Source organism: Pyrus communis, chromosome 9 (genome assembly GCF_041283825.1).
Source record: "Pyrus communis isolate YQ-2024b chromosome 9, ASM4128382v1, whole genome shotgun sequence".
NCBI lineage: Eukaryota > Viridiplantae > Streptophyta > Magnoliopsida > Rosales > Rosaceae > Pyrus > Pyrus communis.
This window is the reverse complement of record NC_142573.1, coordinates 7,278,718-7,395,000: the sequence shown is the minus strand read 5'-3', so window position 1 is coordinate 7,395,000 and position 116,283 is coordinate 7,278,718. Positions and strand designations below refer to the sequence as shown.

The 116,283-nt window shown below is 37.4% G+C and overlaps 9 protein-coding genes, 5 long non-coding RNA genes and 2 pseudogenes across 17 annotated transcripts; 10 read left to right on the top strand and 6 right to left on the bottom strand.

The window, feature by feature from the left end:
* The first annotated feature begins 2,055 nt into the window (after positions 1-2,055).
* On the top strand, positions 2,056-5,240 carry LOC137740375 (receptor-like protein 7; annotated as a pseudogene).
* Positions 5,241-5,487: 247 nt separating this feature from the next.
* Positions 5,488-7,230, top strand: LOC148694152 (uncharacterized). Its single transcript, XR_015966281.1, has 4 exons — positions 5,488-6,195; positions 6,315-6,367; positions 6,490-6,562; positions 6,814-7,230. It is a non-coding gene; the product is annotated as an uncharacterized LOC148694152 (long non-coding RNA).
* A 6,934-nt stretch (positions 7,231-14,164) lies between these two features.
* On the top strand, positions 14,165-16,579 carry LOC148694151 (uncharacterized). 2 transcript variants are annotated; one of them, XR_015966298.1, is made up of 3 exons: positions 14,165-14,528; positions 15,106-16,120; positions 16,226-16,579. It is a non-coding gene; the product is annotated as an uncharacterized LOC148694151 (long non-coding RNA). The 2 variants fall into 2 exon arrangements; XR_015966299.1 differs by having other exon boundaries at positions 14,165-14,544.
* Positions 16,580-29,931: 13,352 nt separating this feature from the next.
* Positions 29,932-33,079, top strand: LOC137741020 (receptor-like protein 7). The gene has a single exon (XM_068480829.2). The coding sequence runs from the start codon at positions 29,932-29,934 to the stop codon at positions 32,893-32,895; it is 2,964 nt and encodes a 987-aa protein (XP_068336930.2). The 3' UTR covers positions 32,896-33,079.
* Positions 33,080-33,312: 233 nt separating this feature from the next.
* LOC148694150 (uncharacterized) lies at positions 33,313-34,421 on the bottom strand. Its single transcript, XR_015966360.1, has 3 exons — positions 34,234-34,421; positions 33,641-33,679; positions 33,313-33,475 (listed from the first exon to the last, which is right to left on the bottom strand). It is a non-coding gene; the product is annotated as an uncharacterized LOC148694150 (long non-coding RNA).
* Positions 34,422-50,605: 16,184 nt separating this feature from the next.
* Positions 50,606-51,690, bottom strand: LOC148694149 (receptor-like protein 7; annotated as a pseudogene).
* Positions 51,691-60,000: 8,310 nt separating this feature from the next.
* Positions 60,001-63,422, top strand: LOC137740454 (receptor-like protein 7). Its single transcript, XM_068480319.2, has one exon. The coding sequence runs from the start codon at positions 60,001-60,003 to the stop codon at positions 62,962-62,964; it is 2,964 nt and encodes a 987-aa protein (XP_068336420.2). The 3' UTR covers positions 62,965-63,422.
* Positions 63,423-64,452: 1,030 nt separating this feature from the next.
* LOC148694148 (uncharacterized) lies at positions 64,453-66,239 on the bottom strand. Its single transcript, XR_015966290.1, has 3 exons — positions 66,000-66,239; positions 65,233-65,307; positions 64,453-64,730 (listed from the first exon to the last, which is right to left on the bottom strand). It is a non-coding gene; the product is annotated as an uncharacterized LOC148694148 (long non-coding RNA).
* A 4,260-nt stretch (positions 66,240-70,499) lies between these two features.
* On the top strand, positions 70,500-71,265 carry LOC137738630 (F-box protein SNE). The gene has a single exon (XM_068478109.2). The coding sequence runs from the start codon at positions 70,603-70,605 to the stop codon at positions 71,071-71,073; it is 471 nt and encodes a 156-aa protein (XP_068334210.1). The 5' UTR covers positions 70,500-70,602; the 3' UTR covers positions 71,074-71,265.
* A 4,994-nt stretch (positions 71,266-76,259) lies between these two features.
* On the top strand, positions 76,260-79,762 carry LOC137739105 (uncharacterized). Its single transcript, XM_068478596.2, has 2 exons — positions 76,260-76,675; positions 77,232-79,762. The coding sequence occupies exon 2, from the start codon at positions 77,345-77,347 to the stop codon at positions 79,454-79,456; it is 2,112 nt and encodes a 703-aa protein (XP_068334697.2). The 5' UTR covers positions 76,260-76,675; positions 77,232-77,344; the 3' UTR covers positions 79,457-79,762.
* A 684-nt stretch (positions 79,763-80,446) lies between these two features.
* LOC137739106 (uncharacterized) lies at positions 80,447-82,165 on the top strand. Its single transcript, XM_088700635.1, has 5 exons — positions 80,447-80,526; positions 80,682-80,751; positions 80,856-80,936; positions 81,129-81,172; positions 81,832-82,165. Exons 1-5 carry the CDS (start codon positions 80,447-80,449, stop codon positions 81,929-81,931), a joined length of 375 nt encoding a protein of 124 aa, XP_088556761.1. The 3' UTR covers positions 81,932-82,165.
* Positions 82,166-87,160: 4,995 nt separating this feature from the next.
* On the top strand, positions 87,161-88,662 carry LOC137740943 (uncharacterized). Its single transcript, XM_068480748.2, has 6 exons — positions 87,161-87,313; positions 87,461-87,540; positions 87,736-87,806; positions 87,911-87,991; positions 88,183-88,226; positions 88,329-88,662. The coding sequence occupies exons 1-6, from the start codon at positions 87,258-87,260 to the stop codon at positions 88,426-88,428; spliced, it is 432 nt and encodes a 143-aa protein (XP_068336849.2). The 5' UTR covers positions 87,161-87,257; the 3' UTR covers positions 88,429-88,662.
* Positions 88,663-90,455: 1,793 nt separating this feature from the next.
* On the bottom strand, positions 90,456-95,684 carry LOC137740369 (zinc finger CCCH domain-containing protein 18). Of its 3 annotated transcripts, none has more exons than XM_068480244.2 (8): positions 95,133-95,684; positions 93,056-93,962; positions 92,805-92,972; positions 92,506-92,685; positions 91,669-91,745; positions 91,402-91,572; positions 91,165-91,291; positions 90,456-91,054 (listed from the first exon to the last, which is right to left on the bottom strand). In XM_068480244.2, exons 2-8 carry the CDS (start codon positions 93,946-93,948, stop codon positions 90,982-90,984), a joined length of 1,689 nt encoding a protein of 562 aa, XP_068336345.2. In that variant the 5' UTR covers positions 93,949-93,962; positions 95,133-95,684; the 3' UTR covers positions 90,456-90,981. The 3 variants fall into 3 exon arrangements, with proteins under 3 accessions (XP_068336345.2, XP_068336346.2, XP_088556485.1); XM_068480245.2 differs by having other exon boundaries at positions 95,128-95,412; XM_088700359.1 differs by lacking the exon at positions 95,133-95,684 and adding an exon at positions 94,083-94,575.
* Positions 95,685-101,666: 5,982 nt separating this feature from the next.
* On the top strand, positions 101,667-106,271 carry LOC137739917 (vacuolar protein-sorting-associated protein 11 homolog). The gene is made up of 5 exons (XM_068479664.2): positions 101,667-102,159; positions 102,366-102,545; positions 102,634-102,963; positions 103,044-104,816; positions 105,492-106,271. Exons 1-5 carry the CDS (start codon positions 101,938-101,940, stop codon positions 105,846-105,848), a joined length of 2,862 nt encoding a protein of 953 aa, XP_068335765.2. The 5' UTR covers positions 101,667-101,937; the 3' UTR covers positions 105,849-106,271.
* A 5,591-nt stretch (positions 106,272-111,862) lies between these two features.
* On the bottom strand, positions 111,863-112,508 carry LOC137739918 (uncharacterized). The gene is made up of 3 exons (XR_015966169.1): positions 112,373-112,508; positions 111,971-112,269; positions 111,863-111,889 (listed from the first exon to the last, which is right to left on the bottom strand). It is a non-coding gene; the product is annotated as an uncharacterized LOC137739918 (long non-coding RNA).
* A 2,447-nt stretch (positions 112,509-114,955) lies between these two features.
* Positions 114,956-116,058, bottom strand: LOC148694147 (uncharacterized). The gene is made up of 2 exons (XM_088699552.1): positions 115,827-116,058; positions 114,956-115,562 (listed from the first exon to the last, which is right to left on the bottom strand). The coding sequence occupies exons 1-2, from the start codon at positions 116,056-116,058 to the stop codon at positions 114,961-114,963; spliced, it is 834 nt and encodes a 277-aa protein (XP_088555678.1). The 3' UTR covers positions 114,956-114,960.
* Between the last annotated feature and the right edge of the window lie 225 nt (positions 116,059-116,283).

Genomic DNA, 116,283 nt, shown 5'->3' with positions numbered 1-116,283 from the left:
CTAAACATGTGGAAGTGCACTACCACTTTATCAGAGAAAAGGTTCTACAAGAAGAGATTGAGATGAGACATGTCAAGACGAATGATCAAGTTGCGGACTTGTTCACAAAAAGTTTAAGTACAGGCAAGCTCGAAAATTTTCGCTAGCTGCTCAGCACAGTGCAAAGAATGAGAGCTAACGTTGAGGGGGAGTGTTGAGAATCAATGTTAGGTAGAATCAATGTTAGGTATGGTTGAGTGGAAAAAATTAGGTGCAATTAATGGGTTTTGTGTGGTAGCAAATAATCTTAGTTTAATTAAGTGTGTGGTGTAGCTTTCATTTGGTTTGCTATAAATACCCAAGTCCTCAAGCATTGTAGATCATCCAAGGAGAAACAAAGCCTAGAACTAAATAAGAAAAGCTTTGCTAATTAGTTTGTTTTATGAGCTTTCTTTAAGAGTGTGCTCTATTTTCTTCTTCTTGGGATCATTAGAGTTATCTTGTATACTCTTCTTATTCAACAGGAGGCAGAGAGAAATGGGAATTATACCTGGAAATAACAAGAAAAACCAGCGAGTACGACAATCTGTGAACACCATGCTTGGCAAGGGTAGAAATTTCATTGAATATTGAGATGAACATGATAAGATCCATATGCAAAATAAAAACAAAATACAGTATACTACAGTTCATAAAAACTTGCACTCAACTCCCCGTTCATAAAAACATAGAAAGAAAGTGTATTGGTTTGGTATAACCGAATAACCATGCGCAATAATGAGCTCATACTCATATTGAGAGATGTTCAAACATAATTGTACCAATCAATTATAAGAAGAAATACTCTACGCATATACTTTGAGTAACAGAAATTATACTAAAAAATTGAAATTATTATTGATTAAGCCCACCAAGGTTTCTCAATCACTTCGAATGTCAACTCATTGTTTGCAAAAGATATACAAAATAGTATATTAGTTGGGTTACTAAGAGTAATGCACTCTTACAGTCATTCTCACATGTTGAAAGACCAACAATCAAATTGTTGCACGTGCAAACAACTTGATTATACGAATCATATATAAGAGAAAGTACTATATAAGTATACTTCAAAGTAACAAACTTTATACGAAAACTCAAAATTATTATAGAGTAAGGACAACTATATTATACAATCAACTTTGAAGTGTTATCCATTGGTAAATTTTCAGTATTAATTCTATTGGGTTATCCATAAGAAATTAAGAATCCAAAATTGCATCAATTCTTAGTTCAAAGTCCAAACCAACAGCCAGTGTGCTTATGTGGTCTAGACCCAAACCATACAGTACAAAATTGAAAACTCCATAAAAATGATCCCTCGCTTATTTTATTTTATTTTTTATTTTTTTTTCAGAGGAACTACCCATTCGAGTTTCCGATCTACCACATTTGTGCAGTGTAACCCCTGTATATCTGGAGCTGGCCCGCAAAGAAGCCGGTGCTCTGCCGACCTAATGTGCACGAATTCTTCCTTGGTCAAATGCTTCATCTATTCATTTATTAGAAAAAGGGATTAAAACCCAAACCCACCCCCCATTTGAAATAAATCAAAATTAGGTTAACCAAGAAACGTATGCATCATCCAACCTGTTTAAAATCATCCTCATAATCACTGAGGTTTTAACTAATATCATCCAACCTGTTTCATTCATTAGGAAAAAAAAAAAAAAAAAAAAAAGATTAAAACCCAAATCCACGCCTATCTCCCTCTGTCTCTGCAGCCCATGCTTCATGGCATTCAATAATTACCCTCAACTTTAGAATAGATAATGTTGAAAACTAAATTTTGTCAGCACGGGATGCATAATTTTGAATACAGCAATGTGTGTGGTAATGATCAGTTGCCCATCATCTGGTTCAATTCTCAAAACTTAGATTTTACTGCAGAGGGAGACGACTTAACTTCAAATCTTAGAGTGATTGAGATTGATCTATCATAGCCATATTATTCTTTTGATTATTTTGAATGAGTTGAGATGCGTCTATAAAAGGACGTTGATTTCTGCATCCGTAATTATGCGAAAGCCATAAACACTTCCATAATCAGAAAACATAAGTTGTCATGGGAATGGAATCGCGCCGATCGAAGTTCATTTCTGTACGTTGTTTTACTTTGCTATTAATCATTGCTACTCAATTTTCTCTCTCTGTGCAGACGCAGACAATTTGTCACGACGATGAGCGCTCTGCCTTGTTGCAATTCAACGACAGCTTCACGATAGACGAGTCAGCTTCTGCACTTCCTTCTGCTTATCCAAAGTTTACATCTTGGACACCAGAAGGAGATGCTCAGAATCAGACAAGTGACTGTTGTTCGTGGGATGGTGTCGAGTGTGATGAGGTCTCTGGCCATGTTATTGGCCTTGACCTAAGAAGTAGCTGTCTCTATGGTTCTATCAACTCCAGCAGCAGCCTCTTTCAACTTGTTCACTTGCAGAGTCTTGACCTCTCAGATAACAACTTCAATTTCTCCCAAATACCATCAAGATTGGGGCATGATCTTGCGAGCCTAACGTATCTCAACCTTTCTCAGTCTTTTTTTTCTGGCGAAATTCCATCAGAAATTTCAATGCTATCCAAGCTCTCAACCCTTGATCTGTCAACCAGTCAGAAGTTTCCCGACCGTGAAAACATTTTGAAACTGACCAAGACCAACTTGATAAGCCTAGTTCAAAATGTGACCAAGAACATTGAACAACTTCATCTTGATTTGGTAGACATATATTCCACTCTGCCTGATGTTTTGGTCAATGCATCTTCTCTCATATCCCTCAGACTCGCTCAATGTGGGTTGTATGGGGAATTCCCAGTTGGTGTTTTCCACTTACCAAGCTTACAAGTTCTTCTTCTGTCCAACAATTTGAACCTAACCGGTTATTTTCCTAACTTCAACAAGACCAATTCCTTCAAGACATTGGATGTTTGGAACACGAAGTTCTATGGTCAATTGCCCTCTTCTATCGGAAACCTTCATTCCTTAAGTGTGCTAGAACTCTCATACTGTACCTTTTATCCTAGTCTTCCATCCTCACTCAAAAACCTAACCCAACTCAGTTACCTTGACATTTCCGCATTTTACGACTCTTCCGAAAACTTTTCCACAAGTCAATTAGCTTCTTATCCCTGGTTTTGGGTTGGAAAGCTAACAAACCTTTCCCACTTAGGCCTTGATCTTGTTAGAAGGGGAGAGTTCCCGACTTTTCTGGCTAACCTGACGCAACTCTCGTATCTATCCATGGAGAGTAATGAAATGACTGGTCCAATCCCTTCTTGGCTCATGAACTTGTCCCAACTAAGCTATCTTGACCTCAGCGATAACAAATTACAAGGAGAAATTCCTCAATCGTTCTTCCGATTACGAGATCTTCAAGTCCTTGACCTTTCCGATAACAACTTGAGTGGATTGGTTGAAATTGATCAACATTCTAAGCTCAAATCTTTAAAGAAACTTTTCTTATCATATAACAAGTTATCTCTGAATTTCAAAACCAATATGAGCGCTGCTTTTCCTAAGCTTCAGGTTCTAATGCTGGATTCGTGCAACTTGACAGAGTTTCCAGAATTTTTACATGATCAATACGAGTTGACCGACCTCGACCTTTCCAACAACAACATTCGGGGCCAAATACCGAAGTGGTTGTGGAATGCAACTAGAGAAACAATGTTGAATCTCAATCTTGCCAACAACTCTTTAACAGGGTTTGAGCAAGATCCAGGCACTTTTCCGTGGCAGAATCTGTTGTTCTTTTTTTCTCAGCCATAACGAGTTACAAGGATCACTGCCAAATCCGCCACAATCCATCATAATTTATGATGTTGCAGACAATTGTTATAGTGGAGAAGTATCACCGTCATTCTGCAACTTGAATGATCTGCATATTCTTGATTTGTCCAACAATAACTTGAGCGGCAAGCTTCCGCAGTGTTTGGGGAACTCCAGTAATCTTGGAAAACTGATTCTGGGGAACAATTCTTTTCACGGTGGTCTTCCTTCGTTATGTTCAACTGTAAATAGTAGTTTGGAATCGGTTGATTTAAGTTATAACCAGTTAGGGGGTAAGCTACCAAGGTCAATTGCCAATTGCACTCAGTTGGTGTTTCTCAACATTGCAAACAATCACATCAGCGACATCTTCCCATCTTGGTTGGGGGCACTTCCAGTCTTATGGGCTCTCATTTTGCGGTCTAATGGATTTCATGGCGTGATTGGTAACCCTGCAACAACCCATGAGTTCCCCAAGCTCTGCATAATCGATTTGTCTAACAATGATTTTTCTGGTATATTGCCATCAAACTACTTTGAGAGCTGGAATTCCATGAAATTTGTTGACAAAAGCACGGACATGTATTTTCAGAGCTCCTCGTCCATTGACTCACATGGACTTTTCACCCTTTTAACTGTTTCATTCTCGCTCACAATCTTTGGCAAAGGTGTTGTGCTGAAATATGAAAAGACCCCAAATCTTCTCAAACTGATAGATCTGTCAGGTAATAAATTTGACGGAGAGATTCCAGCAGGTGTTATTGGGAATCTAAGAGGCCTTGTTTTGCTTAACCTTTCGAATAACGGTCTCACCGGTCAAATCCCCTCATCGTTGGGGAACTTGAATATGCTCGAGTCATTAGATCTCTCCCACAACCAGCTCTCAGGAAGGATCCCCAGTAATCTGGCGCAACTCACTTTCCTTGCATCTTGGGATGTGTCCCATAATCTTCTTTGGGGGCCAATACCAGTTGGCAAACAATTTGACACATTCGAAAACGATTCATACGAAGGAAACTCGGGTTTGTGTGGAAAGCCTTTGTCAAGGAAATGTGAAGCGCCGCCACCACCATCAGCCGTGGAAGAAGATGAAGACTCTGGGTTCGAAATTGGACTAGATTGGTATGTGGTTCTGCCAGGAGTTGTCAGTGGTCTAATAGTTGGGGTGGTTGCTGGGAATACACTGGCAAACAAGAAGCGTGAATGGTTTGTCGAGAAATTCAGCAGGAGGCGGCAGCCAAGACGCACGAGGAGGAGGAGGGGATAAAGTGCTTTTTAGTCCTTGTAAATTTGATCTCCATGTTTAGTTGTTGTTTAAGTTGTTCTGGGGTTGAGTCTGTTGCATTTTGTTATCCTTTACAATTCATAGATGTAATACATGTTACCGCGGGTCTCCGAAATGACCCGTGCGTTTGTAATATATTATTGGGCAAAATAATGAAACACGTGTTTGTGATACATAACAAATGTACACATGTGATCACCACATGTATGATCAAAATTGGACATGTATAATTTTGGGTTTTTTGGGCCCAACGTGAGATTTGGTGTTGGTTTGTGCAGTGGCTGCCACAGCCCATTGAAGAGGTTCAAGGCCTGAAAGGCCGCATGCCCTTTTTGCCCTCTCTGCATTCCAAATCCAACGGATGGATTGAAAAAGGCATGGGTCTTTTGGTCATTCTGCGTTGGGGTGTCCGGGAGGGAGGGAGAGAGAGAGAGAGAGAGAGAGAGAGAGAGAGAGAGAGAGAGAGAGTGGGAGAGGTTAGTATGCTAGTGCCCCAATGTTTGATTCGGTGACTGGGAGGGTGACAGTGAGAGAGAGAGAATGGGTCGTCACGATTTCGGGGAGAGAAACAGAGAGGGAAGGGTGGGGATGGTGAACAGGCCCCGAGCATGGTCCTCCTGAGTCCAGGATTCTGATAAAAAATCAAATTTTTATTATTTCTTGCATTTATATCTGCTGGCATGTGGTGATTGAGAGGCCAAAATTATTTTACAAATCTTTTTGTACTGTTTGGTTAGGTTAGGCAGCATGGTCTTGTGTTTTTTTTAATCGATTTGGGGATTTTCTAGCCTTGTATTTATTTGTTTGCTCTCTGTTCTTCAAATTATCAAACACTCTCTCTTTGTTTCTCAGGAAAATACTTCAATTTTCTGGTAATCTTCTCCCCTCTCTGTAAATTATGAATTTAATTGTCTTCTCTATATAAATCGATTCATACATAACACGCTGCATGTTTGAAATTCCAATAACCTTCTAAAGAGGATTTTTATGTTCATTTTAACTGCAATTCGTATAATTTAGGAGGATAGTTTGATATAGCAGTGGTCATGGGAGACTTCGTTTCGTTTATTAGATTAGCCAATCTCCCTGAAGAGGTGAAGAAGGAACTTGAAGATCCTCATAGTGGGTAAGGCAATTTGGTCCTGTCCTTATGTTTTGATTTCTCTTAAGCCACCAGAAAACATCAATTTGGCCGCTAGCCGCACGGATGTATTCCTTATCTTCTTCTTACCCGCCATGTATTAGGTACAGTTTTGGATGGAGTCGTGGAAAAGAGAAGCTGAAATCTCGAAAGCCTGGTATCACCTTGTATTCTTTTGTTTTATAGTTTGTTTTGTCAGAAACTCTAAGAACAACTTACGATTTGCTTAGTGAAATGACTGTTATTTTACTCCTTTTCGTTTGCGTTTTGTTTTTGCAGATACGTTGAAAGGCTAATTTTATGCAAATTCAATATTAGACAAGCGTACAACAGACGAATCTCTAATTTAAAGGTAAAATTGTATAGGAGCATGAATGTCATATGGCTCAGACCAATAATTGTATGGCCAAACTGTTGTATTTGTCGGTTACTAATAATTAGCATTCCCTATAAGGTTGTATAAAGTTGGCCAGGCCAAATTTTATTTATGCTGGGATATATTTTGGCAGCATTAACCTATTTGAAAACTTAGATTTGCACAAACACAACATAATCTTTGCGAAAGCATGTATTTGACTGACATTATTTCATATATATTAACAGATAAGCAATGCTCTAGCGGGTGCCGACATAAAAGACTTGATGAGGAAGCTATCAAAATTTATTTATGACGAAGAGAAAGCTCTTGAGATGAGGTTTTTTTTTGTTCCCTGTTTCATCTTTGTTTTAAGCAATGAGAAAGGTCAAGTTTATGATAGTTTCTAGATATGTAGATTGAGAAATTAATCATTAAACTAAGATTTTACACGCACTTCCAAGGCCATTGTGTGTGGGTTGTACTTTATCTTTAGTCTGCTGTTTGTTCAATCCCGTATATTTGGAGCAGATATTTGTATCCCGAGCCTTACCCAGAGGAGAATTTGGAGTTAATTCGTTCTCGGAATATTCGGTTACATCTTTTTGGTAAATTCACGTATGTGAGTTGTATTTGATCTTGATAATGGATGTATGTTTACGTGAGCGAACACATTCGCAAATTCGTGAATTTGGAGCAGATACTTTATTTGTAAGTGGGCGCATGAGCTCATCCCCCAAAGGGGGACACCAGTGTTGCCATAAAGTTTTTAGGATAATGCTTGTGTTCGCCTCGTTGGAGAACTTACTTGTCCCTCCACTTACGATTAATGTATCTCTACAGTATGAACATTATAATTGGAATCGTTCATTCTCTTTATCATAATCATATCTACAAAAAATTCAGAGATTCAGAGATTTTGTAGTCATCCATTCATGTAAAGCGAATCAACGGTTTTAGTAACAAGTAGCATCTTCATGATTAACTGTTTATTTGTTTTATGCATATGAATGGTTAAAAGATTTCCAAATTGAATAATTTTTTTGTGTGCATGATCTTTGATAATAAAGATAATAAACGGTTTCGATTATGATGTTTGTATGGTGAAGATACGGTAATAATAAGTGTTAATAATAAGTGAAGAGGCAAGTAGTTATTTTACATTTGGTTGAGGTGATATTCAGGTTACTTTAAAAAGTTGAAAGCAGATAGTATAATAAGGGCATAAGTCAAATAGATCAAGGTTTACTACCATTTGTATTAGAAGGGTGGTTAACCTTCCAGTTATATTTTCAGGTGAGGGAAGGAAGTAAGACAAATGAAAGAGAATGCATCAAACAAACAAAAAAATTTAAGGTGTGTATAACTTAATGTTTTCCAGTTATATTTTCTAAATCTAACTTTTATTTTAAGATATTCGATATTATCTACATTAAAGAGTGGGTGAGTGGGCTAAACCTCACATTTGGCTAGTCGATAATTTGAATCTGCAGTTGACGAAAATTGAACTTAAGACCTCTCACTTATAATTAAGAATAGTACTATTAGACCTTATTATTGACATATTCTAAACTTAACTTTGAAGTGTAAAAATATTTTCTCACCTTCTTCCTCAACTTCTCTCTTCATCTCTCATTTCTCATCTCTAACAAAATTCCCCAGATTTAAAATGATATAGTTATCAATAAATAAGCCCCGTGGTGGGAGTACGTTGCGTGTAGAGAAACCGACTGCCTAGAAGTAAGAATCTAACAAAGAGTGGGAAGTTGAAAGGATACGAACAACGAAGTAGAAGAGTTATGCTGGTATGGATTTTCATTTATGTTGCAGAACTATAGCGGATATACTCCCCACATAAATAAAATACTCCTCATATACACCGAGTTCAAATCCTTCTCTCCTCAATTTATATTACTTTAAAGTAAAATATCGCTTGTAGGAGAAACTACCGAATACATTTGATGTAATTTGGCTGTTAAGGTTTGAGTGGCATTAGCATATCAGATTGTGGTTCAAGCTTAAAATCTTCAATTTTCTTTCAATTCTTGACATTACATAATCGATCCAAGCAATATATATATTCTACCCAATCCAATCTCGAAATCTATGAATATCAATTTAAAGCCAATTTGGCAAGTGTGAGAGATATGAGGGATGCTGATGCATTGACCAAGATACACACACACACACACACACACGGGAAGAATGTGGCTATCCAACCAAGAATAAGTTGTTTTATTTTATGTTGGTCACTGAATTGCAACAAGGCGGAGCTCTCTCTGAAATGGAAAGTGTCTGCATAAATTAAAAACAATGAGTAGCATTGAGTAAAAGCAAGGTATTAATACAACTAATAGAACAAAAGTTACACCCCGAGGATCCCGTCCTAGGGCCATGACTGTTTATTTCCTGATTATATTTGTTTTTCGCTCTCATGTAATGGAGTGGTGGTGGTTGAAGTTTACTTTTTGTACATTGTTTTACTTTTTGTAAATTGTTTAATTTTTCGAGTGAAAAAAGATTTTCAAAGTAGGAAGGGCAATCCATCAATCTGCACCTCTTCGAATGTATATGAAGAAAGTTGAGGTTCTATTTTAAAATCAATTGATAATATAGAGAGTAGTTTAACTTCATATAATCTCTTGCATAGTTTGGTCATTTACCAATGTGGAACTTTGTCCTCACATTTTCACACGTCCCTCGCTGTTTATTTGATTTATACTGAATCCTAATTATATTTGTTTTTGCTCTCACTAGAAAAATGGCCCACGTGTTGCAGCGGGTTCTAATTACGTAATGCATTTTCAATTGGATTAATCTAGAAAACGCATTTTCAAAGTAGCTTTACAAATTGAATCTCTCAAATTCTCTGTTTCCATTACTGTTAAACTACTTTCCATTAGCTTTACAAATTTGTGAGATTCAGTAGTTCATTAGAATTTCTAGAGATTAAGTAGTTCATTAGAATTTCTCACAATTAAATAGTTCATTAGAATTTCCCACAATGAAAACTTCTCGTCGAAAATGAATGAAACACATTGAGGGTTTCACTTTCCTAAACCCTCATTGTGTTTCATTCGTTTTCATTCCCCCAATTAAACTGATAAACTAATTCACACAACCTGAGTTTCAAACCAACCTAAGCACAGATTCAAACCCGAGTTTCAAACCAAATTATATAATGTTAATATACTTTTGATTAGCTTTACAAATTTGTGAGATTAAGTAGTTCATCAGAATTTCTCCCCAATTCTAATGAAAACTTCCTGTCGAAAATGAATGACTTCAACTTAAAACATAAAATGTTGATTGACCCAATCTTAGTATTAACCCCCAAATCAAATTCCTTTGTTTGTGTTTTATCTCTTTCCTTTATTCCAAATTGACATAATTCCAGATAAAAAGCCTCAAAGAATCTAAACCTTCCTTTAGATGAATTCTATGTGTGCATGTTCCCAATAAAACAGAATGTTTAACCATCTTTCTAATAAAACAAACTCCAGTTGCTTGAGCTGTCACATTCTGGCCCGAGGCGGATCACTTCCCGGGCCCGCTTCACCACCGTAGCATGATATTGTTCGCTTTAAGCCCCTACCATGCCCTCACGGTTTTGTTTCTGGGAACTCATACGAGAACTTCCCGATGGGTCACCCATCTTGGGAATGCTCTCGCGCGCTACTCGCTTAACTTCGGAGTTCCCACGGAACCCGAAGCCAGTGAGCTCCCAAAAGGCCTCGTGCTAAGTAGGGATGGGAATATACATATAAGGATCACTCCCCCGGGCGATGTGGGATGTCACAATCCACCCCCTTAGGGGCTCGACGTTCTCATCGGCACACACGCGACCAGGGTTAGGCTCTGATACCAAATTGTCACATCTCGGCCCGGGGCGGATCACTTCCCGGGCCCGCTCCACCACCGTAGCACGATATTATCCGCTTTAGGCCCTGACCACGCCCTCACGGTTTTGTTTCTGGGAACTCACACGAGAACTTCCCCATGGGTCACCCATCCTGGAAATGCTCTCGCGCGCTACTCGCTTAACTTCGGAGTTCCCACGGAACCCGAAGCCAGTGAGCTCCTAAAATGCCTCGTGCTAGGTAGGGATGAGAATATACATATAAAGATTACTCCCCTGGGCGATGTGGGATGTCACATCTTCAATGAAAGGCCAACTTTATTTTTTCATTCCCCCAATTAAACCGATAAACTCACACAACCTGGGTTTTAAACCAACCTAAGCACAGATTCAACCATTACGCAAAAACAGCAAGCAATGCAAACCATTAAACACATGCAATTTATATATGTAATACCTATTTGCACATTATTATGAATGTCCATTGCATGGTTTAGTTCAAATCCTCCAACCTCATACACAACCCATAAGAGCCATTCGGAAACCAAAACAAACCCCCCTTGCAATTTAGCTCACTAATCCAATTGAATCAAAACAAATTCAATCAGGAAACAGAAAGTTAAGAACATCCCAAAAACCAAAAGAAACCCACTTGTAGTTTTAACTCACTAACCCATCGAATCAAAACAAATTCAGTTAGAGAAACAGTCCAAAATCATATATATATATATATATATATATATTATCTAAATGTAAACCAATTCTTAGCTAATTAACTGAGTATACCAAAGAATCAAATTAAATACAAATTCTTAAACTTTGGCATCCCAATAATCAAATAAGGAAAAACAACAATGTGTGTACTGCATGTGTGAGTGAATGTGCTGCATAAGTGTGTGAGTGTATATTGTATTGCCGAGGAAAACCAACAATACCTTCCAAGTGATAAAAAAAGGTATAAGCGTGAGTATATATTGTATGTGTTGTGTATGTATAAGTGCATGACAGTGTTTGTGTGACACTGCATATGTGTGTACTGTGTATGTATATAAAATGTGTGTGTAAGTGTAGGTAAGTGTGTGTTCTCTGTGCGGATAAGTGTATGTGATGTGTGTGAGTGTATATTGTATCTGTATGCAGTGTGTATAAAAAGTTAACAGTAAGGTAAGGCATATACCAAATCATTTAGTTGGAATATACATAAAATTATAGTAGGGTAAGGCAACAATGTAATCAAGCTACGGAATATATATAAAATAATGACATCACCAACTTTACTCCTCAACAATGTAATCAAGCTAACAGATTTTAAAATACTTAATTACTTATTCCTAAAGAGATGCAAAATTACAGTAGGGTAAGGCAAATACCAAATCACTTAGTCGGAATACACGTAAATTTTACTCCTTATAAAAAGAGAGAAAAAAAGTATATATAAAGAATGAGGAACACAAACCTATCCAAACAATAAAGATTTTGTAATAGGTAATAGCTTGCAAAACACCAAAAACTAATAGTTAGAAAAATAAAACATATATCAAGAAGATGAGACGAATTTGTGAGTAAAAAACTCATAATTTATAGCTATATTAAAGCATAAACATTCATGAAAACTCATAATTTATAGCTAAAAAGCACAAAGTATTTTTGCGGAAATATAAAGATCCCTTTTGTGCCCCAAACTGTCCTCTCTTAGCCTTCCTCCATCTTTACGTGTGAATTTTTTTTTTTTTGTGATGTTGGAATTTTGATCTATGGAGTTTAAGGCTCTGAAATATAGTATGATTTCAGAACATTTGACAATTTAGTTGTAAGCAGGAAAGTTAATAACCATGGTGGGCATATGAGAGAAAGAGAGTGAGAGAGAGAGAGAGAGAGAGTAGAAGCTCGGGAGGTTGTAGGTGGAGCCAATGTATCCCATATAACCACATTAAACGTGGATGCGAATGTAAATTTCCGAGGCAATGTTTAAGAAACTTAGAAGATAGATTATTATGCATTAATTGATTGATGCACACACAATAACAAATGGTTGGATTATGACTCTTTTCAAGCAAGCAAAGAGATAAAAAATAACAATCATTCAGGAAAAAAAATGAGCAAGAAGACAGATTCAGCGAAAAACCAACATCAACTTTTTGCAACCAAACAGAGGAATCCCAACAAAAAACAATGGTCCTTGACGTAAGAAAATGAACTCATCGGCCCAACAGAAGCCTCCAGCACTAATCCTAAAACACCTTTGCTTCTTAAACCTTCAATCACTACCTTTGCATGTTCGATTGCTCTGTAAAAATTAGAGAGAATAAGAGTTTGTGTTCGAACACAGTATCAGGAGAATTGAAAAAACAGACTCTGTAAACCTCACAAATGGGGTGAGATCCTCTCCGGATCATTCTCTCAGGATCCGTTGGACCAAGCCAATCAAACTTGATATTGGGGTTAGGAACAAAATATTTTTTAACTTTCCATTTGATTCTTTGCAGCAGCAGCCATGGAAAGGCCATATGCATCTGCATCCATGGCTACTTCTTAGACATCTGCATGGCTCAAGTATTTTTCGAATTCTTGCTGACCACAATTACAATTTCGAATCTGAAGCTGTATGAAATAAATAGAGTTTGTAAACACAAAAGATTTGAAAACGATTTCTCAACTTTTTAATCAGATGAGGCAGGCATGGGTTTCAAATCTCAATCTCTCTCTCTCTCTCTCTCTCTCCACCCTTCAGCGTCCTCCTCTTTGGCAAGTGATTGGGTTGATAATTAATCTTGGGCTTAATCAAAGGAAGCCCAGTTGTGCAAATCCTTTGTTTTGGGCTAGTGGCTGCTTTGGTGAAGGCGCCGGCCCACATAATATTAAAATGATGGTTCAGGGCGGCTAATAGGCAGCAACCCTACACCTAGGCTGACCAAAGGTATGGGGTAGTAGGACTCAGATCCTCTCCGGATCATTTCCGTGAGGATCCTCCTAACCGATTAATATCAACCGTTGATACAAATCCAACGGCCAAATTATTTTCACCTCTTTCTCTCTCTTTCCCTCGACTCTTTTCTTTCTCCCTCACTTGGAAGCACCCACCACCACCACACCTGCATCTTCTCAATCTTCTTCAGCCCCCGCCCTCTCCAATTAAATTCCTTGTTAGCTTTTGTATTTCTTATCTCTGAATTTTAATTTTTGCAGTATGTTCAATGATATTTTTGTAGGTCCTTTGAATTCAACAGGAAGAGGAAGAATTTGCAGCAGGGGAGGTTGGGGTAGGAGAAAGCCGGAAAGGGTTGCTGGGTTGTGAGACCACTAAGTTCAATGATTCAAGAGCTGTCAAGTTCCCAAGAGACAAGGTTATGAGACCACTAAGAGTGTTGTTGGAGAGGTTCAGCAAATGAAGGCCTCTTAATTTCCCAATGATACCTACTGGAATCTCTCCTTCAAGTCTATTGCTTGATAGATGTTACAACCCGTCTATAATTTTACTGTATTTTATTTTTTTGAAAAATGTTAAATGATCAAAATGCTCTTAGATGGTATGTGTCAATTTTCATTTATTTAGTATTCAGGACACGTATGAGATATTAATTAGTATATTACTCATCATTACAAACGATTGAGTACATGGTAGCGAAAATTAGAACTTGGAACCAGGAAGATTTTAAAAAACAAGTATCAATCATTTTATTTAAAGTGGAGGAAAAAGATAATATCACGGGATATAAAATATTAATGATAGAATAAAATAATAATAAAATAAGAAAGAGAGGAAGGGTGGAGAACCATCGAGAAAAGAAAGAAGGGAAAACGGAAGGGGAGAGGCCATTTTCTTCTTCTTCCTCCTTTGCTCACTTCACCCCTTGCAAACTATTTTCAACATAACTTCCTCATACGATAATGAAATCACACGAGGCCGGAAGCTATACTTTCGTAACACAGCCGTCTTCAATCTGATACCATACCCACCCTTTGAAAACGGGTGTACAAAGAAAACGAGGCCCAAACATATGGACGTTTTCCGGCGACTTTCCTCCGATTTCGGCCGACCCCGCTGGAACCTGGCCTCGACCCAAGTGAAAATAATGATTCTTTCCCCGTGGGCTCTCCTATTGCGTAAGTTTTTCCCAAGGTATTAACTTTCAGTTTTGGGATCAGTTCTTGAATTTGAATTTGAATTTGGTATTCTGTATGAATATTTGAGATGATACTCGTTGTATAGTTTAGGAGTTGAATCGAACTGGGCAATAAGGATTGCCCCCGTGGTGATAAAATATTCAGAAAATTGCCCTTGTAGTAAAAAAAATTAGGATTTAAACCCTTGTGATGAAGGTTATTAGCAAATTTGTGAGATTTCTGTTAAACTTCAATTAAATGTAGGGATAAAAGTGTCCAACCACTCTTTATTTTTAGCCTTCTTCTCTCTTCCCTCTTTTTGTCTTTTGTTGTGCCTTCTTCACTCTGCACTGCTGAGATTCACAAGTCCATCGTAAGCTCTGTAAAACACATAAATATATGGAGGGCATTATGACGTTTGTTTTTCTTTTGAATTGTATAAGAGTAAACCAGAGTAACAAACAAAATATAAAAAAGTTAATTGTTCCAAAAAAATAAACCTAGACTTAAGCTACTGCCGCTGAATCGGTGAATCTCTCTCATCCCATCTCATGCTCCGGTTTGGTAATTGCTTCAGCTGAGACGAAGAAGAAGAAGAAGAAGAAGAAAAGCAGTCAGCCAGCCACTGCCACTGCCTGCAAGCAATTTTTCATAAACTTGTAAGAAGAAGCAGAAAAACAGTCAGCCAGCCACTGCCACTGCCTGCAAGCAATTTTTCATAAACATGTAATTCTTCTGTCGTCATTTGTCGTCACTCTCTTCTTCTTCTTCCTTCCGGGCTGCCAGTGGTGCCGATGCAGAGGGCGGTGCTGCTGAGGCGCTCGAGGGCGAGCTAGCGCTTGCAGACAAGGGAGCAGGCATCACGGCTGGGCTTGGAGTCAAGCTGCCAGAAGACCTCGACGATCAGCTCGCGAGGAGACACATGTTGATCCGATCGTGGCCTTGCATTGCACCGTGGAGGTATAATTACACAGACACAGAGAGAGGAAGAGAAGGCAAGCAGAAATAAAGTGTGGTTGGACATTTTTATCCTTATACTTAACTGAGTTTAACATAAGTTTGTTTTTTGGGTTAATTTTGCTAATAATCTTCATCAAGGTTGAAATCCTAATTTTTTTATCACAATCCTCCAATACCTTATCATCAAGGAGACTATTAATCCGATTTGATCAAATATTAATAATAGAATAAAATAATAATAATAAAATAAGAAAGAGAGGAAGGGTGGAGAACCATCGAGAAAAGAAAGAAGGGAAAAAGAGAGAAGGGGAATTTGGTGTGGGAAAAAGGAAGGGGCGAGGCCATTTTCTTCTTTCTCCTCCTTTGCTCACTTCACCCCTAACAAACTATTTTCATCATAACTTCCTCATACGATAATGAAATCACACGAGGCCGGAAGCTATACTTTCGTAGCACAGCCGTCTTCAATCTGATACCATACCCACCCTTTGAAAACGGGTGTACAAAGAAAACGAGGCCCAAACATATTGGCGTTTTCCGGCGACTTTCCTCCGATTTCGGCCGAACCCGCTGGAACCTGGCCTCGACCCAAGTGAAAATAATGATTCTTTCCCCGTGGGCTCTCCTCTAGCGTAAGTTTTTCCCAAGTTGTTAACTTTCAGTTCTGGGATCAGTTCTTGAATTTGAATTTGGTATTCTGTATGAATATTTGACATGATACTCTTTGTATTGCTTAGGAGTTGAATCGGAACTGGGCAATAAGGATTGGTTGCATATTTAGGGAAGAACCTTGAACTCCTAACCTCAACTTGGTTCTCTTTAGAAATGTAAGAGTTGGGTTTGTTTTATAAGTATTAATGTTATTACAGAATCGAGGCCAGATATATTTGAATATTTTGTGTGCCATATTTGTCCTACCCCTGAAGAACAATGCTGAATTTGTATGTGTTGTAGCCTAGGTTTGTGTAGATAATTAGAGTTCTAAAACTACTAAGTGGTTCTATATTTTCCCATGGCATTGTCAGATGCTGATGCTAAATACTTGATTGGACAATGCTATTACTAGAGTAGTATATGACTCTTGGTTTTGATCTTTGATTTATTACTAGTTACGAATAATTATTCGAATGTTATCGTTTAGGGATTGCATGTTATTCTATGGCCTGAGAACTAGTTCCTTGATATCAAACATTGTACCTATTCTCTAGTTGAATATAACTATGTTCTGAATTCAAGACCAATTTCATATGGCAGGTCAGGTTCTTGTGGTTTGTTTGGCATGCTTATTTGATTAACTAGTGCAAATAAATGTTATCAAATTTAGTGAAGTTATAAATATACTGGATTCTATGTGAGGTGGTTGCTTTCAAACTATTATATGCTAAATACATAACTACTTATACAGAGAAAATGTAGGCAGCTAGTTTTATCTGCCAATATATCAAATTATACGTATCTTCCTCGCTCAATTTCATTATATACTCCAATTAGATTAGTTCTAACGAACCATTTTATTTGCTATAACTAGTCCAGCTAGTTATTATTAGATTATAGTTATATTATTGCTTTTATATGTACTATTGGGTTTGTATTTTGGTATACGATTTGAAAGGGGTATGCTTATAGTAGTTGATTACAATTATATCTAAAGTATATTGGTTAGTAATGTCATGGCTGGTATAGATATCAATAGTTGACAGATCCAATGTGGTGTGATTACTATTCGATTAAGTTCTTCACCTTTACACGTATCATGTTGTTTGCTTAAATGGTAGAATGATGTCCCATTAAACAAAAATATCTATACGCATGCCTATACTGAAACCAAAATCAAGTTGATGATTCACGTTCTGAAGCTATTATATGTATATATGTCTCATTTGCCTAGACAAGCTATACAAAGAAAGCATACAGTTTTTAATAGTTATTCTGATTACATGTATGTATTAATGTCTTGCAGTAGTCATAGGAGTTTATTGAACTGGTGAACTACGAATGGTTTGATCCCTTCTTAGGGTACGTAGGCAGTCTAACGCTAAAGTTAGATGCAGCCATAAAATAAAAGAAAATGACTGCATGGTTAAATCATTGATTGTGTTGTGGTCTTGTCTCAGAGGCAAGACATGATAGATAAATAGGAATGTGGTGATGTCACGTGTCGATCTTAGACGTATGTCGGGATCAGGGTGTGATAATAGATCTATAAGTCTCAGAAGATAAGAGGTCTTCAAATATTTCAACTCAACCCCCTTGGCAAGAATTGTGATCTTGTATTGATAGATATAAGTGGCATTAGTTGCGTTGGTCGAAGAGACTTGAAAATAAGTTTGATTGGTTTCATTAACAAATTTCATGAAATTCCAGTTCTCCAAGTAGTTAGAAGGCAACATACCGGAAAAAGCATTGTGAGATAGATCAATGATGCACATGTTTGGGAACTCATGGTTAGTTGCAAGCTTCCCAATTATTCCATGAAATTCATTATGACCCAAAATGAGAGCCTTTAACGCTGGTAATTCCTCCAACTGAGTGCAACGGGCCAAAAATCTACCATCCTCAAACTATTTTTATTTGGACATAGTTGAGGAATATCTCCGTCAATGATTAATTTTATAATCATTGTTTGCAACATCATAAGTCATGATTGATTGGGGTGGAATTGGCAGTGAACCTTGTAACAAGTTGGACGTCATTTCAAAAAACAACATATGTTTCCATGGAAGAATGAGTGGATTCTGGTCAAATGACTCGATGCCCGTTAAGAAGTTATTCGATAGACCCAAATTCAACGTTCTCTAGATGCAATCCAGAACCATTTTGGTATTTGGCCATAAATATTGTTGTCAGAAAGGTGAAGATTGTACAACTCGTCCTGGTTTTAGAAAAACTCAGTAAACTTTGTTAAGTTGCATGAATCCAACCACAGAAGTTGACACCTTGGAAGAGTAGCATTCCAATTGGGTTTAATTTGCAGAGAAAATTGGTTGAACGATAACCGAAGTGCCTTTAAACTCTTGAGGTTGGAAGGCTGAACAAATTCAACTCATCCTCTCAACTTAATTAAGGGAAAGGTCCATATCAGTTAATTGGGTCAAACTCCTTGTAACCCAAGATGGGATTTAACCAGTTTGTTCATTAGAACCCAAGTCTAGTTCTGTAAGTTGAGACAAGTTAGCAAGAAAACATGGGAATTTTCCCGTTAAGTTGGTATGCGCAAGGCCCAAATGAACAAGTTTGGTTAGCTTTCCAACCCAAGACCTGGAATAATCAGATGCTAACGATTGGTCTGTCTTTGTGAAAATGTCTTTTCCAGGCCAATACAAGCGACCATAAAATGAAGAAATGTTAAGGTAAAAGAGCTGAGTTAGGTTTCTGAGTGAAGATGGAACATTGGGATCAAAATTACAATAGTAGATGCCAAATATAGTTAAGAAACGAAGATTTCCGATGCCAAATATAGTAAGGTCACGGCCTAATCTTGATGGTATTTGAGACAAACTGAAGTGGTTATCTGAGAGATCAAGCCTTTGCAAGTGCACAAGTCGGAAGAGGCTACTGTTGCAGTTGATAAAACCATAGAGACAACAGCTGCCGAGTTCAAGGCCAATGACATGGCCAGACTCTTTATCGCACTCAACACCATCACCCGAACAACAGTTACTCTGATGAATGATGAAGTTTCCATTTTAAAATTGTAAAAATAAAAATAAATTAAAAAAAAAATTAAAACGGTAGTTGGAGCTCTCATCGGAGTCGGTTCCTTTCCCCACCTCTTCCATACATCTCCCTTCTGACGCTAGGCTGAACTCATGTTTCACTAATACTTTTCCACTAATTCATATTGCTAAAATGCTAAACTACCTACCTTTGGTAAAGTCTTGAACCAAATTATACCCCCTTGACTATAACGACAAACACTAATCCCTTGAGAGTGTTAGTCCTACTGATTAATTAAGTCTTATAGTCTTGAATCATATTTTCTCAATGAATGATGAAATTTTGAAAAATGACAACTTTTTTCGTCGTCGTGGGGAAGTTTTTGAGTCCATACAAGGGAAAAATAATTGAGTAGCATCGAGTAACAGCAAAATTAAACAATATACAAAAAGTAAATTTTGACCACTGCCACTCCATTACCATGGCAATTTTGTTTTATGTTTAAAGGGAAGTCTATGGCCCTCACATAAGAGAAATACTAAGGGAAGTCGATGGCTCTTCATGAACTGTCTGCCATCTTATATTTTTAGCACAATGTTTTATAATGTTGGCACGAAAATTGATTAAACTGTGAGGTGACAGAGAGTTTATTAACGTCATTCATGTTAGTCTCATTAGCATTTCCCTCCCATAATTGTGGAGAATCAATGTCATTCATGTTAGTCGAACTTAAAATATTTTACAAGTGAAGAAAGATTTTTAAAGTAAGAAAAGCAATCTATCGATCTGTGCCCCTTCGAAGGGATGTATAAACCATTTGGATCTTATTAACCAAATAGGCGATCTATATTGAACAAAATTTGTTGAAAGTATATTTGATTTCCCCTCCTCTTCCATCTCCCTTCTAGTCGTATGCATAATGCATGGACTCTTCCATTAATTTCCTTGGTGTTTATCAAGCTGAACTCATGTTCCACTCATACTTTTCCATTAATTCATATTACTAAAATGCTAATCCATCTACCTTTGGTTTCTCCCACTTTTCAGGCCTAAAGTCTTTGTTGGAACCAAATTACACACCTTTGACTGTCACCTCAAACATTCTCCTCAATAACATTAATAATTATTTACCTTTGTTTTGTACCAGTTTAAAGGCTTGAACCAAATTACACGCCCTTGACTATCATCACAAACATTCTCGTCAAGGGATTAGTGTTTGTCCCACTATTAATTAAGACTTATAATCTTGAACCATATTTTTGCCCAACTCGATGAATGATGAAATTTGAAAAATAATAACTTTTTTCGTCATCATGGCAAAGTGTTTGTATCTATACAAAGAAAAAACAATTGAGTAACATCGAGAAATAGCAAAATTAAATAAGCTCATTTTTAACTATGCCTCCTAAAACTTTATTTTGATCTCGTTTTGCCCATTGTAATTAAAAACTTGCACTTTACTATCTGAAACTCAGAATTCGTTCCACTTTGACTTGTGGGCTATTTCTTCCTTTTAAACTCATTGGGACCATGTCTTTTCCAGGCCAATGATGTGGCCAGACTCTTTATCGCACTCAACACCATCACACGAACAACAGTTACTCTGATGAATGATGAAGTTTCCATTTTAAAGTTGTAAAAAAAAAAAAAATTAAAACGGTAGTTGGAGCTCTCATCGGAGTCGGTTCCTTTCCCCACCTCTTCCATACCATCTCCCTTCTGACGCTAGGCTGAACTCATGTTTCACTAATACTTTTCCACTAACTCATATTGCTAAAATGCTAATCTATCTACCTTTGGTAAAGTCTTGAACCAAATTATACGCCCTTGACTATAACGACAAACACTAATCCCTTGAGAGTGTTAGTCCTACTGATTAATTAAGTCTTATAGTCTTGAATCATATTTTCTCGATGAATGATGAAATTTTGAAAAATGACAACTTTTTTCGTCATCGTGGGGAAGTTTCTGAGTCCATACAAGGGAAAAATAATTGAGTAGCATCGAGTAACAGCAAAATTAAACAATATACAAAAAGTAAATTTTGACCACTGCCACTCCATTACCATGGCAATTTTGTTTTATGTTTAAATTGAAGTCTATGGCTCTCACATAAGAGAAATGCTAAGGGAAGTCGATGGCTCTTCATGAACTGTCTGCCACCTTATATTTTTAGCACAATGTTTTATAATGTTGGCACGGGAATTGATTAAACTGTAAGGTGACAGAGAGTTTATTAAAAGTTCCATTTTTGATATAGTCTCCTTAGCATTTCCCTCTCATAATTGTGGAGAATCAACGTCATTCATGTTAGTCGAACTTAAAATATTTTACAAGTGAAGAAAGATTTTTAAAGTAAGAAAGGCAATCTATCGATCTGTGCCCCTTGGAAGGGATGTATAAACCATTTGGATCTTATTAACCAAATAGGCGATCTATATTGAACAAAATTTGTTGAAAGTATATTTTGATTTCCCCTCCTCTTCCATCTCCCTTCTAGTCGTATGCATAATGCATGGACTCTTCCGTTAATTTCTTTGGTGTTTATCAAGCTGAACTCATGTTCCACTCATACTTTTCCATTAATTCATATTGCTAAAATGCTAATCCATCTACCTTTGGTTTCTCCCACTTTTCAAGCTTAAAGTCTTTGTTGGAACCAAATTACACACCTTTGACTGTCACCACAAACATTCTCCTCAATAACATTAATAATTATTTGCCTTTGTTTTGTGCCGGTTTTAAGGCTTGAACCAAATTACACGCCCTTGACTATCATCACAAACATTCTCGTCGAGGGATTAGTGTTTGTCCCACTATTAATTAAGACTTATACTCTTGAACCATATTTTTGCTCAACTCGATGAATGATGAAATTTGAAAAATAATAACTTTTTTCGTCATCGTGGCAAAGTGTTTGCATCTATACAAAGAAAAAACAATTGAGTAACATCGAGAAATAGAAAAATTAAATAAGCTCATTTTTAACTATGCCTCCTAAAACTTTATTTTGATCTCGTTTTGCCCATTGTAATTAAAAACTTGCACTTTACTATCTGAAACTCAGAATTCGTTCCACTTTGACTTGTGGGCTATTTCTTCCTTTTAAACTTATAGGTAGCCTTCTAAAACATATGTGGGACCCAACACCCAATAAGTCTATGCCACATGTGCAATAAATTTGATTATAAATTTCCACTATACGTTAACATATATTCAACAATCAGACAATATTATGTTTAAAAGAAATTAAAGAGATGAAAAATATGAAAATGAAATTGATTAGCCTGGTGCACACAAATCAACCACATAAGAAATTAATAGATCTAAGACAACGTGGAGCGAATTTTGAGTTTTATGGAAACGACTTTCAAGTTTCAGGAGGTAAAATGGAATCAAAATCGAGTTCGAGGGGGCAAAGTCGAGTGACTTTTGAGTTTCAGGGAGCAAAGTTGCTACTTTTGAATTATATGAAGCAAAGTAAGATGAAATCGAGTTCCAGAGTCGTAACTAAAAATAAACCATTAAATAATTTGCCAAAAAATAAATAAATAAATAAATAACTTCTATCACCGCCACTCCATTATCAAGGCAATTTGGTTTATAATTAAAGGGAATTCTATGGCTCTCCCATAATTGTAGAGAAATCAACGTCATTCATGTTAGTTGAACATGTAATCTTTTTTAAGTGAAAGAAAGATTTTCAGAGTAAGAAGGGCAATCTCACTAGGACCTATGATAATATAGTGTTTGTGCTTGAGTGGACTAAAAATTTGTATGAGCTCCTGAGGTTGTTGCAACACTCAAGGGTTTTGGGCTAAGACTGATTAAGCATGCTGAAGGAGGAATGACCAAAAGTGCATTTTCTATCCTAAAATTACAGTCTAGAGAAAGCTCAAAAGCTAGTAATTCTAAGGAGATGAAGTTTTGGAAGAACTATGATAAGAAATGTAGTTTTAAGACTAGTGACAATTTGGTGAATTGTGAAACACAATGGTAACAGGGAAGGCACAAAAAGAGGCTTGTAAAACCTGCAACAAACTGCACTTTGGTGAATGTTGGTATAAGGGCAAAGCCAAGTGCAAAGCCCCGTATTAAAGTTATAATAAAAATATTGTTTGCCTTGTTTTAAGGTTGGGAAATTACCTATAGTAATGTCATGGCTGGTATAGATATCAATAGTCGACAGATCCAATGTGGTGTGATTACTATTCGATTAAGTTCTTCACCTTTACACGTATCATGTTGTTTGCTTAAATGGTAGAATGATGTCCCATTAAACATAAATATCTATACGCATGCCTATACTGAAACCAAAATCAAGTTGATGTATATGTATATTTGTCTCATTTGCCTAGACAAGCTATACAAAGAAAACATACAGTTTTTAATAGTTATTCTAATTACATGTATGTAGTAATGTCTTGCAGTAGTCATAGGAGTTTATTGAACTGGTGAACTACGAATGGCTTGATCCCTTTTTAGGGTACGTAGGCAGTCTAACGCTAAAGTTAGATGCAGCCATAAAATAAAAGAAAATGACTGCATGGTTAAATCATTGATTGTGTTGTGGTCTTGTCTCAGAGGCGAGACTTGATAGATAAATAGCAATGTGGTGATGTCACGTGTCGATCTTAGACGTATGTCGGGATCAGGGTGTGATAATAGATCTATAAGTCTCAGAAGATAAGAGGTCTTCAAATATTTCAACTCAACCCCCTTGGCAAGAATTGTGATCTTGTATTGATAGATATAAGTGGCATTAGTTGCATCGGTCGAAGAGACTTGAAAATAAGTTTGATTGGTTTCATTAACAAATTTCATGAAATTCCAGTTCTCCAAGTAGTTAGAGGGCAACATACCGGAAAAAGCATTGTGAGGTAGATCAATGATGCACAAGTTTGGGAACTCATGGTTAGTTGCAAGCTTCCCAATTAGAACCCAAGTCTAGTTCTGTAAGTTGAGACAAGTTAGCAAGAGAACATGGGAATTTTCCCGTTAAGTTGGTATGCGCAAGGCCCAAATGATCAAGTTTGGTTAGCTTTCCAACCCAAGAACTGGAATAATCAGATGCTAACGATTGGTCTGTCTTTGTGAAAATGTCTTTTCCAGGCCAATACAAGCGACCATAAAATGAAGAAATGTTAAGGTAAAAGAGCTGAGTTAGGTTTCTGAGTGAAGATGGAACATTGGGATCAAAATTACAATAGTAGATGCCAAATATAGTTAAGAAACGAAGATTTCCGATGCCAAATATAGTAAGGTCACGGCCTAATCTTGATGGTATTTGAGACAAATTGAAGTGGTTATCTGAGAGATCAAGCCTCTGCAAGTGCACAAGTCGGAAGTGGCTACTGTTGCAGTTGATAAAACCATAGAGACAACAGCTGCCGAGTTCAAGGCCAATGACATGGCCAGACTCTTTATCGCACTCAACACCATCACATGAACAACAGATACTCGGATGAATGACGAAGTTTCCATTTTAAAGTTGTAAAAAAAAAAATTAAAACGGTAATTGGAGCTCTCATCGGAGTCGGTTCCTTTCCCCACCTCTTCCATACCATCTCCCTTCTGACGCTAGGCTGAACTCATGTTCCACTAATACTTTTCCACTAATTCATATTGCTAAAATGCTAATCTATCTACCTTTGGTAAAGTCTTGAACCAAATTATACGCCCTTGACTATAACGACAAACACTAATCCCTTGAGAGTGTTAGTCCTACTGATTAATTAAGTCTTATAGTCTTGAATCATATTTTCTCGATGAATGATGAAATTTGGAAAAATGACAACTTTTTTTGTCATCGTGGGGAAGTTTCTGAGTCCATACAAGAGAAAAATAATTGAGTAGCATCGAGTAACAGCAAAATTAAACAATATACAAAAAGTAAATTTTGACCACTGCCACTCCATTACCATGGCAATTTTGTTTTATGTTTAAATTGAAGTCTATGGCTCTCACATAAGAGAAATGCTAAGGGAAGTCGATGGCTCTTCATGAACTGTCTGCCACCTTATATTTTTAGCACAATGTTTTATAATGTTGGCACGGGAATTGATTAAACTGTGAGGTGACAGAGAGTTTATTAAAAGTCCCATTTTTGAGAGAGTCTCCTTAGTATTTCCCTCCCATAATTGTGGAGAATCAACGTCATTTATGTTAGTCGAACTTAAAATATTTTACAAGTGAAGAAAGATTTTTAAAGTAAGAAAGGCAATCTATCGATCTGTGCCCCTTGGAAAGGATGTATAAACCATTTGGATCTTATTAACCAAATAGGTGATCTATATTGAACAAAATTTGTTGAAAGTATATTTGATTTCCCCTCCTCTTCCATCTCCCTTCTAGTCGTATGCATAATGCATGGACTCTTCCATTAATTTCTTTGGTGTTTATCAAGCTGAACTCATGTTCCACTCATACTGTTCCATTAATTCATATTGCTAAAATGCTAATCCATCTACCTTTGGTTTCTCCCACTTTTCAGGCTTAAAGTCTTTGTTGGAACCAAATTACACACCTTTGACTGTCACCACAAACATTCTCCTCAATTATGTGATTCAATCAGTTGTTTATTAAATATTGTTTTCTTTATTCTTAATATAAATTCAATAGAGACCGATTTCATTATGTGGATTCAGCTGCTTTAATTGATTTATGAGGGGTTTCTTCTAGCATGATCTAAGATTATTCATTTACTTTAAATATTTGACTTTTCTTTAGTCAATTTACGAATATAAATACATTTAAAACGTGTAAGTCACGCGTAGCATACCGTGATTCAGAAAAATGCCTTCTGCACGCGCTCATGCGCGTGCATGAAGGCTAGTGAATCATAAACTAAACACAATAGTTTGGTTGTAGTTGGACGTGCGTGGGTGCTTGGTGAATCAAGAAACTTCATGGATCCGGGATACCTAACAGTCAAAAATGAGATTGTCGTATCAGTTAGCTATACCACAAGATTTTCGTATCAGTCAAAAATATAAGTTAGAAATGAAGATTGTCGTATCAGTTAGCTATACCAAAAGATTTTTTGGCATCCGGAGGATTATTCTTCCATAGAAATTTCAAAAAATGAGAAAGTTGAACTAATCAAATTTCAACAAGTTTGAAAAATCAACTATTTATATACATGAGTATCCTGATTGATGTGTTTTGTTTATTTGAAGAACGGTCTTCAAGTTATGGAGTGAGACATTCATTTAAAATTAACAAAACAATGTAATAATTAGAAAAAGGGTTGTCTAGACTCTAAATGGTGGGGTACTCATTGACACATGACCTAAAATAAAGGAAAAATCATACCGTTTACTTTTTAAGTCAACAAAAGTGACAAGTTCCAAGTTGGAATAATGCAATTTTCATCTTAGGAAGCTGTAATGCTGGTTATAAGAAAGGTATTTCGCACGCAGATAATAATGTGAATAAATTAGTTGTCAAATGATTGTTTTTTTTTTTTTTTGAACAAATGATATTATCTACACTAAGAGGGAGGGGGTGGGCTTAGCCTCACAATGGGCTAGCAATAATGTCATTCAATCAGTTGTTTATTTTTTATTTTTTTTGAACAAACGATATTATCTACACTAAGGGGGAGGGGGTGGGCTTAGCGTCACAATGGGCTAGCAATAATGTGATTAAATCAGTTGTTTATTAAATATTATTTTCTCTATTCTTAATATAAATTCAATAGAGACTGATTTTTATTACATGGATTCATCTGCTTTAATTGATTTATGAGGGGTTTCTTCTAGCATGACCTAAGATTATTCATTTACTTCAAATATTTGACTTTTCTTTTGTCAATTTACGCATATAAATATATTTAAAACATGTAAGTCATGCGTAGCATGCCGTGATTCAAAAAATGCATTATGCACGCTCGTGAGCATGTGCATGAAGGCTAGTGTATGGAAATTGAACACGTATAATGTAACTTTTTTTTTTTCTTCCAAACTTTATAAATGGCTTGGTGTCTGTAAAATATTAGACGCAAAGTAGGGATGTTTGTATCATATCTCAAAATTAAAATTTTGTTGGCATAATCTACATTTTGTTTGTGCAACCAAAAATAAGTACTGAAAATGGACAGAAAACAATTTGTAAGACTCGAATGCATGTTGAGCATGACTAGAATATTTCTGGTGATAATCGATTGATGACTGATCGAATGAAAATACTTACGCCGACAGAACTTAGCGTGATAAACACAGAATTAAACCTACTAGCTAGCTCGACTGTTTCATCCATAGAATCGACTTGACTCTATGGATAAGTGCTCTGCCTTGTTGCAATCCAAGGAATGGTTTTGCGATTAACAAGTCTGCTCCTGCATATTCTTTTGTTTATCCAATGGCGGCATCTTGGACGTAAGAAGGAGAAGGGACGAGTAATTGTTGTCCATCAAAGGAGTACGTAATTTCGGGTTTCGATGGGGCTTTAGCCCTTTGTTACTGTGGCCGGAGAAGAACATGAATGGTAATTACTAATTGGCGATGCCTTATCATGTGGGACAAGACAAATTTGGCCTTAATAGCTTGACTTCAACTGAGAACAATTGGCTGATACGGTTAAGATGCTTTATTTGTAGGGGTGTGATATCCACACACTCCATTTTACTTCTCACACACCTTTTTAATTTTCCACCGTCGGATCGGAGAAATTGAAGAAGATCAACTGACATAAATTATCAAGGGTGTGTGAAAAGTAAAATGGACTGTGTGGATAGCACACCCCTATTTGTAAGTGGGAGAATGAGCTCATCTCCCAAGGAGTACAAGTATTATCACACACCTTTTTGGATAATGCTTGTCCCCTCACTTACGATTAACGTATCTTCATTGTACAAACATCATATCGAAACTGTTTATCCTCTTTATCATAATCATATCTGCAAAAATCCTTCAATTCAGAGATCTTTTAGTCATTCATTCATGAAAGCCAATCAACGTTTATAGTAACAAGTAGCATATTCATAATGAATTGTTTATTTATTTTATGTATATGAATGGTTAAATAATCACTACGAAAAATCATACGTGTACCGAAAAATCACTACGAAAATATTTTCTTATATAAGATACTTACCATAATGAGGAGAAATTATAGAGTGGTATTGTATCACCACGACAGTTGTGATACTTCCACTCAAAATTTGCCATGTATACAACTTATTTACAGTTGGAATAAATATTTATTTTATACTTACAAAATAAAATTTTCAAAAAAAAAATGAAAAATGAAAATAATTCTGCAGCCATCGCTGCCGTTGTTGACTTTCCCTTTCTTCTTCGACCTCTTTCTCTCTCTACAACTCTCTATCAAATATCAGGGTCGAAGAGAATAATGATAACTTTCAATAGATGAGAACCCTATTGATGATTTTGGTGCTGCATTTCGCAATCTGGCAATGAATTGGAAGGGCATGACCCTTTTTTCTAATTACCTGTCTAAACTAATGGTTATTTGTAATTGTAATTTATCGGGTAAAGAACTTGTTGAAGTCTGGGGAAGAGATCAAAAGGGGCGGCAGCCTCAGAGCAAGGGGTGGAATTCTGGAGAACTGCACTAAGAATACGTAGGAATGGAGGTGGTTATGGGTATTTTATTTTCTTCAAGTTTTTATTTATTTTTTAAATTTCATTTTTTATGTTAAAATAAGCTTTAATCCCAGCAGTATTACAATTGTACATGTGTCAACTTTTAAGTGGAAGTATCATATGCTGATGTGGTAGTACGGTACTACCTAATAATTTCGAGAATTAAAAATTATAAATAAAACAGAGAAACATTAAATATATATGCTGACATTAAATAAAATCTAAGAACTAAAATCAAATTTTAATCTTGTATAAGATATTTTTCTAAACTTTATCTTATTTAAATATTAAAATCTAATTTTTTATAAAATTAATCATGTTACATCCTGCAATATATAATTAATATTGTGCGCACCCAAAAATTTGTGTTAAGTGCTGAATAGGATATTAGCTAGCTTCGAAAGACATCCATCGATTCGTCGGCCTGTCACTTTGAATGCATGGTTGGCTTTACAAGAACGTTTATGTTGATGATCAGTGGCTTATAATCTGGTTCACAAGACCTCATGCCCATGATTAGTGGAACAAAAGCTACTCTGTTTGTGAAAGAGATAGTAGCCTCAGTAACATTTTTATTAGTAGGAGTGACAACTAATTGATTGTTATGTGTGCAAAGCTCGAGAAAATAAAACACTAACCTCAAATTAAAAACTCAATTAATTAATATTCACGTACTATGAATAAATTGCGTGTATACATAGTAAATCCTACTACATGGACGAACTTCAACTCAAGTCATTAACATTAGATAAATAAGTGTAACAAAAAATAAATTGAGTTAAGGAGTATATATACACAGAATTAGAACATGTATTAAAAAGATAAATAAGCGTTGAGATGAGTCACATATGCAAACGACGACTTGACTTCAAGTCTTCAAGTGATGGCGATCACCTGATTTAATCTACTAAAAGAATTACGTTCGCATTTTTTAAGATCAAACGAGCGTATAGATAAAACTAAACGATCGAGTTTGTAATTATTACATGCAAACGATGAATGACTTCAAGCCTTCAATTGATCGAGACATCAATTCACCACCCACTCATCGATCGACTCATACTTTTTTTTATTTATGCTTTGCATGAGTTGTGTCTATAAAAGGAGTTAGCTTCTTCACTCTTAATTATCCGAGAGCCATAAAACAATATTTCCTATAACTAGAAAAACACAGTGCCATGAAAATGGAATCTTGGTTGTCCAAGTTTACCTGTTTCCATTGTCTTGTTTTTTTATTACTCAATGTTACTCACTGTTTTTCATTTGTGCAGACTCAGACACGGACACTTTGCCACGCTGACGAGCACTCCTTCTTGTTACAATTCAAGGAAAGCTTTACGATAGACAAGTCAGCTTCTAGATCTCCTTTTGCTCATCCGAAGGTAGCATCTTGGCCTCGAGAAGGAGATCAGAATCAGAGTAACTGTTGTTCGTGGGATGGTGTTGAGTGCCATGTGGAGTCTGGCCGTGTCATTGGCCTTGACCTCAAGAGCAGCTGTCTCTATGGTTCTATCAATTCCAACAGCACCCTCTTCCGACTTGTTCACTTGCAGATGCTTGACCTCTCAGACAACAACTTCAATTTGTCTGAAATACCATTGAGATTGGGCCATGACCTTTCGAGTCTATCCTATCTCAACCTTTCACTATCTGCATTTTCTGGCCAAATTCCATCTGAAATTTCAAAGCTATCCAAACTGTCTACCCTTGATCTGTCTCAAAATAATGGTTTGGAGCTTAGGAAGTCCAACATGAGAATCCTAGTCCAAAACTTGACCAGCATAAAACAACTTCATTTTAGTTATGTAGGCATATACTCGACTGTGCCTGATATCTTGGTCAATGCATCTTCTCTCACATCTCTCAATCTAAGCTACTGTGGGTTGTATGGGGAATTCCCAATAGGCATTTTCCACCTACCAAACCTAGAAGAGCTTAGATTGCAGTTTAACATAGACCTAAATGGTTATTTTCCTAAATTTAATAGGACCAATTCCCTCAAAATATTGGATGTTTCAAAGACAAATTTCTTTGGTGAACTTCCTAGTTCTATCGGAAACCTTCATTCCTTAAACTACTTTGATATCTCAAACTGTGGTTTTGATTCCCATGTTCCATCTTCATTTGGAAACCTTACCCAGCTCAGTTTCCTTAAGATGGCTTCATTTCATGATGTTTCCGCAGGCCAATTCTTAGTTCCTGATTCCTTGTCTTGTTTTGGAAAATTAACCAAGCTCAACTACTTGGATCTTTCGGATATTAACTTACAGGGGAATTTCCCACGTTTTGTGGCTAACCTGACTCAACTTGCGTTTCTAGACTTGTTTGACAATTCACTAACTGGTGAAATCCCATCTTGGCTCGCATTAGAGTTGAAGCAACTAACTTTTCTGCGGCTTACCTTCAACGATTTGCAAGGAGCAGTTCCTAAGTCGCTTTTCCACCTCAAAAATCTTGAATGTCTTGGCCTTTCTTATAATAATTTGAGCGGATTAGTTGAGTTTGATGAGTTTTCCAACCTCAAAAAGTTGAAGTTACTTGGTTTATCGGATAACAAGTTATCCGTGCGTGTCAAATCTGGTTCAAGTGCTACTCTTCCAAAGTTCGAAGTTCTAAACTTGGCTGAATGCAACTTGACAGAGTTTCCAGAATTTTTGAAAAATCAATACGAATTGGGAGATCTACACCTTGCTGGTAACAACATTCATGGCCAAATACCAAAATGGCTCTGGAATGCAACTAGAGAAACTTTGTTCAATCTCAACCTCGGCTCTAACTTGTTAACAGGCTTTGAGGAAAATCCAGTCACTCTTCCATGGAAAAATCTACAAATGTTTGTTCTTGGTAATAATCGGTTACAAGGGTCATTGCCAATTCCACCACAATCTATCATGTCTTACATTGTCAGCAACAATAGTTATAGTGAAGAAGTTTCACCATTGTTCTGCAACTTGAATTATCTTCAAGTTCTTAATTTGGCCAACAACAACTTGAGTGGTATGCTTCCACAGTGTTTGGGGAAGTCCAGTAGCTTGGAAATACTGCATTTGATGTTTAATTCTTTCCACGGCGATATTCCTCCATTTTGTGCTAACAAAAATAGTTTGAAATATGTTTCGTTGGGTTACAATCGGTTACAGGGGATGCTACCAAGATCAATGGCCGATTGCATTCAGTTAAAGTTTCTTCACATTGGCAACAATCAGATCAGTGACATTTTCCCTTCTTGGTTAGGGGTACTTCCAGTATTGAGGGCTCTCATTTTGGGGTCGAATGCATTTCATGGGATAATTGGGAAGCCTCCAACTGATCATGAGTTCCCAAACTTATGCATCATTGATTTATCCAACAATCTATTTTCAGGTATGTTGCCTTCTAAGTACATGGAGAACTGGAATTTCATGAAATATGTTGTCGCAAACGAGGAAAGCCAGTACTTTACAGTCTTATCAAACTATAGCACAAATAAATATGGATTTTACTATAAATTTTCATACGAGATGATAATTCCTGTAAAAGGTGTTGAGTTGACATATCATCAGACCCCCTATGATATGAGACTCATAGATTTCTCAAGTAATAGATTTGAAGGAGAGATTCCAGCAAGTATCATTGGGAGTCTAGGAGCACTTCATGTGCTAAACCTCTCCAACAACACTCTCTCTGGTCAAATCCCCTCATCTCTGGCGAACTTGACTGCTCTTGAATCGTTGGATCTCTCTCAAAACAAGCTCTCAGGAATGATCCCTGGTAGTTTGGCACAACTCACTTTCCTTGGGTACTTCAACGTGTCGTATAACCATCTTTGGGGGCCTATACCACTTGGCCAACAATTTGGTACATTCCTAGAAGATTCATACCAAGGAAACTCAGGTCTGTGTGGAGAGCTTTTGTCCAAGAAATGCGAGGCTTCTGAGAGCTCGAGGCGACCGCCACGATCAAGCTTTGAAGAAGATGAAGAGGCTGGGTTTCCATTTGAGTTTGACTGGTATGTAGTCTTGCCGGGAGTTATTAGTGGACTAATAGTGGGAGTGGTTGCTGGAAACACATTGGCAGACAAGAAGCATGAATGGTTTGTGGAGACATTCAGCAGGAGGAGAAAGCCAACAACCGCAAGGGCGACGAGGGGACGCCGAACTTAGCTTGATGTGTCTACCGGCTAGAGAAATGTTTGGGCCTTCAAGGCCAATGTCATGTTTTTTATGATTTCTGGTGCTTCAGCATATGTTGTTATGTTATATTACAATAATGGGGTTCTATAAGTTTGCTTTGTATAATATTTCTACTTGATCAAATTCAGTGTTATCAACTAAGTAGTTGGAATTACGTTTCCTGTTTCCATTTGCTTCTAGGTCAAAACTAGCAAAAGTGTCGTGCTCTGCTGTGGGTTTTAAATTCGTAGTTTATAACAAATATGAACCATTTCCTTAATAAAGAGAGAGTTTGAATAACAAGTACATAATAAGCAATTGATACTCAAAAGCTACCAACAGCTTAACTGCATTCATAAACACATATATCACTATACACATAATAGATACTTCTGAAAATTCCATAAATTCACAAATCAACCCATTCATTTCTAAAATAACTCTTTAAGTTACATTACATTTTATTTACTTTGCATTCAAAGCATAAGTGCAATCCAAATGGGAGAATTCTAAGTTACAGTTATATACATTTCCAAAAGTTTCCCACATTGATTAGTCGTTCATTCTGCACCTGTATTTTACTAATTCTATGTTAAGAGTTCTATATACAACTCAGAAAAGCAGATTTTAACAACTACAAGGACGGACAGTAACACCGCATGACGGTGTTATGATAAAAAATGATAAACAACATACTAAACAGAAGTGATGTTTTAAATCTGGAATGAATGCATACCTGAAGAGCTGATTTCAAATTGGCGATCCCTTTCCCATCCTGGTAACATTTCAAAATCCAAATCAGAAAATAAAACAAAATTGAATGAATTATGAAGAAAATTTATTCTCCAACAGAAAACTCAGCGCTACACAAAATCATTGAATTGGAATGAAACTAATGAGAATAAATTGAACAAAACCTAACTCAATTGAAGCTATTCTCTGAAAATCTTCTGAATTAAATTAATAAAACAAAAATAAAAACTTTATAAAGTTAGAGATCATAAGAAAGCATATTAGCAGGCAAAAAAAAGACGGAGACAGAGCATCAACTAACAGCAGATTTCCTCCAGACTTGCTTAAGAAGTTGAGTACAGATCTGTCTTCTAATGCAAAACCATAAAGTGAGTTGTAATCTAAAGGTTCCTACCTTAAAATTAGACGTATTTATCAAATATATCATTTAATAATCCTCACGCATGTAATTATCCTAAATAATCAAATGGGAAACATATATCATAATCTTCGTTTGAGAAAGTCAGTTTGTTTTATGGGGTTTTCACTATTTTCAAAATCAATATCAAATTTTGTAAGGAAGAGAAAAGAATTTACCTTTGGGAAAGTCTGAACGGTTGCGGTGGTTGGTAGAATCGAAGAGATTTTAGCAGATGAGGCGAGGAGGAAGACGGGGAGAGTAGAGGCAAGCAGCGCGGTGAGCGTTTTAGCGGTGAGAAAAACAATGTGGGAACTGGGAAATATCTAGAGAAACGGTGGGTTTACAAATTGGAAAGATTTTTTAATATGTCTGGAACACGAGATGATGTATCATGTGTTTCTATATAAATTGTAAAATTTTTGTATTAAAAAATTAATAACATAAAAAATAAAATTTTTCACTGTTTATATAATAACATGTAGTGTATCAAATTTCCTGATAAATTGAAGAGGCATGCCTTTTTGGCCATCTTACAATGCAGCTAAAAAAAATAGCACTGAAAAATGATAATGAAACAGGGGCTTTTTTGTCCCTTCACTGTACTTAGAAACTGTGTTTATTTTCCTTATTGAGCTTTAGTATAGATAATTTATTACAGCTTTTCACGTGTGAATTCTCCATAAGACCAACTTCAGTTTTTGGACCCAAATTCAATTTTTTTTTATTTTTAGTACATCAATATTTTACACTAGGGGAGGGAGAGTTCGGCTATGCCACATAATGAGCAACCTAATTTGGTATCGAATTCACCATCCACAAGATTCGAAGACCTCTCACTTCCAAGTGAAGAGAAATATCAAACCGTAGTGAGAGGCCCCAAACTCAAATATTTTAGTTTACTAAAAGACAAAATTTAAGTCTATGAACAGTGAATGTTACTCAACCCTTAAAACCTAAATTTCATGACTTAAAATATATTAACAATTGTGGAATTGCTTTGACCCTATTTTTTTTGGGAAAATATTTTTTGTAACCTTGGGTTATGTTATCTTAATTTAATTTTACAAATATTTTAACATAAAAAAAATTTAAATTTCGACAAGAAATTTAAAACCAAACAAATCACACCAATCAACCACTCAACCAACCAAAACTTCAATATAGATGATAATTCATAACATAAACTAAAAATTTAAGCACTAATTGAAAGTATAAATGATAGTTCGTATAAGCTAAAAGTATTCATCTTGTCCTGAGGATGGGATTGGAAAATAATTTTTTAAAGTTGATCGTCTTAAATTTTTTATTTTATTATTTTAACGTTCAATTTAAATTTCATCGGTTGAATCTGTAGTGATACTATAGAGTTCATCTATAGTATGATTTCAGAACCAAAACCTTCCTTTAGATGAACTCTATGTTAAGAATCAATGTCAAAATTAGGTATGGTTGAGTGGAAAGTTAGGCAATGTTGTAGGTGAAGTAAGTATGTGAGGTTGGTGAAGTAAGTGGAGGTTGTAGGTGAAGTAGGTGGATGTTGTAGGTGAAGTAGGTGGATGTTGTAGGTGAAGTAAGTGTGTGGTGTAGCTTTCATTTGGTTTGCTATAAATACCTAAGTCCTCAAGCATTGTAGATCATCCAAGGAGAAACAAAGCCTAGAGCTAAATAAGAAAAGCTTTGCTAATTAGTTTGTTTTGTGAGCTTTCTTTAAGAGTGTGCTCTATTTTCTTCTTCTTGGGATCATTAGAGTTATCTTGGATACTCTTCTTATTCAACAATTGGTATCAGAGCCAAGTCGGTCAGGGATCGTTCTTGGTAGAGCATTGGTTGTAAAGTCTCTTGAATTTCCGAGTATGCTCTGTGGTTGCAGTTTTGACTGATCTTCCACATCAGAAAAGATTTCTTGAGATTATTGCTGGGGTTATCACAAACCTTGAGAGGGAGCTTCTTTGTGTCGAGAGTAGTGTATTACTCTGCACGGTAGTCACTCAAGCTTGTTCGGTGTAGTCAAAGTCTTGCCGATACGATGGGTGATCTTCAAGTTGTTGGAGGAATCAAGAAGCTCAACAACCAAAACTATAACACGTGGGCAACGTGTATAGAGTCTTACCTTCAAGGTCAAGACTTATGGGAGGTTGTCTGTGGTAGTGAAGTTACACAACCGGCAGCGGAAGATGCAAACGGTGTCTTGCGGAAGTGGAAAATTAAAGCAGGCAAATCAATGTTTGCCTTAAAGACCACAATAGAAGAAGAAATGTTGGAGTACATTCGGGATGCTAAAACGCCAAAGGAAGCATGGGACACTTTTGTTACACTCTTTTCGAAGAGGAACGATACAAAATTGCAACTTCTCGAGAATGAGCTGCTATCGATGGTACAACGCGACATGACAATTGCCCAGTACTTTCACAAGGTGAAGTCGATATGCCGCGAAATTTCAGAATTAGATCCAACAGCTCCTATTGGGGAAACCAGGATGAAGAGAATAATTATCTATGGTTTGAGACCCGAATATCGAGGGTTCATTGCCGCTATACAAGGATGGCCGACCCAACCATCACTTGTTGAGTTCGAGAATTTGCTTGCCGATCAAGAAGCTTTGGCAAAGCAAATGGGAGGGGTCTCGTTAAAAGGTGAGGAGGAAGCGCTCTACACCAAAAGTAAAGGCAGCTTTAAGCAGCGTGCTGGTGGTGGATCTAAAAGAAATGGTGACAAGGAAAAAGGTCATCAAGGAGGAGGGAGTTCTCGACCAGGGGGAGCTCCGAAGTATCACGGCAACCGTGGTCAGTCCCAGAATAATAAAAGATTTGAGGGCAAGTGTTACAATTGTGGAAAGAATGGCCACATGGCGAAGGATTGCTGGTTCAAAAGGCCTGCAGAAAGTAACGTCGCCAACTCAGAGAAGAAAATTGAAGATGATTGGGATGTCGTTGCATCTCTAGCCCTGGAGGAAGAATGGGATGCAGAAGCATCATCTTGTTGGTGCTCAGAAAATAAGGCGTTGCCCGACCCAAAAGATTTAGAAGATACATTGCAAGGGAAACTAGGAGACCGAGCTGCCCAAATCCAATCAAGTCCAGATGAGCCTGAAGATTTGCTTGCTGGAGACGATGTCGAGCAAGAAGTACCTAAGAGTCCTTGGCAAACAGGTGTGTACCAACAACCACAAGAAGTTAGACCTAGTGAAGTGGAAGTATCAACTCCACAAGCACAACTAAGAAGGTCAACAAGAGTACGAAAGCCAAATCCTAAATATGCCAATGCTGCCATAACTGATGGAGCACCAAAAGAACTTGAGGTGTTTGAAGAAGCATCACAGAGTTCTGAATGGATAAGAGCTATGGAAGAAGAAATCACTGCGCTTAAGCAAAATCAGACTCGGGATTTGGTGCCAAAGCCAAGGGATATGAAACCCATATCCTGCAAATGGGTGTACAAGATAAAGCGTCGTCCTGATGGTTCAGTTAAAAGGTACAAGGCTCGGTTGGTGGCTCGAGGCTTCTCTCAGCAATACGGACTAGACTATGATGAAACGTTTAGTCCAGTAGCAAAGCTTACAACCGTACGAGTCCTACTTGCACTTGCAGCTAACAAAAATTGGAATCTATACCAAATGGATGTGAAGAATGCTTTCTTGCATGGAGAGTTAGATCGGGAGATCTACATGATGCAGCCAATGGGCTTTGAAAGTAAAGTTCATCCCGAGTACGTGTGCAAGTTGAGGAAAGCACTCTACGGTCTAAAACAAGCACCAAGGGCGTGGTATGGTAAGATTGCTGAATTTCTAACACAAAGTGGTTATTCAGTAACACCAGCAGATTCCAGCTTGTTTGTCAAAGCCAATGAAGGAAAGCTAGCTATTGTGCTAGTGTATGTGGATGACTTAATCATAACCGGTGATGAAGAGTTCAGAGAGTCAGCCGAAAGAGAAGTGGGAAAGAAGATCCGTTGCCTGCGCACAGATAACGGGGGAGAATATAGCTCAAGTGAGTTCTCTCAATACCTAAGGGAATGTCGAATACGTCATCAGTACACTTGTGCCAACACACCACAACAAAATGGTGTAGTTGAGAGAAAGAACCGACATCTTGCAGAAGTCTGTCGAAGTATGCTACATGCAAAGAACGTACCGGGAAGGTTTTGGGCTGAAGCAATGAGGACTGCAGCCTTAGTGATCAACAGACTTCCTCAACCAAGGTTAGGATTTGTTTCACCCCTTGAGAAACTGTGGAACATGAAACCTACAGTTAGCTACTTTCGAGTATTTGGTTGTGTATGTTATGTATTTGTTCCTGATCATGTACGGAGCAAGTTTGATAAGAAAGCTGTTAGATGTATCTTTGTGGGATACGACAGCCAGAGAAAGGGATGGAAATGTTGCGATCCAACAAGTGGAAGATGTTACACTTCACGAGATGTGGTGTTTGATGAAGCATCTTCTTGGTGGTCCTCAGAGAATGAGGTGCTACCAGACTCCAGAGAATTTGGAGAAAAGCTGCAACAGAAGATGGGGGAGTATACTATCCAACCCCCATTCAAAGATAAATTTCATGCCGTGGGTTCCAATTGAGCCTAAGAAGGCTTCGTCCGGCTGCAAGACGTAAAAGAAAATGCTACTTGGGAGGCAACCCAATGCACTGAATAAAACAAAGCTTGTTCATTAATTTTCGAGAAATTACAAATGTATCTAACAAAGAAAGAGAAAGGTGGAGCCTTCACAAGGGTTGTGTACGTGAGGCCCCACTACGTGGCAACACTCTCGGAGCAGGAGGCATCGGAGCAGAAGGCATCGGAGCAAGAGGCATAGGAGCGGGAGGCACCGAAGATAGATCATTCAAGGCCTCAATCCTTGGTGGAACGCTAGATGATCCAGGAAAGAGGTGCCTCTGGAAGAAAGCCGCAAACCTTTGACGGTCATCAAGCTCATCAAGCTTCCTCTTCATGCCTGTCGAATAATTGTTGGCAAGCACGTGCAAACTTCGGTTCTCGTACTTAAGCTGTTTGTTCTCTTGCTTAAGACTCTCCACCTCCGCCATCAATGATTCAACCTGACGGGAGCGAGCAAGTAGGCGTTGGCCCATGTTTGACACAGAGCCAGCGCACTGAACACTGAGAACCAGGGACTCTTGAACGGCCAACTCATCAGACCGTCCTGAAAGCAGCTGACTATCTTTGGGAATGAGGAGGTTCCGAGCTACTATCGTAGCCGTTGTTGCATCCGTCATCACAGAGTCCTCATCTGTAAGAGGGCCATGAGAAGATAAGAAAGACGGGCACCATACCTTATCCTGACGCGGCGCAACAGGATCATTGCTTAGACTCAAATCTAAGCAAATGTTCGATGGGTTAGATGAGCTAGCCATTTTTCAAGAAGTTAAAAGAGAAGGGTTGGATGGAGTGAAATCTCGACGGGCCGGAGACGATTTCTGGGCAATTTTCAAGTGTGCATTCTAGAGGTGATCGATCACCTCTATTAAAGGAGAGGCGTTCACCGATTCAGAAATGAAGAGACACCACTCTTCAAAACCGGAATTTCCGGCGTAAAGATCGCCATCTCGTCAGACGCAATCCCAGCTTTTCAGAAGACGCGTGGAAGGCGAGAAATCAGCTGCACACTTTTGCCGACAAGCGTGGGAGACAAAGCCGAAAGCTCCCGGCTTTTCAGAAAGCGTGTGCCATTTTGTCGAAAGTTCCCGGCTTTTCAGACAACGCGTGCCATTTTGTCAAAAGCTCTCTGACAAAGCTGAAGACGCGTGGAGGTAATTTCCGCATCCGCATTGCCACTTGCCATTACAATTCCTATATACATCAACATCCTGAAGGAAGTGGAGAAAAGGCTCTGCAAGAAGAGATTGAGATGAGACAGGTCAAGACGAATGATCAAGTTGCGGACTTGTTCACAAAAAAGTTTGAGTACAGGCAAGCTCGAAAATTTTCGCTGTCTGCTCAGCACAGTGCAAAGAATGAGAGCTGACATTGAGGGGGAGTGTTAAGAATCAATGTCAAAATTAGGTATGGTTAAGTGGAAAGTTAGGCAATGTTGTAGGTGAAGTAAGTGTGTGAGGTTGGTGAAGTAAGTGGAGGTTGTAGGTGAAGTAGGTGGATGTTGTAGGTGAAGTAGGTGGATGTTGTAGGTGAAGTAAGTGTGTGGTGTAGCTTTCATTTGGTTTGCTATAAATACCTAAGTCCTCAAGCATTGTAGATCATCCAAGGAGAAACAAAGCCTAGAGCTAAATAAGAAAAGCTTTGCTAATTAGTTTGTTTTGTGAGCTTTCTTTAAGAGTGTGCTCTATTTTCTTCTTCTTGGGATCATTAGAGTTATCTTGGTTGGATACTCTTCTTATTCAACACTCTATGTGTGCATGTTCCCAATAAAACAGAACGTTTAACCATCTTTCTAATAAAACAAACTCCAATTGCTTGAGCATCTTCAATGAAAGGCCAACTTTATTTTTTCATTCCCCCAATTAAACCGATAAAGTCACGCAAGCTGGGTTTTAAACCAACCTAAGCACAAATTCAAACCATTAAGCAAAAACAGCAAGCAATGCAAACCATTAAGCACATATGCAATTTATATATGTAATACCTAATTGCACATATTATGAATGTCCATTGTGTGGTTTAGTTCAAATCCTCCAGCCTCATACACAACCCATAAGAGCCATTCGAAAACCAAAACAAACCCCCCTTGCAATTTAGCTCACTAACCCAATTGAATCAAAACAAATTCAATCAGGAAGCAGAAAGTTACGAACAACCCAAAAACCAACAGAAACCCACTTGTAGTTTTAACTCACTAATCCATTGAATCAAAACAAATTCAGTTAGAGAAAAACTAGAGTCCAAAATCATATATATATGTGAACACGAAAGATTCCTAAAACAAGAAACAGGAATAAAGTGTACAAAATAATATTTTTTGTGTTTAATGATTTTGGGGTTACGATCTCTTTCTAATTTGGTCTTCTGATTCTATCTTCGTAGGGTGTAGGTTTGTGGATGAGTTGTTAATCCAAAGGGCCGTCGGGGCTTGATCTAAGGATGAACAGTTGATGAATAGATCTTCAAGGGGCGTTGGGCTTGATCTTGAAGAATGGGTGTATGGGTTTGTTGAGGTTGTTAATCCAAAGGGCCGTTAGGGCTTGATCTTAGGATGAACGATGAACACTTTCTTCAAGGGCCGTCGGGGCTTGATCTTGAATAATGGTTGTGTGGATTTCTTCAAGGGCTTTTGGGCTTGATCTTGAAGGTTGATGGATGAGCGGATTTTCAAGGGCTTTTGGGCTTAATCTTGAAGAACGATTGGATGTATGGATTTGTTGAGGTTGTTGATCCAAAGGGCCGTTGGGGCTTGATCTTAGGATGAACGGATGATGAACGATGAACACTTTCTTCAAGGGCCGTCGGGGCTTGATCTTGAATAATGGTTGTATGGATTTCTTCAAGGGCCTTTGGGCTTGATCTTGAAGGTTAATGGATGAGCGGATCTTCAAGGGCTTTTGGGCTTAATCTTGAAGAACGATTGGATGTGTGGATTTGTTGAGGTTGTTGATCCAAAGGGCCGTTGGGGCTTGATCTTAGGATGAACGGATGATGAATGATGAACACTTTCTTCAAGGGCCGTCGGGGCTTGATCTTGAATAATGGTTGTGTGGATTTCTTCAAGGGCTTTTGGGCTTGATCTTGAAGGTTGATGGATGAGCGGATCTTCAAGGGCTTTTGGGCTTAATCTTGAAGAACGATTGGATGTGTGGATTTGTTGAGGTTGTTGATCCAAAGGGCCGTTGGGGCTTGATCTTAGGATGAACGGATGATGAACAATGAACACTTTCTTCAAGGGCCGTCGGGGCTTGATCTTGAGTTGGTGGGAGTTCTTCAAGGGGCGTTGGGGCTTGATCTTGAAGGAGGATTTGACGAAGAACGAAGAGTGCTTTCTTGATCCTTCGGGATTTTCTTGAGAGCTTTAGAACTTTAAGGCTTCAAGGTTTTGGTGTGTGTGGGGAGTATTCTCTTCCATTTTGGGAGTAGAGAAATGTATTTGTGAATTGGTTTTTGGTGTGTGTCCATTCCTCTTGATGGAGAAGCCTATTTATAGGTTTTGAGAGTGAATCACCACCATTCATTTTTTTGGTGAAGTGAGTGGAGGTTGTAGGTGAAGTAAGTGGAGGTTGTAGGTGAAGTAAGTGAATGTTATGGGTAAAGTAAGTGGATGTTGTGGGTGAAGTAAGTGTGTGAGGTTGGTGAAGTAAATAAAATGTTGTAATTTTAATACATTGGTTAACATTTATTTTACTGAAATTTCGATGTCTACAATATATATATATATATATATATATATTATCTAAATGTAAACCAATTCTTAGCTAATTAACTGAGTATACCAAAGAATCAAATTAAACACAAATTCTTAAAAGTTTGGCATCCCAATAATCAAATAAGGAAAAACAACAATGTGTGTACTGCGTGTGTGAGCGTATGTGCTGCATAAGTGTGTGAGTGTATATTGTATTGCCGAGGAAAAACAACAATATCTTCCAAGCAATAAAAAAAGGTATAAGCGTGTGAGTATATGTTGTATGTGTTGTGTATGTATAAGTGCATGACAGTGTTTGTGTCACACTGCATGTGTATGTATATAAAATGTGTAAGTGTAGGTAAGTGTGTGTACACTGTGTGGACAAGTGTATGTGATGATGTGTGTGAGTGTATATTGTATGCGTATGCAGTGTGCGTGTGCATATAAAAAAAGGTAAGTGTATGCAGCGTGTATAAAAAATTGCAGTAGGGTAAGGCATATACCAAAATCATTATTGAAGTTAAGAATGATTTCCTAAAGAGATGCAAAATTACAGTAGGGTAAGGCTATACCAAATCACTTAGTCGGAATATACATAATCATTACTCCTCATAAAAAGAGAGAAAAAAAAGTATATATAAAGAATGAGGAACACAAACCTATCCAAACAATAAAGATTCCGTAATAGGTAAGAGCTTGCAAAACACCAAAAACTAATAGTTAGAAAAATAAAACATATATCAAGAAGATGAGACGAATTTGTAAGTCGAAAACTCCACCTATAACAGCTATACTAAAGCATAAACATTCATGAAAACTCATAATCGATAGCTAAACAGCACAAAGTATTTTTGCGGAAATATATGTTGAGAAGTCAATGATATCATCCCTGATATCTTGGCTTAGTTTTAGGAAACTATTTTGTAAATTGTTTATAATTGATTTGTGAATATCTGTAAAACCTAGAATGTAGGATAGGTTACCCATTTGGTTAGATCTCTCTTTGTATAAAGACTCTCAGAAGCAATAGAAGAAATTAATCTTCTGCAAAATATTTGTAGTACGATTTTACATGGTATCAGAGCTAGGCTGAAACCCTAGTTCCTTCCGCTGCCCTTTGTTCTTTGCTATTTTCACATAGCCTTTTCTGTCGACCTCCATGGCTACCGACGCAAGTTCTGGAAGCAAATTCAATGCTAAGGCTGATGCTTCCAATCCTCTTTTTATTCATCATTCTGACCATCCAGCCATGGTGCTGGTTTCGAAACCCTTGAATGGGGATAACTATTCAACCTGGTCTCGTGCTATGAAGATCTCGCTGAGTGCCAAAAATAAACTTGGCTTTGTTGATGGCACTGTCCTGCAACCTTCTGTCAAGACCAAGCCGGACGATCACGCTTCGTGGCAGAGATGCAACGACATGATCGTTGCGTGGATTATTAATTCTATTGACTCGGATATTGCTGATAGTATCCTATATATGGCTGATGCTCATGCGATCTGGGAGGAATTGCGTGAGCGATATTGTCAAAGTAATGCTCCCCGAATTTTCCAAATACAACGGGACATTGCTTCACTTACACAAGATCAACTTTCCATTGCCGCGTATTACACGAAGATGAAAAGTTTGTGGGATGAATTGTCGTCCTACAGTGAATCTGTTTCTTGCACCTGTGGAGCACAGAATGAGAGGAACAAGTTGATGCAATTTCTTATGGGACTCAATGACTCCTATAGTGCTGTTCGAGGACAGCTCCTGTTGATGAATCCTTTACCTACGGTTCGTCAAGCCTATGCATCTATTTCCCAGGAGGAGAAGCAACGAAGCCTTGCTTCTTCTCGAGTTACTACAGACGTAGCAGCTATGGCAGTACGTCAACCTAGTTCGAAGTCTTCTAATCGCAAACCTTTGCATTGCACTCATTGCGATCAAGACTACCATACCATTGATACCTGTTATCAGCTTCATGGATATCCACCAGGACACCGTTTGCATAAAGTTAAACCACAGAAAGGAAACCAGCGACAAAAAAAAGATCGGGGATCTTCCTCGGCGAATCATGTCTCGGAAAATGCAGCCACCAAAGAGGAGTTACAGTCCGTCATGTCTGGACTTTCTGATGCCCAGTTTCAACAGATTCTACAAATCATGAATGGTCAGAGCCGTGAGGAACAGCCACAGGCTAATGTCGCTAAGACAGGTTTGTCGAACTCTCCCTTGCATCTCCATCGATGGATAATCGATAGTGGTGCAACGGATCATATCACTTCTTCACCAGAATTGCTTACTGATGGTGTTAAAAATAAGAATATGTCTCCTGTTTTGTTACCCAGTGGAGAGCAAGCCCGCATACTTTCCATTGGCCATGTCCCTCTGAGTTCTACTTTTAAATTGCAAGATGTGTTGTGTGTGCCTACTTTTAAAGTAGATTTGATGTCAGTAAGTCGTATTACGAGTGGCTTACATTGTTCAGTAACATTTTTTCCTTCCTGGTGTATTGTGCAGGACCTAGCGACGAGGACGGTGATTGGTTTGGGTAAGCAAAGAGGCGGGCTATACTACTTGGTGGCCTTGGCTCCTGATCAGTCTAAGTTTCCTCGACGGTTCTGCAACCTTGTGCTTTCACCAACGGAGCTCTGGCATCGGCGTTTGGGTCACTTGTCATCCTCTCGTCTAGATTTCATGTCCAAACAGTTGTTACATTTCCCTTTTGCATCTAATAATGCTTGTGATATTTGCCCTTTAGCCAAGCAACATCGATTACCTTTTACTGTTAGTTCAATTTCATCTAATCAACCCTTTGTTTTGATTCATTGTGACATCTGGGGACCTTTTAAAGTTGCGTCTACTTCTCGAGCCAAATATTTTTTAACCATTGTCGACGATTATTCTCACTTTACATGGATTTTTCTTATGCAACACAAACATGACACACAATCTCTTCTCAAGGATTTTTTTTCTTTTGTTAAAACCCAATTTAATACTTCTATTCGTAATATCCGTGTTGACAATGGTGGGGAATTTTTTTTCCCTTCGTGATTTCTTTAAAGATCATGGAGTGATTTACCAACACTCTTGCGTTTATACGCCTCAACAAAATGGGGTCGTCGAACGCAAGCATCGTCATATACTTGAAACTGCTCGTGCCTTGCGTTTTCAAGCTAATTTTCCCCTCCATTTTTGGGGTGAATGTGTGCTCACAGCCGTTCATCTCATTAACCGTCTTCCTACACCCATTCTTTCCAAGCAAACACCGTTTGAACGTTTGTATTCTAAACCTCCTACCTTTTCCCACCTTAGGGTCTTTGGTTGCCTCGCTTATGCCACTGATGTCAATGTCACTCACAAATTTTCTCCTCGTGCCCACAAATGTATTTTTTTGGGATATCCCATTGGTCAGAAAGCCTACAAGTTATATAACCTCACCACTCGCCAAATTTTTACCAGTCGTGATGTTGTCTTCCATGAAAATATTTTTCCTTTTCACACATTCCCTTCTTCATCTTCCCCTCAACCTGCGTCTTTCTCCAACCCACTTCTTGAACCTCCTTCACCTGATCCCGTGTTACCCTCGGTCATCCACCCCTCTGACCCTATGTTCTCTGTTGAGCCGACCTCTTTCGCTGATGCCGAGTCTCCCGCGCTTCCTTCTCCTGCACCGCTACCTGCATCTGCTGTTCCTGACCTCACGCTGTCCGTGTCTGAGCCTACACCTGATCCGGCCCCGGTGCTCCGTCGTTCCAGCCGCCATTCTTCTCCGCCACCCAAGTTACGAGATTATGATTGTCCTACTCTCAAGCTTACCCAACCCCATCCTCCATCGTCTTCGTCGTCTGGTCGCACTCCAGGTACACGGTATCCACTCGCTAATTACCTTACTTACCATCGTTTCTCACCCACACAACAATCTTTCCTTGCACATATTACTCAACAGGTTGAACCTCGGAGTTATGAGGATGCAGCTCGTTTTCCTCATTGGCAAGCTGCCATGGCTTCCGAATTAGCAGCATTGGAAGCCAACTGCACTTGGTCTCTTACTCCCCTTCCCCGTGGCAAAACTCCCATTGGTTGTCGTTGGGTTTACAAGATTAAGCATCGTTCTGATGGCTCCATTGAGCGTTATAAGGCACGTTTAGTTGCCAAGGGCTATACCCAGCTTGAGGGTGTTGATTTCCATGACACGTTTTCTCCCACTGCCAAAATGGTCACTGTTCGCTGTTTGTTGGCTCTTGCTGCTTCTCGGCAGTGGTCTCTTCATCAGTTAGACGTTCACAACGCTTTTCTTCATGGTGACCTTCATGAAGAAATTTATATGACTCTTCCTCCCGGTCTTCGGCGACAGGGGGAGAACTTGGTTTGTCGCCTTAGTAAGTCTTTATATGGGTTGAAACAAGCCTCTCGTCAATGGTTTGCGAAGTTTTCTGAGGCCATTCAATCCGCTGGTTATGTACAATCCAAGTCCGACTACTCTTTATTTACTCGGAAACAAGGCAAGTCCTTTACAGCTCTCTTGATTTATGTTGATGACATTTTGATTACGGGAAATGATTCGAGTACTATTGATGCCCTTAAACAATTCCTTAATGGTCGTTTTAAAATCAAGGATCTTGGTGATTTGAAGTACTTTCTTGGGATTGAAGTATCACGTTCTAAGAAAGGGATCTTTATTTCCCAACGAAAATATGCTTTAGAAATATTGAAAGATGAAGGTCTTTTGGGAGCTCGCCCCGTCGACTTTCCCATGGAACAGAATCTTAAATTATCAGACAATGGTGCAATCCTCAAAGACCCGGCAAAATATAGAAGATTAGTGGGGCGTCTGATATACCTAACAATCACTAGGCCGGATATAACCTATTCCGTGCATGTGTTGAGTAGGTTTATGCATGAGCCTCGCACACCACACATGGAAGCAGCTCTTCGGATTTTGAAATATATCAAAAATACACCTGGACAAGGTTTGTTCTTCTCTGCGGAAAATGATTTAGTCTTAAACGCATATTGTGACTCGGACTGGGCAGGTTGCCCAACAACACGAAGATCAACTACGGGGTATTGTATTTTTTTTGGGCGCTTCATTGGTTTCTTGGAAGTCAAAGAGACAAAAGACTGTGTCTTTGTCATCAGCAGAGGCCGAGTATCTGTCCTCTCTTCTCCTCCCTCCATCTTTACGTATGATTATTTTTTATTTTTTATTTTTTTCCTGATGTTGGAATTTTGATCTATGGAGTTTAAGGCTCTGAAATATAGTATGATTTCAGAGCATTTGACAATTTAGTTGTAAGCAAGAAGCTCTTTTATTTACATTTCTGTGTAGTAGATCTGGCTTTTATGTGTTTTCTTTGATTCCTATGATAATTTTCAATGCTTATTTCAGGGCTTTACATTCTTAATGGTGTTGAACTAAATGCTTTTACTTACCTTGTTGCTGATTAAAGTTGGTTTCAAGAAAGCTGACAATCTTAATGAACAAAATCTTCCTATAAATTGGTATATGATACATGATCAAAAAGTCCTTGTTTACAAGGCATAGAAAAGAACTTTTTACGGACTTAACCTCTCTGTAAACAATCATTTTGAATTAAGAAGTCTAAGTAAATTGTGGCGCAAGTAATCAACTTATCTAAAGACTAAAAAGGCAATCTATTAAACAAAGATAACCGTGGCACGCTCAGATCTCCCTTAGTTTTGATTGTGAGCCTAAATACCTACCAAAGACCCCACAAAGGCACCTTTCAAACTAACTCCAAACTCATGATTCAGAAAAATAAGCGGCAAACCTTGCCTATCTGGCAAGACAAGAGGAGTTATGCGCAGGACATTCTAGCCTAAGCAGAAAGAACTTTCTTATTTTCTCGCTTGCTTTCTCTGTCCTTGAAGTTGTGCAAGGCCATACCATCGATAGGACCTCACCTTTAACCAAACAGGCAATCTGTATTGAACAAAATTTGTTAAAAAGTTAATTTTGATTTCCCAAAAGAAAAAAAGCAAATTAAGAGACTCTAAAAATCCAAGCAAGTAAAAATAAAAAAAATAAATAAAAATAAAAAATAAAAATAAAAACCCTTAGCGGTATGAGTGAAATTTTATTGGTAACGGAAAAAAAAAGTTACACCTAGTTAAGGGGGACATAAACTTTACCCCTCATAATACAAAGAAAAGAAGAAAAAGAACATGAAAAAAAAATGGTGACATAAACCTTACCCCTCCAAAAACGAAAACATAAAAAATACAAGTGAAAAAGGATGAGACGAGAAACCTAATTTCTCTAAAGCCAAACCAAAAAGGTCAAAACCAAGCCACTTATTGTAAGATACCAGCATGAACCAGACCACACATAATAGTACAACAAACACTACCAACAACTGCAACATGAATTTCAATAAGGACTAAGTCCTTTGCCCCCTCCAACCTCTTTTGGCTAGTAACTGCCACCTCCTCTTGCTAAATGTCTCTACAAACCATTCATGCTTCTTGTCTACAAAAGCGTTCCCGGCAACGAATCCGACAATTAGACCACAAAAAACTCTTGGAAGAACCATGTACCAATCAAACTTAAATGCAATTTCAGGGTCTTCATCTTCTTTGAAGATCGAAGGTGGTGAGGATGTTGAGGTCTCTGAATCCTTGCATTTCTTTGACAGAGGTTTTCCACACAAACCCGAGTTTCCTTGGTATGAATCTTCCTAAAATATATTAAATTGCTGGCCAAGTGGTATAGGCCCCCAAAGATGGTCATGGGATACATTGAAATACACAAGGAAATTGAGTTGGCCAAATTACTGGGGATACTTCCTGATAGCTGGTTTCCAGAGAGATCCAATGATTTAAGAGCTGTCAAGTTCCCAAGAGATGAGGGTATGAGACCACTGAGAGTGTTGTTGGAGAGGTTCAGCAAATGAAGGCCTCTTAGTTTCCCAATGATACCTGCTGGAATCTCTCCTTCAAATCTATTTCTTGATAGATCTATAAGTCTCAGAAGATAAGGGGTCTTCAAATATTTCAACTCAGCTCCCTTGGCAAGAATTGTGATCTTGTATTGATAGATATAAGTGGCATTAGTTGCGTTGGTTGAAGATACTTCAAAATAAGTTTGATTGGTTTCATTAACAAATTTCACGAAATTCCAGTTCTCCAAGTAGTTAGAGGGCAACATACCGGAAAAACCATTGTGAGATAGATAAATGATGCATAAGTTTGGGAACTCATGGTTACTTGAAGGCTTCCCAATTATTCCACGAAATTCATTAAGCAAAATGAGAGCCTTTAACACTGGCAGTTCCCCTAACCAAGATGAAAAGATGTCTCTGATGTAATTATTTCCGAGATTAAGAAACTCCAACCGAGTGCAATGAGCCATAGATCTTGGTTACTTGGTACCTTCCCCTGCAAATGATTGTCGCTTAAATCTACCATTCTCAAACTCTTTTTGTTTGGACATAGTTGAGGAATATCTCCATCAAAAGAATTGTTCGACAAGTTGAGTACTTCCAAAGCACTAGAGTTCCCCAAACATTGTGGAAGCATACCACCTAGGTTGTTGTCCGCCAAATCAAGAACTTGTACATTCATGCTGCAGAATAGTGGCGAAATATCACCATTATAATCATTGTTTGCAACATCATAAGTTATGATTGATTGGGGTGGAATTGGCAGTGAACCTTGTAACAAGTTGGACCTTACTGCAAAAAACACCAGATTTTTCCATGTAAGAATGGGTGGATTTTGGTCAAATGAATTGAGACCTGTTAAGACGTTATGCGACAGAGCCAGATTCTTCAGAGTTTTTATAGATGTATTCCAGAACCATTTTGGTATTTGGCCGTGAATCCTGTTGTTAGAAGAGTTTAGGTCGTACAACTCGTCCTGGTTTTTTGAAAACTCTGGAAACTTTGTTAAGTTGCATGAAACCAACCTCATAATTTGAAACTTCGGAAGAGTAGCATTCAAATTGGGTTTAATTTGCAGGGAGTTGGTTGGACGATAATCGAAGTTTCTTTACATTTTTGAGGTTCGAAAACTGATCAAATTCAACTAATCCCCTCAACTTATTAAATGAAAGGTCTAGATAAGTTAATTGGGCCAAATTTCTTGTAACCCAACATGAGATTTGACCAGTTAGTTTATTAGTACCCAAGTTTAGTTGCATAAGTTATGTCAAGTTAGCAAGAAAACATGGGAATTTTCCCATTGAGTTGGTAGACTCAAGGCCCAAATGATCAAGTGCAGTTAACTTTCCAACCCAAGACTAGGAATAATCAGAGAGTACAGATTGGTATTTTGTTGTGAAAATTTCTTTTCCAGGCCAATACAATGGATCATAAAATGAAGAAATATCAAGGTAAAAGAGCTGAGTAAGGTTTCTGAGTGAAGATGGAACATGGGGATCAAAATTACAACGATAGATGCCAAATACAGTTAAGGAACGAAGATTTCCGATAGACGTAGGCAGTGGACCAGAGAAACTTGCTTCCCCAACGCTCAATTTCTTGAAGGAATCGTTCCTGTTGAAGTTAAGAAAATAACCTGTTAGCTTAAAGTCCTTGTGAACATAAAGAACCTCTGAGTTTGGTAGATGGAAAACACCAATAGGGAACTCCCCATATAACCCACAGTGGGGAAGTTTGAGAGATGTGAGGGATGATGTATTGACAAAGTTATCAGGAAAAGTGGAGAATATTTCTACCCAACCAGATGAAGTTGTTTTAAGTGGGTCATGTTTTGGACTAGGATTCTTAGATTGGGTTTTATCAATGTTATATAGACACCATATCGAGTGAAAAATTTATCATTGTATGACAAATCAAGGAAAGATAACTTTGATAGCTTCGAAATTTCAGATGGAATCTGGCCCGAAAATAAGGACTATGAAAGGTTGAGATAGGTTAGACTCGTAAGGTCACAACCTAATCTTTATGGTATTTGAGACAAATTGAAGTTGTTATCCGAGAGATCAAGTCTCTCTGCAAGTGAACAAGTTGGAAGAGGCTGCTGTTGGAGTTGATAGAACAATAGTGACAGCTGTTGCCGAGTTCAAGGCCAATGACATGGCCAGACTCTTCATCGCACTCAACATCATCACACGAACAGCAGTCACTCTGATTCTGATGTCCTCCTCATAACGTCCAAGATGCAACCTTCGGATACGCGTAAGTCGCTATCAATCAGAAAGCTATTCTTGAATTGTAACAATACAGAGCCCTCAACCAAATGTGCAAGTGTCCGCACAAATGAAACAGAGTGAGTGACATTGAGTAAAAGCAAAACAATACAACGTACAGATAACAAGTTAAACCATGAAGATCTCATTCTCATTCCCGTTCCTACTCCCATGACTGGTTTTTTTTTTTTTTTTTTTTTTTTTTCTTCCAATGACTATAAATGTTTTTTTCCTTCTCTCGTAAACAAGAAGAGCAACTGAAGTCCTCTTATAAAACAACCAAAGTTCTAAAAAGCACTAGACCCTACTACTTTGTTTTTTTTGTTCTACATATATTTCCCCTTTGTGCTTCAACACACATCCGTAAGGATGACAAGGATCGAGCTTCAAGCAAGGATTAAGATGCTGCCATGTGTTAGTAAATTAGGCAGTGTAGCTGTTAAGTTAGTTATGTTTGTTGTGAAATAGGTTGCTTAGGGAGCAAGCAATGTAACTAGTATAAAAGGAATGATTACTCTTGTATTCTTAGTAGTGAAGAAATATATCAAAGAATTATCTCACTTCTTGCTCTCTCTCTAAACTTGTCTCTCTACTTCTTCGATCATACTGTCACCATTGATGAACTTGAAGCTTAGTTCACTGCATTTCTACATGGTATCCTTGCCGGCAATAGGGAATTCTCTTCAATCCTGACTTGTTCTACTTCCGCTACCTTCTCTGATTCTGTTTGTGGTATGCAATCTTCCCCAATCTTTCTATGTTTAGTTGAATCTTGCTCCGATTGAAATCTAGAATCTTGAATATATGATGTTTGATGAAATGCGTTCAAAGATGTCTTCCTTCTGCCTCAAATTTTTGCACCAATCTGTCCTCTGAATAGTTGTTTTTCTTACAAATTAATCAAGAAATAGTCTCTATCTGCAACCCTAATTTCTTCAAGAATTCAAGAAAATATGATTACTGATGCGCAATTACAACTAGTACAGTCTCCAATTACAAGTTTGGTTCCGAATGTCTCTACTTCTGTTACTAGGAAGTTCAATGATACGAATGATTTGGTCTGGCATTATCAATTACTATTGTTGCTTAAGAGCCATGGTATTCTTGGATTTGTGGATGGTACAAAAATGTGTCCTTCTCGGTTTGTTGAAGATTCAGACAACTGAAGTGTTGAAACTGAGAATTAGCAGATATGGAAAATGCATGATCGAGCATTGATAAAATTAATCATTGCTACTCTTTCTCCTACTACAATGTCATGTATAGTTGGTTGCACTAGTGCACATGAGATGTGGATGAGTCTGAGAGATAGGTTCTCTACAATCACAAAAGCTAGTATTTTTCAGATGAAACTGGAGTTGCAAAACATTCAAAAAGGTTCTGACTCCATTTCTCAGTATTTACAAAGAATTAAGGATGTTCGTGATCACATGTCAACTGCTGGTGTCTCTTTTGAGGATGATGACATAGTGATTCTTGCATTGAAATGTTTACCCTCTAAATATAACACCTTCAGGATAGTGATTCGAGGCAGAGAAAATGTCATTTCACTCAAGTACTTCAGAGCTCAGTTACTTGCTGAAGAGGTTACAATTGAGAATAATGAACTTTCTAGTTCTTTTGTAATTGCAATGCTTGCCAAGGATAACGAATTAAAGGGCAAACGTCTTATGCTTGAAGAAAGCTTATCTCAAGTAATGGCTCATCTCAGACTTCATCAGCTCAATATCATCATGGTAGTTTTTTTCCACTCAATGGACTCATTCTGACAACTACAAAACCAATGGTACTACCTATAATTCTAGAGGCTACATGGGTTTTAATAACTATAGAGGTAGAGCACGGGGAAGAAACAATTATGGTCATAATCCTAGATTCTCTGGAAATAATAGCCCTGGCATTCTTGGACCTACTAATCCCCATATGTGTAACAAAGGGGTCACATTGCTTCTGATTGCTTTCAGAGGCACTCTTCTACAACTGTGGCATCTTCTCCTATGCAATGTCAAATTTGCTGGAAATTTGGACATTCTGCAATACAATGTTGTCACAAGGCAAGCTTTTCCTACCAAGGAAGATCACCACCATCAACATTGACTGCAATGCATGCCAATTATCAACCCTCGGCACCTCAGGAGCAATTTTGGATAGCTTACACAGGTGCCACCTCTTACATGACTTCTGAATTGAGCAATCTCAACATGGCTACTCCATTCATTGGTGCTGATACTATAACCATTGCTAATGGTTCAGGTTTGCCAATATCTCATACTGGCAGTTCAACTTTACATGTCCCTAAATATGCATTTCAGTTAAAAGAAGTATTGCGTGTTCCTCAACTCTCTCAACATTTGTTGTCAGTCTATAAGTTGTGTAAAGACAACAAATGTTGATTTATCTGTGATGAATTTTGCTTCTGGATTTAGGACAAGATCACGGGGACAATACTCCTCAAGGGACTGTGTAAAGATGGCTTGTACCAGATCCCATTTCATATACCTCAACATATACTTACTCAAGCATATAAAGCATCTCACTCAGTCAAACAACACCAACACTGCTTTCTTGGTCATCAAGTCAATACAAGTCTGGCACAATAGATTGGGGAATCTTTCCAATGTTGTTGTTTCAACAATGTTGCACCAATCACAGATAACATTCTCTGTTGATCAATCAAAGCATGTGAGTATCTCTTGTCTAGAAGGCAAAATTACCAAGCTTTCATTTCCTTTTCCCACAAATAAAACTGTAAAACCTTTAAAGGTTTTACATAATGATGTGTGGGGACCATCACCAATTGTATTAGTTGAAGGTTACAAATTCTATGTTACTTTCATTGATGAATGTACCAGGTTTACCTAGATATTTCCTTTAATGAATAAAAGTGAGGTGCTTTAAACATTTGTGCATTTTCATGCTATTCTGTTAACCCAATTTTCTGCAACTATTAAAAATTTTCAAAGTGATGGTGGTGGTGAATATTGTACTAAATTCCAACAGTTTTTTCTAGACAAAGGTATTATACATCAAAGATCATACCCATATACACCTGAATAGAATTGCCTTGCTGAAAGAAAACACAGGCATATTGTTGAAACTACATTAACCCTACTAAGTACTGCACAATTGCTTTCTCAATTCTGGTTTCATGCATGTGCAAACTCTGTATACTTGATCAACAGAATGCATTGTCACACATTGTCTATGAAATCTCCTTACACTTGTCTATTTGATAAGCCTCATGTTTTGACACATTTAAAAGTGTTTGGTTGTAGCTGTTATCCAGTGTTAAATCCTTACAAGACCAATAAACATCAATCCAATACAATTCAATATGTCTTTTTAGGGTATGCAAGTCTATACAAAGGTTATATTTGTTTCAACCCAATTTCAGGCAGGTTTTAAAGACGGAGCCAATGACGGCTCACTGGGGGCATATGCCCCCACTCAAGTGATTTGTTTGTTGAGTCGCAGACTACAATTATATAATATACACGTATTATTTTTGAAGAAAATGTATGTACCTAGTATCCAACATACTTTCATACTGCATTTGCTCCATATCAAATATTATATGAGCAAAAGTGGTATTGTTCTGTCATTCAAACCAAAAAACCTCACTCTTGCGTAATTATGTATTAACATTTTTCTTATCACTTTGCCACTTTCTACTACACTAAAATTTTTGTAACATTGGAATTGTGATACATTATCATTTGAAATAATCCCTATTTTCGTATTGGTTATAAGTCATATTATAATAAGGTTTTCTTAATTGATTTTCAGGTTGCCCCCTCTAAAAGAAATTTATAGCTCTGTCTCTGGGTTTTATGTCTCAAGACATGTCATTTTTTATGAAACTAATTTTATATTGATTTTTTTTATAGAGATAATAAGACAAAAAGCAATAGAAATATAAAATGTTGACGTAACTTAACCGTGACGGCACAAATAGGAGGGATGGGAATGGCACCGAAACAGGAGGGCATACAATCTGCCTCTTTTTTTCCCTTCCTTTCTTCTCAGTGAACATCAATGAATTATGCATGGGTATTTTTTTTAGTATAACGATATTTTACATTAAGGAAATGAAGAATTCGGCTAAGCCACACAATGAACAACCTAATTTGATATCAAATTTGTTATCTACGAGATTCGAATATAAAACATCTCACTTAAATAGAGTAATCACTCATTTTAGTGATGTAATTACATCGCTCACAATATTTAATTTACCTATTATCTAACATATAGGGTATTATTACCACTATAAGACTTTGGGATTTACTATTTTCACTTACATTTGGTCAAATATCTTAATAGATAGAGTGTTTAGTTTCTATTCATGCATTCTAGATTCAAAACTCCCCTCTCCCAATTTATTATAATTCTTTCGAGCCCTTCCCTTCCTCTTACTAATAATTTATTTTTGTTTTTTACTATTTACACTTAATAATTATCTGTTCTTACCTAGCAAAATTCAAAGTTTCCATTTTACCCTTTTAAAGAATAAAGATGTGTGTGTGTGTGTGTAATAAAATTAAAAAAAAAAAACCTTAAAACAGTAGTCGAAGCTTCTACTGGAGTCGGCGGCTCCCAACTACCTCCTTTCCCCTCCTCTTCCATGTCCATTCTAGTCCAACGCGTGGACCCACTTTTACGGCTTAAAGTCTTGAACCAAATTACACGCCTTTCACTATCACCGCAAGCATTCTAGTTAAGGGATTAGTGTGAAACCGTATTTTTGCTACTAATTAATTAAGGTTTATAGTTTTGAACCAAATTATACGCCTTTGATTATCACCACAAAGAGCTGCCAAAGACCATTTCTGTAAATTTGAAGTTGGATGATAAATTAAAGGTTGTTAAGATAGATGAAAGTGTAGTGGTAGTCATTTTCACTTGTAAGTGAGATCTTATGTTCGATTCTCACCAAATAACCAAATACGAATTTGAACTACATTATTGCTAGCAAATTATGTCACATCCCGGCCTGGGGGGGACCACTTCTCGGGTCCGCTCCACCACCGTAGCACAATATTGTCCGCTTTGGGCTTACCATTCCCTCACGGTTTTGTTTTTGGGAACTCACGAGCAACTTCCCAATGGGTTACCCATCATGGGATTGCTCTAGCCCCCTTCTCGCTTAACTTTGGAGTTCCCATGGAACCCGAAGCCAGTGAGCTCCCAAAAGACCTCGTGCTAGGTAGGGATGGGAATATACATTTAAGGATCACTCCCCTAGGCGATGTGGGACGTCACAAATTATGAGGCTTAGCCCATCCTCTTCCTTTAGTATAGATAATATCAATTGTTAAAAAAAAAAAATTGGATGAAGGTGAGTCTGGTACATCTCTGTAGTTAGAAGGGAGTGATGCACACACAAATTTGTTTCAAAACTTAGTAATGCCCTTGTGTATTTCTAATCCTCGCACCCTTACATCCTACTGTTACGTATCAATTTTGAACATATCTTGAGATTGGGTTGTGAGAAAAAGCATATGTGCAAATGAAGAACAATGAATGACATTGTCGAGGAAAAAAACAAAACAATACAAGGTATAGAAAACAAGTCCATGACTTGTTTTCAAGTAAGGTGCCATTGTGATTCCAACTAAATACAAAGAATAATGGGTTCCTCTAATTGGAGAAATTTTTCACTCATCAAGATTCATATCAACCCTAGTTGTTTTCAAGATGAAGGGTGAGATTTTTCTAGTGGAGGAGACTGATGGAAGACCAAATATGGATCAATTTTAACTATAAAAGATAAAGAAAATAAAATGTTTCAAATCTTGAAAGAAAAAAAAATTAAAGTTTCACATTGGTATGTCACTTTTCATCACACTAGCAATTTTTTTTATTTCTGTAAGTGGACTCGTGTGTCACTTGCCGTGGTGGTGAATGAAACGCCAAAGATCCCCTTCTGATTTGTATATAACTGAGGGGGTGGGTTGAGATGGTTATTTCCTTTCCTTTATTCTTAGTGAATTTTAATGAATTATGCATGGTATTAGAAGAGTAATGTTTATCTATATCGATACAATAAAAATTCTTTTTTGTCAACTAAAGAGTGAAAAACAAATACTAAAGAGGGTATTGTTACCACTATAAGACTATTTACTATCTGCACTTGCATGTGCTCAAATATCCTATTGGATATGGTGTTTGATCTCTACCCATGCATTCTGAGTTTAAAACTCTCAATTTCCAGATTATTGAAATAGTTCCAAACTCTCCTCCTCTCCTTAATATTTTTTTTTTTTACTATTTGCACTTAATTAATTACCTGTTATTCCTTAGTAAAATTCAAAGTTTCCATTTTACCCTTTTAAATAATAAAGTTGTAAAAAAAACAAAAAACAAAAAAAATTAAAACACTGTCGGAGCTCTAACCGGAGTCGGCGGCTCCCAACTACCTCATTTCCCCGCTCTTCCATCTCCCTTCTAGTCGTATGCATGGATCCACTTTTAAGGCTTATAGTCGTCATGGAATTAAACATGCCTTTCACTATCAGCGCAAAAATTCTCGTCATGGGATTAGTGTGAAACCATATTTTTGCTACTAATTGATTAAGGCTTATAGTCTTGAACCAAATTATACGCCTTTGACTATTACCACAAAGTGTTTGAAGGTGTTTGTTATAGTCGCATTCCTGAACAATTGAGACACAAGCTGGAGGAAGCTTCAACCAAAGGTATTTTTGTTGTATATGTTAAAACCAATGTTTAAAATATCAGTAACTATGGAAATATTGATAAGCAAATTTGTGGAAATATCGACGGACATATCAAATATCGGTTGCTTTATATAATTCTTAAACATTGGTTTGGACGAAGTATAAGATTTTTTTTTCGATATTTAATAGATGTAGAAAAAAATATCGACGATATATGTCGATTTTATCCTAAAGTTAAGAGTTTTTTCAATACAAGGTGAAGTTTAGACTTCACCCCCCATCTCCCTATCTTTATATGATTTTTTAGAAATATCGACTGTATCGAAGAAATTTTAAACTCTGGTTAAAACAATGAGTGACTTTGAGGAAAAACAAAACAATACAAGGTATAGAAAACAAGTTAAACCACTATGATCCAACGATCTTTTTTTTCTTGATGATTAAAGAAAAATAAAAATATTAAACCCTAGCCTATAGAATCATGTACTTTTCCATCTCTATCTCTCATATCATCAAATGCTTCCCTTTGGAGACAACGCTAGTGGATGACTAGTAATGGTGGCAAGAAAATGAACAGATTGGTGAGGGAAAAAAAAAAAAAAAAAAAAAAAAGTCACTTTGCATGATGGGCAACTGTCTCCTGTGGTTCAGAGAGGACTCAGCCTAACATAATACATCTTCGTAATGAAAATTGAGTGGAAACATGAAAAAGCCTATTGGAGAACAGTAACAAGAGTAATTAATGACGGATTCTCTCTCAAATCATGCTTCTGAACAAGAACAAGATAAAATGTCTCACTTGCCATAAAGACTCTATCTCCACAGCCGCCTTCTTTTGCTTCTTCCTTCTTTCTGCTGGAAAGTAGCTCTCTGCATCATATTTACATTTCTTTTTAGGGGGTGTGATATCCACACACCCCTTTTTACTTCTCACACAATTCTTGTTGATTTTTGTCCCTTGATCTTCTTCAATTCATCTGATTCAACAACCAAAAATTAAAAGGGTGTATGAGAAGTAAAAAATGGTGTGTGAATATCACACCCCTTCTTTTTATTTCTATAGGTTACGTGCCGTGGTGATCTAAACGCTCATAAGCCCCTTCTGATTAGTATATAATTAAGACGGTCGGATGAATAATGGTATGATATTTGTAACTAGCTTAGAAAATTTTTTACTTGTGTATGTTAAGATTTTGTTTTTAGATGAGTACGTAAATTTTCAATCTTACAGTGAGACGGTTTTTTTTCTTTCTTTCTTTTGTTCAAAGGTGAACATAATAATTATTACATGCAAATGATGAATTGACTTCAAGTCTTCAATAAGCGTTGTGATGAGTCACATATGCAAACGACGACTTGACATCAAGTCTTCAAGAGATGGTGATCACTTGATTTTATCTGCTCAAAGTATATTATGTTTACATTCTTTAAGATCATACAAGCGTACATATAAAACTAAACGATCGAGTTTGCAAATTATTATATGCAAACGATGAATGACTTCAAGTCTTCAAGTGATGGGGATGGGCTGATTTTATCAAACGATGACTTGACTTCCACTGAGGTTGCCTAGTTACATCCAAAAGACTTACTATGAGCCAAACAAACATTTTCTGACTGCCAAGTAAAAAGAGTTTACTTCACTCATCTATTGAGACATCAATTCACCACCTACTCATCGATCGACTCATAATTTTTTTTTTATTTATGCTTGCATGAGTTGTGTCTATAAAAGGAGTATACTTCTCCACTCTTAATTATCTGAGAGCCATCAAACATTTATAACCAGAAAAACACACTGCCATGAAAATGGAATCGTGGTTGTCCAAGTTTACCTATTTGCATTGTCTTCTTTTGCTATTACTCAATGCTACTCATTGTTTTTCATTTGTGCAGATTCAGACACGGACACTTTGCCATGCTGATGAGCACTCGTTCTTGTTACAATTCAAGGAAAGCTTTATGATAAACAAGTCAGCTTCTTCATCTCCTTTTGCTTACCCAAAGGTTGCATCTTGGACTCGAGAAGGAGATCATAATCAGAGTAACTGTTGTTCGTGGGATGGTGTTGAGTGCCATACGGAGTCTGGTCATGTCATTGGCCTTGACCTCAAGAGCAGCTGTCTCTATGGTTCTATCAATTCCAACAACACCCTCTTCCGACTTGTTCACTTGCAGATGCTTGACCTCTCAGATAACAACTTCAATTCGTCTGAAATACCATCGAGATTGGGCCATGACCTTTCGAGTCTATCCTATCTCAACCTTTCACTGTCTGCATTTTCTGGTCAAATTCCATCTGAAATTTCAAAGTTATCCAAACTGTCTACCCTTGATCTGTCTCACAATAATGGTTTGGAGCTTAGGAAGTCCAACATGAGAATCCTAGTCCAAAACTTGACCAGCATAAAACAACTTCATCTTAGTAATGTAGGCATATACTCCACTGTGCCTGATATCTTAGTCAACGCATCTTCTCTCACATCTCTTAATCTAAGCAAATGTGGGTGGTATGGGGAATTTCCAGTCGGCATTTTCCACCTACCAAACCTAGAGGAGCTTAGTTTATACTCAAACATAAAGCTAAATGGTTATTTTCCTACTTTTAACCGGACCAATTCCTTCAAAACATTGGATGTTTCATCGACAAATTTCTCTGGTGAACTTCCTAGTTCTATCGGAAACCTTCATTCCTTAAACTACTTTGATATCTCATACTGTGGTTTTGATTCCCATGTTCCATCTTCATTTGGAAACCTTACCCAGCTCAGTTTCCTTGAGATGGCTTCATTTCATGATGTTTCCGCAGGCCAATTCTTAGTTCCTAATTCCTTGTCTTGTTTTGGAAAATTAACCAAGCTCAACTACTTGGATCTTTCGGATATTAACTTACAGGGGAATTTCCCACGTTTTGTGGCTAACCTGACCCAACTTGCGTTTCTAGACTTGTTTGACAATTCACTAACTGGTGAAATCCCATCTTGGCTCACATTAGAGTTGAACCAACTAACTTTTCTACGGCTCACCTTCAACGATTTGCAAGGAGCAGTTCCTAAGTCGCTTTTCCACCTCAGAAATCTTGAATTTCTTGGCCTTTCCTCTAATAATTTGAGTGGAATAGTTGAGTTTGATGAGTTTTCCAACCTCAAAAAGTTGAAGAAACTTGGTTTATCAGACAACAAGTTATCTGTGCGTGTCAAATCTGGTTCAAGTGCTACTCTTCCAAAGTTCGAAGTTCTAAAGTTGGCTGAATGCAACTTGACAGAGTTTCCAGAATTTTTGAAAAATCAATACGAATTGGGAGCCCTGGACCTTTATGATAACAATATTCATGGCCAAATACCAAAATGGCTCTGGAATGCAACTAGAGAAACTTTGGTCAATCTTAACCTCAATTATAACTTCTTAACAGGCCTTGAAGAAAATCCAGTCACTCTTCCATGGAAAAATCTGCAACTTTTTAGTCTTGACAGTAATCGGTTACAAGGGTCATTGCCAATTCCACCACAATCTATCATGTCTTACAGCGTCGGCAACAATAATTATAGTGGAGAAGTTTCACCATTGTTCTGCAACTTGAATTATCTTCAAGTTCTTAATTTGGGCAACAACAGCCTGAGTGGCATGCTTCCACAGTGTTTGGGGAAGTCCAATAGCTTGGAAATGCTGGCCTTGACTTATAATTCTTTCCATGGTGATATTCCTCCATTTTGCGCTATAAAAAATAGTTTGAAATTGGTTTTGTTGGGTTACAATCGGTTACAGGGGAAGCTACCAAGATCAATGGCCAATTGCACTCAGTTAGAGTTTCTTCACATTGGCAACAATCAGATCAGTGATATCTTCCCTTCTTGGTTAGGGGTACTTCCAGTATTAAGGGGTCTCATTTTGGGGTCGAATGCATTTCATGGGATAATTGGGAAGCCTCCAACTAATTATGAGTTCCCAAACTTGTGCATCATTGATTTATCCAACAATCTGTTTTCAGGTATGTTGCCTTCTAAGTACATGGAGAACTGGAGTTTCATGAAATATGTTGTCGCAAACAATGGAAGCCGGTACTTTGAAGTCTCATCGAGCACAGATAAATATGGAAATTACTATCAATTTTCATACGATATGATAATTCCTGTAAAAGGTGTTAAGTTGACATATTATCGGACCCCTTATGATCTGAGACTCTTAGATTTCTCAAGTAATAGATTTGAAGGAGAGATTCCAGCAAGTATCATTGGAAGTCTAAGAGAACTTCAGTTGCTAAACCTCTCCAAAAATTCACTCTCTAGCCACATCCCCTCATCTTTAGGGAACTTGACTGCTCTTGAATCGTTGGATCTCTCTCAAAACAAGCTCTCCGGAAGGATCCCCGGTAGCTTGGCACAACTCACTTTCCTTGAGTACTTCAATGTGTCGCATAACCATCTTTGGGGGCCTATACCACTTGGCCAACAATTTGGTACATTCCTAGAAGATTCATACCAAGGAAACTCAGGTCTGTGTGGAAAGCCTTTGTCCAAGAAATGCGAGGGTTCTGAGAGCTCGAGGTTGCCGCCACCATCAAGCTTTGAAGAAGATGAAGAGGCTGGATTTCCATTTGAGTTTGACTGGTATGTAGTCTTGCCGGGAGTTGTTAGCGGACTCATAGTGGGAGTGGTTGCTGGAAACACGTTGGCAGACAATAAGCATGAATGGTTTGTGGAGAAATTCAGCAGGAAGAGGAAGCCAACAACCACAGGGGCGAGGAGGGGGACGCAGAACCAAGCTTGATGTGTGTATAGTGGCTAGAAAAGTGTTTGGGCCTTGAAAGCCAATGTCTTATTTTTATATGATTTCTGGTGCTTCCCTTTTTTTCTTTTTCTTTTTTTTTTTTTTTTTTTTTTGTCAAGGATTTCTTGTGCTTCAGTATATGTTGTTATGTTATATTACAATAGTGGGGTTCTAAGTTTGCCTTGTATTTTGTTCAAAAAAATTTTGCTTTGTATTGTATTTCTATATGATCAAATTCAGTGTTATAAATAAAGTAGTTGACATTACATTTCTTTGTGTCCATTTGCTTCTAGGTCAAAATTTATTAGGTTTTTCACGTGTAAATCTATGGTAAGATCAACTCTAACTGTTGAACCTAAACTCAAATATTCAGGTTCGCAAAAAAAAAAAAAAAAAAATTTAGCTTTGAAATAGCGAATGTGTCCCAACGCTCAAGACCTAAATTTCAGGATCTAAAATGTATAATTGGTGTGGAATGGTTTTAACCCTTTTTTTTTTCTTTTTTTCTTTTTTTTTGTAAGGATTTTTTTTATAACTTTTTATGTTTTCATGATTTAATTTTACAGATGTTTTAACCAACCACTCTATCAACTAAACTTCAATATAGATGATAGTTCATAAGATAAATTGAAAACTTGAATAGTAATTAAAAACATAAATGATAGTTCATATAAGCTAAAAACTATACGCCTTGTCCGGGTGATGGAATTGGAATAAATTTTTAAAGTGGATCTATTTAAAAAAAATTATTTTATTATGATCATTAGATTTAAATTTCAGCCGTTGGATTTTTTTTTTATCGTTGGACTTGAAAAAAACATAAATATGGACCGTTAGACCATCTCCAAAGGAAATGTTAAATTACAATTCATAGTTGAAGTGACAATTTGAAGCCTTATGTCAAATTTTGTACTTCTCCAACCGAATTGTTAAATGTCATTTTCAAATTATTAAACTAATCAAACAATAAATTTCGACGACACAACAATTGAAGATTGATGACATAACGATAAGATGAAAATTGATAATTTCATAATGCCATAGAGAAACCCTACAAGCATTTGTTGCTAAGTTTCCCAGCCTGTATCAGACCACAGATTCCGCAAATGGTTCACTTCTAGCTAAGAGAGCAGTTGGCCAGGTACATGTGTCATATATTGCACTGATTTTACAACCATGGCTGTAAATTAATTGTCTGTTTTTCAAGTCTTTTTCGGTTTACATTTTCTCCGCTGGTTTGTTTGGATCACATTGTTTCCAAGTTCTTATCACCATGTGTTTGGGCAAAGAAATGTTTAGTTTATTCTTCTTCACTTTCCTAATCCTAAACTCGAGCATATATTATATTAAAAAGAGAAATGGTTGTAGAACACATGGATATATCCCACAGAACATATTAACCTTAAAATTCATATTCGCACATGTGGATCAAAAAAACGATTTGAGTTTTCACATTTTTCCTCCAATTTACACATACTCAAATTTGAATTTTAAGTTCAAAGTTCAAACCTTGCATTGTCGAAGGAAAAATTTATATTTCGTGTTACATTGGTGCTCCACTATAACTTCTGTATTATATTGAAACTTACATTTGGTTTTGAATTTGAGAAAATGGCTTATTTAGGTTATAACTAGAAAATTGACCGCGCGCTGTTGCGGGTTCTGATTCCGTAATGCATTTTCAATTGCATTAAAATGCCGAGGGCATATAACTAAGCACCTCAAAATGCCAAGGGACCAACTTCTCCCTCCAACGATCTAAATTCCTGAAATTCCCAAACATAGTAAATCCATTAACAATCTATTCATGTTCTTTGTTTTATTTAGTCTAAAGATTGAAATCTAATTAAAGCAGAAGCCAAATAAAACACAAAACACACACTCAAAACCAAGTGAAAATTGCGTCGTTTTTATAAAACATTGAAAAACATATGAACTGATGCCCAACTTTTGATTTAATCTGACATTAATAGTTGACTAATTCAACATTCAGAGTTGATAGGAGAGTATATAACAACATTGGAAAACATATGAACATGCCCACCTATTATCATATCTGACATTGCAGTTGATTAATCTCACATAAATTCGCATCAAAAGAACCCATAAATTTGACTAAGAATTCTCCAAAACCCACAATTTAAATGAAAAAACCCACAAATTTAAACAAAAAATTCTATAAAATCATGAAAATTTTAATAGAATCCAATTACATTAATCACAAATTTGATCATACAAATCTTCACATCCAATAAGTTTAGAAGGTACCTAGCTTCCTTGCAAAATCGTATCTCTACAGGCCAAGGCTCAAATTTCCTTGCTGCTGTCTTCATTCGATAAGTCCTGATTCAAGCAGTCACATATATCATATACATATACATACATACGCATATATATATATATGAATAATAAGTTGATGCGTTCAATGGGCATGAATTTATCAGAAATTATGAAACCGATTGAACACGTTTAGTGTAACGTCCGCAATTAAATAATGAGCATGAAAATGACTAACAGGGGTAACACAAACTGCTCAACTTATGAATTAAAGCATATAATATTTAGAAAATAATTCACAATTTTCATGGTCAAATTAATAAGGAAAATCATAATTAAATAAACTCGATTGTTTCAACTGCTCATTCTGACAAAGCAGCAGTAGTTCGACATATTGCTCATGATGAAAATTATTATATATCAGTGGTGCAAATTAGCAAGGTAATAGTGCCTTCAGACTTAAATTCACCAATTTCATACTCCATCAGTACCTTCACCTTCTCCATCCCCTCCTCCTTCAACACCTACTTCATCAACTCTCAATATCACCAAATTCTAAATGACCATCCAGACTTCATACTAATTTTTTTATTTGGCCTAAAATAGGAAAGCAAAAAAAAAAAAAAACCCAAAACAGAACATCTACAGAACTTTAGACATGAATAATTCAAGATATGAATTGGAGGCCCCCTACACATCATTAGAGAGGACTAAATTTAAATAAAAAGACATGCATTTTTATATTTTCAAGCACATACTTCTTGTACTCGATGCATTTGCAGAGGAGAAGGGAAGGATACCATCTCTTTATCTTTTCTCTTCCAAAATAGTAGCATATCTCTGGCTTTTTCCTTGCACGAATTGTAGCCCCCTCATCAATTTAAGAGATTGCTGACCTCCGTCTCTGTCCTACCCCTACCCCTACCCCTCGCTCTCTTTCCATCGCCATCTACCTCCGTCTCTGTCTGTCTCCCTCCCTTCCTCCCTCCCTCTCTCTCTCTCTCACATAGCCTCCCCGAAACCCTCATTGAACGACAACAAATGAAAACCTACCCGGCTACCCCCTAATTCGCTCAAAACCGAGATGACAAAATTGCCCTTCCAAATACACCATCCCCACTGTCGGATTGTAATCCTTGATGGGCAGAAATGTAATTAAATCATTAAGGGCCGGACTGAGGGCCGAGCTTCTTACCGAAACCCAATAAAAAGCTCATGAAGAGAAATGGGGAGCCCAAACCCTAGCCCAACACGGATATGATGGCACATTGTGTAAATAAAGCAAAATCAAAGGGGCAAATAGTTGACTGTAGCCAAGCTATTGTCACGTTGCTCCTCAACTTTAGAATAGACAATATTCCAATCTATACAGAAAGCAAAAAGTTATAAGATCTAACATCATCGGTACATATTGTGTTATCTCAATAGTCATTACGTGAAGTGCATGCATTTGCCATTGTTTTTTTTTTTTTTTGGAAAAGCATTTGCCATTGTTTAGAAAATCTTGCATTGAAGATGGGAGGGACAGAGAGATTCAAATTGGAAAATATGATTTTCACAACTCATTTTTCCAACTACATACACAACTCATTTCAATTGAATAAATTAAAACCAATCTAATGAATATAAATTAACAGTGGTGTGCATAAAAACGAGATTTAATGGAAAGGACTTTTCTAAAAATTTTTTCTTAACTAAAAATACCCTAATAACTCTATTTAATGAAAAGAACACAAATTACATGTTTCAAACTCTAAATATTAAAACTCAAGGCTTGGAAGCAAATACAACCCTCCCATTTTTTTTTATTCTAGCCCTTGCCCTTAATGGGCGTTACCCCAGTAGATCCGTTAAACTATTGCAACTATTTTTAGAATTGAACATTGTAGTGCCACTATTTCTCGAACTAAACATTGTACTGCCATTATTCTCAAACTAAACACTGCAAATATTTCTAGAACTGAACATTGTCACTGCTACTATTTTTAGAACTGAAAACTACCACTACAACTATTTCTAGAACTAAACACTGCCACTATTTCTAGAACTAAATACTGCAACTATTTCAAGAACTAAATGCTGCTACTATTTCTAGAACCAAATCTGAAAGTATCAGTTTTGAGGAGGCACATACACGAAAAGAAAGTGACATCAGTATAGGATCAATAGATGATGTAGTGTCACATGTCAATAGATTACGTATTCTGTTATAAGTTTGTTAGAGTGTTTTCTTAGTCTATAACTCTGTTGCTTCACAGGAAGCCCGTGAAGACATGATCTTCTCTCTTGGATTGAGTATTAATTTCATCAGGTTTGGTCGAAAATTGGCAAAAATCATTGAAAAAACGTCACCTTTGAAGAGCTCGATTTCCCTAGACATTAAAATTCAAGGTGTGGGGTCTTGTAATAGAAGAAAGAGGGCATCAACATGAACTCGTAATATGTGACCTTGCATGATTTCGTTACCATATGAGACACTTATGGAGAATTTAAAATTGAAAAGAAGAAAACCGGCTAAATCAAAATTGTCAAAAGAACAAAATCGAAACTCAGTCAATTATTTTGATTGGCCAATCTAATTGGGCTGTTTGATGTTGGATTTTATTCTAATCATTAAATAAACTATTAAAATACTTATGGTTAAGATTTAAAGTTTCAAAACCCTTTCTTTAATTTTTCTTAAAAAACATATAAGGTGCGTGAATTTCATTTCTCATTTTGATTAACCTTCCAACTTTCCAACTATGATGTGCTCGACTTATTGGGTCATAGTTCTGAGTGCCAATGCGATATTTGGTCAAATAGTAGGGAAATGCAAGATTTGATCAAACCGTAGGGGAAAACCTTTCTTCTAATAATAGTATACACAAGTGTTCATGTTCGCGCACTATACCAGGTCGAGAAATTTGTCATGTAAATGAAGAAGTATACTAAAGTTTTTTAATGCCATATATTTGTGCAAGAAAAAAATTTTGATTTCTGTCCACAAAATGAAATTAAAGCAATATTAGAAGGGAAGTGTTATTGACACTCCAAAAATCTCATTCTACATTCCTCACAAGTGTAATTTTCTTTCCTAATATAGAAAGTTTGGAGTGTAGAATGAGATTTTTGGAGTGCTAATAACAATTCCCTATTAGAAAGGGATACATTTGTTTTCAACAACAATACAACTAAGTGTGCTTACATATTATAACATTCAACCGACTATCTATTTGATGAAAATGAACTTGCCCCACTAATAAAACCGTTAACCTTAAAAAGAAACCATATATACGTTTAAATAGGCCCTAGCTAATTACATTTACATGCATGGCTCAATTGCATTGTATCTTAGCTACAGTGTCACCCCTCTCCAAGTTTAGAATAGAGTAATGTTGACCTATTTATGTGGCACATACTTTACAAACAACAAAGTACAAATGACAGACTTCAGGGGAGTGAGTGAAAAACTGTGAAAATTTCATGTGCCTTAAAGGTTTGATCTGCTTGTAGTTTTGCAATTATATATCAAATTCTTTCTTCACTGCAGAAGAATAGAAAACAGTGCTCTCTCTTTCAAGTGAGTCCAACATACAAGTGCAACACAATACAAAACAACTCCCCATGTGTGGGGTAGTAGTCCTCCTCCTATCTTTATAAAATCTAATGTCAAATCTCAGCCCTTTATTTTATTGGTTTTTTTTTTTCTTTCGTTTGTTATATGCTTTCTGTCTAAGAGGACTCGGGGGCTTCCTTTCTGAGCCAAATTCCAACCTCATGAGGACAAGCAGATAGTTGCTGACTCACATCTAAAAAGTCTGCTATTGCTGTGGTTGGTATCCAATGCCCCTCGTCTCAATTATTTTTCCTGCAGAGGAAACTTGTAAACACATCCTCCTATGTGATATAATATCACTTTTCTGTGTTCCTTGGAAGAAGAAGAAGAAACCCATCATCTGAATCTGATGCAGCATGCAGCATGCAGTTCCTTTTATCCTTCCATTTGGCCTCCACCACTTAAGCAAATCATAATTAGTTGAGTCATGAACTTATTAGAGCTCAATTTAGTGCGAGTGGATTATTTTTACTACAACTATGAAATACATACATACATATATATATATATATATATATATATATATATTGTTAAGATAATGGCATAACGCTACCGCTAATCGCATATTGCTGCGTTTATTTTGATAAAAACTATAAAATACATATCATTTTGAGATAACGTTATAGGCAATCGTACGCACCCGAGTATGCAAAGAATTAGTGATCGTTGATAATTGTACGGATCCCTTCATAGGGTTTGCTTTTTATATTTAAAGGCTAGGAAGTTATTAGTCCTTAGAATTATTCACACACGCACACACGCTACAAAACCCTAGCTACTACCCTACTTACTATATGGTCCACAACTTAGCTTAATGTAGACGAAGACGCGAAGCGAAGCAATAACCATAGACTTTCACAACGGGCTTAAAACCAAAGTCTTGAAGTATTCACAGCTGCACACACAATAACAATATAAAAAACAACAAAAACAACAAACGACAAATCTAGCTACTAAACCCCAAAAAACAATATTCAAAAGCAGAAAATGAAAGGAAAAAAAGAGCCGAGCAATATTCAGCATCGGTTCCAGTTATCCGTGCCTTGGAACTTTTCCTTTGGCCCCTTCTCTCTTCCCTCGATACCCACACAAGATACACAGACTCTGCTAGGTATCCCTCCTCCTTCTCCAAGCCAAAGCTTCATTTTTCTTTTCTTTATTAATTAAACTTACTCGTTAACCGAACAGTATAGCTAAGAGTATTAGGGAGGGACTCTAAACATATTCATCCAACTTATTCATCAAATGACGTGGTGTTCGAATTTGTGTCCTATATTATTAATAAGTGAACTATTAACATGTATACGAACACATCATTTAGTGATACAAATTTGATAACATAAAACATTTGCTAAGATAAACATCCGTTTTTCAAATTATATGTTATCGATAGTACTAATTTACAGTATCTCGTGAATATTGACAAGTATTAACGACAGGCTGATCAAACAACCTCAACCCTAACCAAAAACCAAAAGAAAACTCTCTCTCTCTCTCTCTCTCTCTCTCTCTCTCTCTCTCTCTCTCTCTCTCTCTCTCTCTCTCTCTCTCTCTCTCGTGCACAAGTCAAACCCCCGTAACGTCTAAACCTCACTTTATGACTACAAATTACACCTTCATGCATAAGCCTATATAAATATATAAACCCTTTAGTCTCTCTTCATTATTTATCTCCTCTCTCTTTCTCTCTAGTGCAAGTGTAGTTTGCAACTTTGCATCAGCTAGCTAGTTAGGGACACCATATACCACCACCAAAAACCACCATGCATCAAAACCAAAACACATCATCACAAGACAGTAAAGAGAAAAGACCCAAGTTCTTCATCAACGACCACATTGACATCCTCGTCGAGATCCTCAAACGCCTCGACGGCCCCTCCCTTGGCGTCGCCGCCTGCGTCTGCCACCTCTGGTCCACCGTCGCCAGAAATGACACCATCTGGGAACACCTTTGCTTCCGACACGTGTCATCTCCCCCTCCCTGCTCCGTGAGACCCGTAGTCGTCGCCCTCGGCGGCTACAAGAGGCTCTACAGGGTCTGCATGCGCCCTGTCCTGAGTCGACTCAGTGACTCGGACATGGTCAAGCGAGTCTGGACGCGGGACGAGATCCAGCTCTCGCTTTCGTTGTTCTGTGTCGATTACTACGAGAGAAGCGGGAGGCTCGGCGCCGGTGGTGGCGGGGATGCGTCCGCATCGTCTCTCATGTTCCTCTGCAACACTGTGAATGTGTGATTCGTTGACTTCTTATCACTTTTGAATGTAGTGGGTCCCAGTGAGTAATAGTAGTATTCATATCGTAAAAAATGATTTTTTTTTTTTTTAATATTTTTACTACTAGGGTTACTAAATAACTGTGATTTGATTTATTAATTTTGGAAGGGGAAGAAGCGAGATGGTAGAAACCTACTTACTTATTTATTTTTAATTTCTTAATTTTTGGCATTGGTAGTACCTGTTTATCAACATATTTGTTGTAATTTTAGGGAGGCTAAGCACGCCTTGACAAAAAAAAGGGGTAATGCCAAAATTTAGTGGATCCTCTTTTCCTTTTGTTCTTATTGACAAAGAGATTCCTAAAACAAAGCCATTTTTTCAACGAACGATAATATTTACACTAAGAAGGTAGGGGTGTGGACTAATCTTCACAATAACCTAGCAATAATTTGGTTCAAATTTACCTTTGGCGGAGTTGAACTTAAGATCTCTCACGTATAAGTGGAAAAAAATATCATTAGACCATAGTACAAAGTCAATTTTTCAATTCCTTTTTTTTTTTCTTTTTTTTTTTTCGTTTTGGAAATTCAATTCCATTTATTAAAAAGAAAAAAAATTGGAAAAGATGCATTTCCAAATGGAAACTCAATATGGAAACGATTGTTCTTTATTTTTTATTTGTATGGTATTTTATCAAACGTTAAGTCACTAGAATTAGCGCAGTGGTAAGAGTAAGTAGAGCGATGAGTAAGAACAATCAGCTTCAGAGTTTGAAAGCGTCAATATAACCATAAAAATATTTAAAGAAAACCCTAGTTGTGCAACGGAATGCTGTAAAGTGTTGAAGTCCCTTTGAGTTCAACAGACAACCTTGTGAGAAAACATTATGTTTAGCATGGTAGGTCACAAGGACCCAATTCTCCCAATGGCAATTGGGCATTGTGATTCAATTGTTTTAGAGTGTGTGTCTGTTATAACTTATAAAGTGAGATATGGGCCACAAAAATGGTTGATTGGGACTTAACAGAGCCTAACCTAATGGGTGGTCCAATAAATAAATAGGTGATCATTGACTCACTCAAGGTTCCAATCAGTTTCCTTGCCTCATTTATAAATCTGAAGATGACATCCCACAAAAACTTTTTCGTTAGTCTTCCTTTAAATCAATGGGCGGGAGATTTTTCAGTGTATCAGGAATACGGTTTAATTTACTAAGTATCATAATACAAATGATTGAATATTTAAAAGAAATAAATTCAACTTCTTGTATTATGACATTTGATATATCGGGTTTGTGTTTTCGGCAAACTGAAAAATTTCTCGTCATAGGTTAGTGGTGTGGGGTCTGTATTAGTGTCATTGTAATAGTCATGTTGTAGAGAAAAATGCAGGTCATAGATCAAATGACCAGCTTGCTAGTTAGACGGTCTAGTCAATTAATAAAATGATGCCACATTATTAGTTACTTATCGTGTAAATTTCTATTAGTGAATTGATATATTGATAAAATTTATCAATATTGACATGTCGATAAACTACTATTGATAAGCTTTTGATTTTAATTGGTCGGACCAGCCAGTTAGTCAGTCTAAGCCAAGTTTGTCTCTATGTTGCGTTATTAATATATTTTTATTCTAAAAAGCTGTTTTTAGTACTACTCACTTACAACATATTTTTATCCTTTTAATTAAAATTTAAAGTTTTCACTTTTCATTAGTTTTTCTTTTGTTTTTTTTTATTTTTTTTTTATTTTTATAGAAGATATAATAGTATTTGATGAGGATGGGTATCTGTCCTAGAAGATTTCAATTTAATACCAGACAAAACTTACGGGCCAAAAGAAGAAGAATATAATACCAATTGGAAAATAGAAAAGAAAAAGAGCACCAGCCATTCATTATTTATTTTGTCTTCCTATACAAAGGTGAAATGTTGAAGAATACTGAAAGTTGTACGGAACGGGTTTATCATCATGTGACTTTTCAGTACAATAATGAAATATCATGTGAAGATAAATTTTTATATATTGTATCATTGAACTAAAACGTTACGGTAATAATAAATCTGTTTGATGTAAGTCTTAAAAAATATGAGCGCATGATCCACAAAATTCACACTATACACTCCCCAAGAGCTTTCATCTACTTGTATAATAACATAAGGTGTACCGCCTGTTCTTTGGACATATTGAAAAATCTCCCCTTAGAACACACGAGGGAGATAGGTAGTAAAAAATGTTATTTATAGCATAATTCCAATTTTAATGCAGCATGTAAGGTAAAAGGGATGAAGTTAAAGTAGTATATGTCACATCCACACACGGGTGGCAATCTTGTCCAAAGAGACAAGTAAAGAAAACGTTACCCGGAGCTACTTGATATGCTAACTAACATGATATGCGATAGCTGTGGACGCTACAAATAACAAATGAAACACCGACAAGGGAATGCGGTTAGGCATTTTCTACCTACATAAGAAGGTGTATTTGGAAAGTGATTGATATGATTCTTGATTTTTCAAGTATTTATTTGATTATAAATTTTATTGTGTAATCAATACTTGTTTTACTTTCAATACTCACGTTGTAGTAAATGCAAGGTAGTCAAGAATCAGAATAATACAAGACTTTGAAACCGAGGAAAAATAACTAGAAAGCAAGTCGGAAAAATTGAATAAGGCTTCGAAAAGGAAAACCCAGATAGCTACATAAATAACATAAGAGAAATACTAAGGAGACTCTCAAAGAATGACTCTTCATGGACTCTCTGTCACCCCACATTTTAACGTCAATTTCTGCATCAACATTATAAACTATTTTGCTATAAACATGAGGTGATAGAGAGTCAATGAAGAGTCACACTTTTGAGAATCTTCTTAACACTTCTCATTATAAATTATTAGAGTGATGAAAAATACTTGTAATTTCATTTAAGTAAATATGTCATTCGGGGTCAAAAACAATACTTAGTGCTCAGTGATTTGAATTATAAGGAAGGCCAAATTGGATAAATAATTCATGTGATCATGAGGTATTCGGAAGATAGCCCATCTGCTAAAAAAACTTGGATTTAAACCCCTATAGTGTTCTTCGTTAGCAAATTTAGTCAAAAAGTGATTTTTCCGTTAACTATATGTTAATACATAGGTAAAATTGTATTTTGACATGTGCACCTTTGTAAGATCCCACATCGCCCAGGGGAGTGGATCATGTAAGCCTTATATGTATATTCTCATCTCTACCTAGCACGAGGCCTTTTGGGAGCTCACTGGCTTCGGGTTCCATCAGAACTCCGAAGTCAATCGAGTTCGCGCAAGAGCAATCCCAAGATGGGTGACCCTATAGGAAGTTCTCGTGTGAATTCCCAGAAACAAAACCGTGAGGACGTGGTCGGGGCCCAAAGAGGACAATATCGTGCTATGGTGGAGTCAAGCCGGGGATATGGTGGGGGCCCGCGCTGGGATGTGACAATTTGGTATCAGAGCCAATCCTTGGGCGGGAGTGTGCCGACAAGGACGTTGAGCCCCTAAAGGGGATGGATTGTAAGATCCCACATCGCCTAGGGGAATGAATCTTGTAAGCCTTATATGTATATTCTCATCTTTACCTAGCACGAGACCTTTTGGGAGCTCACTAGCTTTGGGTTACATCGAAACTCTGAAGTCAAGCAAGTTCGCATGAGAATAATCCCATGATGGGTAACTCATTGGGAAGTTCTCGTGTGAGTTCCTAGAAACAAAACCGTGAGGGCGTGGTCAAGGCCCAAAGCGGACAATATTGTGCTACGGTGGAGTCAAGCCGGGGATGTGGTGAGGGCTTAGGCCGAGATGTGACAACCTTCTTCTTCCTGCATCTCCCCTACGCAACCCCCAAACTCACTTCGCGCAAGAGAAAAATGAGAGACCATTTCAAGAAAAAGAAGATACAGTGAGACCTCACCTTTTATCCACAACGAAAAACCCAGAAATAATTTACGATTAATAACAGATATGTCGCCTAATTACAACATAACAAAATCAATAAAAAAATATTACATAGGGCAAATAATAGAAAATGAAGGAAAATTAACAAGCAATCAAAGAGTAAAGGAGAGAGAGAAATGTGGTTGAAGGTAGAAAGCATTACTTTCTCTTCTTCCTCCATGCCTTCTTCTTGCCTCCAGTAACACGGCGATTGTGCATCGAGTCACGTGAGATACCTGCATATTATCACATATACAAAATCAGTGACACACATACAAAGAAACTGAGAGGAAGAGAGAGGGAAAGAGGGTTTGAGTGGTACCTATGGTTCTGGAGTGAGAGAGCTTTGGCGAGACCTCCTCATCCTCCTTTGCACTTTGCACAAGAAAAATGAGAGACACGGTGGCCGCCATGGTTACGCGACGTGAGTTTGGGGGCTGCATAGAGGAGATGCAGGAAGAAGAAGGTGCACACGTTAAAGTACAATTTTACCCATGTATTAACAGATAGTTAACAGAAAAATCACTTTTGGACTAAATTTGCTAACGGAGTACACCATAGGGGTTTAAATCCGAGTTTTTTTTTTTAATCACATAGGCTATCTTCCGAATACCTTATGATTACATGATTTATTTATCTGATTTGGCCTATAAGTAATTATAACAACAATGGTAAGGAAAGAACTACAAAGTAGTCCTAGAGAAAAGCCCAATAAGGCTTCGGAAAAGGAAAGCCCAAGAGCTCATAAATTAGATAATTTTGCACAATTTTCAGAGATAACTATTATTGACACTCTAAAAATCTAATTATGCGATTCTCATAAAAGTATTTGTCTTACTAAATATAGAAAGTTTGAAGTGCAAAATTATATTTTTAGGGCGTTGATAACAATTTCCCTTTCATATATGATTGTTGTAAGATTATTCATAATTCTAGAAAATCCAACTACTTAAGTTATATTATTTATAGACCATACGATAAGACAATTGATGTTGAATTTTTTCATTAAATCATAAAATAAAAATTGAATTTTAACGTCAAAATTTGTGACACAAAATATGATCTAAAAACATGATATCCTTAGCATATTAATTAGTAATAATCAAATGAAGCTATTTACCAAATCTCAGCCAAATGAAGTGATTAAACAATTAGCTTAATCCAAGGTCCGCTTCTTCTGCCCACTACCAAACATTCCCCTAATCCAAACGGAAAAAAGTAACGCCGTTAACGCACGGCAGCGCAGAATAGCAACCCTCACCATTAAATACTATTAACACACTGTTTACTCCCACTGAAAATTAAAAAAAATTTCAAACCAACTTTTTACCAAAAAATAAATCCTGTCCAAATCTCCGACACCTATATCGACGGAATCGCCAATTCCACGCCGTCGATCGCCGCACTCGGCCATCGCCAGCACCAAATCCGCCGAACCAACCCCCCGATTTCGCAGCAAAAACCCTAAAAATAGAAACTTTACCGTTTGGTAAACCCTCTTTTCACTTTGGGGTTGTTAAAATGAGTTTGTCTCTCAGTGATTTGCGCTTTAGATACAGTGAGATTTGCAATTAGCTGAGCTTGATTGATTTTGCTCGAGCTCCCAAGTACGCGTGGCGATCTGGGTTTTCTTCTTCACCTTCATTCAGCTCGAGTTTCAGTGAGTCAATTTTTTTACTTTTTACTTTGTTCTCGTGTTGAATTTTTAATCTGGGTTAATAATATTCTGGATTTTGGATTTTGGTTTTCGATCTCTGTGCATGGTTGTAAAGCTGTGGAATTTAGTGGAATTTGGGGCTTGATTTGGAAAATTGAGATGATTTGCATGCTTGTTAGTGGGTTTGAAGTGCTAGATTCTTTTGTTTTGATAGCTGGTTTAGGGTGTTTGGCTGCGGAGAAAAAAACTGAGGAAAATGATGGAAAATTAAACTCGATTTTCTTCGCATTTATGTTGCATGGATCGTAATTTTTCGCTGTAAAATAGAGTTAATCTGATAATTATAAGCCGTTTTGGTGATTGGATTAATTTTGGATTGATTAGCATTGCTTCTTGGTTGAGATTTGAAATTGAATTTTGTTTTAGCCTGGTAAATGACTTCGGCATTTCTGGGTATTAATGTCTTAATTAGAGAAATTTGAATGGCTTAGCCAGTCACAGTGCTAAGTAGAAAATTGAAGTTTGATACTCATAAAGATTCTTGATTTTATCTTTGCAGAAATGAAAATGTGGTTACATATGAGAATTCAGCTATTTCTACAGTTAAGCACATTGGGTTGGTTGTAGATTTTGTTTCGAGATTTTTGGTTTTCAAGCGATCTCTACTCCTACATGGAAGTTAACATAGAGGAGGCTCTTAAAGCGAAAGAGATCGCCGAGAAGCGATTTTTTGAGAAAGATTTTGCAGGTGCCATCACTTATGCAGTAAAAGCTAAATCACTGTACCCGGAACTGGAGGGCATATCTCATATGCTGGCCACATTTGATGTTTATGTTGCGTCTGAGGCAAAATATTATGGTGAAATGGATCATTATAAAATTCTTGGACTGAAGCCTTCTGCAAGTAAATATGCAGTGAAGAAGCAGTACAAAAAGATGGCTGTGCTGCTCCACCCTGATAAGAACAAATGTGTGGGAGCTGATGGGGCTTTCAAACTTGTTTCTGAAGCAGTTACTGTGTTGTCCGACACTGCTAAGAAAAGATTGTATGATCTTCAGAGAAATAAACACTTGGCAGCTGCAGTTAATCAGCCCAATTTGTCTTCAGTTCACGCTGGTGGGGTTCCAGGTTTCAACAATTGTTCCAGTTCATCAGTATCTCATGGTAGACTCGACACTTTCTGGACCGTCTGCACTTCGTGCAAGGTTCAGTATGAGTATCTCCGTAAGTATGTGAACAAAAGACTTTCATGTAAAAACTGCCGAGGTATTTTCATTGCTGTGGAATCTGGGGCAGCCCCAGCAAATGGTTCTTTTCCTTATACTCCTTGTCCTTGGTCGTATATGCCTAGTAATGGGTATGCGAATCATGGATTTGATGGGGTTACGTATGTTCCAAGCAACGGTACCTTTTTCCCAGGAAATGGGGTCTCAAGTTTGCATTCTGGACATGGGTATGAATATACTTCAAACATGTCGTTTCAGTGGAACTCATATTCTGGAACCTCTGCTGGTGTTGCAGCTCCTCATGGGTCATCAGCTACATCCCCTGGTACTGTTTGTCAGTCAAATGGAAATGTTAAGAAAGCTAGAGAGAAGGTGAAATCAAGAGTGAATGGAAAACGTTCTGTTACAACTGCTGTGGCTAAAGTGGAGCTGAACGTGCCTGCTAGCTTTAATGAGCCGCCTGAATCTAAGAGCAATGGACGGGATAAGAAAAGGAAACTTACTGTGGGAGCGAGTTTTAGAAATGGGCTCGACGAAAAAGTATCAAAATCTGCTTTAGAAGCAAAACTAGCCAATGGAAATGGGAGTGTTGGAAATGATCAGAAAATTCCTAGTTCAGGGGAACTTCCAATTAGACGTTGCTCCATGGCACCGGCTTTTGATACTAAGAGGTTGTTGCTTGAAAAGGCAAGAACTGAAATTTTGAAGAAATTAGACGAGTTTAAGTTGGCATCAGAAGTGGCAGCTGCCGCTGTTGCTGTAAAGAACACAAAAAGAGAGGCTGCAGTGGGTCAACCAGAAGTTGCACAAGCACATAAATTAGAGACAAAGAATACTGAGCCTCTCTGCATAACTGTCCCAGACCCCGACTTCCATGATTTTGATAAAGATAGGTCAGAAGAATCTTTCAAGCCAAAGCAAATTTGGGCTTTGTATGATGAAGAAGATGGTATGCCTCGCCTGTACTGCCTGATTCGTGAAGTGGTTTCTGTAAAACCATTCAAGTTAGTCATTACTTACTTGAACTCTAAAACTGATAGTGAATTCGGGTTCGTGAACTGGCTAGATTGTGGGTTTACCAAATCCTGTGGAAATTTTAGGGCACGGAATCTTGATGTCATTGAGCAAGTTAACATTTTCTCTCATGTTTTGAGCCGGGAGAAAGCAGGCAGAGGAGGCTGTGTTCGGATATACCCCAGAAGCGGAGACATTTGGGCTATGTATCGAAACTGGTCAAAAAATTGGGACAGATCAACTCCAGATGAAGTGAGGCACCAGTACGTAATGGTGGAAGTTCTTGATGATTACTCCGAAGATCTTGGTGTTTGTGTATCCCCCCTTGTGAAACTGTCTGGATTCAAGACTGTATACCAAAGCAATACAGACAAAGCAGCCATTCAATGGATTCCAAAAAGAGAGATGCTACGCTTCTCGCACCAGGTGCCATCATGGCTACTCATGGGAGAAGAGAGTAAGCTGCCGGGTAAGTGCTGGGATCTTGATCCAGCTGCAACTCCTGACGAGCTTCTTCACGCCGCGGTGGAACCCGAGGCTTAAGCGCGACATGCTAAAAGCAGGGAAGCAAGAGTTGCTCGGGAGTTGTTACGTTCTAGCATTCTTTAGACAACATGTAGGTTTTAACTGTACAAATATGTCACCCTTTGGCAAGTGGCCAGAGAAACATAAGCCCCAAATGATTTTACGGGGTCCTATGTTTTACCCAGTAAAACTTGTGACAACAGTTTCAGAGTCTAATTACTGCTTTGTTTTACATAATTACCCTCATAGTTGTGACTATCCAGGAGAGTTGTAACACCTTATTCAGGACAGATTGGGAAATCAACAGTTATTTAATTGGCGCAATTTTTTACTTTTAATCTGTATTTTCTTGCCAATCTGTTGCGTTTATCTTATCATATTTTCTGTGTTTAATTTTTTTTTTTTTAACGCTTAAACAATATTGCTGATAGGGTTTCAACTTTGGACTGAGCTCCTTGTAGTGCTCTTTCAGTTTGCAGGATGACAAGGCTGGCAAATCTCGGTCTGGGATGGTGGTTGCTTCGTTGTTTTCGCTTTTCCGACCATATAGTCGGAGAAAAAATTAGCATGTCGATAACAGACTTTAAATTTTGTTTGTTTTCGAGCGCTCGGAGTTAGCTCAAGTGGTGAGAGAGGATGAAGCTTTACATCAAAAGATGTCCCGCACTCATCCAAGTGTTCAGGGGGAGTTGATTTTGTCACTCGAGTTTTTCTGTACTGATTTCATCTCTATATTTCTCGTCATCAGATTGATTAAATAAAGTTACGAGATAGAAATAAATGAAGGGGCTTAAGAAGGAATAAAAAAACAAGAGTTCGAAAATCATTGCCATTTCTGAACTTCTAATTTCACAATTACTGCGAGGGCAAAAAAAGTTGTATACGACGCCGTTTTAGGAACATAGATTCTAACTGGCCAGCCTCTTTCCAGTTTCCAGAACCACCGCCAATCCCCATACACCAGAAAGTGAGAGAGGCTCTGAAACAGAAGCAAGAGAAGAAACAACGATGGATCCTCGGCTGTGGCATAAAGTAGCCGCGCTCTCTGGTATTTCTAATTTACGCTTTTACAATTTCACACTCGAAAAGTTTTAATCTTTGCTGTTTTTTGGGATTCACAGTCTCCATGAAATCGCAATATTTATTCGCATGTATATATATTAATTTGTATAAATTCAGTCTCCTTTTTGTTATTTCTGTCAAATCTGAGAAAACCCAATTTGTGAATTTTATGGAATAACAGGAATGGCAGCCTTGGGTTGGGCACATATGGCGCCCATGGCTTCAAACCCCAAGACCCAACTTACAAAGAGGTTCATACTTTATTTCCCATTTGATTTTAACTCATATTTTTCATGGTTTTATGTTCAATTTTTGAAATTTCTGTGATTTGATTATGTTGCAAATAATGGGTTAGGTTTGGCAGACGGCGTCTCTGTACCATTTGGTTCACACAGCAGCTCTGCTTGCTGCCCCCATCACGAAACACCCCACCATTGTGAGTTAAAAAGTTTAGAACTTTATCAATTTACTTTGAGTTGAATTCAAACCATCATCTGCGGGTCTGAATCTTAACATTCGGGCATGTGTGGTGTTTGCTCAATTTCAAGTTTTGTGATGTTTGTTAATCTGTTGCTCGTCTGCGAATTCGTATGTGAGTAAATATGCTAATTTCATCTTTGTTTTGCAGTTTGGATGCCTTTTGACTACTGGAATACTCGCATTCTCCGGGACGTAAGTTCCACGCCTCTGCACTTCTTTTTTTATCTAATTGCTTGGTTAAGTTTATACTGAAACACAATGTTTTTCGTGTTAAAAGATTCATTCGCATTTCAAAGTTTCTTTGCTAAATGAAGCTAGTTGAATCTGAAATTCGAGTAAAATCACTTGCCTTGTTATTTGTTAAGATGCAATTGAAGTCACGGAACTAGCCATTAATATAACTACAAATGCAGTTGGCTTTATGTATTTTATTTTTCCAAAGAGGGACATCTTTATGTATGATATATGCAAGAATGAGAATCGTTTTTGTTTGTCGGCATGGCATAATCCTATACTCTATGAGTAATGGGGGTTCTAGATGGAAAAATGTATCAAACGGTTAATTGGCACGGTGACATTACATTCGTGCATATTGCAACGGTAGCAATTTGTAGGGTCAGGGTGTCAATATTTCGTTTCTGGACTCAAGAAATCCTCGTTTGCTAGTCACTCAAGGCTTGGCATTTGGCAAACTGCACGTTGAGGGTTTTGCCTTGAGTGCGGAGTCTATGCATCTTTCCAGGGGACTTTTGCCGGTTGCTTTTCTCCGAGGAAACAATATTCATGGCAGTGCTTGCACTGTATTCTCATTCTCAGAAGTTAATACTGATTGAAATAATGTGATTTTGCAGGTGTTATACTGTGGCATTACTTGAGGATAGAAACTACTCGACATTGGCTCCTTTCGGTGGCTTTGCTTTCATCGCTGCTTGGGGTAGCTTGCTGTTCTAAGAACTTCAACTTCTATGGATCCCTGTACAACTTATGTTGTCGGCTTCACTATTTATGACCGTCCACACTTTCATCTTCTCAAATAGATCCGACTGCGCCTTTGTTGAATTTCTAGGTTGCCCTAGCACCAAATAATTGCCTAATGATGTACGATGTATATCAATGTATTGATTGTGCTACTTCAGTGTTACAAAACCATTTATGATAAAGAGTATTGACAGTATTTCAAGTCAATCACACTCTATCATTTATTACAATTTTCAAATAGTGGCACCCCCATTGCATAAAAGTACTTCAGAAACGTCCCACTTGCTAATTTTTACTCTACTGTAGTTTTCTTGTTTTTTCAACGTTGTGAAAATCAAAATAATTTGTTGCGCAAATTGACAAATTTTATATCTATGGATATATGTTCAACACGTTGACTTCTCGATATTAGAAGAGATTCTAATTTCAAATCATCTCGCTCGTTGAGTAAAAAACAAGACAAATCACCTTATGTTTTTTAAGGTTAAACGTTGGACCATCGGTGTGCACAATTTTCTGCTCGACTGTCCCAATTGACAGAGAGCTTTGGAAGAAGAACAAAGTACAAGATGAAAGACAGAGCAGAATCCATGGACAGTAAACAGCGGAGACGGAGTGCCGTGACTGCTTTCTTGTTGAGTAACAAATTCTCCGTTTCATCAAATCTGATAGTTTCAATGTTGATGTTTCCCCATAAACAAGCACAATCATGTGACAAAATAATCAGTGCCACCTAAAAAACCTAATTTGTCTTGGGCTTACATCATGGACCACCCTTGAAATTTAATGTGCCAAGTCAGCAGCATCTTTATTGTCGAGAGAATCTGTTTTGCAAATGTGTTATATCCTCATTTTCTTAGAGTAAACATCGCATGACAAGTACTACATGAAAAGAGATGACCGTTTTCGTGATCGAGGAATATTCGTGGAAGGGGCATTTGGGTACAGAATGGAACCTCAATTGCAATGGTGAACACTCCATTTGAGTTACACGCGCTTTGTCGAGGAAAATCGATTTTAGAATTTATCCATTCTAGAATGCTCTAAATTATAAGATACTTCAAGCTTTTTAACCATTAGATATTGACTTTTGTGTTTCTAACCAAAGATCTAACAACTAAAAAGCTTGAAGTATCTAATATTCCGGAACACCATAGAAAATCGCTCATCTTCAGCATAAAAAGGAGGTGATAAACCTATAGTATCACTTGCAAGTTACAACTACACAACTTTTCACAGCCTTGAAATTTTGTTTCACTTTGGATTTTTAAGCAATTTTGGACTTCAGAGATTTACCAAGATTAGCTGTATATTACGAAACTTCACATAAAATATCAAATTTACAGCTCAATATCTTTTGGTACCCTGGCTTAACATTGAAGGGTCATATGAATATGATTACAGGGTCCTACAATATCAAACAAATCAAAACCAGGTCCCATTTCTGTCTTCAAGCCAGAAAGAAAGAGAAAGGTGCCATTGCATATTTATCAACCACCAGCCTCGAAATCCTCCCATCACATCCCCTCAACTTTTAGGACATGCAATTTCAAAACCCTAATCACTCATTAAAATAATGATCATTAACAAAAGCTTAATCTCCCAATAAATTCCATTGCTTTAGAGCAAGTCCAGCCCAGCACATTTGACTAGCACCCAGTGAAGAAAATAGCCCGGCATGGCATTTTTGAGCTCCAGCCCGCACAATTGACTGGCACCCAGTCCGTGCCAGTCAATAGCCCAGCCCAAAATGGACAGACCCAGGAGCCGGTCAATTGCTTGGCGCGTGCAACACACGCAGGTGCCCAGGCGAGTAGCCGACAGCTTTGCAGGCGCTGGGGCCCGCGTGCAGGTCCACTTGCAGACATCCGGGTGAGGCCTACGTGGCCTTCCTCAGAGCCGTTGGATTTCCAACGGCTAGTTTTTTTAGGCCGTTGGATTTCCAACGGTAAAAAAAATTTAAATTTAAAATTTAAATTGGACCGTCCGATCACAGATCAACGGTCCACGTTTATTTCACCAAAAATTAAAAAAAAAAAAAAAAAAAGGCCCAACGGTCAGAAATTTGACCGTTGGCCACGTGGCATCGTGTTGGCTGTTGGATTTGATTATTTTTCAAATCCAACGGTCCAGATTAATTACAACATTAAAATTTATTAAAAATTAATTAAAAAATGTCAAATTTTTTTTAAAAAATACAGAAAAATTTTAAAAAATTAATTTTTTTTTTCTATAAATACCTAACCCTCATCTTCCACCTTACACCACATTTCAATATTTTCTACACTTTCTACACTTTCTATATTTGAATATTTTGTACACTTTGAGAGAAAAAAATGACTTCGTGGAAGCTGAGTGAAGATGTTACGTTGTGTGAATGTTGTGTTCGCACTACTCATGACCCGATTACGGGTAATGAGATGGATAAGCGAGAAATGTGGAGTAAAATTACGAAATCGTTCAACGATGTACATGGAAGAGATGTACATGGAAAAGATACCAGATCTAGTCAAGGTCTTCAAGGTCGTTGGAAAAAACTCAACGCATCCTTTACTTGTTGGAAAAACGCCCTCTCTCATGCTTCTGGTAATTTGCGTAGTGGGACAAGTTTAGCGGATGAGGTAACAATATTTTTATTTATTTATATGCATTCCACCCACATCAATATTTTAATTTATTTAATTTCTTATGTAATTTTTATGTAATATGCATTCCACAATACTTATGTAATTTTTATGTAATTTTTATATAATTTTTATGCATTCCACAATTCTTATGTAATTTTTATGCATTCCACAATTCTTATGTAATTTTTATGTAATTTTTATAGACACTACAAGCACAAGCATTCTACAATGCAAAGAACCATAACAAATCATTCAACAAATGGGAATGTTGGCAAATTGTTAAAGATTGCCCTAGATACAAAATTGTGGCAACCGGTCTAGAAGTTGTCATGCACGGTATGGGTCTACACAGTTCGCCAGAAGCAGACACAGCCGAACAAGAAGCCAACACATTTGAAGACACGGAAGGGATGCCTGAACAAGTGCCAGAGACCCAACCGACTCGTCAGTCCCTCAGGCCTCAAGGTAAAAAGGCATCAAAGAAAAAAGGTAGTTCTTCCAAAAATGACTACACTAAAAATATGGAGGAACTTACTCGTCAAGGTGAACTAAACATGGCATGGGAAAAGACTAGAGATGAGGAAAAAGCTGCTGCCCTGGGAAAAGATTAGAGAAGCACTTCATCGAGAGAATGAGATGCTTAGAGAAGAAAGGATGGCTCAAACAGATCGTGACACTATGAACAAGTCTCTAGTAGGACTGTCTCCGAATTCAAAATATTTTTGGACTTCAGAAAAAAGAGATGTCGTGCGAAGGAGGCGTGCAAGAGATGCCGAAACAAGTCAAGGGGGTTCCAGCTACAGAAATCCTAGCAACCAAGATCCTAGCACCACATATCCTAACTCCACAGACTTTATTTAATTTCTTATGTAATTTCTTATTTATTTTTAGAACTTTATTTAATTTCTTATGTAATTTCTTATTTAATTTTAGAACTTTATTTAATTTCTTATGTAATTTCTTATTTATTTTTAGAACTTTATTTAATTTCTTATGTAATTTCTTATTTAATTTTAGAACTTTATTTAATTTCTTATGTAATTTCTTATTTATTTTTAGAACTTTATTTAATTTCTTATGTAATTTCTTATTTATTTTTAGAACTTTATTTAATTTCTTATGTAATTTCTTATTTATTTTTAGAACTTTATTTAATTTCTTATGTAATTTCTTATTTATTTTTAGAACTTTATTTAATTTCTTATGTAATTTCTTATTTATTTTTAGAACTTTATATAATTTCTTATGTAATTTCTTATTTACTTTTAGAACTTTATTTAATTTCTTATGTAATTTCTTATTTATTTTTCGAACTTTATTTAATTTCTTATGTAAACTTAAAACACCAAATAAAATTACATAAAACACCATTTAAACTTAAAATTACATAACCTCAACATTTAAACTTAAAACACCAAATAAAATTACATAACCTCACCATTTAAACTTAAAAAAAAAGAAGCAAACACACTAAATAAGATTACTTAAAAAACAATACACTTTATTCTTCTATCGATGTTTGCCGCACGTCCGGGTTTGGCTATCTGACCCATAGCTTCCATGATACGGCGGGAATGTGAGGCCCTCCACCTTCTATGGTGATCATCCTCATCCTCCTCCATTGCGAAGGCCTCATCTCCACCTCCACCTTGGTCAAGATTGACCAATTCTTCCTGTTGTGCCAACAACCTTTTCTGCTGCTCTTGCAATTGTTTATACGCTCTCCTTGAAGAAGACATTGTAAGAACTCAAGATTTGAAAACGATAAAGAAGAATTCTGAGCTAAAAAAAAGGATTGAGTTTAGTGTGAGGATGGATGTAGGGATGTAGGGTTTATATGGACAAAAAAAAAAAAGATGAGGTTCTGGACAATGCCACGTGGCACTACGTGATTGGTTAAAAATCTTAGCGGAAATCTATTCAAAAAATAGTACGTTCGGATAATGACACGTGGCGTGACGAGATTGGTTAAAAATCTTATCGAAATCTTGCCTAAATTATTGTAAACAGGAAGTGACACGTGGGTTGTCGGGATTGGTTGAAAATCTTAGCGGAAATCTATTCAAAAAATAGTACGTTCGGATAATGACACGTGGCGTAACGAGATTGGTTAAAAATCATATCCGAAATTAAAACAATTTTTTTTTTATTTTATAAAAAAAAATTATTTAATATTTTAAATGGATTGGGTGCCAGCGCATTTTGTAGGGGTGGAGATCGTTTGTGCCAGCGCATTTTTTAGACTGGGTGCCAGCACATTTTTTTTGGGGTGGAGATGCTTTGGCCTATTACTGTTCAATTAAGTGGATAAATGCGCTGGGTGCTGGCGCAAAGTGGATAGGGGTGGAGTTGCTCTTATAACAACTAAAGAAAAGTTATACTAATTGCCGGAAAAACAAAATGATGCAAGAACCACTACGCATAATTACCATAATTTAATGCCACCTTTTGATTCCCCTAATCATGGGAAGAGAATGAATTATGAATACAAGGTTGGTGGACCAAAATATGGCCTACCCTTCAGTTCAAAATAAAATAAAGTATCATAATATCAACGATATGTATAGCTTTTTTATAGTACGGTTAACTATATTATAAGATCGAAGTATCAACAATATTGACAACATGTCCGCATTTTAAAAGTGGTTAACAGCGTTGTAGAACAATTCTAGATGTATAAATCTCATCATCCACGTAGTGCATGGAATTTTGAAACATATTTACTAAGGTAAATAGAAACTTTGTATAAATTATTAGAATTTGTTTATGTCGCAGAGATCTCTACACCTTTTCTTCTCTACCATGCACACACCTGCATATTTTTACTACTACTTACTTTCTTCTTCTTCTTCAACTAAACCAAACTACATTTCAGTGAGAGAGGCACTGAAACAGAAGCAAGAGAAGCAACAACAATGGATCTTCAGCTGTGGCATAAAGCAGCGGCGCTCTCTGGTATTTCTAATTTACGCTTTTACTATCCCACACTCGAAAAGTTTTAATCTTTGCTGTTTTTTGGGATTCACAGTCTCCATGAAATCGCAATATTTATTCGCATGTATATACATTAATTTGTATAAATTCAGTCTCCTTTTTGTTATTTCTGTCAAATCTGAGAAAACCCAATTTGTGAATTTTATGGAAAAACAGGAATTGCAGCTGTTGGGTTGGGTACATACGGCGCCCTTGGCTTCAAACCCAAAGACCCAACTTACAAAGAGGTTCATACTTTATTTCCCATTTGATTTTAACTCATATTTTTCGTGGTTTTATGTTCAATTTTTGAATTTTCTGTGATTTGATTATGTTGCAAATAATGGGTTAGGTTTGGCTGACGGCGTCTCTGTACCATTTGGTTCACACAGCAGCTCTGCTTGCTGCCCCCATCGCGAAACACCCCACCCTTGTGAGTTAAAAAGTTTAAAACTTTATCAATTTACTTTGAGTTGAATTCAAACCATCATCTGAGGGTCTGAATCTTAACATTCGGGCATGTGTGGTGTTTGCTCAATTTCAAGTTTTGTGATGTTTGTTAATCAGTTGCTCGTCTGCGAATTCGTATGCGAGTACATATGCTAATTTCATTTTGTTTTGCAGTTTGGAGGCCTTTTGGCTGCTGGAATACTCGCATTATCCGGGACGTAGGTTCCACGCCTCTGCACTTCTTCTTTTTTATCTAATTGCTTGGTTAAGTGCTTGCACTGTATTCTCATTCACAACGTTGAAATAATGTGATTTTGCAGGTATTATTTTGTGGCATTACTTGAGGATAGAAAGTACTTGAAATTGGCTCTTTTCGGTGGCTTTGTTTTCATCGCTGCTTGGGGTAGTTTGCTGTTCTAAGAACTTCAACTTCTATGGATCCCTGTACAACTTATGTTGTCGGCTTTACTATTTATGACCGTCCACACTTTCATCTTCGCAAATAGATATGACTGCGCCTTTGTTGAATTTCAAAGTTTGCCCTAGCACCAAGTAATTGCCTAATGATGTATGATGTATATCAATGTAATGATTGTGCTACTTAAGTGTTGCAAAATCATATATGATAAAGGTATTGACAGTATTTCAAGTTAATCATACTTTTATCATTTATTAAAAATTTCAAACAGTAACACTCCCGTTGCATGAAAGTACTTCAAAAAAGCCCCACTTGCTAATTTCTACTCTAGGGTAGTTTTCTTGTTTTTTCAATGTTGTGAAAATCAAAACGATTTGTTGCGCAGATTGACAAATTTTATATCTGTGGATATATGTTTAACACGTTGACTTCTCGATATTAGAAGAGATTCTAATTTCGAATCATCTCGCCCGTTGATTAAAAAACAAGATAGAGCAACTTATGTTTTTTAAGGTTAAACGTTGGACCATCGGTGTGCACAATTTTCTGCTCGACTGTCCCAATTGACAGAGAGCTTTGGAAGAAGAACAAAGTACAAGACGAAAAACAAAGCAGAATCCATGGACAGTAAACAGCGGAGACGGAGTGCCGTGACTGCTTTCTTGTTGAGTAACAAATTCTCCGTTTCATCAAATCTGATAGTTTCAATGTCGATGTTTCCCCATAAGCAAGCACAATCATGTGACAAAATAATCAGTGCCACCAAAAAAACCTAATTTGTCTTGGGCTTACATCATGGACCACCCTTGAAATTTAATGTGCCAAGGTACCAACATCTTTATTGTCGAGAGAATCTGTTTTGGAACTGTGTTATATCCTTATTTTTCTAGAGTAGGCATCGCGTGACAAGTACTACATGAAAAGAAATGACTGATTTCGTGATCGAGGAATATTCGTGGAAGGGGCATTTGGGTACAAAACGGAACCTCAATTACAACGGTGAACACTCAATTTCAGTTACACATACCTTGTAGAGAAAAATTCGATTTTAGAATTTACCCATTCTAGAGTGCTCTAAATTATAAGATACTCCAAGCTTTTTAACCATTAGATATTGACTTTTGTGTTTCTAACCAAAGATCTAACAACTAAAAAGCTTGAAGTATCTAATACTCTGGAGCACCATAGAAAATCGCTCATTTTCACTGTGAACAGCAGGTGATAAACCTATAGTATCACTTGCAAGTTACGACTGCACAGCTTTTCACAGCCTTGAAATTTTGTTTCACTTGGGATTTTTAAGCAATTTTGGACTTTAGAGATTTATGAAGATTAGCTGTATATTACATGACTTCACATAAAATATCAAATTTACAGCTCAATATCTTTTGGTACCCTAGCTTAACATTGAAGGGTCATATGATTACAGGGTCCTACAATATCAAACAAATCAAAACCAGGTCCCATTTCTGTCTTCAAGCCAGAAAGAAAGAGAAAGGTGCCATTGCATATTTATCAACCACCGGCCTCAAAATCCTCCTATCACATCCCCTCAACTTTTAGGACATGCAATTTCAAAACCCTAATCACTCATTAAAATAATGATCATTAACAAAAGCTTAATCTCCCAATAAATTCCATTGCTTTATAACAACTACACCAAGACAAAGATGTTTCTTCTGAAAGAAAAGTTATACTAATTGCAGGAAAAACAAAATGATGCAAGAACCACTACGCATAATTACCATAATTTAATTATGCCACCTTTTGATTCCCCTAATCATGGGAAGAGAATGAATTATGAGTACAAGGTTGGTGGACCAAAATATGGCCTACCCTTCAGTCCAAAATAAAATAAAGTATCACAATATCAACGATATGTATAGTTTTTCTATAGTGCAGTTAACTATGAAGTATCAATAATATTGACAACATATCCGCATTTTAAAAGTGCAGTTAACAGCACTGTAGAAAAATTCTAGATGTATAATTCTCATCATCCATATAGTGCATGGAATTTTGAAACATATTTACTAAGGTAAATAGAAACTTTGTATAAATTATTAGAATTTGTTTATGTCGCAGAGATCTCTACACCTTTTCTTCTTTACTCTCTGCACACACCTGCATATTTTTACTACTACTTACTTTCTTCTTCTTCTTCAACTAAACCAAACTATATCTCAGTCACTTCTAAAAACCCATCTCTTCCTTGCTGCATCCTCTGTGATTATATTAAAACAAAGAAGAAAAAGAGAAAAAAAAGGCTTAAAAAACCTGTCACATATTAGCTTTTATGTCTTTTCTTCTCTGCGATCTCCTTCGCCCCGGTGTAACATTGGGGAAGAACATAACTTGTCTACTGTGTCTCTCTCTTCTTCTTCAGTTGGTATGAACTCTCTCTACTTAGCTGACGGACCGATGAAATTGAGGTAAAAGTATAATGAAAATAGAAGAATATGAAGGCCTCTCCTGCTGTATCGAAATCACGAATTAGTCTTAGTCTAGGAATCCGGTGCTCTACCTCTCTATAATTTACTGTTTGTTTGAATCCCCTATATAACTGTTGATATGCCACTCGCCATTTGAGTTGCGAATGGGCTCTCTGGAAGGTTAATTCCTTGACCGCTGCATGGCAAGCGTAAACGAAGAAGAGAATGTTAAGAAAATAACCGAGATGAACAAGAAATTGGTTAAAGTATTACAAGTTCAACGTGAACAAGCAACGGTGTGTATACCTATCCTGATCACTGTAATTAGTATTAATGTGCCTGATTTTGTCCTCACTGGTGGAACCATTGTTCAAAACATCCAGAAAATAATTAAAATCCTTTGAGGATGGGAATTCCATTTGCTCTGCATGGGCTACAATGACATATCCCGGAAGAATATTAGCTCGGAAATGGGCGAAAAAAAAAACAAGAAATAAGCTAGGCAAAGACAAATCATAAATTGAAAAGTTGCATTTAATATACCTTCTGGATGCTTAAGCTCATCCATCGAGTAGCCATAATAGAAATGATGGGATAAGGGCTTAGCTGCTAAATGCATCTCCGAGAGGCGCCTTCTCTCAAGTTCGAGTGCTTGCTCATTTTCCTCTATGAACTGCTTCCTTAGAAATCTTGCGCTATCACAAACTCTGGGCACTATATTAAGCACAACATAGATTCTATTAGTTAAGACGTGCTTTCAAAAACCAAAAAGGTTAAACACTTCTGCATTTATCTGAAGAATTTGCTTACTTGGGTGAAGCTCTGAATCACCATCCATGAAATGTGAATTGTAGCACGTGGAGTGCTGCATCTTCTCCGAAAACTTCCTGCACATGTGACATAAACTTCAGAAGTTTAAACACTAGTAGAAAACCATAGGGGAGAAGACATGGAACACATAAGCAGATACTTCAGAAACCGTTAATCAAGCATTAAAAGCTAGGCTGCAATTGAGGGAAAAAAGAAAAAGAAAAACAATTTTCGAAAGCAGACTAGTATAAAATGGAGGCAAGCAGTTTCAACTTTCTACGAGGGAGAAGTACCAACTTGCCAAACCTACGATGTTGACTATTACAAGAAATTAAGGGTATGAATTAGTATTAACTAATTTTAGTGAACATAATTTATGCTTTTAGAGAACAAAAGCTATATTTGCTTTGAGTTAGGAGAGAAATGAAGCGAAAGGTGTATAGATAAGTTTGAAAGCTAAGAATGCTGATAACTAATTCATAAAGTAAGAGAAACTGTGCTGGAAATGTTCAGACACACTTAATGGAAACCAACTACAACTAGCACCCGGCTCCCACCTGTAGAAAAATGTATATGAAGAAGCGTCTTATACAATAAGATGCATAAGTCACGCTATAAAGGAAAAAAATAACAAAATCAGAGGCCAAGTTCAATGCAGACCACAACAACGTCAAGACTTGCATAAACATAATTGTAACTGTGAGCAGAAATAAGGCACAGAGATGTTCATTGGTTTCTAAATACAGACGAAAATAACCACTTTGGTTTGAGTAAAATATAATTAAGCACAACAAAAATGACAATCACTTTGACTTTGAACGAATAAAAATGTTTTACCTGTCAACAAGCCTAGACTTTTCCCTGTAAGGTTTCACCAGCACACGAGCCCCGCATACAAAATGAGGATTCCCTTTTGACAAAATATGCCTCACCGTCTCTGCATAAACAAAGGTGACAAAACCAAACATCCTCTTCTGTTGACACGGGATGCGTACATCTTGAACTGGCCCATATTTGCTACAGAATACAGATAAACTTAAAAATCAACCAGAAGTTTGTAAACCAATATTCAAAGTATAAGCAAATACAAATGAACAGTTAAGAAATTGAGAGGGAAATTTCATTGGTGTCCTTACTTGAAGTAGTTGGAAACATCTTGCTCCGTGAAATTACTCTCGGCTGGAAAGGTCAGATATATCTGTCGAGAGCCAGCAATAATCCCACCAGGTTCTGTTTTCTCACCAGCATACTCTAAGTATTTTGGGATATCTTCTGCCAATATAACTGAGTGCTGTCCGTGAGGCCTGCAGAACGACTCGAGTCAAGCACTTCTAGCAAGCAAAAAAAATGACGTAAGAAAAAACTTTAGCAATTAACAAAGAGTTACCTGTCAATAAGGCGAATGCTGTTCTTCAATCGAGCAAGAAGCTTTGTCAGGCTGTAGCCAGCTTTACCATGTCTCTGGCTCTCAGTGAGGTATCCCTCGGCCTGAAGAGTTCTCCCATATTTCTCGTAGTACATCATCGGCAAAGAGGCAATTGATATTGGGAACCCTCTTCTAGATTTCAAAAGCTCAATTATTTCAATCTCTAGCTTTTCAAGGGAGCCAGGGGAGACAACGTGATCATCGTTTGAAAGCTCATTTGAGTTTTGGCTGCAAAACTGTGAAAAGCTTTCTGGCATGGGATGGCCATGGAAGTACCTGCAGTTGTTTCCATGCTTACAGAAGCCCTTATTGAAGTAATGGCATACCTTAAGGGGAAATTCAGGCAAGCTTGGAGACCTTCGACTGGTTCTCACACTCAATGCAGGTTCATGATAACAGTAATTGCTTGAAAACTCGGGCAGAAACTGCATTTGATTTTGGAGGCGATAATCTTCAATCGCTGAATCTGAGTACCCTGGTGGAACAAACTCTATGGCTTGCAGTGGTTGCTGATCACCAGACAGTTCCCTGTATGGATTTGCTGCTCCGATGGTTGTGGGAGATGAAACCGGTCGTGGACTGTATGGAGTGAATTGTAAAGGTAAGTCGGAAACAGGAACTTGGTTCACCTGAGGTGAGATTGAAGCAGACACTGCCGGTTTGCATAACCCGAGCTCAGCTTTCGCTTTGTTAATCAAAGACTGGATCAAATTATCAGGGCTGAAAGCCAGTCGGATCATGTCACGCTCGCCATGGTCTTGCAGCAGAAGATACCCGATAATCTTGGACACATTTTCAGGCTCTATCTTCTGGATCCTATTGTACACAACTTTTGTGGACTCAGAAAAATCCATCTCAGATTGCAAAACTGCATAAGACAAGTAAAATACAAGTACATATTGTTATAAAGGCCGAAAATGCGCAAACAGATAGGAATAACAACAGCAGATTAACGCATATAGAAAGTTAGTCATTAATCCAAATATACCCCAAAAATAATTAATGGACGAAAGAAGATATCGATTTCTTCGTCAGCATACACCAGAAAATGATGCAAACCTAGTGAACAAAAGAAACAAGCCTCTGAGCAGATTTATGTAAGCTTCAAGCAGCATTCCAAAACGCTATTTGGGGTAAGAAACCTCTTTATTAAGGGAGACCAATAAAAAGGTAATCTAGCGGGTTCAACCATAAGCAGCTTCTATATCTGTTAGTCACCATATTCAGTCACCACAAATAGCCCCCCATCCATATTTTATACCAACACAACATGAAAATATCGACCTCAAATTCGAAAAGAGGACAAGTTGCAGGCAACATTTCAACAGAAAATGAGGATGGTGAATTTAACCCAAGAAAATCAGCACCAAAAACAAACATTTATTTCTCTAACTAGCAGCATACGTATTATTATTATTTTTTTAATTATTTAACCACCAAGGCAGGATTTAAAAAAAAGGCAGTAAATTCTTTCCCCGACCAATTCTAGTATTTTTCCTTCAATTTTTTCTCTTGAAAAAAAAACATGGAGGAGAAGAAGGTGAAGGTTTCAACTTTTAGAAAAACAAAACTGTAGTGGTTGTGAATTTTGTTCAGATTTGAAGGTCAAATAAAACCCAGAAAACATCTTTTGTCAAATTTCCATATGCTTTGCAGCCAGGAAGAGAACCCGACCATTTCAATTTTATTCTAAAAATAGATAATAAAAAATAGGTTTTTAATTTCCAAGCAAAAATCACAGAACTCAAGTAAAAACCAACACCCTTTGCCTGCATCAAATTTTTCAGAAAAATAAAAACCATACCAGAAGTTGAAAGCAACACAGAAATTCAAAAAAAAAAAAAAAATTACAGGATTGAAGTTGCTATCAATATTTTTCTTTTTATTTTGATATGCAGTTATAGAAAAACCCAAGTCAAAAGGCCAAAACTTTGGCCATAATTAAGCATACAAAAGGAGCAAAAACAGCAAGAAATGGTAAGTATGCAGTCATTAACGAGCAAAAAAAAAAAGATCTAAACAAACAAACCCACCAAACCTTTTGAGAAAAAGATGAAACCACCAAAGTCAAAGGAACCACCAGTAATCCACCTCCTCCTCCATAGCAGCCATAGATTATTTGATTCTTCTGCTCACTCCCTTCTCCTCCTCCTCTCTCTCTCCCCTCTCTTTCTCTCTCTAGGTGGTGTTTTCTCTTGCTATTTTTATCTTCTTCTTCTGCAATTATGTTCCAGTTCTTCTCTGAAACAGAAGGGACACATTCTTAAGAAAAGCAAACTGACAGAAGGGATAGAATACAAGAGAGAGAGAGGGGCCTTGTCTTTAGTTCAAAATCAACCAACTATATAAATATATACACAACAACAAAAAAAAAAAAAAAACACTACAATTTCATTTTTTTAATAATTAATTAAAAAAATTTAAAACACCACCACTCTGTCTCTCTACTCTCTCTCTCTCTCTCTCTCTCTTACTGCTTCTCACTCTTATCCTAATGGTGTCTTCTTCTTCTTCTCTGTTTTGCTGAATTTTTATAAAAAAAAATATGTTTGATTTAATTTTAAAAAAAATACAGGTTGTAGTGGAACATGTCGTTACAGAAATTTGCGGGAATTTATGGAAAATGAGCCTGGATTTTCGAAACAGACTCCAACTGAAATCCCCAAATTGTCCTCCATGTATATTGAAATAGTCCATTCAGTTATTTTTTTTTTCTTTTTGTTTCCCCAACTAATTTTTAAAAAATTAAAAACTAATTTTCGGAAATACGGATGTGGGTGTACAGCAGACCCACGTGGGACCCCGTACGTTCTGTTTTGTCTTCTTGTCCTGTCGCCAGAGTAGGTGGCTGACATGCAAGTAGAAATGGGCCCCACCTGAGGACAATCAGCGGTCTAGATTTAATCTTGGCGTTGGAGTTTGGGGTGCGAAAATCTAATCTCCGTATGCATGCTCGCCACGTGGCAAGTGGCAGCTAGTTACAGTTTGTTTTTCTCCAGGCGTTGGTGTTTGTGGATAAATAGTGAAATCGTAACCGCAGGACTGAGTGCACTTTAGATTATTAACTTGATGTGGGACCTGCGTCATCATGTGCAGAAATCCTATGTGGCGATACGTGGGTCCCTATTTAAGGACCCAGTTCACTTCTCCGTGATTGGTGGTTGAGTTTTTTCCCTTTTTTTATTTTCTTTTTGAAGAAACTTTTTTTACAAAAAGTAATGAATTTGTAACCGTACTTTGTAATATTAAAATCAGCACAAAAGCCAATTTGTATTACCCCAATAATCCAATTTATTACGGCAATGATACAACTTCAAGTGGGAATTTTTTTTTTTTTTCTTAAACGGAGATTAATTGGTGGTTTCGTAATGACAATTTATTATTTTAATAATCGATAATCTCCTCTTATCATTATTCATAAGCATCAAAAATTAAATTCAAAACATACAACATAGAATAAAAATCTAAAATAGTGTCGTGTGAAATACAAGATGTTGGACTGCATATCAATATGTTTTTTAATTTGAGATTAAAATGAACTAAGAAAAATTAGTTGGGTAGTAAAACAAAGAGCAGGGGTAAAATAGTAACATAAAGTTTTGTTGATCGGGTGCGACCTATTCAAAAGGAGGATACGCAAAATATTGTTGTTTGAGTGAAAAACAAAACAAAAAAAAGTGATCCTGTGAATCTAATTTAGATTCAGAAATGGAGAAATTCATGGGAGGTTTTCTTTTTTTTCCGTTTGAATGGGAACTTTCTGTTAATTAAGTCGCCTAATGAGTTTTGAGTAATTTCAATTATTGTTCTTTTATTTTCAAATACTAATTACAATTGTAAAACATTCATAACTACTAAGAGCGAGTGATATAATGAGTGTTGACATATGCAACGAGGGCGAGGGTGAGGACAAGGACAAGGAAAGTGAGTATAGAGTGTTAACCACTGTATAGAGTGAATGGTAAGAGCAATCCAAAGGCAATTACTACTAAGACAGTTGTGCGAATAGATGAGTTTTAACCACTGTATACAAGTGTGCATGAGCTGATTCTGATCGTTGGTGCTTTGTCAACTTTTTATGGTTATTATAGACATGTTTGAGAAATTATTCTAAACTCATGAGTATAGTATTTCTTAAACATGAAGAGGTTTTGTTAAAGCACAATAAACTTTATGGGGTTTGTTTTAACTAATTGTATAAAAAGTTAACACTACTATAGTAGTGTCGAGGTCAGTCACATATGCGCACAAGTTGATTTAATAGTTAGAATTAAACTAGTATTATGGTCTATTGATAATTATTTTACTTGTAAGTAAAATGTCTTAAATTCGATTCACATGAATAACGGTGCATATTGTATTTAGTTGAATTTGATATCAAGTTGTGTGGCCTAACCCAACCCCCATCTTCTTAGAGCAAGTCCACCCGTTTTTTGGAGTGCAAGGGCAAGGGCAGTAAAATTGCTCTAAACAGTAATTGTGTTTGGGCAAGTCCATCCGTTTGAGAAGAGAAAGGGCAAGGGCAAGGGCAAGGGTGACTACTGTTTACAAATATATGTATATATATATATATATATTTTGTTATGTCTTGTACGTGTATACTTACTACTTAGTAAGTTTTTTCTTTGAAGATAAAACTCCCAATTTAACTTTGATAATTTAATTTTCAATACAAAGCATAGCATTACAAACAAGCATAATTAAAAAATGATTTTTTTTGGTATTTTGTTGGATTGTTTTACATTTGGATTAATCCTGATTGTCGATTTCTAATTTTTTTTTTTTTTTTTTTTAATTCAGATGAGTCAAATTGTGTCACGTGACACAAATCTATAATTTTCAAAAAAAAATTATTGTTCGAAATCAAACAATCAAGATGTGAAAACCGTTGGAAATCCAACAACGGAGAAAGGCAGCTATAGAGAACCGTCGGGCTCTGAAGTGAAACACGTGGTGGGCCCCATGTCTACTCTTTGATGTCATGATGACGTCGCTTCTTGCCAACAATAGCCCTTCATTTTTTGGGCCGTTGGACGTGGGTTTTGGAGGTTGGAGGCAAAGCAATCCAATTCTCTAAGCTTTTGGGCCACCATTAGAGCTGCTCTCAAAGTAAAATATCACTCTTCCTTTTTATAATAGAATATCATTAAAATTAGGAAAAAGATACATACGTAAGTGGGTTGATCGTAACATTCTTCTAGTATTAAGTTGATGATGTGTTTTATACCAATCTTTTAAGTTTGAGACTTAAAAATATGCACAGAAAACCACTTCACATAGGATATATTTGGTGAAGCTTATAGCCAACATATTTGACTAATGAATAATACAGATTAGGACTAGCTAATATGTTAATTTATCAAAGAGAATATGATAAGTACATGGTACCCTTAATATGATTGAGGTATGTGATATCGACACCCTAGTCGGTATCAGCCAACATAATTAAATTGAACGAAGCCGATGCCCTTCTGGCTTTATATGGCACTTGCTTGTAATTCTAATCCATTAATCCCATTAAAATAATTAAAATAATCAAAATAATCATGCCTATCATGAATATTTAAACTGCACAGCGTACTTATTAGTCTTAATGTCACAATTACATAAATATAATTATACCAACACGACAACACCATCATCAACTTACACAATACTTAAATAGTTTCAGGGATATATAGTTTTGTTTTCTTTTGATCATCAGAAAGTGAAGATTTGAGCATCATAGACTTGAGGCGTGTACTCAATCACTCAACCTATAAACTTAACATACTGTTTTAAAATCGGAAAACAAGTCTACCATTTAACTTTTCGCCTGCTCTTGTAGAAATATTTGGAATACCATAATAATTAAAGAAAAAGAAGGTGAAAGGACACAAAAATTATGGTTTCTTCACATGCGTTCAACTAATCATCTCTGGCTTTATTTCCCTTGTGTTATTTTCCAGGCAACATGTGGTGTAGGACTACAGAAATACACAACACAGAGGCAAAAGGGATGTGAAAGCATTATATGCAGAAAGCAGAAAAAGTTTGGCCCACTTTTGATCAGATCACAACTATATCATATCTATCTGTATTTCTTCCACTCAACTTGATCAACCTTTGAATTATTTACTGTATTACACATGTATATATATATATATATATATATATGGATGGCGGCTGACTTTGATGTTTTTTGGCCTTGTTAGCTATTTGCATGGATCATGTTTTGTAGCATCAAGTAATTGAGTGGCAGTCTAGGGCAACCTTATCAGGATGGTACTGGCTGAAACAGAAACATGACTGGCTTAAGGGTTTCAATCTGAGCTAGCTGCAAGGACCCGACAGATCGATAAAATCCACTTGTAATTCATGTTGCAATCTGACCTGGATGTGTTTTTTGTGATTTTGTTGTAAGGTATATAATGGTATATGGTTGCGCTGGTACTCGTAACCGTAAGTGTGAAGTTGTTGGAGAATAGGATCTTATATCGGTCATATGACAAAATAATATACAATTAATATATGAGAGTTTTCATCCCTAATATCATTGAGACATTTTATGATAAAACTTAATACCTACTAATATGTGGTTAAGTTTGGACAATATCGGTGATATTGGTGGTAGATCATGCTAGGCCTAAAAAGTTTATCATGTATCAGAGGAGGCTATTCTTTCTCGATTTACTGGCCTCGAATTTGCCTCCTTAAGTTGGTTTTCGAAAAGTTGCGCTAGCTTCAGCTCAACTGCTTAAGATATTAAATGACTAGGCCTTCAAAAAGTTGCATTGGCTCTAGTCCCTAAATGATGACTAAGCTCTCGAAAAGTTGTCTTAGCTTCGGTATAATGACTTGACCAGTTCAAGATGTGCGAATTGGTTTCCCTTATGGCCTTGTGTGAGGCTGCTCATGAGGAGGTCAACGTGTTAGAGAATAGGATCCAACATTGATCATGACAAAATAATATATGACTAATATATAAGAGTTTTCACCCTTAATATCACCAAAACTTTTTGTGATAAAACCCAACACCTAGTAACAGGTGGTTAAGTTGAGACAATATCTGCAATATTTGTGATGACCGTGATGGGCCTAAAAGGTCTATCAAAAGTGTTCAGGGTTTAGTGTAAACCCTAGACCATATATAACTTGTTTAGTTGTGGTGGTGGAGGCATGAATTTGTGATAACGAGGGCGTGTGAAGAGGCTCCTATACGAACTTCACGAGTCATTTCATCAAACATCTTGCTTGTTACTTTAAAGAAAATTTCAAACAATAAGGTTAACTAGCTCCAATAAAAGCATTATAACTATACTATTGTTGGGTTGTCAAGATTCTTAGCACGACACAAAACAACACAAGAACACGAGACGAGAAGTAACAAGTTTAAGTTGGGGATTGGAAATTAAGAGTAAATTGCAGGAATGGTGTCTCAATTTTAATCAAATTGAAGCAATGGTTCCTTAACTAAAAATTCATTACCATTGGAATTGGCCTTTCATAAACTCCATCAGAATTGGCCTTTCAACTCATCAAAAACGTGTAACTATGGTCATTTTCGTCAATTTCGTCAAAATTCTTTCAAAATGAGTTATGTTGGAAGGATCATTGCTACAATTGGGTTAAAGTTGAGGAACAAAATTTTTCTTATTTGATTTTTCATATTTGTCCTTTGATTTAGCCTCATCTGCATGACATGTGACTCATTTTGACAAAAGTTCTAACGAAGTAGACGAAAATGACCATAATTGCACGTTTTGATGAGTTAAGGAATCAATAATAATGAATTTTTAGTTGAAAAATCATTGCTCTAATTGGATTAAAATTCTTAATACGAAAGGTTTAGCAACAATTTGGTAGAGTGTTTATCAATGTCCCTCAACCAAAACGCGTCCACCCTGTGTCGGGCTTCTGCATCTATTGCAAAGCAACGACTCCAGGTGGTAGGACTAAGGACAATCACTATAGGCTCACGTCATATACATGTGATGCTGGGTCAAAAGACCCATATATTTCCCATGCAGGGCATCATTTATTTTCTTAAGTTTCCTTTCGGCAATTATCGTATATTTATTTCTTTTTATTATGTAAATTATATACTATTTTTTATAAAAAGAATTGTTATCGTCACTTAAAAATTAGTACCAAGCACTTTAAAAAAAAAAAAAAAATATCAAGCACTCATTCTTCGTATAAAAATTAAGAGAAAAAGAGGATGTAAAAGGACTTATTTAGAATGTTAATGACAGTTTTACTTTGAAAATTAGAATTTTGTATATAAGTTCGAAATTTTGCTCGGTACAAAGGAGGCGAAATGGAAATTAGAAAGTTCTTCAATATTATTTGGTCTAGTAATATCTAATTCCTATTTAGTCAAAATAGATACTAAATTAAAATCTCACATCAGTAAAAAAACAACAAGTTTCATAATGTTCCGTCGTGAGAAAATCGATGTGCGAAAATCACCTTACACTATGTTTTAGTATGGGCCTTACTTCTCACCCATGTCTGAAGAAAATTGGGCTTCTACAAGAATGTGCCCAAATTAAGAAACTGAATAAGATCCGAAAAAGGGAGTTAACTGAACGCCTTACACATACGGCGTCGTTTATGCTTTCTTGCTCATCCGAACTACCGTTATTCTTCTGGAACGGCCGTACAACCCGACCCAATTACCAGAGAAAGGGAGGAATACGAAGTTCAGAGTAAGGGAGAGAGAAGAGAGAGAAAGGTATTGCCTTTCTGAGTATTTGGCGCCAAGTATTCGGCTTTTGGCCGCCGATCTCAGCTCGCGAAAATAGAGCCGTCCGAGGCGAGCTCGTTAAATTTGCTGAAAAAACCGAAAAGAGCTTCTCGAAATGTACCAGTGGAGGAAATTCGAGTTCTTCGAGGAGAAATTGGCGGGAAAGTGCGCGATTCCCGAGGAGGTGGAAGGGAAGATCGAGTGTTGCTCGAGCGGCAGAGGGAAGGTGGTGATCGGCTGCGACGACGGCACTGTCAGCTTCCTGGACCGCGGCCTCAACTTCAGCTACGGATTCCAAGCTCACTCCTCCTCCGCGCTCTTCCTTCAGCAGCTCAAGGTCAGCCTCCTCTCGCAGCATTTTGTCTTGATTTGGTAATTTTTCTGTTTGTTTCTCGGGAAAATGTGACAAACGGAAAAACAGGAAAAGAGAAAATTGGAAATTTGTTGAACTTTGATGTTTAATATTAGGATTAGTTTTTAATTTGTTTAGAGAGTGATTAGGAGGTGAAAAGTGTGTTAATTTTGCTCTTGTTGTGAAATCAGCAACGCAACTATTTGGTGACAATTGGAGAAGATGAACAAATTACTCCGCAACAATCGGCAATGTGCCTCAAGGTTTTCGACCTGGATAGGATGCAGTCCGAGGGCACAAGCTCAAGCACAACGAGCCCTGATTGCATTGGAATCTTGAGGATATTCACTAACCAATTTCCTGAAGCAAAGGTAGTATTTGTGCCCATTGAAATTTGTGAACCCCCGAATTTGATAGAGACAATAGGGTTTTGAATCGAGTCATTGTTTATTACTGCAGATTACATCATTTTTAGTACTAGAGGAGGCACCTCCGATACTGCTTATAGCTATTGGCTTGGATAATGGTTCGATTTACTGCATTAAAGGGGATATTGCACGAGAACGAATCACCAGGTTCAAGCTTCAGGTGGAAATCCATTCTGACAAGAGCCAGTCCTCAATTACGGGACTGGGGTTCAGAGTGGACGGTCAAGCCCTTCAGTTGTTTGCTGTTACTCCGTCCTCTGTGAGCTTGTTCATCTTGCAGAATCAACCCTCAAACACAAGGCGGCAGACCCTAGATCAGATTGGAAGTAATATGAACAGTGTTGCAATGAGTGATCGCTTGGTACGCAATTCTACTTCCCTTTTCCGTTGGTGTATGTTTATGTATACCTTAGCATTTTATTTATTTACTTATTGTGACAGGAGTTGATAATTGGTCGACCTGAGGCCGTGTATTTTTATGAAGTTGATGGGCGTGGACCATGTTGGGCTTTTGAAGGAGAAAAGAAATTTTTAGGGTGGTTTCGTGGATACCTTCTTTGTGTTATTGCAGATCAAAGAAATAGCAGCAACACTTTCAACATTTATGACTTGAAGAACCGTTTAATCGCTCACAGCCTAGCGGTCAAAGAGGTTTCTCACATGCTTTGTGAATGGGGTAACATAATACTTATCATGGCTGACAAATCAGCTTTGTGCATTGGGGAGAAGGATATGGAGAGTAAGTTAGATATGCTCTTTAAGAAGAATCTTTATACCGTTGCCATCAACCTTGTTCAAAGTCAGCAAGCGGATGCTGCCGCAACTGCAGAAGTGCTGAGAAAGTATGGGGATCATCTATATAGCAAGCAAGATTATGATGAGGCAATGGCCCAGTATATCCATACCATTGGTCACCTTGAGCCTTCTTATGTGATACAGAAGTTTCTAGATGCACAACGAATCTACAACCTTACAAATTACTTGGAAAAATTGCATGAGAAGGGGCTTGCTTCCAAAGATCATACCACTCTTCTACTGAATTGCTACACCAAATTGAAAGATGTTGACAAGCTAAATGTGTTCATTAAAAGTGAGGATGGTGTTGGGGAACATAAATTTGATGTGGAGACTGCAATAAGAGTCTGCCGTGCCACCAACTACCATGAGCATGCAATGTATGTTGCTAAAAAGGCCGGGAAGCATGAATGGTACTTAAAGATCTTACTTGAAGATCTTGGCCGATATGAGGAAGCTTTGCAATATATTTCAAGCCTTGAACCAAGCCAAGCTGGAGTGACAGTGAAAGAGTATGGTAAGATTCTTATAGAGCACAAGCCTGTGGAAACAATTGAGATACTCATGAGGCTGTGCACTGAGGATGGTGAATCATCCAAGAGAGGAGCCGCTACTGGTGCATACCTGACAATGTTGCCATCTCCGGTTGATTTTCTCAACATCTTCACCCATCATCTTCCCTGGCTTATGGATTTTCTTGAAAAATATACCGACAAGGTCAAGGACTCTCCTGCACAAGTAGAAATCCATAACACGCTCTTGGAGTTGTACTTGTCCAATGACTTGAGTTTCCCATCAATATCACAAGCTGGCAATGGTGAAGATCTTAATCTCAGGGCTAGATCAGGTGCAGCTGCAACATCAAGAAGCCAGTCCAATGGGAAATTGATTGCTGATACCAAAGATTCAAACAAGGAAAAGGACCGTTTTGAAAAGCAAGAGAAAGGGCTACGACTTCTTAAGAGTGCATGGCCATCTGACCTGGAATTTCCGCTTTATGATGTTGACCTTGCCATAATTCTTTGTGAAATGAATGCATTTAAGGAAGGCCTGTTGTATCTCTATGAAAAATTGAAACTTTATAAAGAGGTGATTGCTTGCTACATGCAAGCTCATGACCACGAGGGTTTGATTGATTGCTGCAAACGACTAGGGGATTCAGGGAAGGGTGGGGACCCCACTCTTTGGGCAGATCTGCTAAAATATTTTGGTGAACTTGGAGAAGATTGCTCCAAAGAAGTGAAGGAAGTTTTGACATATATAGAAAGGGATGACATATTGCCTCCTATTATTGTTCTTCAAACTTTGTCCAGAAATCCATGTCTCACACTCTCTGTCATTAAGGATTACATTGCCAGAAAGCTTGAACAAGAATCGAGGCTGATCGAAGAGGACCGTCGAGCAATTGAAAAGTATCAGGTTAGTCCTTACTGCAGCTGTCATTGTGAATTTATCTATTGTACCTCTGTTGTTCATTTCGCCTGCTTCCAGTAAAAGTTGGTTAACATTTTATGTTTCTTATTTACGCTTTCCTTGGAAACTTTTGTAATGGCACGAATGACGAATGTAATCTTGTCAAAGCAGTGTATCAGATAATGTTGCATGGGATTCTAGTTAGGTCTGAAACTGCACAGAAAAAAGGGAAAAATGCTCTAGTAATTTAAATAGCTATGACATGTGCATCACAAATCTAGGGATTTGATCTTTCAACGTTCTCGTAACCAGTGTTCTTTGTGGGAAATTGGCATATTATTTAGCAAGTAAAAAAACTAATCTGAGGAACTTTAACGTAGAAAATAAGGTTTAAACAATGGAAATTACCAAACATGTTTGGTACGAAAATAGTTCTTTACATGTTACCCCAGTAAGTGAAGCTGAGTCTTTGTCACGAAAGATACATTCAGATACATGATGGTGCTCTTCATGATTTCTGATAAGAATATTACTTTGTGTGTGGGTTACTAAATAAAGTTTTGTCAATAAATAGAATCTGCCAAACAAAATTATACTTCATGCCCTTTAGGTTTCAATCCAAACTATGTGTGGTTGTGTGCGTGTGAGAGAGGTTATCTAATGAATCCTTTCATTGTTCAGGAAACCACATCTGCAATGAGAAACGAAATTCAGGATCTTAGGACAAATGCCAGAATCTTTCAGCTCAGCAAGTGCACTGCATGCACTTTCACCCTCGATCTCCCAGCTGTGCATTTTATGTGTATCCACTCATTCCATCAGCGTTGCCTCGGGGATAATGAGAAGGAGTGTCCTGTATGTGCTCCTGAATACAAATCTGTTCTCGAAACAAAAAGAAGTCTAGAGCGGAACTCCAAAGATCAGGATCGGTTCTTCCAGCAAGTTAAAAGTTCAAAGGATGGTTTTTCTGTGATCGCTGAGTATTTTGGGAAAGGTGTGATCAGCAAAACCACTAATGGACCCACAGGTGCTTCTTGATCGGCAGCAGTTCGTCAAGCTGTGACTTATGAGGGCTTGGAACTATGGAAACATGGGATGGAGCTGAGCAACTTTGGATTTTCTTCACTCAGCATTTTCGACTGGGATTGCTGCTGTTGTTCTGTTTCCCAAACTTGGGAGGTTAGTGATATTTTTTGCAGATCAAAATGGTATATCCTGAAACAATTTTGGAGATCTGCATTAACTCCAAAAAGAAACCGAAATTTGTGAGTGGATGTCATTGTTCTTTGATATTTTATTTCTAAGTCAGGAGTAAATGGCATTTTGATTTTGGAAAGGCTAGTGACCTTAGTTCTCCTCGATCTGTTTGGAGCAAAGGCGAGTCCCCAAATTGCTATCTTTGTAGAATGACCATATTAGGTTCCGTTTGAGGATCATTTCATTTTTAACCTTTAGTCTTCATTTCTGTGTTCCGATAACCATTTCGTTTTTAACCCTATACATGCATGCCAGCAGAGAATTGAGATTACAATATTCTCAAATCTAAAGATAGCAAGGACAAAATTAACAGTGCACATATTCACCTCCCGGTCGGTCACCTTGTTCAAGGCTAAAGGCTTGACCGTCTCTAGCTGTGTAATCCCCCTCGTACAGCTCTGATGAGGAACATATCAGTAACAGCTTGAAACAACTGTGTAGTGTGTGCCCTGCCCTCCATATGGGGACTCCCAACCATAACACAACTCACCCTAATGATCCGATGTTAGAACTAGTTAACAAAACTAAACCTCGGAGAAAGAAAGATCTGGGTGAAGAATTTCAAATGGCAGGACGAGGTTTCACCGAGAAAATGAACATCTGAACATAACAAAACTACAGAACCATGGTTTCAAATTCATAGTTTTCTTATCTTGCTACACAAACACAATCAAGCATGCAGAACACAAAAGACATGACTCGAGCAAACAACAAAACAAAATTGAAAAACATGTCTGATTACAGCAAAAAAGTTCGTAGCAAAGAAAACTGCAAATTTCCAAATTAGCAGAAGTAAGAGTGAAAATTGGGCGCCACTCATGCTGAATTAGGAGGTGGAAGCTTCCCCAGCAGCACCTGTGGTGAGTGCAAGAATGGAATCTGTTTCCAGTCCAAATAATCCAAGTTGAGGAGCGGAACTTGGAGCTGGGCTGTCCGGGTTGCCCGAGATGTAGTCGATAAGTGGGGCAATGGATCCCTTGGCTCCAATGTCAGCATCGGGAGGCAGAATAATCTGATGACCTCCACCAGTAAGCAGCGCAGGGGCCACGATACCCTTCTTGATCTTCTCCAAATTGCCGTCATGGCATGTAATGGTTGTTAAACCTAAGTATATGCTGAAAAAGATCTCTGCGAACTGGAAGGATTGTCTTATTAAACAACAAACAAGAAACTGGCTATAAGTAAGCCTTACAAACAAATGGAACGGAAAAACTGCAGCCCACGTTAAACATAATCCTAAACGTGGTAAATGACTAAGTCTCTAAGAAAACAACTACAACTGATTCCTAAAAACTAGGATTTATTGAACCATGCAGTTAACCTGCTTACAAAAGATAACCCTATGTTTACGTAGTGGATAAAGCCACTACGTCCACAAACCTTAATATTCTATCATCCTCCCTTAAACTAATTGCAGTGCAATCAGTTTACACCTGGTTCCAAACGCATCCCCATAAGCCCACGCATCTTCAGAAAGGCATCAGTCTTTAAAGGCTTAGTGAATATATCTGCTATTTGCTCCTGAGTGATGCAATGAACCAGCTGCACAGTTTCATCTTTAGTCAATTCACGAAGAAAATGGAAGCGCACATCTATGTGTTTGCTTCGACCGTGCATGACAGGATTCCTAGAGAGCTTTATTGCTGAGCTATTGTCACAATAAATTGTTGTAGGACCTCGCTGGACTTGACATAGTTCTTGCATTATCCTTCTCAACCAGATTGCTTGACACGCACATGAAGCTGCTGCTATAAACTCAGCTTCAGTTGTTGATAATGTAACTATAGGTTGCTTCTTCGAAGCCCAACACACAGCTCTGCACTCAACATAAACAGATACCCCGATGTGCTCTTTCTGTCATCTAAGTCGCCTGCATAATCACTATCTGAAAAACCTCTGAGCTCAGCATGTCCTCCCTTGCTGTATTGAATCCCGAGACCAATCGTGCCTTTCAAATACCTCAGAACCCTTTTTGCTGCTGCCAAATGCATTTCTGTTGGACACTCCATAAATCTGCTAAGTAAACTTACCACAAACATAGTGTCAGGCCGAGTGGCTGTAAGATACATGAGACTCCCCACGATTTGTTTGTAGACAGTGCTGTTGACCTTTTCACCCATGTCATCCTTTGTCAATTTGGTACCTGGAACAATAGGATTCTGTACTGAGTTGCAATTCTCCATATTGAACCTTTTCAACACATCCTGAGCATACTTCTTTTGACATATAAATAATCCTTCTTCCTGCTGCAAAACTTCGATTCCAAGAAAGTATCTCATCTTGCCAAGATCAGTTATTTCAAACTCATTCATCATTGACTGCTTAAACTCAGTGAACATGTATTCATCATTGCCAGTATAAATGAGATCGTCAACATATAGACAAACAACAAGAATTTTACCTCCATCGCCAGTTTTGATAAACAAGGTGTGCTCATATGGACATTTCACAAACCCTTCCTTCAAGAAATAAACTTCTATACGACTATACCAAGCATGATGGGCTTGTTTAAGTCCATATAAAGCTTTTCTTAGTTTGTAAACTTTATGCTCTTTATCCTTCAGTACATACCCAGGTGGTTGTTCTACAAATACTTCTTCATTAACCTCCCCATGTAGAAAAGCACTTTTCACGTCCAATTGATGAATTGTCCAGTCCTTTTGCGCAGCAAGTGCAATCACAATTCGAACAGTCTCTAACCTGGCCACAGGAGCAAATACTTCAGCATAGTCGATCCCATATTCCTGAGCATACCCCTTAGCCACCAGCCGAGCTTTGTACTTATCCACCTCTCCATTCTCATTAAGCTTCATTTTGTAAACCCATTTGACTCCAATCTTCTTTCCCCCTTTAGGTAAATCCGTTAATTCCCAGGTGTTATTCCTTTCAATGGCTGCAATTTCTACATCCATAGCTTTCCTCCATTTAGAACTTGTCACAGCTTCATTGTAGTGAAGCGGATCACTGTCAGCTAAAAATGCCAGATGCACCATGTCCTCTTCTTCAGATAATCCTTCTCCTGTTACATAATCTCTCATCCATATTGGCGGAGCCCTAGTTCTGCCTTCCTCTGGACTGGATGCATTTACTTCCGAGACTTGATCCGAGTCACTGTTGCTGCCTGTGTTATTATCATTCTCACCAGAATCATTGCCATCTTCTCCCTGATTATCAACATCATTATCTTCAGTTGGTTCATCTTCATCGTCATCCCACTCCAACACTGCTAAGACAGCTTCAGGATAATGTTCCTCCCAATTCCAGCTATTGTTCTCATCAAAACGAACATCACGACTAATTATGATTTTTTGCGAGACTGGATCAAAAAGTCGATAAGCCTTCGTCCCTTCGCTGACTCCAAGCAGCACGCACTTCAGACTTTTGTCATCCAGCTTAGTCCTCTTATTATCTGGAACATGTACATATGAAATACATCCAAAGATCCTGAAGTAACTTACTGATGGTATCGTCCCACTCCATGCCTCCTCGGGAGTTTTATTTTTGACTGCAAACGTGGGACTTCTGTTGAGCACATGCACGGTCCAGTTTGCTGCTTCTGGCCAAAAGGTCTTTGGCATCTTCTTCTCGATCAATAGACTTCGAACCATGTTCATGATGGTCCTATTCTTGCATTCAGCCACTCCATTTTGCTGTGGGGTGTAGGCTGCTGTGAGTTGACGTTGAATCCCATTCTCAACACAGAATTCAGCAAACTCATGAGATGTGAATTCCCCTCCACGATCCGTGCGTAGACTTTTGATACTTGCACCTGTTTCTTTCTCCACAAGGCTTTTGAATGCTTTAAAGGTTTTAAAAGCTTCTGACTTCTCAATTAGAAAATAGATCCAAGTCTTACGACTAAAATCATCAATGAATGTGAGTAGATACCTCTTCTTGCTGTTAGATGTAGGTTGTATCGGGCCACATATGTCTGCATGGATAAGTTCTAAGATTTGATCAGCCCTCCATGTACTGTGCTTTGGAAAAGGATCTCTTGATTGCTTGCCTATCAGACAATTCTCACACACTCTTGAGGAGTCCCTTATTTCTGGTAGTCCGCTCACCATTTGCTTCTGTTGTAGCGTCTTTAATCCGCCAAGACTCAAGTGCCCATATCGACAGTGCCACAACTGAACTAGATCATCTGTAATTGCTGTGAAACATGCCTGTTCATTGAATTGATGCTGAGCAACAAGAATGAACATGCGATTTGCAGCCATGACCGTCTCTATGATCAGTCCTCGTTCAGGATGGTAGATCTTGCACCTCCCTTGTTTAATGAGAATAGCAAGACCTCTCTCCTGAAGCTGACCAATACTCAGGAGATTGTTTTTTAAGGCAGGTACGTAAAACACTCCCGTGATCACCTGAATTATTCCATGCACTTGAAGTCGAATGTTCCCTTTCCCCATCACAGCCATGCTAGTATTGTTTCCCAGTTTCACCGTTTCTCTGAAACTTCCATCAAAGTCCGAGAACAATGCTCTCTTTCCACACATATGGTTACTGCAACCAGAATCCAGAAACCAGATGTCCTCTTTGATCTCCTGAGTATCCACGTATGCCATGAGCAACATCTCTTCACTTGCTTCTGCATAGTTGACTTGTCCTTCCTTGTCTCTCTTGGGGCATTCATACTGAAAATGCCCTAGCTCATGACAGTTATAGCATTCAATTGTTGACTTGTCAAACATCTGTCTGCCCCTTCCTCTACCTCTTCCACGATAGCTTCCGCGACCACGGCCTCTTCCACCATAGTTCTCTTCATGAACCACCTTTAGAGCTTGTTCTTCCACGACATGTCCAATCATCCGCTGCTCATGAACCAACAAACTACTTTGCAGTTCGTCAATTGAAAGAATGTCCAAGTCTTTGGATTCCTCAATTGAACAAACCACATAGTCATACTTAGGAGTCATCGATCTCAAAATCTTCTCAATAACTTCTACATCTGTCAGTTTGTCACCATTGATCCTTCTTTTGTTGGCTATGGTTAACGTTCGACCAAAGAATTCGTTCACAGTCTCTCCTGTCTTCATGTGTAGCATCTCAAACTCCTTTCGAAGAGCCTGCAACTGTGCTCGTTTGACTCGAGCAGTTCCTTGATACTTCTGCTTCAACGAATCCCAAATCTCTTTAGCCGTGTCCTTGTTCAGGATTGTTTCCAAAACAGCTCGGTCAATTGCTTGAAACAGATAGTTCTTAGCCTTTAAATCTTTCAACTTGTGCTCCTCGAACACTTTTCGTTGCCCTTCTGAGAGTGAACCTCCTTCTGCTACTGCAGGGATTCCATGCTCCACAAGACTCCAATATTCCTTTGAACGTAGGAAATTTTCCATAAGCATTGCCCAATGATCATAATGCCCTTCCAGCTTTGGGATGGATGCTTTCACAAAACCACTTCCTTCTCCTGCCATGTTCACGTACTTCTGCACTCAAAAGATTACGATCTCTCAAGCTTCGATCAAGAGCCCCAGGGTGGGGCTCTGATACCAAATGTTAAACCTAAGTATATGCTGAAAAAGATCTCTGCAAACTGGAAGGATTGTCTTATTAAACAACAAACAAGAAACTGGCTATAAGTAAGCCTTACAAACAAATGGAACGGAAAAACTGCAGCCCACGTTAAACATAATCCTAAACGTGGTAAATGACTAAGTCTCTAAGAAAACAACTACAACTGATTCCTAAAAACTAGGATTTATTGAACCATGCAGTTAACCTGCTTACAAAAGATAACCCTATGTTTACGTAGTGGATAAAGCCACTACGTCCACAAACCTTAATATTCTATCAATGGTAGCGATGGAGTAGAGTTGGAGCTATAAGACAGAGAAGGGAAGCAATATCAATAAAACAATTAAGAACTGTAAACTAACAGTTACAATAATTATTCAATATACCAGATCATTGAACGGTCTTGATTGTATCAATCTTGGATCGATTCCAAGGGCCTCAGAGTTCAGAAGCTTATATTCAACCATCTCATAACCACCCTCCTCTTCTATATTCTTAAAAGAGATAAAGGTTCTTGCAGTCCCGATACAAACTTCTTCACCATTGTGAAGATGGTTAACACTCTTCTCACTAGAAAACCGCCAAAGGCTCCCCGAACAGTGAACCTCAGGGAAGAATCAGCCTGTTCATCCACAATGGAACCAAAAAAACGCTTTGTTCTTTTCCGATCGAAAAGAGAAGTTTTCTGCAAAAATAACAGTAAAAATACAATAAATATATACACACACATACAGGACTTCAAATTAAAAAGTAGCTAACTGTATACAACAAAAAATAGAACAAATTACCTGGCGGTATAAAAGTGGGATCCGGAAAATTCTTCTTCCCGGAGATAAGGTGTCTGATCATCTCTGCCCCTTGGAAGTGGCTTTCCGATGAGCTTGTCGAACAAATAGTAAATCAGGAGAAAGTCAGGCTTGGGGTCAAATTCTAAACCCCACATTTCGAGATCCGTCGTAGTGTTGCACTCCTGGACACTTAGGTCATCTCTAACCGAGGACTGACCAGATGACTCGTTTTAGCCATCTGGTCCTCCAAGATATTAATATTTTAATGAACAGTACATGACCATATTTGCCTCCATCTCCAATCGAGGGTCAAAGGGCCATATGGCTCGTTTTAGCCCTGTCACAAAAAACCCGAGAGCCAAAAGACCAAACATAATTTATTATTTAAAAACTACAACTTAAATTCAAATCCAACGGCTAAGTGACGTCAGTTGGCTGTTAGATTTGAACCAAATTTTGTAAAATAGAAGTTATAGGAAAAAAAATAGAATTTAAAAAAAAATATGAACAAAATTTTGTAAAATAGAAGTTATAGGAAAAAATAGAATTTTAAAAAAAAATATGAAACAAATTTTGTAAAATAGAAGTTATAGGAAGTTATAGAAAAAAAAAAGCTTTAAATTCATAAAAAAAAAAAAATTGAATGCAACGGCTAGCTGACTCAGCTAGCCGTTGTATTCAAAATTTTCATACTATTCGTGTCGGTTATAACCGACACGATTGCAATTAATCAAAATTATTCCTATGTAGCTGTTACTATTCATGTCGGTTATAACCAACACTATTGCGATAAACAAAATTATTCCTATTGGTTATGTCCAACAGGAAATCGAACAGTTTTAAGCAAAATTATGGCCAGCTCAGGGCTGGCTGGCTGGAATGGGCTAGCCCTTTGGCCCTTTCAGATTTTGTGGGGCCCACGAGCCCTCTGGCTTAACCCTGGGTTGGAGACGGTTTTCGGGCTATTTTCGGCCCTCTAACCTTCTGAATCCTTTGGTTGGAGATGATCTTAAGGCCTTATCGAACATGTTGAAATCTGATGATGCTGCCATTAAAACCTATAAAACATCCTGGTATTTAAACCCTTGGGGTCGATTTCGTTGAACATTATAAAGAACTATAAAAACTAGTTCAAACTTGACCTGCACAAATTCATCAGAATTCAACCATATTTACCCAAAACAAATGAAACCCGATCTGAAAAATTAAATAAATAAATAAAAGAAAAAAAAAAGAGAGCATTGAGCTCTTCTTAACTGAGGAAAAAGCAAATGAAAGGGTATTCCTCTCACTTCTTAGATTTGAATTTCATGAATAGTGAATTTGATATCAAATTAGGTTTTTCATTACGTTGCTTGGTATAACTCCCATCTCCTTTTAGTGTAAAATATATCATGGTTGGTTTAAAATGACAATAATTAAAGATGGGAAAAGATGGAGATACCTCCTTTTCTTTGATTTACACGATTCATGATTTGTTCTTCGAGCAAGTTAAAAGTTCAAAGGATGGGTTTTCTGTCGCCGAGTATTTCGGGAAGGGGGTGAGCCGCAAAAACCACCAATGGACCACAGGTGCTTCTTGATCAGCGGCAGTTCTTCCAGCTGTGACTTATGAGGGCTTGGAACTGTAGAAAAATGGGATGGAACTGAGCAACTTTGGATTTCCTTCCCTCACTCGGCATATTTTCGACTGGGCAGGGCTTGCTGCTGTTGATTTGTTTCCAAAGTTCGGAAGTAAGTGATATATATATATATATATATATATATATATATATATATATATATATATATTTTGCAGATCAAAATGGCATATCCAGAATCAATTTTATGGATTTGCATTAACTTGAAAAATAAACAGAAATTTCTTACTTCTAAATGGAGTAACACTGTGTTTAGATAAGGAAAATAAACTTGTAATTTGAATAAAAGTTAGAATTTATGAATTGACATACACCAATTTCCTTGTTTGGATTCATAAGCATAGAAATTTAGAATTTCTGCATGGAAAAAAAAACTCGGAATTTGAGACATCCAATCCCCAAGTTTAAACTCCATGTAAATATGTGTTGTTTTCCAATTTCTATGATTGAAAGTTTGAAATTAACAAATTTCATATTCATTTCCATTTTTTTAAGTTAACCAAACAAGAAAATTCACAAATTCTATAAAATAAACTTCTGTCATTTTAAATTTTTTTAGTAATCTTAAATTTCTTTATCCAAACAGAGTGTAAATGACATTGTGATTATGGAAATTGGAAAGGCCAGTGATTTCTTTCGGTTTTGGAAATTGGGAAGGCTAGTGATTTCTTCAGTTCTTAGTCCTCGTTTATAATCATTTCGTTTTTAACTTTGAATTTTTAATTTTGTGTTCTCATAACTATTTCGTTTTTAACCCTATACTGTGTTCTCAAATCTCAAGAGGACAAGGACAAAACTAATTTTTGGTGTCAAACGTGAAGGGCGACTTTGATCGATTCTAGAATGCAAACTTAAAAGATTAAAAATGATATCCAAAAGGAAATGTAAAAATCCATAAAAAATAAATAATAATAACAGAAACTAAGTGCAAAATTAACTAAAAGTCAGTCACCACTCATCGTCACTCTCCTCCTTCCATGGAGAAGAAGGAGAGGGAGGAGGTGCTCTGATAAACAAAGTATCGAGAGGATCACCCCCGGGCTCCGGAGCGTCTAACAGTGCACATATCAGTCTAGGGCCGATAGGGAGATGTCCCGGCAAGATAAACAGCGGATCACCTCCACTTATAGCCAATGTGGCTACCCTGCACTTCTGTTTCAGTCTCAACTCTGAGTCCTCATCTATGAATTCACAAACACACAATTTTTTGAAAAAACATCCAAGATATAGTCCCGTCACAATCAGCGTTGTAGGCTCAAGCTCCGGATTCAGGTAGTATTCCCGAATTTTAAAGCACGTCTCAGACACTGCCCTCATCGGCCTCCTAAGGTCCCTTCCATGATACCTCCACGTCCGTACATTACCAACATGAACGACAGCTACAGCATCGTCATCACTGTCACTGGACGTTTGAATGTGCACTTGTTCGTTACTAAGCAACTTCCAGTACCCATTAGAAGTTGGCCTTTCTGTTTTAACATCACCAAGAACTACCTCGGCACATATGTAGAAATATGCTGATCGGTTTTCAGCTCCATGACAGAAAAGACCTAAAAACAAAAATAATTAAACGACCAACTCTAAATATTTGATTCTCGCCAAAAACGAATTTGAGCCATATTATTACTAACATATTGTGATATAGATAATATTGTTTATTCTAAAAAAATTAATGAAAAATTTAGTCAAAATGATCATTTTCCAAATCCAAATTAATGAAATAATCAGTTTTTTAGTATGTCGAGGTTGATATCTGATCGATGTATGATGTGGTTCTTCATTTATTTAATTGCATTTGGGAGGGTTAATCTTACTTGGAGGAATTTGATTAGCATCTGGAGGCATGCCCTTTTGCAAGTCAATGTGTCTGATCACATCTTCCACAGGCGTTGCCCGTCCGGCCAACTTGTTAAATAAATACTTGATCAAGATCGTTTCTGGATTCGGATTGAACGATTCACCTCGCTTATTGAGATCGGCCTCCGTACATGACTCGGTCACTGTGGAAGCAGCAATAATATCAAATGAGTGATCAGTGTTGCTCATCTGTTTCCTCCCTGAAACACGAAAATTTTAATGTCCTCCTGCAAACCCTAACCCTCTGGCAGTTTCTATCTATACACGTAGGGGATTGGAGAGGTAGACTCCTGACCCACCACCTGTTGCGATGGGAGCCAATAATGTCAAGCCACCTAAGCGTTCGGTTCTATAAATTAGCTGAGAGCTCTCCACGTAATTAAGATGGGGCTAGGCCCTCACCTCTATATTATA

Coding starts and splice junctions, on each gene's coding strand:
- LOC137739105 (XM_068478596.2), top strand. CDS start 77,345: ATGGAAGTTAACATAGAGGAGGCTCTTAAAGCGAAAGAGATCGCCGAG.
- LOC137740454 (XM_068480319.2), top strand. CDS start 60,001: ATGAAAATGGAATCGTGGTTGTCCAAGTTTACCTATTTGCATTGTCTT.
- LOC148694147 (XM_088699552.1), bottom strand. CDS start 116,058: ATGAGCAACACTGATCACTCATTTGATATTATTGCTGCTTCCACAGTG. Junction 115,563..115,826: donor TGCTAATCAAATTCCTCCAA/GTAAGATTAACC, acceptor TTTTGTTTTTAG/GTCTTTTCTGTCATGGAGCT.
- LOC137740943 (XM_068480748.2), top strand. CDS start 87,258: ATGTATAAATCTCATCATCCACGTAGTGCATGGAATTTTGAAACATAT. Junction 87,541..87,735: donor TAAAGCAGCGGCGCTCTCTG/GTATTTCTAATT, acceptor ATGGAAAAACAG/GAATTGCAGCTGTTGGGTTG. Junction 87,807..87,910: donor AAGACCCAACTTACAAAGAG/GTTCATACTTTA, acceptor ATAATGGGTTAG/GTTTGGCTGACGGCGTCTCT.
- LOC137741020 (XM_068480829.2), top strand. CDS start 29,932: ATGAAAATGGAATCTTGGTTGTCCAAGTTTACCTGTTTCCATTGTCTT.
- LOC137739106 (XM_088700635.1), top strand. CDS start 80,447: ATGGATCCTCGGCTGTGGCATAAAGTAGCCGCGCTCTCTGGTATTTCT. Junction 80,937..81,128: donor TCACGAAACACCCCACCATT/GTGAGTTAAAAA, acceptor TTTGTTTTGCAG/TTTGGATGCCTTTTGACTAC. Junction 81,173..81,831: donor ATACTCGCATTCTCCGGGAC/GTAAGTTCCACG, acceptor GTGATTTTGCAG/GTGTTATACTGTGGCATTAC.
- LOC137739917 (XM_068479664.2), top strand. CDS start 101,938: ATGTACCAGTGGAGGAAATTCGAGTTCTTCGAGGAGAAATTGGCGGGA. Junction 102,964..103,043: donor TTGCAATGAGTGATCGCTTG/GTACGCAATTCT, acceptor TTATTGTGACAG/GAGTTGATAATTGGTCGACC. Junction 104,817..105,491: donor GAGCAATTGAAAAGTATCAG/GTTAGTCCTTAC, acceptor TTCATTGTTCAG/GAAACCACATCTGCAATGAG.
- LOC137738630 (XM_068478109.2), top strand. CDS start 70,603: ATGCATCAAAACCAAAACACATCATCACAAGACAGTAAAGAGAAAAGA.
- LOC137740369 (XM_068480244.2), bottom strand. CDS start 93,948: ATGGATTTTTCTGAGTCCACAAAAGTTGTGTACAATAGGATCCAGAAG. Junction 91,573..91,668: donor TGATTCAGAGCTTCACCCAA/GTAAGCAAATTC, acceptor TGCTTAATATAG/TGCCCAGAGTTTGTGATAGC. Junction 91,292..91,401: donor TGAGCTTAAGCATCCAGAAG/GTATATTAAATG, acceptor ATGTCATTGTAG/CCCATGCAGAGCAAATGGAA.